The sequence below is a fragment of the Phalacrocorax carbo genome, chromosome 23 (genome assembly GCF_963921805.1).
Source record: "Phalacrocorax carbo chromosome 23, bPhaCar2.1, whole genome shotgun sequence".
NCBI lineage: Eukaryota > Metazoa > Chordata > Aves > Suliformes > Phalacrocoracidae > Phalacrocorax > Phalacrocorax carbo.
The window spans coordinates 2,652,663-2,757,327 of NC_087535.1; the positions used below are offsets into that span (position 1 = coordinate 2,652,663).

The window sequence follows — 104,665 nt, forward strand, 5'->3', positions numbered from 1 at the left end:
TTTCTTCTTCAGTCGCTCCAGGTCAAATGAGAGGAAATAGGACTATGAGGAGGAGCTGTGTACAGGAGGTCATTAGATCTGAGGATGGGAGGAGTATGTACAGAACATTGTTTTGTTTTGAAACTTCATAAAGCTCGGTGCATTTTTAAAATGTTTTAGCTGTTGCTTTGTTCCTTGTATCTTGTAACAGGTGGCAAATGTAAAGATGTGAATCTGTATATGGTTCTGAGCAGATCATATGATTTGTAATATTAATCACTTTACAATGTACCATTATACATAGGGTTTTTTTGCTTGCGTTGAACGGTAAGCAGTTTGTCTTGCGTAGATAGAAGAATGTTTCTGGTATTGACATGCTGGGGTGTGTTTTGCTGGGACTCAGCGTTTGGAAGGAAGTGTGCAATGAAGACGCGTTCATTGCGGAAGCGTGGCCATGAGCGGTGTTCGTCTGTGCAGAACGAGACGTAGATGCTTCGTAGCACGGTTCTCGGAAAAGTCAGGAACGTCGAGCTAGTGGCATGTGAAGGGAATGACTGAGCTGCAGTTTCATCCGGAGCTCTAGTTCTGACTTCCATTACCTGGAACTGAGCTGCTTTATATTATGTGAAATATAAATTTTTAGCTGTAGGGTCAGTTAATTTTGTACTTCATGTGACTAGAGTACTTCTTAAATAGATGATTGTTGACCATCTATTCCAGAACCTCTGAATAGACCAAATACACAGCAGAACTGACAACTGGAGTGGATGCGTTGAGTGTGTAATGGTACATTGTAAAAGTTACAAATTAAACATTTCTTTACTGTACAAGAATTTTCATGTCACTTGTAAAATGTCTTTTGTGAGATCCTTGGGATTAAAGTTTTGGTTACAACTTGTTGTTCGGTATTTAACTTGCAGAACGGGAGCTTGGGTCTTGTGGTACAACTTGGTTCAAGTTAAATGCGCTCCGCGGTACGGAGTAAAACTAAACACTTGCCCTGTCTCACTGTAACACACCTGCAACAGTAAGTGTTCAGATGCTGTCCTAAGTGGCAGGTCGCTGCCTGTGGCTGTGCTCCACGCTGTCTGGCACCTCGGCCAGGGGCACGGCCTCCCGTTCTGTCACCGGCATCTCGTGCCAGCGTTGTTAAATGCAGCCTAGGTCAGCTTGGCGATGCTTGACTTCTTGCTAATGAACAGTGATCTCCATACTGCTTACTTGGAAAGCTTGGAGATCCAAAGGTTCGCAGCATTTCTTGCACCCTGGGGGTGTGGGTTGGTAACAACACTTAAACTATTCTTTCTGTGTGTTAGTTTTGAAATTGCTGGTCTGTAAACTGAAGCTTTGCGTGAAGGTTTCACTTCGAGTGTAAAAACATGGTGTGGCTCAAGTGCCATGGGAGCTCCCAAGCTGCCTGACAGCTTCCCCCACCCCACCGCCCGTATCCCAGAGAAGATGAGCTACATCAGTTCTGATCGTGTGTGTTTAGATTAAATCCATCATACCGAACAGTCTTGTGGTTTAATTTCCTTCACTTGTACTGTCCAGGTGTGGACAAGACTGGCAAAGCTGTGATGGAAAGAAATTGCTGCTGCTTCACAGATGGCTGAGAAAGGGTGTGTGTGAAAGGGGAGTGGGGACAGTGTGGGGTTCATCAGTCTGCAGCTGGAGCAGAGGTGTTGCAGTTTAGCTGTTGAGGTGTACTGTCTTGGTTTATTTATTTTTTCTGTTAACTATTTAGGATTATTTATGGTTGGACTCAATCTTTAAAGGTCTTTTCCAACCAGGACAATTCTATGATTCTCTTGACTAGCAGTTTAACAGCCCCTGGCCCAAGGAGCGTAACCAATCTCGTGTTCCCTGAAAAGCAGGAAGGCTGCAGGTGGTGCAACAGGTATGCACAGCCCTTAATCGTCTTGAACTGGGAGTGTGGTGAGCTTAAGAGGCACAGAAAAATACATGGATGCCATGGCAGAGGGGTTGTTGCTGGCAGACCAGCTGCTGCTGCTCAGGGTGGAAGTTCAGTTGACCTGTAGCCCTTGGCATCCAGCTGGCCTGTACGTTTATAGGCTGTTCCCTGTGTTGAGCAGCATTCCCTGCTCGGTACAGCGGGGCTTCTGCATCAGCCGGAGCGCGTAGGAAGGGTCGGGCTCGGAGCTGAGCCCGGCCGTTGGCGCGGAGGCTGAGGTGGCGCACTGTCGCGGCTCCCCGGCAGAGGTCGGGGTGGCCTCGTCAGCCGGATGGGGCTCCTGTCCTGCCCGTTCCGAATCAGGTTTGCTCTCAGAATGTTGACAGACCAACTCCTCTGGGGATGTTTGTATTGGATGAAAGGCAGCCAAGGGCTGAGATGATATCATGTGCCATGCACAGCCGTGTTCCCTTTTTTAATACGTGCTTCTACCAGGGTTTGATTTGTGGAAGGATTGCAGCTCTTGTTGCCTGGGAGCCAGCCTCTCTGCTGGCACGTCGGTTCCTCTTGTGGTTACGGCGGGGGGAGGGAGCAGCAGGGGACAAGTAGCCTTCAGTAGTTTCAGCTACCGAGGGGAAAGGAGGGAAGGAAATCTCAAGTGCTGGAGACAGCGTGTGCTGCGGGGAAGCAGGTTGCGGTTTTTGTGCGCAAGGGAGTTGGCAGAACTGGGAATATTTATCAGTTTTGGGCTTCTGACTTCATGTTTTACTCCTCAGCTGAATGAAGAAGTTTCACAGCAAACTGCTGGTTTTACGTAATCAGGTGGGGTTTTGATTGGGAGCAAAATTGGCAGCTTCTAGAGAAGGATGGGAAATGTATAGATAGTGGCTGTGTACAGCCCTTCTTCCAGGGTATAATTAGCAAGTGTTATTATTAATGCAGGAACACACGCTCGGATTTAAGGCTTCCAGTTTGTTTCAGAACGAGGGTGACCAGCCTGGGAGTGCTATTGACAGGTAGAGCATTGTGGCTTGGGTTTCAGAAGTCTACTCTCAAATTAAATTTACAAGGAAATGTCTGTGTTGACCTTCTGAGGCCAGGAACACCCCTCACCTCTCCCCAAAGATTCTTAAACCAGGAAGAGCCGCTAAGCAGCCTGTCCTGGCCAGAAGAGGACAGACGGACACTATCCGCTGGTTCCTGGGCAGAACCCAGTGGCTTGTGGCCCATCCTCAGAGACAGCCCCGCTCTGAAGGCTCCCGGGTGATGGCGGAATCTCTTCTGTCTGCTACTTCTAAATTGTTCCAGGGCTGGGTTTCAGGGTACTCACACAAATGTGTTAAGCTGCATTTCTGAGCTGGGGAGAGGTTCAGCTGCCTCCCCTTCTGCCCGTCAGAAGCACCCTGGGGTTAAAGCGATCCGAGTTCCTCAGACGCTCACCAGCGCAGTGTCCAAGCGCATCCCGGGAGCGCATTACACGACGTAACTACCCTCTGTGTGCGGTTTGTTCTTTTCTCACACTCTCCCTAGGGAGAGCATTGTGTGCAAATGGTTTTGTGAAGAAAGGGATTTTTTTTTCTTTTTATGTACATGCTGCTCTGTTTATGGCAGAGAAGATCATTTTAAGAATGTGCCTTGCACTTAAAACAGAAAATGGAGAGGTTAAATATGTTCTCTCTTTCAATGGGATATGTTCCACCGACCTTCAGACAGGTTCATCTGACGGGGTTTTGCTTGGGTGAGAAACTGCAATCTTAGCGAACACTGACAGTAGGTGTAGGTAACGAGGTGTTCAAGGTACGTGTGGGGAGCTGCTGCAGGTCACCTCCAAAATGAACGTGTTGCCGGAGCTGTGCTATTCTCTGCTCCACCAAGAACTCGAATATATGCTTGATAGAAAATCACTTGTGTGCTCTGTGCTCTCGGTCTCTGCATTTCTTTTGGTTTGGAGTCAAAGGAGACAGGAGAGACGCTGTGCCGTGCCCTTGGGTCTCCCTGCAGCAGCCAGCCTTGCCTGGAAGGGCAGGTTACGCCTCTTATCTCTGACTCTCTACGTGCTGCGGTGGGGACCTGTCAGCAGAACCCACCGCTGGAAGTGACGACTGCCCTAGCGGTCGTACAGCTTTTTTCTTTCGCTGTTATCGTGACGTCTTTCCAATTCCCAGTTTTACTTTCTTTCCCTCATGATCCCATCACCACAAGGTGCCACAATGTCTCCTGACATAAAGATCCACGAGGCAGCTGAATGTTTGAGAAACTTTCTCCAACCTCTGCTGGTTTGAATCCCTGCCCCCATGCCCCTGCTCAAATCATACCCCAGAAATACTGTCCCAAAACCTGAGCTACCATCACCGTCATGAATCACCCTACTCTGGTGCTGATGTAGCGCGGCTTAGCTAGGGAAAAAAAAAACAAGTGGGAAAACTGGAGCATCAACCCCTTTTGCAAACAGGTGGCCGAAGGGCAGAAGTGCGGTTCCAGTAGCTCTGGTTCGACCTTAGATCCCGAACAGGGAGGTGATAGCGCAGCGCTCAGACTGCCATAAAGAGGCGGGTCTTGGTTTCCCTCTTGCTGAAATGCAGCTAGCTCCGATTTCACACCTCAACCTGCCAAAAATAGGCAAAATAAAGACAAGTTTTAGCTTGGCAGCTATTGCAGTCATTTAGTAAAGCAGTTGCTGAAGCTGAAGCAGCATCCCAGCCTGCCAGCCCACGCAAGAAGTGTTCTGGCTTCCTAGAAACACTGTCACTGTCTCGGTTTTCTGTTTCATTTCTGAAGTTTCACTGAGGAACTACCGTCAGTTACATTTTGGTGGTGCCCTTCAAACAAACGCTGTTGTGGACTAAAATAGGAGGTCCAGACAAATATCAAACAGGCTATGCAACGGGAATGCTATGTTCCCAAGTGATTCATTCATCCCTTATTTAATAATTTAGGAGCTGACATAACTATTAGTTGAACAAATCTTCACATTGATTCAAGTGATGTTTCTGCTCAGTCCTTAAAGTAGTTCTAGCTGTCAGATTTTCTGTGGGAGTAATCCCAACTGGAAAAGGGAAATGTACCTCCCCAGCTAATTCTGCCACCGATTTCAGTGGCGTTACTCCACAACCTGCCTGCGATACCCCAGGATTCATCCTGCTACAGTCAGAGTCAGATTGTCCTGTCCTTGGGCACTTCGCTGGACGACGCACGAACACGCTGCCCGGTTGTGATGTACCGATAGCACGCGCAGCCGCTGCCCGCGGCCATCGGCAAAGCGGCCCTGCGACGTGCCGTGGTGTGAAAGGCCCTTGGCAGGCTGCAGCCCTCCGTCGGGAGCTGCGGTACCGGGGTGGGGCAGCGATATCAGGGTGGGGCACCGTGTCACCCTGGGTGTCGCTTTGGAGTCAGCTGGAAGATCACTACTGCCAGCTGTGAGACAGAAGCGTTATCTCCACCGAGGGCAGAGGCTGCTTTGGCCATGAATATTCAGCGCTCTTGAGCGGTGTCTCTGTGAGGAAGCCCCACTGCTCCGCCCAGCCTTTCCCCCAGCACGGGCGACGGAGGGCTCGCAGTTAGTGTTTGCTATAAAATGTTTGCAGTCAACTCATTTCTGACTAACACCGGCATTATTTGCCATCGCATTAAAACGCGGTCAGTCACTGCAGAACGCCCACTGGCTAGTCTGAGCGCCGTGCTTCCTGGTGCTAGCAGACGGCGGATGGACCAGCTTTTCGTGCATTGATGTTAGAAGCTTTCTGGGAGGAGGTTGCCCCAGCTAGAGAGAGATGGGCTTCAGGTGTGGTACAGGGCCGCTGGTCCTGCTAGTAGGAATTCATCTAGCTGCCTGGTTGACATGTCCTGCTCAGAAACTCATGGTTGAAGGTTCACCAGACTTGGAGGCAGCAGTTCCCCCTGCACAGGGTCAGGCTGACAGGGACCGGTGGGGTATTTTTTGACTTACTGCACAGCAGGGACATTTCACAGAATCCCAGAATCCCAGACTGGCAGGGGCTGGAAGGGCCCTCTGGAGCTCATCCCGTCCCACCCCCTGCTTGGGCAGGCCCACCCAGAGCGGGGGGCACAGCACCGCGTCGAGGCAGGGTGTGAATGTCTCCAGGGCAGCCTGTTCCACTGCTCTGTCACCCACAGAGGGAAGGAGTTTTTTCTCATCTTTAAGCGTAACTTCCTGCATTCCAACTTGTGCCCGTTGCCCCTGTCATTGGGCACCACTGAAAAGACTCTGGCCCCAAGACCAGACTTCCCAGGTTTTCATGTTTCCTGTTTCACGACCTTCCTCTCCCTCTCACCTCCTCCCTGCACTCTTTGTGGTGTATTACAGTTGATCATCAGCAAAGCCCAAGTTTGTTACAGGACAATGAGAAGGGTTCTGATGCGGCATCTCTTCTGGCGGGTGAAGTATGGGACATTTTTAACCTGTTTCCAGCCTCTGTTGCACTGACGGCAGCTCCAAGATTGAGCGAATTTCCTTTCCGAGGTGCAACGTGGATTCTCACAGGCGAGGCAGAGAAACCAGCGAGGGAGGCTGAAACCAAAAGAGAAATGTTTTACGTTGGCATCTGGAACTCCCCGACTCAGATCCCTGTTCGGCGGAGCCGAGCAGAGCTCTGCCACGGTGCGTGGACCCCGTCCGCCCTCATTGCCAGGTCCGGCACAGCTCTGTGCCAGCGCTCGGTGTCAAGGCCAGCGGAGGTTCAGCGCCAGGTGAAAGCTGCTCCTTCACCCCAGCTCCAGGAAATCCTGTTGTGCGTGACTGACATGTGGAAAGGAAAGTGCAATTGACCCTTACCCTGGCGTCTAGGTGGCGGCTGTCATATCACCGATGGCTTTATTGGAAGTTGTACACACAGCTGTCGCCTCCCGTGACCTCTGCTCCACACAAGACTCTGTCACTGTGCAAGACAGCTGTCTGTCTGTCAGTGGCACGTAGTCTGGGTATTGCCCTCCTACAGGTGCCATTTGAGGCACCCCTTTACTCACGGTGCCCTGGGGCTGATCTGCCCCTGCCTCTACCCCTTCCCTCTCCTCTGCCCCATGCCCAGCCCCGCTCCTCGCCCCCAACACAAGGGCAAAGTGAATCACGGCCCTGCGCCCGCCCTCACCCGGGGTGACAGGATTCCCGAAACGCGTGCCATGAGCGCGGAGATCCCAGGAGACGCTGACACACAGTGAGCCACTGCCTGGCAGCGCCGGCGGGTGCCGGGGCAGGCGAGCGGGCCAGCACGCGTCTCCCACATCCATGGGTTTGGCGTTCGGTGTCCCTGCCTCCGTGAGCGGGAGCGGAGGGACCTGCCTCACAGACACCCCATCCCTGTGTCTGCTCTGGGCGGCAGGGGCTCTGCCGAAGCAGGGATTGTTTTTAAAGCACACATCGTGAGCAAGCATTAGTCAACAGCTCTCTGTAGTCACTTCCTTCTCACACATGGCTATAAAGGGCCAGATCGTGCCTCCAGTGGATTTCAAGCAAAGCCGCGGCTCGGGGAGCAGCAAATCCCTCGTCAGCAGTGCCGAGCCACACGTGTTATCTATTGGGAAGAAGTTACTTCAGTCGACAGCTTCCCGTGGGCCCGGCTGCACCGAGGGCTGCTGAGGGCTGGAGACCTCGTACGCCACATGGATGAGAGCAATTCTGCCCCACGTTCCGCTTGCTTATTCCCACCCATGCAGCGAATCCTGCTCTGGAAGGTGCCGGTGACACTGGAGCAGTCCCTGTCCTCCCCCCACACACTGCCACCTCGACGGGAAGCTTCTGCCCTCACAGAGATACCTGCGGGGAAGAGCTGGCTGCAAAAAAAACACCCTGTGGACATTTTGGATGGACCTTATTCCCCGCAAAGAGCTTTGCAAAAGGCTGGAGCCGTTCGTCCCGACTCCCAGCGGGGCATCCATGCCCCCTCCGGGGGTGCCGGCCGTCTGCACGGTCCTGCCTTCCTCTCGAGTTGTAATCAGTGAGGTGAAGCAGCAAGTAAATAAACATGCAAACGAGCGCGAGGTTCGAAGCCAGGTACTCCCTGCCGCCCTCGCCGGGCTCCGAACAATGAGGTCCTTTGCTGCCAGCTGGAAAAAAAAAACCCACCCCACAAAGCTTCCAAGCTGCTCATGGAAAGTCAGTGAAGCAATTACGTTAATGACTATGAATGGGGCTAAAAACAATCTTGGATGAAAATGAGTGAGGGGCCGAATGAAGCGACCGATTCATAGCCCGGCTCCCACATCCAGGAATATTTCCAGTAAGCAAAGGCCTTGTTTTAGGGACTGTCTCATCCCCCATTTGTGCTTGGTGGGACTCTATTTCCACTCTGCTGGGTCCGGTGTCTCATCAAAATGCCTTCATAAATGGAGCAAACAAGGGCTGTATATGGCAGGGAAACAGTCAATTAACACGATCCGAGTTCTTTTAGGGGCAGAGTTAATCAAGCATTCAGCGTTTTGTCATTCTTGTCTTTCTTTCCTGGGAAAATCCTATTAGTATAAAATCACTTAATTGGGCACTTCAAAGAGCTGATGGGAAAACAGCCTTCGCTGGGATATAAACGCCATTCAGCCAAACACTGGGTTCATTTAGACTTTTGCTGGAGCTTGAGTGTTTCATTAAGAGCCTTCACGTTTCCCACTTAAAAGAAAAAAGCTTGTTAGTAGAGATAATAAAAACTCGGAGATTTGAATCTCGCTGAAGAGGGTTTTTACTGCCTGAATACGCAGGGCTTTGTTTCGGGGCTTTGTCCCCAGCGGAGCCTCTTACACCTCTAGTGAGTGCCTGTCAATCTGCTTTCCTGAGCCGAGCGATTTCACACCTGCCCGGGCTGTTCTTGCGAGTAAAGGCTGCTCGAGGAGGGAAGGAGTCACCCCCGTGCCCCTGAGAGGTGGGTGACAGCCCTGGTCTGACCTTTGGGGGGTAGGATGGTGCGTTTGGCAGGACTGAGCCCCAAGGCCCCTGTGCTCATCCCCGCCCTCCGTGCTGGGGTGGAGGTCCTGTGTTAGTCCTTCCGTTCTCAGGTTATTTCCCCGGGCAGAAATTCAGGTTTTTGCAGAGCTTACATTTATCCCACCTTGAAAAATAACATGGCGTGTCCTGATCTGTCATTGCCAGCTCCATCCCCAAAGTCCTGAAGGATGCCCATCTGCCCAACTCTTTGCTGTTTCTTCCCTTCCGTTGGTTGATCTAACAGGAATATTACATTTTCCCCTCCAAAAAAACCACTTCACGTGCACCTTTGACCACCAAATTTCCAAACCTGCCCTGCTGCTGGGGAGGGCTGGGTGAGGAACTGCGCAGATCACTTTGTTTCTGTGGTTGGCGCTGGCAGGTCTCTGTCTGGGCAGGTCAACCATATATTAATGACATTTTACACTCAGCCTTTGTAAAATTCTTACACATAGGTGTTCGTGTGCATTTAAAACTGTTGTTATGAGCATGGGTTGGACCTCAGTATGTGATTCCCATGGAACACGCTGAGATCCTTCCTTGGCGCAACGTTTGGCTCTTCACTTGGGGCTCAGGGTTACTTTACGTGGCTCCACGAAGCCGCGTTTCCCCATTCTCCTCCTCACCCAAGGTTGGGGCATTCAAACCCTCATTTCTTCACCCAGCTGAAACCGTTCCCCCGCCCTGTGCTGAAGCTCCCACCCGCCTCCCCTTGGCCTTTGGGGTGCTGCTCCCCATGTCCCCGGAGAGGGAACTTGGTGTCAGAGGCGATGTGCCCAGGCACGTTCCCCTGATGAAACCCCGGCCGTGCCGGCGCTGAGGATGGGCTGAGTCACGCGCCGACTCTGCCTGCCGTGAATAATGTATTTGCATCCATGTCTGCTGTGGCTTCTTCTCCCGCTGAGTCTGCGGGACCCACCTGGGGAGATCTGCCGGGAGGGAAACGCTGCCGCGGGCTCCCCGGCCGAGGCAGCGACCGCCGCTCGGTATCGAGGTGCCCCCGGCGCTGGGAAGAGCGTTACTTTGAAGGCTATGAAATATGCAGTCATTTAATATATTCCTTTTGCTTCCAGGCGCTAGGATGGGCTTTTCAAGGAAATTACAAGGGCGGATTCTCCCACGATCACGCCCCTCCTGGGTGGGGGTTCGGGACTCCCCTCGGGGAGGGCGAGCCTGGGATGGGAGAGGTGACAGCTCCGATGGGGTGGCCATAAATGATGAGGAGGAAACACCCCATCTGCCCTCGGCGCTGCTCCTGGTCCCCGGCCCCGCGCCTCAGACCAGCTCCTACTACGTGTTGTTGGGGCTGAGTCACCTTTGGGATTTTTTTTTTAAAGTTCCTGTACTGCCTTCTGTATTAATCACACTTTTTTTTTTTCCCCTTTTCTCTGGCGGTGCCACTGCAGACTTGACCGTGGACTCTCTGACCCAGACCCTGACGCCATTCCTCTCCCCACTTCCCATTTCCAGTAACCCACTTCACTGAGGTCTCCTCCGATGCCGCCACCGCTGCCCAGCTGGAGCTGCCCGGCTCCCGGCGCGGGGGCACGAGGAAGGGGAGCGAGAGCGGAGTCTGCAACAGCCAGAAACCTGCCCCCGGCCCAGCCAAACTCCCGCCCCACCAAAAAAATCACGGAGATAATTACAGAGTTACTTTCCTAAGGGAAAATCTACACCCAATTTATTTTCTGGCTGGTTTTGCCCTGTGTAACTGGGGAGATTCGCATCAGCCAGGCTGGTCGGTTATCTCGCATCACTTCGCTTTTTTAATCCCTCGCTCTTGCATCAGTGGTTGCTGGATTTCACTGGGGGTTGTGCAAGCGAGGCCACTCCTTCCTCTGCCACTTCAGGTGCTAATTTAAAAGGCTGCTGGTTTTGATGGTGCCGTTGTTCCTTTTTGTGTATTCAGGGGGGCTTTGATGAAAAAAAAAAAAGAGCTGGTTTAAGCAGTGAGCATCCTCTCGGTAAATGCTGCTTCATCTGAGAGTCCCGGCTCGCAGCGGGAGGCTGCGCTGACCGGGGAGGATGCCCACGGTGCGGCGGCTGGGAAGGCGTTGGGCTTCCCTTTGGTGCTGATCGCATCTTCCTCGCATCCAGAGGGAGCGAACCAACGAACTGCAGCTGGAGCGGAGCTGGCGCTCGGCGAGTAAACGATCTGCTACTGCACAGCGTCGCATCGAGCCCTCCGCAGTGCGGCTCTGAAAGCTGCTCTTTGCAACCGGGAGCAAAAATCACTCCCACGTGGAAACAGCAGCGACAGCTTCCCTGCGAGGGGAGGCTGTTCCAGCTCGCCCCCTCCTCTCCCTGCGTGGTACAAACGGAAGGACAGGCAGAATTCAGGAGCATCCCCAGCTTTGCCAGGATGGATTTTCCACAGTGTGTGATATTAATTTAGGATGCTTTCACGTTCCCCACCCTCCTTTCACCTTTCCTGCCCATCCCACCGTGCCCATCCAGGGGCAGCCGAGGGGTCGAGCGGCTGATGACGACCCAAACAGAAGCACCTTGGCCCGGCCCAGCGCCGTGGAGCGGGGACTGGCCATGGCAAAGGCTGCTGCGGCGCGTGGCAGCCTCCAGCCAAACATGCCCAAACATATTCTCCAGCTGCTCGGGCTGGGAAATGCACGGGGTGTTTTGCACACCAAGGGTCCTGCTCAGCACCCCAGCACCTGCTGGCTCCAGGGGCCTCACAGGGTGCCTGGCGCTCCCAAGGGACCGCTTTATTGTGGTCTTTGTCGCTTGGAAGCGTGCTGTCACCTTCCTGTGCCCCACAGGAGTGCGCTGCGTTTGCACCCGTGCTGCCCAAATCGTGGTGTCCGAGGCGCCTGGGCAGCTTATGCCATGCTGGGAGGGTGCTGCAGAACACGGCGCCCCTTGCACTGGGGTAGGCTGACGCTGTGGGCATCAGCTCGCACGCCGTGGGGCAGAGAGGGACCCACTGAGCCCACTCCTGCCGCAGCACAGCGCGTAGGTGCCCTCTGGCCTTGCAGTTTAACCCCGGCAGAGGCTGCCCTGGGTTCAGACCTTTCCTGCCTGTGGACTTGGATGCCTTTTCCAGATAAGCCACAGATCCCTCCAAATCCTTCGCCCAGGTTCCTGCAGGACATGCACGGACTTGTTCCTCCTCCTCATCCCTGCCCTGGTGGCTGCAGGACTCGGACCGGCAGATCCGTCCCGAAACGCTTTTCTCCAGCCGCAGCCGGGTGCTGGGGGGGCTCAGTTGCCAGAGCAGAGCCAGGCCTGGGGGGAGAAAACCCGGCAGGAGAGGCCCGGGGCAGCCTGCGCTGCCTGGGGTGGGGTGGGGCAGTGGCTGGGGACCAGGGGAGCATCACCCCGGCGTGGCTCAGAGGTGGGCACCCCGAGGGCAGGAGAGAGTCACCCCTTAATCCATTATCCCTCTTTCCAACTGGAATCCTCCTGCATGGGGGACCCGGTGGGCAGGAAAGCCTGGGTGGAGTGGGGAGCACCCCCTGTCCAGCCAGCTAAGGCTCCACTGCCTGAGGCCTCTGCGTCTCCTGATGGGGAGGGGGCACCCCTGCATCCCCTGACGGGGGTCCCCCCACATCCCGCTAGGAAGAAGGCCCCTGTGCCCCCTGATGGGGGGGTCTCTGCATCCCCTATGGGGGGAGGCTGTTCCTGCACCCCGTAGGAAGGGGGTCCCTGTGTCCCCCGGTGGGGGGGTCTCCACACCCCACTAGGAAGGGGGTCCCTGTATCCCCTGATGGGGGGGGTCTCCACACCCCACTAGGAAGGGGGTCCCTGTATCCCCGGATGGGGGGCTCCCCGCACCCTCTAAGGAAGGGCGTCCCTGTACCCCCCGATGTTGGGGTCCCCGCACCCCCTAGGAAGGGTGTCCCCGCCCCGGGGTCCCGGCACGCCGCACGCCCCGCTGGCGCCGCGCTCACTCACGGGAACGGGGACCGGGATGGGGGCGGGGGGGCCGGAGGACGCGGGCGCGAGGCGGCGGCCCCGGGGGCCGGTCCGGTGCCGGGGCGGGGGCGGGGCGGGGGCGGGAGGGAAATCCCGGGCGCCTCGGGGAGCAGCGGCGAGGCCCCGCCCCGCCCCGGTATAAAACGCTGCGAGACGCGACCGGCACCGGCCGCCGGGAGACGCGACGCGACGGTGAGTGCGGCGGTGCCGGTGCGGCCCCGCGGGGGCGGCCGGTGGCTCCGGCCCGGCCCGGGGGGTGTCACCGGGGGGCTGTCACCGGCAGGGGGGCGCCGGTGCCCGGCCCGGCTCGGGGGAGCGGGGGAAGCGCCGGAGCGGGCGGCGGCTCCGCCCCGGTGGCCGCGTCCCCGGGGCGGCGGAGGGAGGGAGGGAGCGGGGCCGGTGGCGGGGCTGGGGGCGGTTGGGACCGGAGGGGGGGGCGGTGGGGACCCCCCGGAGCCGCCGCCCACCCCCACCTCGGGCAGGCGCGGAGCCCCGGGCCGGGCTGCGCTCGCCCCCCGGCGGCGGCGGGGCGCGGTGCGGGGCGCGGCCGGGCAGCCCCGCTGCGGAGCATCCCTGCGTGTCCGCCGGCCCGCGGGGCTGGGCGGGGGCGGCCGGGACCCGCACACCTGCCCCCTGAGGGCTCCGCAATACCCCCCGCGGCCGAAGAGCCCCATCGGTGTCATGAGCGGGGCGTTCTCTGCGCCTTCCTCCGGGGAGGCACCTGGCGCGGGGTCACGTTGGCTGCTGGCTCCATCCACCCCCGGGTGTGGGTGCTCCCAGCCCCTCCTGCTCCCCAAAGCCTTCTCCCAACTGGTGTAACTGGTCCTGGGTGTCACAGGTGCCTGTGGGGCTGGCAAGGGGGGGTGTGTGTGTGTCCCTGGGAGTGCTTTCATCTCCCAGCCCGGCTGGGCGAGGTTTTAACGCAACCGTGCACCTGCATCACCTCTTTGGCCAAGTTTGGGGTTCTCCAGCTGGGTTGCAGGAAACGTTGAAGCTCTTGCTTTGTGGAGGCTGCTAAAGCAGCACCAGCCCCATGGGAGGGGACGGTGACCTGGCCCTTGTCCTTCCCTATTCGGTGGCTCCAGCAATCTGCAATCATGAGTCAGGGCGAAGCTGTTATCTCAAGGTGTAGCGCTCCGGGGTGGCACCTGGGCCGTGGCGCTGGCCCGGGAATGGGGAGATCAGCGCCTGACGCAGGGAGGGCTGGAGGGTGTCTGGTCAGGTTGTCGAAACATGTCCCCAGCCCGCTACCTGCCAGGGCTTGCCTGGACATGCTGGGACTTGCCTCGCAATGAGGTCACCCTGTTTATGTGCTCTGACTGCCAGGAGATAGGAAGCTGGATTTCTATTTTTACTTGGGGGTGCTCAGTCTGGGCTGGGAGCAGGGCTGGGAGGCGGGTCGGGGTGGCCCCGGGGAGGGACCATGGCCCCACCGGCCCCCGCGCTGGAGGTTCTCCAGCTGCCCGCTGGCACGCTGTGCCGGTGGCGTGCCTGGTTATGTGGCACAGGCGGTCCGGAGGGGCTGGGGGTGTGAACTGGAGCAGATCTTTTCCCTGCAGGAGGTTGAGCGCCCCATCCCTGGGGATGTTTGAGTGTGGGGGGCCCAAGCCTGGGTGTCTGTTGTGGTCCTGGCTTTGGGGGTCCCAGGCTGGGTGGGCAATGACAAAGCTGTCTTGCACACAGGGATTTTGTTTCTGTGAATCTGGTTTTTTATTAAAGCAGATTTAATGAGCACAGCTATCCAAGTGGAATCAAACCTTAGCTCCGAAAGCCATCAAATCCTTTGCTCTGATAATGAGGTTCCTTATAACTGCGGGTGGCACGAGGGATCCATTAGCCCCATACATGTGTAGGGGGGAGAACTGCTCAGAAGGCAAGGCTTTGCCGCTTACTGTGAAGGTCAAGGCTTTTGGCACCGATTTGAAAACAAACAAACAGGGTCTTGTCTCTCGTTACCCAACAACCTCTTGCAGATAGAGTGTGCTTAACAAAGTGGTCAAGCTTGTGGCATGTTGCTTAAAAGCCTGCCTTGCCACTGGGCCTGGGTGCTTGCGATGAAGAAACTGGTCAGAAAAACATCCTGTTGCTTCACTTGCCCATGCGCCAGCTTGCCTCGTGCCTGCATGGAAGCGGGTACGCAGCGGGGTTGTGGATGGAGCCGGTGGCAGCGCTGAGGTGCCGGATGCTCTGCCCTGGTAGGGCTTTACCTGCTGGAGGAGGAACGGGGAACGTCAACATTTGCACCATCCCCATCCTTCTGCATCACACCAGGCTGCGTTTGACTTCAGTCATGCTCAAGGCTCTGCCCAAGACGCCACTAAAATCCCTCATTGCAGAGCCCCACCCAGCTTGTCCCGCCTTGGCTACTGCCTGCTTTGCCCTGGTAGCAAATGTGCCAGCCCTTGCGCTGGCTCGTGGCTTGCCCAACAGCCCAGTAACTTGCTCTGCTTTCCTCCCAGCCACCACGATGTCCGTGTCTCAAAGCACGGCCAGGCAGGTGCCATGCAGCAGCAAGGTGTGCAGGAACCTCTTTGGCCCCGTGGACCACCACCAGCTCCAGAATGATGTTGAGGACCTGTTGAGGCAACACCTGGAAGAAGCTCAGCAGCGCTGGAACTTCAACTTTGAGACGGAGACTCCCTTGGAAGGACAATTCAAGTGGGAGAGAGTCTTCCCGGATGAGCAGCTGACCCAGGAGGTCCACAGCCTGGCCAAGGTCACTGGCAGTGAGAGCAGGAGCTCTTTGGCCCACAAGGTCCCGCCTAAGGACCATCTTGGAAGGATTTGCCCTGAGGGGTCTCAGCAGAGCTCGGTGGTTTGCAGGCCTGGTTCCCCACAGAGCCTGAAACGTGGGCAGACCACCATCAAAGGTGAGTGCTGGAGGCTCGGTGTCACTCCTTGAGTGCTTGGTGGCATTGCTGGTGTCGTGGCTTTTCTGGTAGGGACAGATGGAGGGGACTTGGGTGCAAGAGCTCTGCCTGGCTCCTGGGCGTGGGGAGTGGACCACCCTTCATGCATCTCTCCCAGGAGAGCAGAGCCCATCTTCCAAGGGGAAAAGGCTGCAGACTGGGTGCCTCTTTGTTGCTGGGGTTTGGGCAGGGGGCTCTTATCAGGCTTGTGGGTCTTATAGCTGAAGATGCCCCAAAATAGTTCATCACCCTCAGTTCCCATGGTGTGAGCCTGTCCTCTGAGATAGAGGGCTGGGGTGGAAGCGCAGGTGGGACCAAACAGAAGAGATGGTGGAGACCTACAAGCTCTTCTCCCCAGGAACTCATGGCTTTGGGTGGGTGGCTCTAAAGCGGAGTCCACCTGGGCTGGGTTTTGGGGTGCTTCCCTGGTGACACCTCCCTCTTCCTGCCCCACTGCTCCTGATGGGCTGGAGGCACTTTCCAACCCTCTCTTTCTGCCTTCTAGACTTCTACAGCTCCAAGCGGAGGTTCGTCCCTGACAAGCCCAAGCCGTGACCTGGCGGTGCTCGGCTCCTCTGCCATCGGGGAGAGCTGCCGATGCTGCCGTGGCTCTTTTCCCCTACCCTGTACTGTGTAAGATGTCTGTATGAAGAAACGTAGAGTCTGTAGTTCCCTATTTATAATTAGCTCTGGGGTCCTGAGGGACCTTCACTGTGTGCAATGTATAGGAGTAGCCCATGTTGAGGCTTGTGGCCCCACGGAGGGGGATGGAGGAGGACTGAAACGGGCCTGGTGGGACCAAGGCATCGCCCTGCCTGCAGAGAAGAAAGTGTCTTCTGCCCTGTGTTGATGGGGCCAAGCTTTGTCCTTGCACCATCCTGCTGTCTAGCTGTGGTCCTTCCCCTGCATGGTGGCTGACCATGGGGGACACTTGTGTCCCAGCCACCTGGTGGCACCAGATGTCATTAAGAAAGCGTCACTGATGTGGATCATAGAGCCCTGGGACAGCCTGGCCCTGAGGACACCCCAGTTGCTGGCACGTGGTCGTGGCCCTCTTCCCAGCAGGATGGACACAGCAGCAGCAAGACCTCATCCATGTGTGGAAGTGGGGTCACACAGGTCCCACAGCTGCTTGGGAGAGGAAACCCTGTTCCCCAGATAGCCCTTTCTTTGGGTGACTCACAAGTGCTGTCACCGGTCAAGATGGGCTGTAGGTGGTGACAAACCCACTGGAGGTCCCCAGCGCTGAGCTCATTGTGGGACCAACGCTGCTGGGGAGGCTTTGGAGTCCCTGGACTCTGCTGACCCAAACCCCCCCTTCCTTACCTTGCTGTTGGCTTGTTGGGTGGTGCTGTTTGCCCTTGTTCCTGCCTCCAACACTGACACCAGGCTGGGGAGCTGCCTGCTCTGGCCACGTTGGACTGCTCTAGGAAGGAAGGAGTCCTGCTCACCAGCAAGGATGACACTGAAAGATGAAATTGTAGCTTTTTTTTTCCTGGACTCTTTCTCCTCTGGGGCTGGGGGGAGAGAGGTCCCTCACCTGACTGCAGAGCAGGGGCTTTGGCTGCCTCAGGGACCAAGGGATGTCCTGGAGCGAAGGCCGCTTGGTCCCAGCGTGGAAGGGTGAGTCCCTGCTCTTGAAGGACTCAACACTGTCAGGTTTCAGCACTTTCACGGGGTTCATCTCCTGCTCTGCTGGATTTGGACTCTGGAAACTGGTGCAAGATGGTCCCAGGCAGAAAAGTGACAGCCGACCTCCTGCCTTGCACCATGATGCACTTTGCTGTTGGTGAAGCTGGCAACCTCCCAGCACTAAATGTTTATTTATATTTAAAAAAAAAAAATGCTGTTAAGTCTGGGGGGGGGAAGAGGGAATACCTATTTGTCTATAAATATTAACTCTGAATAAACACTTGTCTGTGTAAGGGAATTGGTGTCTCTGGGTTAATGGAGGTAACTGTGCTGGGAGCAGGGTCTGGCTGTGGGGAAGAGGACGCTGGGGCTGGGTCCCTGCCTGGCTCAGGGGGCTTGGGGGTCACTCTGGGGGTGCAGCCCTGAGCTCGGGGCTGGCTGGGAGTGGGGGCGGCTGCAGCACAAACCCAGCTGTGCCTTCCACCCAGCGGCTGCGGGAAGGGGCTGTCGCAGCTCTGGGTGACTCCTCTGCAGCCTGAAACGGCAAAGCAGGGGGATGGGGAGCTGTGCCAGGGCTGAGGGGCAAAGCCTCGCCACAGCCCCTGTGCTCCCTTGGGGCAGCTCTCTGCTGTGGTCCCAGGTGCAGGACTGGTGCTGCCACCATATCCCCAGCAGAAGCCGCTGCCCCCTGTGCAGGGGGTCACCGTGGGACCCCTGTGTGAACGTAGGCTCCTCTGCTGCCCACATCACTTTCCCCCTTTCCCACTGTGACCCCTACTCCTAACCCCCAGCGCGCTACCTTGGGCAGGTGGCCATTAGCCGTGGGCAAGCTGGTCATGTTCCCCCCTCCTCCTTTAAAGGGGTGCCAGGTGCCCAGGCCGATGGGGTGACCCATGTTGTGGGACAGGGACATATCAGAGCATGTGCTGGCACTGCTGGTGAAAACATACAGCACCGAGTCCCACGTGGGACTGAGACTGGAGCTGCTGGATGCCAGGGCTGAGGTCCCCTGGGAGTCAGGGATGCCTCCGCCATCAGCGGCTTCCTCCGAGGGCTGTGCAAGACTTCTCTGTGGCCTGTGAGTTCAAATTGTGGTTAATGTGACAAATGACCGGATTTGCAGCGGATCCGGCTGAAAGTAGTTTTGATCGTAACAACCTTGTTGTGTCATGGTTCAGCTGAGGATCCCTAGAGCATCTGCCTGTCCCCATAGCATTGGGTGACACCCACGCACACCGGCGCCCCTTGAAATGCTTGCAGAGCACAATCATGCAGTCTTTTAGCTGCTGCTGAGTCAAGTCCTACAGATTTAGCACTTTTAATCTTTCCCCTTACGTCAGTCCTTCCAGCCCCCTTGGCCGCTGCCAGCTGCTCCCCTCTGTTGTCACCTCCCATCTGTCAGGAGCAGTGGCGATGGAGGAAGCAAGAAATAAATCAGCAAATACTCCCTCAGCCCTGTCTGTGGGGCTCTGAGGGCAGCCAGGGCCCGGTGCTGCTGTGCGAGAGGCAGTCTGGCACCTGGGCTTGAGCGTTGCTCCCCCCTGGGAGAACCTGGTCCTGCACCGCCTCTCCCAGGCAGGGGAGGAGTGTGTCCCCTCCCAGTTTTGGGGACACAAAATAGTGATGGCTTTCCAGCAGCTGAGGAATGGATGGAAACCTTGCACTTTCAGCCCAGGTTGTGTTTTGCTGCTCTCCTATCCCAGCCTGGCCTCAGCACAGGGCGAGGATGCCCAGGTTCAAACTCCCACAACAGCGGAGTGGGGCTGGGAGGAGGGTCAGGCGCTTCCCCTCCTTTCCCCACGCTGTTCAATCCCCTTTCACCGAGACCTGCCTGGCATCTCCTCGGGCCTGGAAAGGGCTGTTGCTGCTGTGGGCTGGATGGTACCCTCCTGTGGCTGGCACTAACCCTGGCACAGGCTGCCAGCAGGACTCTGCAGCTGGAGTCTTGGTGGGCAGAGGGCGTGAATCAGTGACCTCTCCCAGGGATATTTAGGGTTTTCCCCCCACACACAAAAAGCATCCTCAGGGAACGCAAAGCCAAAATTCACTCTTTGTGCAGCAGCCCTGGGGGCTGCGAGAAGCGGTGACAAACACGAGCTCAGAGGTGGTTTTTGCAAGATGAGCACCCGAGCCTGGCCGTGGGGTTGCTTCAGCCTGGGGTAACAGGCACCACCTTTGCTCAGGGAGCAGAGAAGAAGCAGCTGAGCCTTGAATTGCCCTGCAGATGCCCAAATGGAGAGGTTGCACCTGAGCCGGCTGCTGCTTCGTTAGGTTAAACAGCAAACGAGCAGGGCTGGGCTGTGACTGGGTGGGTGTGATGGGGCAGGGCACCTGCGCAGCCGGTTCCCAGCAAGTGATTTAACCAGCTCAGATGGGAAGAGTTGGGTAGGGCACCAGCCCCCACCCCACAGCCCCTGCCCTGGGAGACAGTGCATGTTAATTCTAGTTATAACCTAAAGATAATAGGGGTTTTTTTTGCCCCCTTGCTTGAGATCTCTTCCCATTTTGCAGTTAAAAAGTGGAGCAAGAATACACGCGATCCATCTAATTCCCCTGTTCCCTTGTAAACCAGAGTGGATGCGGATCACAGGCGGTCAGTGCGTTTGGTGCTGGCTTCAAAGCTGACTTAAAAATTCAGGCAGGAGCCTTGAAAAAAAACATCAGTGGGAGCAGCACAGCAGGGGAGGTCTGCAAATCCTGGGGCCGAAGAGCTGGGGGCCGGGTTTGCAGGTTTGTTCTGTCTTTAGTAGGATGTTATAATCTGTGGGTTATGTGTAGTCTTGTAGTTTGGGTTATTTGGACTCTTAAAATAGCATTTGCTGTTTCTTTGATGTTTTTTCCCCTGCCCCAAACACCTTCCAGCCTTGGCCAGACCATTGCAAACAAGAAAGGGATGGGGACTTCTGCTGCAGCTCCTGATGACACCGGCGGTGCCCTTGCTTTGGGATCGGGGGGCTCGAGGGGACGGTGACCCTCCGGACAGGCCCTTCCCGCACCCCGCTTGCAACGCGGCAAACAGGAAACGTGTGAGCGCTGGCAGTTGTGTGTAACCCGAAAACGGAAAGCTGCCTTGAGTAAGACAGAAAATGAGAGTTCGGGTGCAGAGCAGGTCAAACACCCTCGGTGTGGAACCAGCATCCCTTCCAGCCTGGGGAGCCTCGCTGCCCCATGCACCCCAAAACTGAGGGTCCTTCTTGGTAGGTGGGAAAGGTAAGCTTTGCTGCTCTGGAGATGGCTCATGCATCACCTGAAAAAATAGAAAAGCAAGGAAAATAAGGGTATTTTCTCACTGTCGGTGAGCTGGGGCGGGGGTACTTGCTGCCTGTTGAGGGAGTGCGGCCGGGGACACTTTTCTTACGGCTGGGAGCAGCGTGGGGTGTTTTGGAGGGGAGGCAGGTCGCTGGGAGTTGGTGATGCCGGGGGGCACCCTGCTCAGCCGGGGCCAGGGGCTGTGCTGTTCTCATCCCAGCCCCCCTGCTTGTTGCGTGCCTCTGTTGTGCAGTGGGCTCAGCTCACCCTGCAGGGCTGGGGCAGGTAACTGGGGGCTTCCTCATGCCTTAAACAACCCACCTGCCCCCCAGAGCTCCCACTTCTGCTGTCTTAGAGGCTGGGACCACCATAAAGGCACCTGCTTTCTGCCACCCCCCCACCCGGTGCCCTGTGGGACTCCAGCAACTCCACAAGACCTTCTTCCTTTAAGGGGAAGGGGGTGTTTTTGGGAGGCCTATTCTCGTGTTTCCAGTGTGCCCTGGGATGTAGCAGAATCACCATTTCACATTGTAAAAAGGCAGAGGGCTGGAGCAGCCGGGGGTCTCCCTGGGCTGGGAGCGGAGAGCCGGGCTGTAGCCGGCTCAAGCATGGCCCTGGTTCTGCGTCACTGCTTTTCATGGCTGTGGTTTCCTTCTCTTGGTTTATCAGCTCTGCCGTGCAGAGAACAACCCCTCGTGGGGATGGAACAGTGGCTGCTGGTGATGCTGCTGCCCACCCGGGATGGGGAGAGGGGAGTGGGCGGGGTGGGGTGTCACCAGCTCAGGCCCTGCAAGCCAGGGCGAGCACGCAGGCGTGATGGAAACCTCGCCAAGGTTTCAGGCAGCTCTCCCCGGAGGTGACTCACAGCTGTGAAAAGTGGGGGAGGAAATTTAAAAGCTGCTGCTGAGCTCCGAGAAAGCAGGTGGAACCACCACGTTTTGCCCAGACCTCCAGCATCACCTTGGCAGGTCCTTTGCTGGTGTCACCTCCCGGTTGTGTCACCTCCCAGGTGGCCCTCGAGCCCCGGCGGTGCCGGTGCTCGGTGCATCCTCCACAGCCGGGGTGGAGCATGGGGAGGTTTGGGGTGGGTGCGTGGCCAGAGGCAGGAGAAGCCGCTTGCCCGGTGGGTGCTGGGCTCGCAGCCGGTGGGGACGGCTGTTGCTCGCTGCAGGTCGAGGCTCCGTTTGCGCTGTGCAACTGGAGATAAGCGCCTCTCTTCCTATTGCCAAACCCGGGGGCCATTTACGCCAGCCAAAGTGACTTTCGAGCTCGGTCCTGCTCCGCTGTCTCCCACCGCACCACAGCAAAGGTCTCCGGCAAGGAAAGAGCTGGCCAAGGCCCAGCACCCACTGGTTTGCCCCTCACCAGGACCGAGCCGCGAGCCATGGCCGAGCGCCGGGCGGCCACCAAGGGCCGGCGCATGGGCTCCAGCCGGCGCAAGCAGCTGCGTGAGGGCTCTGGCGAGGCAGCGGCAGCAGCCCCCGGCCCCATCGAGGAGCTGCCACAGGCATCTGAAATAGTACAGAGGGTGCAGGACTTCTTCAGGGAGCGGAACAAGGACCAGGCGGGGTTTGTCACCCGCTCGGACATGCAGGTAAGGGATGGGGAAGTCTTCTCAGGTCAAATGCCACCAGGGTGGCTGGAGATTAGATGATGGATTGTTTTTTTTCCCCTGATTTGCTTGGTTCTTAGAAATTGCAGGAGGAAGATTTCCCTTGCAGCATGGAGGAGCTGGAGCTCATCTTTGATGGGCTGGATGCTGCCGGCACTGGGCGATTAAGCACCGAGGAGTTCACTGCCGGGCTCTGTAAGTGCTGGCATGCTGCCTCCAAACAGCGCGGGCTGATCCTGGACACAGCCCTTGGGCTGTCCTGGGGGGAACCTGAAATGGTCCCCTTGCTGGGTGGCACGTGATGGCCCAACAAGTGTCCCCATGGCCAGGTCTCAGCCCACGGCTTGCTTGGTGAGGGGTCCTATTGTGCCAAAGCAGCTTCTTGAAGCCATGGGGTGGGAAATGTCCCAGTTTGGGCTTTGGTGTCACCCCTGCTGGGCACTGAGGGTTTGGGGTATCTGTCATCAGGCCAATTCCTGAGCTCCCAAAAAGCTGCCAGGGACCACCGCCGGCGGAAAACGGCGTCCCGGAGGGTCCGCTTGGTCCTCCCCAGCCCAGCGTTGGAGGGGGCAGACAGCGAGGAGCAGAGACAGTTTGCTGCCTTCATGGACCAGCTGGGCACAGCCAACGCCTCTGAAGAGTAAGCCGCCCTGTTTAGCACCCATGGGTGTCCTGCAGGATGGGGCAGAGCTGCCATAGGGGGAAAGGCTTGGGGCAGGGCAGGGTTTTTGCTTCATCTGGTCCCCATGCAGGCAGCGAGCCCAAAAATGCCTTGGAGGTGCCTTTGCCCCAAGTGCCAGAGCAGGGGACAGGATCGTGGTCACCCCAATGCTCATCTGTCCCTCAGGACCGTGTGTCCTGCACAGTGTGAGCTAAATGACCCAGGGTCCCCCAGCTCTTTGCTAGTCTTTGGGGGTTTCTGGGGAGATGCTCACCACAAAGCACCCCTCTCCCTGCAGGCAGGAGATCTGGCAGCTCTGGGTGAAACTCCGGCAGGACGAACCCCAGCTCCTGGGCAACCTCGAGGACTTTCTGGCCAAGATGAGGCACCGCATTCAAGAAGCCAGGAGCAAGAAGGAGGCTTTGGAGGTGACCCTGAACAAGTGAGTCACCCCAGGGCAGTGGACAGGGATGGGGCCCCCTACTCACCCCAGCCATGGACAGGCACTCAAGGAGGGAGAAACCTGGGGGCTTTCAGCATCTCCATCAGTGCCTGGAGCAGAGGTTTCGCTGGGAGCTGACGTTTGGGGTCGGGCTCCCTCTACAGTCACGCACGGGATGGCAAAAGTGCTGGACTCAGACTGCCGGACACGTCCTTGCTGGGTGAACCCCTCTGGGCAAACCCGGCTGCAGCCTGCAGGTCCTGTGGGCAATGTGGGGTCCCAGGGACCTGCACCCACTGCGGCAGGGTCTGACCACCCCCTTGGCCTTGCTGTCCCTGGCAGGCATGTGGCTGAGCATGACAAGGAGGTGCAGCAGCTCTGCGAGGCCCTGGAGCAGCAGATCCAGCAGGAGCAGCAGCGGCTGGAGCAGGAGGTGGGCCACCAGCTGCTCCTCTCCCCTTGCCACCCACCCTGGGAGGGGACCCAGAACGCCTGAGCCACTGCGGCAGCTCCCAGAAGGACAAGTGGGTGCTAATCTACCTTGTTGCCATCCCAGAGCATGGCCCGGAGCCACCAGCACAGCATGGAGCTGCAGCAAGCACTGGATGCCAGTGAGAGGGAGGTGCAGCGCTTGGTCACGGCGCAGAGGGAGGTGAGCTGGCCCCAACCCCTGGTCCCTGGGGTGCCGTGCGTCCAGGGTCTCTGGGCTGTGCCTGTAGCAGCAACTTGGTGTTGTACACCCGATGTCGGTCTGTCCCTGCCAGTCCTTGATGCAGGTTGTGACATAGGACCTCCATTACCTCTCCTGTCCCACCCCTTCCCCACACTCCCCTCTGTCCTCAGAGCACCCGATTTGAGTTTCCCACTCTCCACCCTCAGGGATAAAAATTCAGCCCCAGGTCTACAGGAGATGGTTGTCCATCATTCTTTGGCATGGGTCTCATGGGGGTCCTGGCTGGGTGTAAGTGTCCTGGTTGCCATCCTGCAGCTGGAGACGCGGTGCCACAGCCTCCGCAGCATGCAGCAGGCCACCAGCACCGAAAACCGGCAGCTGGAGGAGAGCAACCGGGTGCTGGAGGACCGCCTGCAGCACCTCCACCAGCAGCTCCAGCAGACCCACAGGAGCCTGCAGACAGCGAGGGCAACGCTGGTTCGGGAGCGTGTGGAGGAGCCCAGGTGAGCAGCTGAGTGAGCAGCATCTCCCTCTGCACCTACATGGTTTCCTCCTGGGAGCTGCTGTGGATGGGGAATGAGTTTGATGGGTCTCAGCCATCGCGGTGCTTCAGTGGTCTTCATGGAACACATTAATCATGATTTGGTGTGAAAAGCATCAGAATAAAAAAACCAGGCCTATCTACACCATGCAGCGAATGTGTCCCTGCAGGGCAGTGCCAGGGATGTCCTTCATCCAGAACCCAACAAGGACGGATCCAAGGGTTGTGGGTTTTGCTGTCCTGCTCCAGCACATCACTGCCTCAAGGGCTGGGGACAACCCTGGGGCAGGGATGGACACGGTGAAGAGGATGCAATTGCCATTTTGACACCTATGCTCTGTCTTTGTAGGGACAGAGTGGTGGCAGAGCTGCCTGGCGAGATGCCCCTGTCCCCACAGGTATTTCAGCTGGGTACACGGCGATGGGACGGGGGGTGTCTGTGCTCCAGGGCCTCGCACTGTTTGGTTTGGGACCGCCAGGGAGCCCAAAAGCACAGGGTGCTTCTGCAGCAGAGGCAGTGCCCTTGAAAGTTTTCTCAAACTGGGTCAGCGTGGTGCCCTATGGATGCTTGGGAAGGGGTGGTGTAGCAGCACGGTACTTCTGATACCCCCAAGATTTCGGGTGGGTATGTCTGGATACTGCCGGAGAGCGCAGCATCATTTCACATGGTTATGCTTCCTTGCCAAGTGCTTTTCTTCCTCTTCTTCCCACCCTCTTTACTGCAGATCAGTCTGGAGAAGAGTGAGAAGTACCTCTCCGAGATGCAGATCAGGATGGGGTCCCAGAGCACCAAGCCCAAAGCCAAGAGCACCCATCAAGTGTAAGGGGTCCTGGGCAGCAGCTGCTGTTTCAGCTCACGCCCTTGACATCTGCGAGCTGGTGCCAAGCACCCAAGTCCTCCACCCACCCCAAGCAAAACACAATATTTAGTCCTTTTAAGGCTTCTTTCCCACCCACTCATCTCTCATCCCAGAGCTCAGATTTCTTACCCCGGCTCGTCGCCCTGCATCACTCCCTTGGCTCAGGCACTTGTTGTATCTGGCCAAAAGTTGTCTTTTCACCTCTAATAATGTGAACACAGAGCCTGGGAAGAAGCACACTTGCTTGCCGGGCAGGATACAGCCCTGGGTCTGGCTCCCTGGGTGTGCATCCCCCTTTCCCCTGTCCCCATCACTGCCTGTGTGAACCTCCAGTACCCCTGGAGGGTAAATACAATCGGGTTTGGAGAGGGATGGGGTGCGATGACGGAGGAGAGACCCCCCTGGTACTGGCCCAGGTGGGTGGGAGGGAGCTGCAGCCTGACCCAGGGGCTGGGCTAACCCCCCACCATTTTCTGCCCTTTCCAGGGTTTGGGAAGCGCTGCCAGCAGAAATAAGCATTATGGGAGCCCCGCTGAGAGCGAGCTCCACAGACGAGGACCCCTTCGCAGAATTTCTGAAAGAGGAACACTTTTCTGACCAAAGCTCTTTGTTAAGAGAGATGAATGATGCAATAGTGACTTTGAGCAAACAGCTGAAGCCACAGGGACTGGGTGCACCTCCTGCGCTGGCAGATGCTGCCTGTCACCCCCAGAACGATGCTGAGCTCCAGACAGGGCCAGAGGCATCCGCACCACATGGCACAACCCCCAGGATCCTGCAAGAGACCCTTCCCGGCCATGTTGGTCACGAGCTGTTTGAAGGAGACCTGAAAGAGGGACCAGCCACAGCTGAGCTTTGTGCTCCAGACACCACACAAGCTGGTGCGTCCGTGGGAGCCAGGCACCGCGGGGCTCAGGAGCCGGGGGCAGAGCAGGGAGAGAGCCCAGAGGAGGCACAGAGGATGATATTCCTGCAGGGAAAGGGTGCTGGTGTGAAGGAGATGATGCTAAAGGCAGCTGAGCATCTGCAAGGAGCACCAGGAGAGAGTGTGGAGGCAGCAGAGCAGGTGCTTGTGGAGGTGGAGGGAGAAGGATGGATACAGGAAAAAATGGGCTGGGAAAAGGCACAGCTCCTGGGAGAAGCTGAGGAATTGGCATTAAACCAGGGAGAAAATCTGGAGGCAGGTCTGGGGTCACCTGAGGCTGGGGAGACAGGTCTAGCAGTGGGGTGGCAGCTTGCCACAGATGAGCTTGGCCCAGCTGCGGCTCTGGAAGAGTGTGCACAGCCCCCAGGCGCAGAACCGGGGGAAGAGGCTGACCTGCCATCGGGCGTCTCTGAGAAACTTGAAATACAGCCTGGAGAGCACCTGGAGGCAGAGCCACCATCCTGGGGTGAGGCACAAATGGGAGCAGCCCAGGGTGATGGTGTCCTCCCCGAGGTGACAGTGGCTCCTGACCCCAGGATGCCGGAGGAAGAGCACATCAGTGCAGAGGCGCAGCCCTGGGGAGAGACCTTAGATGCCGACGTGCCACCAGCCCAGGCTCAGCATGGAGCGAGCAGCGGAGCTGGGGCCGAGGAAGGGGAGATGGAGGTAACGCAGCCCTGGGAGGCAGAGCAGCAGCCGCAGGGTGAGTCTGTGAGGGGAGACGCAATGTGGGGAGGGAGCGTAAGTGAAGAGGTGCTGCTGCCACCCGCCGACATGCAGGAAGGGGGAAAGGGAACAGATGTGCAACCGCTGGAGGCGCAGAGTAGCGATGCCAATGTGCAGCTGCTTGCTGAGGTGGCGGCAGCTCTGCAGCCCCCAGGTGGGGCTGGCTCCCTGGGGGCAGAGCACGGAGGTAGCACGGCTCCAGGTGTGCAGCCACTGGAGGAGGAGGATAAACCAGAGTTAGGGATGCAGGATGAAATAGGTGCTGCTGTGGTGCTCAGTGAGGGACGTTCCCCAGCAGAAACAGCTACAGCGAGCCTGGACCTGTGTGGGTTGTTCCCAGATAAGGCTCAGGCACTGGAACTGGTGAAGGAAGAGGACTCCCAGGGAGATGTGCAGCAGCATGGGAGTGCCAGCCCAGAAACCCCAAGAGGCGGGGAGGGTCCTGCAGTAGGACATCTCATGGACCATGGGGAACATGAGAAGAGTCAATTTAGGCTGCCACAGCAGCCTGTGCTTCACCCCCCTGGAACAGCCATCAGTCAGGGAGAGGGGGCTGCTGCAGGCGTGCAGGCCCCTGGGGAAGCTGTAATCCTGGACACGCTGGAGGCTCACAGCACTGATGCCGATGTGCAGATGCCTGCAGAGGAGGATGAGCTCAGGTGGACCCCAGGAACGAGCATGGAGGCAGATCTGCAGCCTGTGAGTGAGGCTGGCTCCCTGGACACAGGGCGGGGAGGGAGCATGGCTCCAGATGTGCAACCTCTGGATGAGGCTGATAAACCAGAGCTAGTGCAAATGGAGGCAGAAGACACCCAGGCAGACACACAGCTGCATGGGGGTCTCAACCTTGAAGCCCCAAGGGGAGGGGAGGGTGGAGCAGCCATGCAGCTCATGGAGGAGGCTGAGGATGGGGGACATGAGCAGAGCGAGCGTGGGCTGCCACAGGAGCAGGTGCTTGACCCGCAGGGAGCAGGAGCGGGGCCAGGAGAGGGGGCAGGTGCAGGCATGCAGCCTCAGGAGGAGGCTGGAATCCTGGAGACTCTGGTCGCCCACAGCCTCGATGCAAACATGCAGCCTCTTACTGAGATGGAAGAGCTCAAATCAGCCCCAGGAGGGAGCATGGAGGCAGGTCTGCAGCCTGTGAGAGAGGCTGGCTCCCTGGGTACAGAGCAGGGAGGGAGCGTGGCTCCAGATGTGCAGCCCCTGGATCAGGCTGATAAACCAGGGTCAGTGGAGAAGGTGGAAGGAGAGGCCTCCTGGGTAGACACGGAGCTGCGTGGGGATGCCAGCCCAGAAACTCTTCTGGGAGGGGGGATCTGTGCAGCCATGCATCTCATGAAGGAGGCTGAGGATGGGGAACGTGAGCAGAGTGAGCACGGGCTGCCACAGGAGCCTGTGCTCAATCTGCAGGGAGCAGGAGTCTGGCAGGGCGAGGGGGTTGCTGGAGGCATGCACTCCCCTATGGAGGCTGTAATCCTGGACGTACCAGAGTACCAGAGCACCGAGGAACTCAAATCAACCCCAGGGAGGAGCACAGAGGCAGGTGTGGCACCCCTGGGTGCAGCTTGGATGCAAGAAGGGGTGCAGAGCCAGACTCCTGCTTTGGAGGCAGGTCTGTGTGCAGCTTACACCACACACCTATGGGAGGGGGCTGCTGGTGCAGATGTGTCCTCTCTGGCTGAGGCTGCTTTAGATCCTGAGTGTGCCACTGCTGCCAAGGGTCCTTGTCTGGAGCAAATGCTGGGAACACTCGCTGGTCCAGATGGGCAGATCCTGGAGTATACCCAGACACAGCAAACACCGCAGGGAGAGAGTGCTGGTGCAGAGGAGAGGCCTTTGGATGGAGCTCAAGGTCTGGAAGTGTTGCAGGAAGAAAGGCTGGAAGCAGGGGCAAGGATTTTAGTTGAAACTCAGCGTCTAGGGATAAAGCAGGCCCATGATGATGGTGCATCTGCACTGGCCCCCCCGGTCTCCAAAGCGACATTACAAATCAGCACGCTAAAGCTGGAACCGATGATGCAGGAGGCTGTTCTCGTTCCAGATGTGTGGCGGCTAGGCGCTTCAGGACAGGCAGCCCAAAGTGAGCTTCAGGAGCAGGTCTCAGCGCAGGCAGATAAGATGAGTCTTCACGCTGCTTCCCAGCAGCTGGAGAAGAAGCTGCTGCATGGGATGGAAATGGAGCGGGGAGCTGCCGGACCTGCCAAACCTCCAAATCAAGAGGTGCCACCAGTGTCAACCATTCACGCAAGGGTCCAAGAGGAGGAAGAAGCTGGGAATGATCAGTTGGGGATGGTCCTCAGAGACAGCTCACTGGGGGATGCAGCCAACAGCAGCATGCAGCCTCAAAGGCAGCTCTTGGGAGAACAGCGTGAAGACCTCAGTGTTGGTCAACAGGAGAAGCAGCAAAAGATTGGGCAGAAAATGAGCCAGGAAGGTGAGCCCAGCCCAGGAGAGCCAGGGGCCGTGACTGCAGATGGGGCAGGAGCTGTCCCAAGGGGTTCTTCTGAAGCCTCCCTGGACCCAGACCACCTCTACAATGTGCTGTTCGTTGGGGACTCCCATGTGGGCAAAACATCATTCCTGTACCGGTTGCACGCCAACACCTTCAACCCACACCTCACTGCCACAGTAGGTAGGTCTCCTCCAGCTCCTCTCCAGCACGGCTCTGCACCTGCTTGGCTGACCTGCACAATTCCTTTTCCTCCACCCTAGAAGCTGCTGGTGGTCATTACGTGCATGTTACAGCTCACGCCAAGCATGCTATACAACCTGCCACCAAGGACCAAACAGGACCACTGACTTCACGTGTCTCGATGCTCCTCAGCAGGCAATGCTGGTCCTCCTTGCCTTCTTTAAGGCAACAATACTAATGGCCCTAGTGCTTTTCTCTCTTTTCTCTCTGCTTTGCCTTTCAGCTATATCCTCCTCTCAACCAACCTGTTTCTACTCACCATGAGATCAGAGACCTTCCCAAAATCCAGCCATCAAAGATATAAAAGCTGGAGGATCATTTAAGACCAGCCACTTGAGCTGCAGCCTTAGACCACAACATGTGCCACCTTCATCCATCCTCTGTCACGGGGGTGGACTCTACAGCATCAAAATATTCCTTTTTGTGTCTCCTAGGACTGGATTATCAGATCAAAAACCTTGTTGTGGACAACAAGCGCTTTGCTCTCCGCCTGTGGGACTCAGCTGGTCAAGAAAGGTGAGGTGTTGTGCTGTCTGCTTAAGGAGAGCAACCTGTGGTTTTCTTTTTTTATTGTTGTTATTATTTTCCTGGTAGTTTAGTGGAAATGCATGTTCTTGGCTTTGCCAAGCAAAGGAGGCGTTGTTTAAGAAGGGACTCTGTACAGCGTGTGATCTGATAAAGAATAATAAAGGAAGTAATTAAGATAAAAATAAGCACTCAGGCTGTTTGTATGACCTCTGTGATCAGGACAGGAACAAAACCAGGGGTTTGCCTTTATTTGTAGACATGCATTTTCAGCTTTCCCACTGGGATTTCAGACCGCTCCTAGGTGAAATCTCCTTAGACCTTATCGGTGATCATTTAAAATGCAGGTACCAGAGCATCACCAAGCAGTTCTTCCGGAAGGCGGATGGGGTCGTGCTGATGTACGATATCACGTCAGAGTACTCCTTCTCAGATGTGCGGTACTGGCTGAGCTGCATCCAGGTGGGTGAAGCAGAAAAAACCTCATTCTGTCCCCAAGGTCTTGGAACTGGCAGTGACTTCGCCGCCTGACCTCTGCCACCGGTTAGGGACGGACATCTGGGGGTGACCAAGCCCTTTGTAAAGGGCATTCTGCTTTGTTTTGGTCAGAAAATAATTTTTCTTGGAGCATTTAAATTCAGATACTGACAATTTTAACGTTTTTGCAGTGTTTCCTGGGGTACTTTGTTGATAGCATTGTTATGATAATGATCAACTTTTTTAAAAAAAACTTGGCAGAGGAATGGAGAATGTGGAAAGTGATTTTGATAATTTAAATCAAGAATAGTCCACTTTGAGTCCTGGGAAATGGGAGGTAACTCTTGTCTAATTAAAAACTTCTTGTCAGAGATTTCCAGTCAAGTACAAAGTCAGTGTTCAAAAATGCTGGAACAAAACAGGAGGCCGCCTTGCTCAGTGCCAGTAAATCTCATCCAGAGCATCTTCTGGAGGGTTTCTGAAGTTGAACACAGTGAATTCACTGCGAGGGTAACTCATCCAGTGCTCTGTCTTGTTAATAGACCAGGATAAATGATTTAAGGAAAAAAAATAATCCCTTTCTTAAATGCTGTTAAATTTGTTTAAGAATTTAAGGTTTTGTTATTGGCCCAAATCCATGGACATCCTTCATGGTGCTCCAGGATGTGTCTAGATAGCGTGGCTGGCTGCGTTTCAAGGGAGATTCAGACGCACTCCTGATCCCCTTCCCTCTTTAACTGTCCAGGAAGGAGCAGAAGATGGAGTCGCTATTCTGCTCCTCGGGAACAAAACTGACTGTGCTGCAGAGAGACAGGTCCCTACGAAGGATGGGGAACGCTTGGCTGAGGTAAGTGCATGGTCCTGCTAAACCCTCGAATGCTGGGCTCAGGTTTGGGCCCCTCGGGACAAGAAGGGCCTTGAGGGGCTGGAGCGTGTCCAGAGAAGGGCAGCGGGGCTGGGGCAGGGTCTGGAGCACAAGTGTGCTGGGGGGCGGCTGGGGGGGTTTAGCCTGGAGAAGGGGAGGCTGAGGGGAGCCCTTCTCGCTCTCTGCAGCTGCCTGAGAGGGGCTGGAGTGAGGGGGGGGCTGGTCTCTGCTCCCAGGTCACCTTTGACAGGACGAGAGGGAACGGCCTCAGGCTGCGTCAGGGGAGGTTTAGGTTGGAGATGAGGGAAAATGTCTTTAGTGCCAGAGCGGTCAGGCCCTGGCACAGGTTGCCCAGAGAGGTGGGGGAGTCACCGTCCCTGGGGGGGTTCAAACAACGTGCAGACGTAGCCCTTGGGGACACAGTTTAGGAGGCCTGGGGGTGTTGGGTTGGGGGTTGGACTTGATCCGAGAGGTCTTTTCTAACGTTAATGGTTCTATGATTCTGTGAAAGTGTGCTGTCCACCCAAGTTAGGCAAGGGCAACTAAGGGTGGATGCCACCAGCCTGAGGACCTGGAGAAAGGTGAAAGACCTTAACTTACCTTTTGTGCATCGGTGTGTGGCCAAGTGATCTTTGAACCCATCTTTCACTCTTTCCTGCCTTGCTTTCCCCTTGACATTTTTCTTTTGACTCAGCACTGCCCCAGTAAAACAGTTTATGGAACTGGATCTATAAATTAAAACATTTTCAGCTCCACTTATCTTATCTGTGAAGTGTCACTTATCTTCCCAGCAAAATATAAATAATAAAACCATCAAGGCCTATCCTGTTTCAAAGATACTGAAATGCTTAAAGTACGATTAATCTCTTCACATGTAGATGGCTAATAAAAATTAGGCAAGAAGAATCTGACCTTTACCAACTTAATTTCAAAGTTTATGTGATTTGGGTCAGTATCCATTGACCAGTTTTACAAATGGAGACGGAAGGGCAAAGGATTAAATGCTTCTTCCCCCTACCCCAACCAGTCACTGGTAGGCACAAAAGGCCCAGGAACATCTAGTTACGTCTCCATATTCACTCCACTAACCAGAGGGCACCGCATCTCATTCTGTCTGCAGCGTCAGCCTTTTTCTTGATATTAAACGTTGGTGTTGTAGCTACCAGAAGAGCTGGATTTCACCTTCACATTCCCATAAATAAATTATTGAGTTATTTCTTTCCTTGAGTCCTGCTTCCCTTTGACCGTGACTGACCCCTGGCTGTTTACTCCCATGTTAAGCTATTCCAATGCAAGAATATTACATTTCTCTTCGGGGTCTGTGTCTTCCAGGAGCATCAGCTCATGTTTTACGAATGCAGTGCTGCCTCGGGCCAGAATGTCGCCGAGTCCATGGTCAGCTTAATCAGGTGAGGCATGTGCATGGATTTTACCAGCTGTCCTGAACTTAATGGGCACCCTCCCTGCTTTTTAAAACTCCAAATGCTGATGTGTTACTGTCACCAGAGACGCCATGTGCCCAAATATCAGAGAAACTCAGAGCAGCATGTGTATGGTGGGGATGAGCCGGAGAGATGTGCTTTAAGATGCCTCCTGAATAGCTAGCATTGCAAGGAGATTAATAGAGCCCTTCTCGGGATGCTGCTGATTTTGACTGAAATCAGTTCTGTCTGTGATTTGATTTAGGTTGGCATTTTTAGCAGAGTTTGTGGTTCTCAAATCACACCAAGCTGAAAGGCTCCTAACTCCTTTCCGCCATGCTGAGCCTCTCTTACTGATGCTTGTCAAGACAAATAGCACAGCAATACAAACTATGGGGGAAATATCCAGCTAACTTGCTTCATTTTCTCCCAGGTTGCTCAAAGTTCGTGAAGATGAATTGAAAAACAAGGCAGAAGAGGTACCAAAGCCACCTCAGAAGAAAAAAGGCTGCTGCTGGTGATGGGCAGACCCCCCCCAGGTTGTGATCTGAAACTGCAGCGACAGCCAGAAAAGCATAAAAATAACCCTCAGGCACCATCTCTGCTCCCTGTGTGTCTGCCTTGCCTGATGTCCCTCGGATGCCGAGAGCAAAAGCCGCTGTGGAGGAGCTGGCTGTCACCCGGCCCCTTCCCTGCTCATCTCCTGCCATTATCCCAGGGCACACGAGCCCTCCAAAATACCTGTTGGGAAACTGTACTGCTTTCTTTTGGAGACAAAAAACAGGCTAAGGAAAGAGGCAGAAAAGGAACCCAGCTGGATCTGAGATGCTGGAACGATACTGGAAGCAGCAGGGAGCAAAACCGAGTCTTGGGATAAAAGAAATGAATACCAGGAGTCACCTGAAGGCCAGCATATAAAACAAGAAGATTTAGGGCTGTCGGTGCTGCTGTACGGCGGTGACTTTTGCTCTCACTTTGTAATCTGATCAGATTTGATGCAGAACAATGAAATATGCAATATATCCTAAATGCACTTTGTAGGCCTCTCCGATTAGGCAAGGTAGAGCTAGTCTCCTGGTTTATTGTGCCAGTGAGCAGCAACGGGTCTTGACAGAAAACTACTAAAAACTTTGCTCAAAGTATATTCAAAAGCACCAAGAGCACATCCAGGGTAACAGAAAGAACACTGGGGTGGTGGGATATACGATCAGATAAATGCTTGCAAGACCTCTTTTCATCGCATTGCCCCCAGAGCAGATTTTTGCACTATTGCAGCAGATCTCAGGATGGGCAGGGAAGAGCAAACTGCCGCACCCTGCCCTTCTGCAATGGAGACGGCTTCTTCCTGAAGTACTGAATCAGTTTTAAAACCCAGCATGGAAAATCTCAACAAGTGCATGTCACAATTTCAAGGTTTTTCTTCTTTCAGCTTGATGCAGAGAAAGACATACAGACTAAATAAATAAGAAACAAGTGTTATACTTTAGTATTTTTATATATTACATGTGTTGTCTCGTCCCCCAGCAGTTCAACAGATGTATTTAAAGACTGTGCTTATATGCAGATTTGGGGGAAATAATTCTGCTCAGATGGGTTTGCTTTTTGTTGCCATTATTATTTATATGTACATTATGGCAAAGCATAATACTAGCCAGCTTCTGCTTTACAAAAATATAGTGCAAGAGTTGGTTTTCTAAATAACACTATATATTTTTAAAAAAGGATATAATTTTGCATGTTTCTGACTCTGTTATAGCTCAGCTTTCCGAGGAAACGAGGCTTAAGAGCTCCTGTTGCCCATCTATATGTACATATTTTCTGGAGGTGTTTTCTGAGCTCTGGAGTCCATGGGCTGTTTTCAGCAGTCCCCAATGGGCAGAAGCTGCAAAGCTATGAGATGCTACAACTTCTGTATGAATAAAGGCCTGAGTAAATGAGGCTAATTGCCATCCCCACTGATGGAAAAAGTGCAGTTTACTCTTTATCAGACAATGACAAGTCTCTATGGGAGAGCCCTGCGATGCCCAGAGCCAGGCAAGAGCAGACTTTTTTGGTTCTGCCGTTCACAGAATTACCCCTTCGAACGGGGCCAGCTCTGTGTGATACCCGTAAGCGCCTGGTGGAAATAGCATTGGTTTGCAGATGGAGACAGACAGAGACCACAGATAGACCAAGCTCATGCTCAGAAAACGTCCAGGTTGTGAGCTTCACCAGGTAGGGTATGACTTTGCAGTGACACAGGAATTTCCAAGGCTTTTAGAGATGAGCTCTCTCCTCTGCACGCCCCATCTCAGTGCTCCAACACCTCCATACCACTAAAGCCCCTACCCTCTCAGGGTCTCCCCCCAGCCTACCTCCCCCCAGGCCATCCTCTCTTGGCAGTAATCTTTAAAAGACTTTCTTTTCTTAATGCAATATATTTATACTCCCATTCCATGTCGATCACGCTTTGCCATATTTCACTACAAAATATGTTTACTGACAGACAGTGGGAGCAGCCTGAAGACCACAGCTCCTCAGGAAGAGTTTATGTGGCTCAGTTCCAAGCTGTGCCTGGATTTGGTATTTTGGGGGATCCCACAACAGCTTTTTTGTTTCTTTAGGCCCATCTTCACTATCTCTGCTTTGCTATTTTATCTTGAAATAATATAAATCCAAGCATACTTTGCAAGTCTGGTCCATGATCAGAGAAACACCATTTCAGCCTGATTAACCCCCAAAAGCTCTTTTTACTGTGTCTGCAATGGTTCCTGGCTGCATGACCCCTGTGCAGAGCCACCCAGCTGCACGTACGCCAAAGCCATCCATCAGAACAGCTTTTCCCTTTGCCTAAATTTCCTGTGATTATAAATAGAAGATACTGCTTTGCCAAGTGGTAGTAAGATTGCCCAGGAATATGTTTTTATTTGCTTGCAAAAGAATTAGGAGTTGAGGTCGCCGAGGCTGAACTCTCCCATTAGATGGCAGCAAATGCAGCAATACCTTCAAACTGTGCAAGGTTTGTGCTGCAAAGAAAGACCAGGGAGCTTGAACAGGGCCCAAAAGAGAGATCTGCAAAAGAAAAGGCTTCGCAGGACAGCAGGCAGAAAGGAATGTCTGTCATATTCCACTACAAATCAGGTCTAGAAAAAAGGATGGAGTTTGTGCCCAAAGGTGTTGCATAAAACAAGTGTTACGCCACTCCAAACCTCCCCTCCAAACTTGGAAATGAATTTTTCATTGCCAGGTTGAGAGAAATGCCAGGAAGGCAATAAAGCTTGTTGGAAAACATGGTCAGCGCATTGCACTTGAAAGCGTCTTTCACCTTTAATAATTCATGGTCCCAGCAAACATTCCCACTCCAGAATCAAAGGAACCGCTCATCTGCAAGCTGTTAAACGCATGCACGGGTATTTGGAGAAGGATCAAGGTCTGAGATATTAATAGCAACAGGGAAATGCATATTTGTTTGGACCACAGGAATCTTTTTTAAATCAGGTTGTTTCCCCCGAGCTGTTTGTAATCCCTCAAGGCACTCCACGAGAATTAGAGGAGCTGCCCCAGCCAAACCAAGATTGCAAAAGATCTCACATACCAGCTCAAAGTCAGCGGGCGTTTACCGCCATCTCGCTTTGATGCATCCACCTTGAAAGCAGAGAACCCAGACGAGCTCCTGGCAAGTTGGAACACATTGTCGGCCAAAGCTTTGGTGCCCCAGCCACTGGGTCTCACCCAGCAGCGTCCCGCAGAGTTTCACTCCATTCCCCTCGAAAGGCAGTAAAATAGGGACGCAGTGACTGCTCCGCTTCCCGCGCCGGGATTGACATGGCAGGAAATTCAAACCTGATAAGAGGAAGTACTTTTTCTTGCGATGTTTAATTAAACTGTAGAATTCATCACTGCAGGAAGTTGTTGAGGCCGAGAACTTAAACAAGGCTGTAAAGGGACCGGAGAGATACCAAAAACGCCTGTCACAACCAACAGCTGTCTCTGAAAATATATTTCATTGCAATTAAGGATGGAAGCCTGCATCTAAGAGCCAGGTGAGGCTGAGATCCCTCGCTCCTGCTTTCTTCCGAGCTTTTCATGCCAGGGATGGCTCTGGGAATCTCTGCTTGCTACCTCTCCCAGCCCTTCACTCCTGGAAGCCTTTCCTACACTTTTTAGGGTAGTAGCATCTTTCTTCCCCCCTGCTCCCCAATACCCACCCTGTGCATGGCCACTGCCCGTTGCTCGAGCTGCGGGAATGGGCATCTGTGTCCCTGTGGGGCTGGGGGGTAAATGGGGTTCAGGGGGACACTGGATAGGTCTTGCTGGGGAGCACAAATGCAGTTCAGTAGAGCTGGAGAAGGTAAATAGGACCTATGGGGCGGCTGTGGAGTCTGGGGGAGCTGTAGGGGGTGATGGGTGGGTGCTGTGAGGGGATGCTGGGGACTTAGGGGGTGCTTGGGGGTGGAGGGGGTGTGTCTCATGGATGCTGTGGGATCTGGCTATCAAAGGATTTGGGGATGCTGTGGACTCAAGCAGGTGCTGGGGAGGGGTGGTGAGGGTGTTGGGGTTCAGATGGGTGTTGGGGGGGATGTCTTAAAGTGCTGGTAGGGGTCTGAGAGTGCTGGGGGCTCAAGTGGGTGCTGGGAGCGGTCTGAAGGTAATGGGGGTCAGGCAAGTGCTGGGGGCATCTCAAGGTAGTCATGGGCTCAGGTGGGTGCTGGGTGGGGGACGTGTCTTAGGGTTCCCAGGCAGGTCTGAGGGTCCTGGAGTGGGTCAGGCTGGTGCTGGGGGGACAGTCTGAGGGTAGTCATGGGCTCAAGTGGGTGCTGGGGGTCTTAGGGTTAGTAGGGGGATGTCTGAATGTGCTGGGGGCTCAGGTGGATGCTGGGGGTTGTCTGAAGGTAATGGGGGGCAGGCAGGTGCTGGGGGCATCTCCAGGTGGTCATGGGCTCAGGTGGGTGCTGGAGGGGGTCTGAGGGTCCTGGGGAGGGGGTGTCTGAGGGTGGTCATGGGCTCAGTTGGGTGCTGGGGGGTCTTAGGGTTAGCAGGGGGGTGCCTTAATGTGCTGGGGACTCAGGCGGGTACTGGGGGGGCGGTTTTAAGGTGCTGGGGCTTCAGGTAGATGCTGGGGGTTGCTGCTGCGGGTAGTCATGGGCTCAAGTGGATGCTGGGAGTGTTGTCTTAGGGATACGGGAGGGGGTGTGTGTCTCCGTGCTCTTTCTGGGTGCTGGGGGTCTCGGAGGACTCTGGGCTCCGGTGGGTGTTGGGGGGGGGGGGTGTCTTAGGGCCTCCGGGACCCGGGCCGGGCCAGGGCGGAAGCAGGAAGCGGCAGGGCGGCCCGGCCCCTCGGCCCCCCGCGGCCCGCCTCCATCGCGGGCGGGAGGAGCCCGGAGCCGGGCGGCGGAGCGGGGCGGCCGCCGGGCGGTGCGGGGGTGAGGCCGGGGGCGGCTGCGGGGGGCCGGGGCGGGGGTCAGAGGGGGCCGGGGCGGGCGGCCGGGCCTCGGCCCCTACGGTGGGCGCCGGCCTGGGGGGGCTCCCCGGGCCTCAGCGCGGCCCTCGCCAGGCGCCCAGCTGCGGGTGGGGGGAGGGGGGGATATGTTTTCTGCTTCAATTTATTGATTTTTTTTGTTTGTTTGTTCTTAAAAAAAAAATGTCCTGAGTGAAGGTCCTCTGCCTCGGAGATAAATAAAGACGATGCCGTGGGCCTGCGGTGGGGTGAAGGCCCCTCTCCGGCGGGTTTTAGCCCAGGGCTGGGACCTGACCCCCCTGAGCAGGGCCCAGGGAGGCAGATGAGAATGTGTGTGTGTATTTATATCGCTGTTTCAGTTTCCCCAGCGAGGCGAGCAAGCTTTCCCTTTTAAAGACTCCTCCGACAGCGTTTCTCTCTAAATATTTAGCTTTCTAAAGCCTGGGTCTAAATACCCCGCCGCGCGTCGGGGTTTGCGGGTAGGACTGGGCGCTTGGGTGGAAACCTTTCAGGCCAAGAACCATCGCTATTTATGTTTGTGGAGAGAGCTGTTTATGCCTCCTAGGGTGGTGGAGTTCATAAAAAATAGCACTGCCATATGGGTTCCCTAGTTTAAAAGGCCTGTCTCTGAGAGGTTGCTGTGTGGAAGGAATAAGACTCCCTCAGTGCGCGCGTGTGACAGCGAAGTGGGTACAGTAGTCTGTTGTTATTATTATTAAGTCGGTTGTGCTGTGGTGATAGGAAGGGAAATAATGGATTGTTATTTGGTTTTTTAAGGCCTCATCTGCTCTCAAAGCAATGTGGGAGCATAATGCCTTTTTTTCCCAGCTTGAGGATATGTTACTGCTGAGTGTGTCAAGGAACTGCGTTGGGTTTTTAATGTCTGTGACTTTCAGGGGTTGTCTTCAAAGGTTTGCTCAGAGTTGAATACAACTGTAGAGGGGGGAGAACTGGGATGGATCTTGGCATTTTATCATAGTAAGATGTTTCTGCTGTTTGGAAAGGGAGAAATCACTGCGTGTGACAGCATTTCTGTAGGGATAAGTGTTTTGAGTGGTTCCAGGCAGATTCTGCAAGCAGGGGGAGCTTGCTGAATCTGCTGGAATTCAGCACAGGAGAGCTTCACAGGCGAAAGCTTTGGCACACAGGAGCCAGAGGAAGCTAGATAACCTTTCAGGGCATTTAGCCCACCGGTTGCAGTGTCAAGGCAACTAGAATACGCATAAAAGCTGGGGGGGGGGAAGGCATTTAATATCCTGCAGATGTGCTGGCTCTTGCTTGTTATGTGAATCAGGGTATTACATAAATGAAAGAGTTAGTAAAGCAATGTATTGTTTTTATAGAGCCAAGTGTGTGCCAGGTGCTTTACAGATGAGAAGAAAAGGTCCCTACCTTGGAGAGTTTATGATCCGTAATGAGATATTATTGATCAAACCTGCTTTGGTGCAGCTTTGCTAGCACGTGGCGCTGCTCAGGTGGTAAGATCTGGGACAAATATTTGCACAGAACACAAGGAATGTCGGTAGAACAGGGCCAGGAGCTAATTAACCTGGCAATGTAGTGCAGCATGTTCTCATTGCATTCTTGGGGTTAGGTTTTAATTTGGCGTTTTGCTCTTTTGGTGTTTCTAAGGCCGCGGCTAGAAATTTGACACTAATGTTAATGTAACATCTGACATTAACTGCTTGAGTTGGATGCTTAGGCAGCTGCTGACCAAACAAATAGGGGTTACTTTTCAGCCAGATAATTTCCCTGATCTGATTCACCATGTGAGCACATAAACAAATGTGCAAGAGCAGAACAAGGAGCTAATCTTGGGGGGAGAGGAGTGATTGCTGAAGCTGGTAGTCCTGTTGAAAAGCATGGGGTTTTGTTCTGAAACTACACCCTAACATCGAAAATAAAAAAAAAGAGATTAAAAATGCCATTGCTTGAGTTCTGACTTGTAGGAGCCCATGGTTTAGGGGGAGAGCTGTCGGCCAGTTCTTTAAAGGCAAATCAGATTTCAAGCTTGGTTGCCTAACAAGAGAATCTTATTTCTTGATATATACATTTTATGGCTGATTTGTCCTGTGGGAGCAGCCAGAACGAGTTACAGCAGAGCAAATCTAAGTTGAGCTGGCATGTTACGCAGTGCTTGTCAGCTTGTTCTCAAGTGAGCAAAGCGGATCTGTGCTTTTAAAATGCAGGCTGTGCTGTGAGGTGTGTGCAGAGAAAACACGTGCAAGTAGTTTCACAATTCTTGCAGTACAGCGACAGACTTCGCGGAGCAAGGTGGTGAGTTAGGTGAAGCGGCACACAGGATTCGCGAGCAGGTTCCTGGTGTCGGGTGGTATTAGGAGCAAAAGGGGGGCATTTGCAGCTGTGAGCTGGGTGTATCGGTCGGGCTTCTTGTGTTTTTACGTGGTGGTCCTCAGTGTGCGCTTTCAGGGCAACGCATTGCTAAGCTGTGTCTCTCCAGAAAGAGTTTCCGTTGTCCCAGTTTGATCCAGGTTAGAGTTTTCCCAGCTCAGAAACAAGAAGCAGCGCAAGACCTCACAGATGCTCCCTTTCACCCAGCAGTGTTTTTCCGAGGCTAAATGTGTCTCTAACAATGGGATTCTCACGTTGGCAGCTAATAGCTTGTCCAGCAATTTCTTTGCATCTGTTCTTCAGCCCATCTGCTGCTCTTGCTATGTCGAGGCTCTGCCTTTGTGGCAGACAGGGGGAGTGGTAGAGGAACACATTTCTTTTTTTGGCATCTTAATGTTGATGGCTCTTAGGTGTGTTCTTACAAGCTTCCCCATTGAAAATTCACGGTGGGAAATAATTTGCTGTCAAATGCCATTTTGTCTCTGTCTGGAGTTTACAATGCAATTCTTGCTGCGGTATTTAGTTATGTGGCATTTCTGCATATGAATGACCTGCAGGCAAACTTTCAGAGAAACCTAGGAGCTTTTGTTGCCTGCAGAGCATGCCGCTATCGCGTTACTGTTACTCGATAATCAGTTGGCCTGGACATTAGGTTGCGAAAACTTAAACAAATTGTAAACTGTTGAACTTTGCCCCATGCATACTGCTTATTTCTCTGTCCTGTTCTTAGAGCTGACAGGGGATTTAATGGAAACAAATCTATGTTAAAATAAGCAACTAAAATTATAGTGCAGGAGAGCTTAGCTTGGCTACTGTGTGTGATGATCGGCTTTGTATTGCTGGCACTTGTACTTGGTGAGCAATCGCTTTATGGGACAGATTCATTTGGAATAGATGAATAAATGGAGTTTCATTGATTTCTGGGAAGCTTTGTTGATTTACATAAGCTGCGAATCTCAGCCAGTTCTTCTCTTGTCAGGAAATTTCACAGCTATCAGGAGATACTGAATCAGCAGAGACTATTAGGACTGCAGCTAAATGTTGTGCCTTTGGCTGCAAGCAGGTTTGCTCCAGAGAAGCCTTCCTTCTTGCCTCAACGTTGCGATGTTCCTGTGATCTCTCTGTACACGCTGGTGTTGAGCTGTACGGCTGGAGTGTGTTTTCTGTTAACGTACTGAATCTCTCCACAGGGATTTTTCATCAGAGGCCATGGAGCTTTCGGCCAATGAGCTCAGCATTTATGACAAGCTATCAGAGACGATTGATCTAGTGAGGCAGACTGGCCACCAGTGTGGGATGTCAGAAAAAGCCATTGAGAAATTCATCAAGCAGCTCTTGGAAAGAAACGAACCCCAAAGGGGGCCTCCACGGTACCCTATCTTAGTGGCTCTCTACAAGGTAAGATGTCCTTTGGGCATGCACAAACCATTTGACAGTCACAAGTTCTCCCTTTGAACCCGGGTCTTTTATTTCCCATTGTATTTTCTTGATTAATTTTTCTGAGTTCTTTATTTAAAAAGCTGTGAAGTGTAGTTTCCTTCCTTCATCCCATGAATTGGTTTGAGAACAGAAGACAGCCGACAGACATTTGCAATTGCTCACGTGTGTTGAAAGTTTAACATGTCAACACCTTCCTGTCCTTAAATTACTAAAGAATGAGACTTGGATTGATTCTTCAGGTAAAGATTCCCAGTGTCAGCACCCTCAGTGGAAATGTGAGGAAGGAAGGAGGTTCTTAAAGTTCAGTGTTGAATAATGAAGAGATCCAGGTTCTGTTTCTGACCCTGCCACAAGCTTCTACCTGTCTTTATTATCCTTTTAGTCTATAAAATAAACCTGTTGCCATGATGCTTGATGTTAGAAAAACGTTTTGAGACCCTTAAATAAAAGCCGCTGTACAAAGTTTTGCAAAGTGGGTGAAAGCATGCTATTGATAGCTTCGAGATGTCTGCTACAAGGACGAAAAACTTCCCACTGGCATAATATTCAGTAATATTTTGGTGTCATCTTTATAAAATCATCACGATGGTCTCTACTGAGGAAAAAATTCAAGCTTTCTTCCTCATGTCCTATAAAAAGCTGTGAAACGAGGCAGGAGAACAGGAAACTGGAAATTTGAACTTCTAGCTTCTCTTCTCGTTTTTGCTGTTGATTCAGTTTGACTTTGGCTAGGGGGAGAAATGTGTCATGTCATCTCTTTAAGGCTTATTTGGGATTCTGGTATGGAGGAGGGAGCTGGTGCCAGCTCTGCCAAAGTGTTTCAAGGCTTGACGGATGTTTGCAAAAAGCCCTGAAAACCTTGTGTAAGAGGTATGGCAGAAGTACAAGCTTTTATTTGATTAGGCGGGAGGAATTGGAACTATCTGTAGATAATCCTCATTACCCTGGTGCTGGATTATTTGAAGTGCTAAAATACACGAACGGAGTTGTATGGCTTGGGTTTGAAGGCTGCTTAATTTCATCCTTGGACAGCCCTAACAATAAAACTGAGTGACAACTCTGTGTACCTGAATAGCATTGCAGCTGAACGAGGAGCCACAGCAAAAATTTGAGCGTTCATCTTAGCACGCAATCACAACCCTTTGATACCAGTGAGAAGGTGTGTCCCGTTCTGAAGGCATATCAGCTCGCTGCAGTGTAATTAATTATGTGCCTGTTTTCTCTTGCAGGGTCTGCTCACGCTGGGATTGGTCTTGCTGACTGTTTACTTCGTGATCCAGCCATACAGCCCGCTGCCGCCTGAAGCTCCGCTCTCCAGAGCCCATGCCTGGGGCTCCCTCATCGGTCACATCCGGCTGCTCTCTCTGCCCATTGCCAAGAAGTACATGCTCGAGAGTAAGGGAAACTATTTCTCTGCTGTAGCATAAGCCTAGCAAGAAATACCAAGTTAAATACCAGCTCTGCGAATCATTTGAGTGTCTCCCTGGGCACCAAATAACAAATGTGTTACTGGCATGGCACCATGGTTTTCTCCTTTCCTACCACTGTATTTAAAAATAGCATCCTGCATCCTAGCTAGAGCTCTTTCCCTTCCATTCACTGGGGTTGAAACATATTTTATTTCTAACTTCATAATTTTGTTCTTGCATATTCTCTTTTCATTGCTTTTAACGCCTCGGGTTTTTTCTTCCATAAGAGTTCCCCTTCCTCTAAAAACCTCTGCAGTTCTGAGACTCATACTGAGATAGCTATGCTGGGTAAATGTCACCTTTTTTTAATTTTTTCTGAGTAAGCAGGCAAAAACAGTTTGTCAACCAAATCTTGATATCTGTGAGCAAAGTGTAGGAACCTCAACATGTGAGCTGGGTTTAAGGAAAAGTAGTTTTTGCCAAGTGGTGTATTAGGAAAGGACTGTGGGCTTGAGAGCTACGACGTTTATAGCAGTTAACTTAACATTAAGGGTAATTGTGTGTGTGTGAGGAAGCTAGATAAGTGGCTCCCTGATGAGGTGGTCCCTTCACCAGAGAGGAACGTAATAGATTTTCCTAGACTGGCATAATAGAAATGGAAAAGTTTGAGTATTTCTTGTTCTCAGTTAATCATTTCCACTGACTTAGGCTGGTAAATGGGTGTAAGCATGGGCTGTCTTTGATAAAATACAAAGACTGTCAGTAATGATAAAGTTGTGAATTATTTTAAGCAGGGATGTGGCACAATGCTGATCGTCTGTCGGCTCACTGTAAAAACAAACTCCTATATCCATGCCCTCAACAGGTTTATATTTAGCTTCAGCAGCTCATTGTGTTGGAGTAGTCTGTTCCAGCTCTGACCTTCCTGCTGTAGCTAAAAAGGGTGCCCTGAAATGCCAGCGCTGTTCTGCATTTTCTCTGCGTGTCTCCCTCTCTTCCGCTGACACATGGGTTTTCTGTTGATTCGGGTTCGTATGGGTGGGACGGGGATCCCCCATTGTTCGTCTCTTTCCTTAAACATCGGGATCTCTTGCAGGGAGGAAAAAACATAGGCGAGGAGATGGCTCTGATAGCCACTTGACATTAGTAGCCTGCTTATCTAACGCATTCCAGCATTGACGCGAATCTGTGCCCACCCCTCCGCTTCTGTATGGAGAAGGAAACCAGCGGGAACGTTAATGCTTGTATTTGTTCAGTGAAATTTTGTTCAGAAAGTTGACAGTTTCTTCCTTCAGATGCTGTAGGGCTCCCTTGGCTGGGGAGAGCCCAGGGAGGTTCCTTGGGAGAGCAAAAGGTTTCTAGGACAGGGGCTGCCTGAAATCATGAGCATCTTGCTGTGAAGATTAAGAGTAGGAGCAAGTCTAGGCTACTGATGGGAAAACCAGCTGAACGGGGAGGGGATAGGGAAGCATCCAAAGGGAAAAGGATGGATGAGGAGGAGGGCTGCAAGGTGGTTGTTTAAATGCATATAAAATCCTTCGTGCCTCCATGAGTCCTGGAATTCTTCTGAAGTGATAAGCAATAGGGTGGGCAGGAAGCCAGTTCAGGGGAAAGGAGGGGAGGTACAGAGGGGATGAGCCAGTTCTTGCTCTGTTTTTCCAATAGTGTTAGGTTGTGGTGGAAACCACAGCATGTCCCGATTAATAGATTCGCTAGGGATGGCTGGAGTAACTTTGATCTTGCCTTAGCAAAAGGAACTGGACTGGACCCCGGCTATTTGAATGGGGGAGTGCGGCACCCAGGCTGAACCTTGGCTGGGTTCCTGTGGGAATCCCTCGTGTCCTGGCTTCCCAGCAGGCAGCTGCAGCCACTGGGGCTGTCCCAGCGGCACTGGTGTCAACTTCTTGGCTTGCTGCTGAGTGGACCGTGGTAAAGCCCTCCAGCAGGGATCCGGAAGAGAGAGTTTGATGGCGCGTGGCTCAGTGGTCTCCCGAGCTGTCTTTCAGCCATGCCTTGTGCATGATGTAATGTTTTGTCCTTAATTTGGGCCTTGTGCTGTGTTGAAGGGAAGGGATAAAGGTACATCTTGCTGTCCTGTTTGTTGATGTGAGCGTAAGGCTGGGAGGTCTTACAAGCAGGTCTAGTGTTTCTCCAGTGCGTGCTTGCTTAGGAGAATGCACCATGCAAGGAGACTGAGCAGTAGAGAAAAACAGTAACCAAGGGACTTGATGTACAGACTCCTCTTCCTTTCTCTGTGTAGATCCTGGTAGATTAATTTTTTGAGGGGGCTGAGGATGAAACTTGGAGCTTTCTGTGCTCGGGCACCCGTTCAAATCCAGCTTGGGCTGTTCTTGTTGAAAGCCACCTGTTAGCAGTTTGGAGGCTGCCTTGGCCCACCGGCAGTGCTGGCAGATTTTCCCCGGCTGCACCGCCCAACGTGGTGCAGACAAAGCCCGGCTGTGGCGAGCACGGACGCATGGGTGGTCCAGTTTGCTTCCTCTGGGCCTGGAGCTGCCTGGGCAGGCAGGGGCAGCCTGCCTGCGTGGGGCTGTGGTCTGGGGCTCTGCTGTCCCTCCTGAGCCTGCTCGGGGAGTATTGGTCTTGGGGCAGTTTTCCTGTCTCCAGGATTGCAGGTTGGAGCCTGGTCCCCTGGAGGATGTGGGCTGAGCAGCTAGATTTGAGCTGCAGAACAAGGGGAGCTCAGATGCCTGGTTTCCCCCAAGAACCAGAGCCCCATGTTAGAGTGGTGGTGAGACCTTGGGAGGAGCAAGGGCACAGGATACTGCTCCCTTCTCCATCCAGCTCAGGGTGACCTGTCTTCACTCTCACCTTCATCCTCATCCCTTCCACCCCAAGAGCTGTGCTGTGGATGACAAGGGCTGCCTGTCTGTCGGTGGCTGTGGGTGGACCTTTGAGCAGCTGAGGTGAGGAGCAATGTCTGCAAAGCTCTCTCTTGCGTTAAGTTTGTAGGATTAGGTCCAAAGTAAATTTCCTTTTTGCCTGTCTCTCTGCTCTGTTGCTTGCTGGCTTTCTCCCCCGAATCAATTCCCATATTAAAACTAATGTTCCCACCCTTTGTTTCTTCAAAGCTGACTTGTAGACCCTTGGGTTTGGCATCCATGCCTCTTTTTCAGCTGTTTTCCCAGGGCTAGGAACCAAGGTCCCTTCGGTTGGGGAAAAGTTCTGCGGAAATGTGGTTTGCATTTGTTCTTCCTGAGCTTGTGTTTACGCAGAACTTGTGAAAGCCCCAGTGCTGGGTCACGCTGCCTGCTCTGGGCAGGGGGAAACGCCTCTCGCCGTGGCAGCGCGCAGCTGTTAGCCGTGTAGATCAGGGCTTCACGTAGCCCCCAGGGAGACAATGGGTTTGCAGTGCTCTGGGCTCTACCTGCTATAAGGAACACAGTGGATTTTGCATGGGCACAGGGGTTAACTCAAGACTTTCTAGTGCTGTTCCAAGGAGAAAGTAGGGCCTACATAACCTGAATTCGTTCCTCTTCTCTGACATAGGATGGGGTGGACAAGTCATTCCCTCTGTGTTTCGGTTCTCTGGTGCAAAATCAGGGTACAAGTACTTTCCTCTCCCCTGTGAGCATTAGCAAGTAGTATATTGAGCTCTCAAAGTCTGTAGTAATTGGAACCAAATGAAAAGGGGTTTTCTCTTTTTTTTTTTTTTTTTTTTTAACAGAACTTTTAAAACCACAGTGGTGGTCACCCTACCTGTTTTTCAGTCATTCTTCCCTTCACAACTGTGTGACATCCTTATAGGCTTGTTGATATCTAGATATGACTTTTGATGTCAACGGCTTGATAACTGTTCCCTGCCAGCTACACAGAGCAATGACCTGATGAGCAGAGCGTTAAGATGCTCTTATATTAACTTGTGTGTCTGCCTATGGTAAGTTCAATCCTTGCAGCTCAAAAACCTCAGCAGGGCAGGCTGGTCGGTGGCAAAAGGCACTCGTCCAACAACGTGACAGTTTGCACATTGTACTGATAGCAGTACCTTTGTTTCTAATAATGGGACCCAGTCCTGACCGCGCACACAGTTCAAAATCAACTGGATCAGTAGCGGCTCAGTACCTCTAAAATCAGGTGCAAACACACACGTTGGAAAAGGGATCCTGTGCAAGTTACCCCCAGCTCATAGAATACTCCTTGTGTTTACAAACTCCCTTTTGCGTAGACCAGAAGGGCTAAAATAATGTTTATTGGTTTTATACATAATCTATTCTAGAGAAAGGAACCCTACTGGAGGAGCTGTGTTTACACGACACCTTGTAAATGGCCTGTCACTGTCGTATCCTGAGGCCTGCTGGGTGGGAGAGCTATTTGTGGGGATGGGTCACAGCAGGCTGGGTTACTGGGAGAGGACGGCAGCTTCTGCCTCTTGGCTGGCCACCTTCAATTTAGCTGGAGGCTTGCCTTGGCACCCGGCCAGGTCCCGGCTTCTTTCCGATCTTAACCCTTTGCAGGGAACCTGCGATAGACCAGCCACAGCCACTTTTCTCTCTTCTTCTCATGATCGTCTCCTCCCCTCTTACTGTAGCCTTCAAGTGTGTTTATCCTTGGCACAGCTCTGTGCAGAAAGGGAGCATCCAGCACACCTGTCTTACACAAGGGTGACTTTCTGCTTCTTGGGTGCAACAGGGACTAAGCACCCAGGTATTCAGCCAGCCTTTCCCCAGGGCTTTGCAGCCCACGTGGTTTCTGACCTGCTGGGTTCAGTGATGCACGAGGAATACGGGCCTGCTCTGACTGAAAGGGTTGCACAAAAAGGCTGCTTGGCAGATAAAGTAGGGTCTGATTTCTGACTTCTTGCTGCCTTCAGCGTGAGCCTCTTGCTCGCAAAGGTTCTTACCTTTTTTTTTTGCTTAGCAAAGTCAAGCTGTTTTGCGCTTGTGTTCGTGCATATTCTCACATAACGCTCTGGGGGCCGGAGGATTCTGAGGTGTGAGTGTGATGTGGGTTGCAGAGCTATACAGAGCTCCCTCCCATCCCTATACAGCTCCCAGTTTATCTGATCTTTTCGTGTTTGTGTGTGTGTAAACAACCCTTTTATGATACAACCTGAGAGTGACCAAGAGACACGTGTGTTGGCTCCTTCAAAGGGGGGAACAAAAGGCTGACTCGGCAGCGCAGGGTGGTGCCAAGCTGTTTTCATATACTGCTTTACTTTGGCCTCCATTCAGCCAGTGGACTGTTTATTTGGATTTGCTGACAGTAAACTAACTCCAAATCATTGTGGTAATCTGAAACATGAAAAACCTCTTCCTTTTGCTTCTATATTTTGATGCCTGCAGAATTTCTTGTTTTCTCATTTGCAGAGCAAGTGAATTCTCGCTTTGGGTTTGCTTCCCTGGAAAGAGAGCGAGCGTGCCATACGTGGCCTGTTGCAGAGGCATTTAGCAGCCTAGCAGAGCCCTGTTTGCCCTAGTGACCCAGGCACATCAAGCCTTTTACAGACTGAAACCACTGTCAGGCAAGTGGCAGCAACTGGGAGGGGTTTGCTCCAAAAGCATGCTGTTCCTCCGAGCCAGATTGCTCACGCAGACGCTGCCAGAGCAGCACAAGCTGCCTTCTAGGGCACATAACCAGAGGTGCAGGCTGGATGGGACTTGGGAGGCTTTCCTGACAGCTGCCTTCAGTTTTCTAGATTGGTAGGTGCAGATTTCTCCTGGAAATAATACTGTTTCACCCGAGTGGACTGTGAGTTCCTCTTGGGCTAGGCTGAGCAGACTTGATTTCACAATGTCTCGTTGGATCAAAATCATTTTTGTGCTTTGCTAGAGATTGACTAATTATCCTTTGGTTGTTTGACCAGCCGTTACCCATTAGTGAAATGAATGAGTTGTTCTTTTCGCTGTTGACTTTTTACCCAGAACAAAAATAAGGGTTTCGTGATGGGTGTATTTGTATCTCTTATTTTGTTGCTAGCTGTTCCTAAAAATGCCATGAATCAAACTGGGAGGTACTTTCTTCGGCTGGCATAAGTATATTCAATATACTCAGAGCTACAAAAGAGCTCAATATGAGGAAGAGGTGAGGATCTTGTGCTGAGCAGGACCCCTCTTTGTAGCATATATTTAAAACCCCATTGTGATGCATTCCTTAATCAGGACTTCCATACTGTAATTAATAAGCACTCCTTATGATTCCTGCCTGACTTACTCAAGAACCCATCAGTTTAGCCTGACTTTGACATGGCATTATAAATGATCAAATTAATTTTTCGCCTAGCGAAAAAGTTCAGCAAGATGGAGCTTGGGAAATGTTGCTTTTGCCACAAAGTGCTCTGAATGTCTCCTCTGAACTGTGCCACACAGTAACTACAGAGCTCCTAATTTCTCTGTCTGTAAAATATGAATGATGAGATTTACTCATGTCATAAGCTCTGATGGTGAGTTGATGTCTGTAAAATGCTTTGAGTTTTTAAAATACTGTTTTATCTTTCCGTAGGGTGTGGGAATGGGGGCATAGAGTATATCCTGCTGCAATGGCATAGCACAAGTAATGAGCCGTTGACTTGAGTAGTAGAGTATCTGTAAGTCTGCAGTGGTCCCAATGCGGCAAGTGGCTGGTACCATCTTAGGAGCAAGAACAACCTGGCCTGCATATTCTTTGGCTGTCAAATCAATAGCAGTAGGTTATGAGCTGCAATTTCACTTTAAGGTTAAGGACTAGACCTTCAAAATGCCTGTCCTTAAAATAATGGAAAACAGCACTGTAAAATCCAGCATCTGGAAGCTAGATGTTTCCAACTGGAAGGAGAGCTGTAGCCCTTCTGTGGTGATGGTATTTGGACATCAGAGCACTGAGGATCTTGTGGCCCCTTCATCCACTGGGAATCTTACAGGTGGGATCGAATGTTTCTTAAGAAGCTCTGCCCTATGTCAGCTGTAAGAACCAGCTTGTAGTTGGGCATTTGCTATGAAAATGAATGGAGGAGGTAAGTATCCCACAGGCTGTCAGATGCACATCTGTAAAGGACCCATTTGGCTGAGGGGAAGGTATGGCTGAAGACAGCAGGGGCGAGGCTGAGGTTTTAATCCCCTCCTTTTGAAGGGTCTCTTCAGATCCACCTTGAAATTTTCCCCAACTTTTACAGATTTGCAGTTGTGGGGAGGCATTGCAGAAGTGGAGAGCAGCATCTTCTCATTGTTGGATCTAACACGTAGGAGCAAGGTTATGACTGTCAGTGCAGTGCCATAAATGAGTCTCTGTGTCCACCCCCATCCTGACCTTACATTCAAATTGGCTAATGTAGAGTTGGTCATGCTTTTGGAGAGCCTTGAGGTTTTCCTGTTCACCTGCTCTGATTACAAGTGTTTTTGTAGTTCTTGATGCTATGTTGGATCCTGTGAGGGATGGTCCAAAAGTGGTGTGGGTGTATGATGGTGCAAGTGAACATTTGCAGCCAGGCTTGTACAATGGACCTATGAGAAAGAACAGTCTTGTGAATATTCGGTGCACAGGCCAGTCTTCCTTGAGAGCGCTGAGTTCATCCTAGACTTGCTGAAGTTGCTTGACTACTCCTAGCACTAGTCCCTAGTGAGTTATGTGGTGGGACTGGGGAATAGCGTCATCCTCGGAAAAGAGCAATTGGGGATTTAGAACCAACCTCTGCAGATTGCGGAGCTGCTCAGTGCATTTGATGGCCCTCTGGGGAGCTTGCTTCTAGTTATCGTGGGTGATGGTAGAAACAACCCGTAAAGACAGAAGACCTGGGGGGACTGTGAAGTCCTGGGGGAGTCCCCCTTCCCCTGGACCAGACTTTTCTGTGCAGACCTAGCTGTCGCTTGCTTGCTAAATGCTGCTTCAACCTTGCAGTCATGAGTGCTGGGAGCAAACCAGCTGGGTGGGGAGCCAGTGAGCTGCCTCAGCACCTGCAGTTGTACATGCAGGAGGTGTGATGTTTTCAACACTTTGTTAGGGTCAGAAGCAGCCCTTGGCTCCGTGTGTCTTGCTGGAGCAAAAAGTCCCCCTGCTACAGGGCTTCCCTTTGAACCTGCTGCAGCAGCAGACTGATATTTCACCCTCCATACGGTCCCTAAAGAGACCAGGGCTGTTGCCGAGGTCTTGCTCTCAGACCTATGTGGGCAAGTTTCCATGACTTTTATTGCTTCTCTGCAATGGGTAGAAGCAGGGCCAGGTCTTCTCAGTAACCTCTTAGCTTCCAATCTGATCGTCCACACCCAGCATCTCTGGGGTTGTGCGCACACACCCCTCTGTAGTTCAGGGGACAGCCAAAAAGTTTGGGAGATCCTCTGTGAAAATGGCCAAGAAGGGCGGGGTACTCATTTTAAATTGATTGTAAGTTGAAAATTATTTTTCTGCATAGTGGAAAGTACAGTCATAAACTCCTTCTAGCATTAATCATAGATATGTTTTAAGGAAAGTTGTTATCTCTTCGTCTGTGCTCTTAGCAGCTGCAGTTCCCCAGCCCTGCCTCTGCTAAGAGTTGTCCCAACACAGGGGAGAAGTCAGCTCTTGTTCTGTAGAGCTAATAAAGCCTAAAAGCAAATACTAGGCAGGTATGACTGATGGGGAGCTGAGGTTCTGCTTAACAAACTGAAGGCTGCTCCTCAAAGAGGGGTGAGGAAGCACAAGCGTGGAGGAGAGGTTAGTTGGGACTGGCCTGGCTTCTGTTGCCTAACGGATAGCTGTACATGTCAATACTACAGCTGCTTTCCTGCAGCCAGACTCCGGAGGGATAATTGCACACGCCCAGCATTTTAACATTTAAATGCAAGTGGATGGGACCATTGTGTGACGGCTGCACGTGACAGTTGCACTGGGATGAAGAGTGCATCTTTCTTTTCAGTCTCCGAGCAGACTGTGCGTGCGCACAGACAGCGCACTCGACTTAAACCAAAATAATCCCCCAGGGTGTCTGGGCAGGGTGATAATGTAAAAGGAATGCAGGGAGGGTAATAGAAAGAGAGAATAAGCATCCTCGGTAAAAGTCCCGCTCTGGTCCCCAGTGTGCAGTTGCATGCCCTCTCCTCTGCGCGTGGGCTCTTCTCCCTCCCTCCCTGGGAAGGGCAGGCGCTTCTCGCTGCCCGTACTTGTCATGCCAGTCACACACATGCTGGTGCACAGACTAACACCCTCAACAATAAATCTAAAAGATTAATTACCAAAAAAAAAAAAAAAAAAAAAGAAAAATCCCACAACCCCACTTGCGGCATTTGAAATGCGTCTCAACTGTGCTCTGCTTGGGTTATTCATGGGGAAAAGAAATAACCTCCTGAATTGAGCAATTGAGAATGCAAATATCCCAGCCTCGCTCAAAAGAGGAATCAAGCTCTATACTGTCAAGCTGATTAGCATCCTGTTAGGTGGGGTACTGCCCTGAGCCCAGGGAGAAAATTTTGGGACAACTGTGCTTAACACTCTGGGGTGAGGTTTCTAAGTTTTGCCCAGAAAGAAATTATAGTATTGCTGCTCCCTGTATGATGAGAGACCACAAGATATGTTTTCTTGTCCTCTTCATGGCGGCTGCCCTTCCTCTGGTGAGACCTTTCAGCCTTTTGTTTCCTGTCACTGACCAGCTGTTTTTTGTGAGTTGAGTTTTTTTTTTTGGTTGTAAAATTGAGGCTTTCTACAGGCAGTGGAACAAAGATTTTCTTTTTTCTCTTGTGAGCAGGGAGGGAAAGTACATTGGAGCAGTTTCTCATGGGAGCAGGACTTCTGCTTGCAATAAGGATTTTACACTTTGTTTTGCCTTTTTACCCCTTTCCCTGAAAGCAGTGTAGATGCGTCTTCCAGAAAGCCTAGGAATTATATCCTAGTCCCCTTCAGTCCATATCACAGCAGTAGGGTGGGAAATGCAGCATTTGGGAGTTGACTGGAGATATTTAGAGAGAAAAAAAGCAAAATTAATCCCAATCTGCTCCTTGTTGTTATGTCACCGTGAACCTAAGTCCTCTATAACATTGCTGTTTGTCTGCTGCAGATGTCAGAGGGAAAAAATAAAACAAGAGCTTTCCTATTAAGTGCTGCTCCTCAATTATGATCCATGGGCAGGAGGGTGAGCGTGGCTGGAAACCACGATGGCAGTAACAGGCAGGCTGCGTGCAGGTTTTTTTCCCCCTGAAAAGCTGCTGTGCGTCCTTGTTCCCCAACTTTATTTTTCATGCAGGCTTCGCTATCTCTTCTTCCTCCTCTTTCCCATCCGCTCGGATTCCCGAGTGAGTGGCCTGCAGCAATGTCCAGGAGATATGAGCTGTTTTGACACGTGCTGCCACCAAACAGGGCAGGTGGGCCTGTTGCGAGGAGAGATCTCCGGACATTTCATGTGAGGCGTGTCCCAGGTCTTGGGTTTTTCCTAACACACCCCAACAGATCAGGTGTTTGGGTAGGTTTGCTGCCACTGCCCAAGTTAAACATCTCCCTGTTGGATTAAGGCTGCAGAACTAGGGCTGTCACTGCCATGAAATTAGAGATGCGTCCTTTTAGTGTGGCAGCTCCTCCTGCAGATACTTTAGCATAGAAATACGTGGGGCATTCAGCACTATTGGCTCTTGTCCTGTTCATTCAGTGCTGCAGCAGGTCTCTTCATTTAATGTTTACTTCCTTTTTGTACTGGGAGGTCTGCTAAGTTGGAGGAGGGAGGCAGGGTATAGTCATCAAGTAATGGTTTCACATAAAAAGTGAATTGTTGAAGGTGTAAGCGTATGCGGTGTTCATTGTAGGCCAGTTCAGCCGGCTGTGGTGTAACAATGATTTCTGGGATTTAAAATGGATATAGCTGTGGTCCAGGGTTCCTCGTGCCTTCTGGGTGTCTCCCTGATAACGTGCTGCGATTGCTCTTCTGCTTGTGGACTTGTTTCAATTTAATTGCACTATTTAATTGCACTATATATGGTGGTTGCCATCCTTCTATTGATAATGAAAGGGTAACTTAGCCTGTGTTTCTTGTATATATAGAAAAGTAGAATTTCCATAAAGCTCTTCCATTTCTCACAACCCTGAGCCGTATCTCCAAAATCTTCAGCCTGTGCTGGAAACGTTCTGTGATGAGTTCTTTGCCCCAGCAAGGTTTGCTCTTTTTGAGTAACTTACAGCCATCGGAAGCTCTAAGAAATCTCACTGTTTTGTGTTAGGAGTAAAGAGTTTATCATCGAGCCTGTCTCCTTTCCAGGTCATTTTTGGCCTTATTAAACACACTTCTCTTGTTTCTTCCCAAGAATGCCAGGACTGGTGGGCAGCAGGTTGCAGACAGAACACTTCTACGCTTCCTGCAAACTGCACAGTCTGTTCTGCTGTGAAAAGCCTTCAGGTCATGACAGACTTCGGAGAACTATCAGAAAAGCTCCAGAGGTCTCAGCCTTTTCTAATCAAGGTAATCCATGGACTTGTAAGTCCAAACTCTTGAATAGTACCAGCCAAAGACCCCTGCCCAGTATTTTCAACCACAAGCTCAAACTGCTGATTGAGGCAGAACATATATCTAAGAAGACGTTTAGCCCAGTTTAAACCTGTCAGGAGGTGAGGAGCTCACTGCATACTTAACAAATTGTTTCTCCTCTGGCTAATTATCACTGTGGTTGGAAGCGTAGCAATTTAGATGGCTGTTGCTCTTGGATGTTCTTTGGCAGGATGGAAATGGGAGCAGGGAGGAGCCCCAGGTGTGCAGCTTTTACCTTTGTTTTGTGTCATTTAAGACAGGGCAGCATCTCTCCTATGAAGAACTGAAGCATTTTCAGTCCCAGGATCCAGAACTGGCAGAGGTTATAATAGAAGAAAATTCAGCTGAATTGTGGAGCTGCCCATTTTTCTTTCCCTGGTGAGTCAAAGACAAAACGTGACCAGTGTCTGCGTCCTTTCTGCAGGGATTCCCCGGGGGTTTTGCTGATGTGAACTACCAGGAGCTTGCAAGTTTCACTTTAACTGGAGAGAAGGGGAACAGGAGTGGGTTAGAGTCCTCTGTCTGCCTGCTGACACTAATTTGATCCAAGGAGAAGACTTCTGCACTAAAAATGGAGTGTTGTGGCTGGGACTTCATGTATTGCTCCCCTTACAAGACAAAAATATCCCAGTGACTGCTCGGTCCTGTTCTTCAGGCTGTACGTTAATCATCTGGGCTGTGGTCTCATCACCTGAGGCAACTGGTTTACATTTCTAATCGCTTCTGTCTGCTCAGTGGAAATCCACCACCATTAGTGCTGACTGAGAAGAGGTGCCATGACTTTTGCAAAACACTGAGAAGTAACAGAAAGCTAAGGGATCCTGCGATTTGTGTCTGGTCTCATGCAGGAAAAACGGCCTACGCTAATCCTGGCCCTCTGCTAACTGTGCTAAAGCCTTTAGCGAGGCTACAAGACATCTGAACAATTGAGAGCTCTCTAAGGTTGCAGAGCAGCCCAGTGCCTTAGCTAAGTCTTTTCATGTGGAGAAGAGCGAGAAGTGACGTGGGAAGGTGCCACCTGGTGTGGAGCAGGCTCCCTGGCATGTTTGTATGAGCAAAGGAAAGGTGTCCAACCCGACTTGGAGAAGGCACGGTGGGATCTGTGCTTTGGCTAATGCTTAGTGGGATCTTCTTGCTGCACTTCTTGACCACAGCACTGGTAGGCAGATGATCAGGGTGCAGAAGTATTAATCGTGTCAAGCCACTGGACAGAGATAAACATAACGAGCCCCACCCTGCGTTTTCCAGTTACATTCCCTGGCCTAGAGAATAGACTTGGACTCCCCCTGCCTTGCCATGTGGTTTCAGTTATGGTTGCATACAATGCCACCTCTCTGCATCTTTTGTAGTTAATGGATCCAATCAATGACTCAGATCATTTTAGGGGAAGAGGGGAGGAAAATGAAGTTTAGGCATCCATGATGATCAGTTTGTTCCCTATTTACATGGTCCTGCTGCAAGTACTAAGAGGAAGATACAAAGAAGCACGTTTAGAAGCTGAGAGGTAGAATTTTGCTCCTAGGGCTAGTCTGTCAGCAGGCTGTTTATCAAACATAAATATTTGTGAAGAATTTTGATCTTGGAAGAAGCCTTTTAAATACATTGCATGATATTTCTTTAATATGGCTTGTTTTGTTTTGTTTAGGAACAAATCTGTGAACAAAACTCGGATTCTGCAGGAATTTTTCCCCACTTCCTCTTTGCCATCTTTCCCCAAGACAGTGTCCCTGGAGAGCTGCTTCCTCATCCGCCATCCAGATTTGGGGAATAAGGTGAGAAATTCATCCCAGAGACGCTATCTCCCTGTCTGTGAATTGTCCTGCAGAAGCTCCAAGCCTCTGGGGGATTTGCAGGGCATTTTCAGCTGATGCGATCCTGACAGAAAGCTCTGGGGTTGCATCGGTTCTGTCCAGCCCTGTGCAAAGCGGCAGCTCAAGGCTGCTGTACTACCCAGAAGTCATGCCTAGTTTTGTGCGGGTGGCACATTGCGCCCGTCTCCCTCGGCAGTTAGAGGCACCCGTGAGGTGTTCCAGCTCCGTTCACGTCCTGCCCTTGCTCTGTAGCTGGGTGAGGGGATGGTCTTTTTGTGCACAGTTGGGCAGGATTCATTTAAGAGTTGCATTTTAGGAGCTGTTCCTGGCAGTAAGTCTCACCCATTCTGAGATACCTGCCATGGAGACGTTTCACTGAAGATAGTGACACTTCAGACTTCTAGCCTGATCTCCTCCTCCAATTTCTTGCGGGCTTTGTGGGTGTGGAGGGCCTGCATTGCCTTGGACAGAAGAGGAGAGGAGGACCCTTGCATGCAGCTGACCTCAGCTATGATCTGCTGGTAACTGCGGGGAGCAACAAACCTGTGGTTTGTGCAGGGCAGCGACTTGCTGCAGGGCAGCGACTTGCCCCTTGTTTGATCAGACAGACCCAAGAAAAGCCACCAATGCTTTTGAAATACTGTCCTCTCATCCTAGAGTTACAGTTTGCACAGCCTCTTTGCTGTTGGAAGCGGACAGCTCACCCTGACTGTTGCACCTCTGGACAAGTGCAGAGGACACTGTGAGATGTTCAAGATGGAGCTGGAAGCTGGAGACTTGGGTGAGTAATGGTGCTGTAGCATGCAGGGTCTGGGAGATCCCTTGGAGTCAGGAGAGTGCTTCTAGCTGGGTCGCTTCTGCCTGACACCTGAGAGGGTGGTGTGAGCCATTACCACCTCCAAACTGGTGTGTGCCTGCTTGTAGCAGTCCAGAGGAGCGATCGTTCTGGACTGGGACAAAAAGAACAGGATACCATGAGATGCTCAGTGTAAAAATTGAGCAATACGGGCTACACAAGACACTACGCTCTGTCAGGTGTTACAAACCTGGTGTGTCAGTGAGGGCAGTGTCATTCCAAAGAGCTTTGGGATAGCCACGTCACTTCACAGGAAATGTGAGCAGTCGTTAAACATGGATTCACCTAATACAGCCTCTATTGCATCTTCCAAAGGTTATGCCAGCGCAGATTACTGGACGATGAGCTTCATGGCCAAAGGGACAGAGCCGGCGGTTGTTTGTGACGGAGCTGCTAGCTAAGGACGGTGGGGTGGGAAAACAGCTGTTTCCAGGACAAGAAGACTTTCAGCTTTGAAGCCAAGGCAACGTCTTGAAAGTGATAGAGCTGGGGCAACTGGGGCAGGCAGCTTTGCCACTCTGCATGTTTACAGTGTTTAAAAATGACTGTTTTCCTGACCCTTGAGGTAATTCTTTGCCTTTTCTCAAATGTAGTTTGGGAGAAGCGCAAGCTATTTATCACCTTCCCTGTCCCCTCAGGTAAGCCCTGGGTTTGCAGCAAAGCATATTTTTTTTTCCAGAAGCAACAGAGGGATTTCTCAGGATGAGATTCACCTTGTGTCCTCTGTGGTTTATGGCACTTCTGAAGCTTCCTGGGGGTTTGGGAGTGGAGGGGGTGTCTGTGTGCATTCCTCCTGAGGAGGAAGCTTTGAGCCAGCTCTATAAAGGGAATGAATTGGTGATGTGTCCCAACTCCACCCCGTCTCTCCACCACGTACATAGCTGTGTGCCCCGCAAAGCCAATCTCAGCTCCGTGCTCCAGGGCTGAGATGAGCCTTGCAGCCTAAGGGCAGAGACCCTCACCCACTGCATCGCTCTTGTACCAAAAGAACCTGTTCAGGCCTCTTCTTTGTGTCTTGTGATTGCTCTTCTGCCATTCTCTATGAGCAGGCTGGAGTGAGTCAAATTGTAACTGTGCTTTTTTTTTCCCCCCCCACCTCCTTTCCTACAAAAATACTGATGCAAGTTTTAGTGGTGATGGTGCTGAGAGTGCAGTGGTTCTGGACGGAGATGGGGCTAGGTGCAGAGCAGCTCTGTACAAATTTCATCTTCTGATTGTGCACCTAAGACACCAGGGCTGCACGACCATTTTCATATACTCCTTGCTTTGAGAGGTGCTGCCTGCATTCCCAGCCCGGGGTACCTACGGGAGGACCTGAAAGCTTCCTCATCCCTGGCATTATTTGCATCGACTCCTTCCAGACCTGGAACTCTTGTCTTCAGAATGAACGTTGGTTTTTCCTGAGTCCTTTCCAAGCTGCCTTCGCATGCTTCCTGTTGCTTGAGCACTGCTTTATCCAGTGCCCTGAGAGAGGCTCGGTTTCAGTGTTTGCAGGCTGCGGATGCTGCGGTCCCTTCCAAGTCTGATCCTTTGGGTCTGATCCTGCTGTTGAAGATCATTTACAGATGTGTCAGGCTGAACTCATAGGCCAGGGCTGGGGTTCAGGACATACTCTCACAGTTATTAATATGGAATTGGGAGGGGTTTTGATTGAAAGCAAGTGAACTTAGTTCTCAGGAGCGAGAACCTTTTCCTCTGTAAATATTTTAGGTACTCATAAAATGACAGATTGGAAAAATGTATATCCAGCCTTTGTTTTTGAGCAAGACCAGGAGAATGGGAGCAAACATCGTACTAATCTTGTTAGGGTCTGATAAAAGCTGCCAAGTGGGATGACCATGTCTGGCTCCTGGACAAGGGTAAAGCAGAAGACAGTTCCTGCTCCAAAGAATTCATTCTTGAGGCCTTGATGCTACAAACATTTCTATGTGTAACCCTTGTTTTTCTTCTCTAAGTGAATGAGAACAACCTCAGCACCCATGCCAGCCTGGTGCCTGGCCCTCGGCACTGGACCAGCACGCACCAGATCCAGTAGAACCAAAGGGGGAGAGTCTCACTCTCTCAGGACAGAAAAGGACTAATTTAATTTGTAGCATAATATTAAAGGGAATTGGATTAATAAGACTTCTGTTAGTATTGTTAATGGTTGGGGTGTGTTTTACACTTGTGACGCTACATGCCAAGACACACACACACACCCACCCCACACACACACCCCCTCCCTCCTCTTAAAGCCTGGGTCTTAGTTCATGGAAATTTGGGAGCTTGGTGATGGCAGAATTAGGGCCTCGTTAGTGACTGTTGCTATTTACACTTTGGCAGCTTCTCAAGTCAAATTCAAAGGCTGACAAGGTTACTTCACCTCTTACTGGTTTTGTACCCAATCTATTTCTGTAGAGCATTTGGTTGGAGACTTGTAGGGAGAGAACCTGCTGGACCCGTTCTTGCTGAGATTGTGGTGGTTTGGTGATGCTGGTACTTCTAAGTGTCCTTGAATGTAACTCTAAAAGAGCTGCGGAGACAATTCTCAAGTGTCTGTGAAATGCCTGTATTTTGCACTTGAGCCATTGTGGCTGTCTGGCTCCTTTGGGCAGAAGCAAATGTGGCTGTTTAAGGTTGCTGTTTAGACTGGGGGGAAAGGGGCGGCTCTAGGGCAGGTTTGTGCCTATGTAGCAACAGTGCTCTCACGTATTGCTTCTCCCCTCTGCAAAGAGCTGCAGCTGGTTGGATGGAAGACGGTGAATCTGGACTGTTTGCAGATCAGCTTTCCAAGTGCACTTTATGGTCTCTGCATAAGTTTCCAGATCTGTGTCTAGGTGATACATTGCATATGTCCCAACCTTGCTCCCCTTGGAGTTTACATCATTTGTTTTTAAACTTCTAGTATATTTTCTCTTCCTCTTCCAAAAGCTGTAAGGAATTAGCTGCTAAACTAAAACAGGAGGGCAATTCTTCTACTGATAAAGAGCCGATTTTTGGCCCTGGCCGCTGTTGAGTGCGGAGCCCCAGTCTGTAGCACGGCTTCTAGAGGAGCTCCTGTCTTCCGCTGCCAGAGAAGTAGTGCTAACGCCTTCCGCATTGCAGCACTGGCGAGGAGCCGGGCTGGAAAACTCATAAGTGAGGTCAAAGTGGCAAAACTAGGATGGCCAAAAGGAGACGTTGACACCTAGGCCAAATGGCTGCAAGTGAGCCCTGGTCATCTTCCTCTTCTGGGGCTCCAGCTTCACAGAGCCTTTCCTGAGGCTGCAGGAGGCTGTGACTTCCCCAGAGAGCCTGGTGGCTCCTAGTGATCTGCTGAGGCTGGACTGGGGGGAACGTGGCTGTTTTTTCAGCTGTTGCGGCATCGCGGTGACAGATGTGACTGGGTGAGTCAGAGGATGTGCGTCCCATCGAGGTCTCCCTCGCCTCTAGCGTCACTTTGCCACTTGCGCGTATGCAAGCGTACGTGCTGGTTCGGACAATCCCCACTCCCCACCTTGGCCAGCTCAGAGGGGTGCTCGGCCAATGCCTGTGTCACGTTGTTTTGTTTCTTTTGGGGTTTTTTTTTGTTTTGTTTTAAAAAAAACCTATTTGTGTGCTTTAGAGCCCTTTGCCTGTGAGCTGGGAGATGGACTCCCGCTCACTCGACGTCCTGGAGGCTGCAAAGCTGCTCTGAAATCACACCAGCGAGATGCAGAACTCTGTGCGACCCAAGAGCCCAGGCACAGAGATGCAGAGTGGTCATTTCTCCACTTGCCAGGGTAGAAAGATGGGCTGTCACCCGTCAGCTGGGCAGGAAGATCGTGGTTTAAAGCTGGTTTCCAAAAGCAGGGGTCATTGACCGTTGTTCTCAGTCAGTCCTGAACTCAGGGGAACTGAAAGGAGTATTATTATTTACTTCAGTACCAGGAAATCAGCATCCCCTATGGGAGCCAAGCTGCCAGTTTCTATTCTCTTTTTTTTTTCCCCTCTTTTTTCCCCTCCCCATTGGCATTGCACACACAAATTCCCCCGAGGCAGCTCTGCAGATCCCAGCCTCAAATTCCCTTTGCAAAACCCTGGAGACCTTTCTCTAGAGTCAGGTTTTCCAGGAGTCTTGGGCCTTTAGCTTCTCCCGCTAGTCCTCTTGCTGTAATGGTCTGGCAGAGAAGCTGGTTTTACTAGGCTGGATCAAAGCACCTCCCTTCTCTGGTGGCTGGCCTCGCCGGCTTTCCCGCGCGCAGCATGGAACGCCCCAGGCGAGCGGAGGTGGGGAGCAGGAATATCTCACTACTGGAGATGCAAGCTCTTACAAACTTCAGCATCTCAGAAAGGGGATCCTGCCTTCAAACCCCGGTGTTCACATCAGTAACGCCGCTCCGGGGAGCGAAGTTTCTGGGGTCTGCCTAATCCCAGGCTCAGTGGTTCAGGTTTAGCCCCGTGGCCCCTGGGAGAACCGAGCGCTTTCTGGGGTGAGGCCATTTGGGTGGGCCTTGCGGTGGGTGCCCGAAGAGCTCTTGCTTCCTGCAGATCAGATTTTCTCCTCTCGGTAAATTTTGTGTGTAGAACTATATATATTCTCCTCTTCAGGAAACTCCTTCTTGTAAAGGATAGATTTACTGCCCTGCTGAGTTAAACAAGGGAGATGCTGGACTTCCCCTTTGCTTTGGAGATTCAAACGTATGACAGGTGATTTATTTTTAGTATTATCTCTTTGTCTACAAGGAAGGGGGGAGGCATGTTACAAAGGCTCAGGGGTGCTGGGAAGTAAAGCTATATATGCCTAAAGACTGTTTCAATGCTGAACACTAAATTCAGTGGTGAATAAAAAAAGAATGTAAATATGCACTTAATGCAGAATTTTATGGATGGTGATAATTTAATATATTGCAAACTTTGTAAATACTTGGAAAAAGCCTGTAAAGTGTGTAAATAAATGAGATTTGTATGTAAGAATAAAAAAAAAGTTTTTACTTTTTGCAATTAAATACAAGTGTTAACGCACCTTCTCCCCTTTCCTGATTTTTTTTTTTTCATGGTGCATGTCTGCCGCTGAGGGGTTATTTAACCCTTTTTAGAGCACTTTTTTCTAAGTGGAAATGTCATTTTAAGTGAAAAGGCAGAACTGGAAAATGTCAAAAGAAACACTTTGGAAAATGTTTTGTCAATTTTCGCCTGGTTGCCTACACAAAGCTGGTGCAGCAGCTCTGCCTACCCTTCTTTTCTTCCTAATAACAATCACTGTCCTTCCTTCACAATTCAGCTTATTTCAGCCAAACCTTGAGGGGCAGAAGATGATAAGCTCCTCCAGAGTTCATAAAAACAGGTGTGTAGAGGAGAGAAAGATCCCGCTACTGCCAGGACACCGCGTTAGCCTTGTTAGGCACCAGCGACACCACGCTGAAGACCCTCAAGATGTGAGTCAGTAGAAAACCAGGCTTTGCTTCTGCAGCGCAGGACCGTGCCTCTCCAGAGCCCGCCGGCCTCGAGCCGGACCCTGCGCGCCCCATCGGGTGCCTGTGCGGCCCCTGCCTCCCGCGCCGAGGCTGCTGCCTGCCCGGGGCTGCGGCGGACGGGCTGTTCCTTGAGTGAGCAGAAGGAAAGCCGCATTCCTCATGCGCTTACCTAATGCCGGCTGGACACGAGCTTGTCAGCTCCAGGGTGGGGCTTGGACCTCGTGTCATTAATCTCGATGCTTCAGACATTGGCTCTGGAAATTGCTGTTGGGGCAGGTTGGAGAGTTGGGAAATGGCCCTGCACCCCCTTTGCCAGCAGCCGTGCCTGACCTTGCCAAATGCACCGGCTCTTACATTTCCCCATGAGCCACGTGCCCTGGTGGTGACTCCTCCAGCGCTGTTTTCTCTTCCCCACAAGCCTTGTATCCCGTTTTCCTTAATCCTTGTTGCTGTGCTGTCTCCTGCGAGGCTTCGTCAGGGTGCTGTAGCGCCAGGGGTTACGTGGAGCTTGGCCCTTCATCTCCCCATCACATTTGCAGAGACCAGTATGTGCGTTACAGTCTCCTCCGCGCTGCCTTGCTCCTCGTAAGCCAGACCACAGTGAGCTGGCTGACGGGAGCTGGACCCAGCATTGATCCTTTCTATTTGTTTCTCCAGGTCTCTGGAGACGCAGCAACAGAGCTTTTGAGGTATCTTTTGTTGCAGACGGGTTTGTCTTGACCCAGATTCCAGGCCTGCAGCTCGCCTTAGCAATAAACGGGAACGTTTGGTTTGACCAGATGAGTTAAGATAGTCTCTTGAGATGTTAGCCTCAGACCCTGCTTGCAGAAATTGTTGGATTATTGAGAGTATGGTAGACCCTGGACCTAGTGAAGGAGATAACGAGCAGAGGTAAGAGATTCGGGGGGCAGTAGGAGAGCTATTGGGGTGAGGGGTGATCATCGTGGTCCAAAGCAAAAGGCAAAATGGCGAAGCATTGCCTGGGGAGCCGGGAGGGGAGAGGGGGAGGCAGAGCCGACAGCGTGTGATTAACTTGGCTCTGCTAGTCAGAGCTGCCCACCCGCTGATCCTTTCTAATAGCCTGTGATCCCCAAAGGCAGCTCCTGGAGCAGAGCCGGGGCGGTTGCACAATCGCAGATGGGGAGGAAGAGGCTGCAGGCAGGCTGGAGGGTCTCTGCCAGACAGCCTCCATGGTGGGGCGATTTGGGACACCTGATGCTGAGCCCTCCAGGTGTCTGCCTGGGGAGCGAGCACAGCCTGTCCCTGCAGAGCTAACGGCTGGTTATTCCAGCCAGCCCTGAAGGCAGCCATAGACTCTCAGCTCCCCTTTCTTCAGGGCAATTTCAGCTCTATATCCTGATCTTCCTCTCCTGCCCACCGTTCTCCTGATGGCACAGGGAAGGGCTTTAAACCCTCGGTTACCCACCCGCTTCCCAGCAGGCTGGGGGAGCCCCGGGCGTGTTCCTCGGCTGCCCGCTGCTTTCCCCCCGACACGGGGCTGGATGCGGTGGGCTCTGACTCCCAGCTGGGGAGTTACTGTGCTGCAAACTGTTCTCAGCAGTTGCATCTTGTTGCCTTTGTTTCTAGACACAGCTGTGGTCCAGGGACAGGGGAGGGCCCCTGTGTAAATCAGGGCTTTGCTGGTTGCTTAGGGATTATTATTATTATAGTTTAGGAGAAAAGGGACGGGAGGTAAAAGAGAGGACCTGTAACTGAGGGCTGAGGGGATGTCTGAGGTTTGGAGCAGCAGAGGCTTGGATGAAAATACCAATCCAGGGATTCCGATTCAGGCACAGGGTCTGTTTTGGGGAGTGGACCCTGCGCACTCGTTGGCACCAGCCGTACTGCTGCTTCTCCATCAAGGCTGATATGTGAGATGGGTGTGTACCGTGTGGCTCCAAAACTCTGCTCTAATAAAGAAATACATTTCCTCCCCAATATTCAAGCTGTTGGGTGTTCCTTGCTTTTGGGAGGTGCTTTAAATGTGACTGCCAGAGCCGTGGGCTGCTAAGAGCAGAAGCTGGCTGCACGATGCTGAGCTCAGGTCTTCCTCCTGTTTTCCTGTTGCTCACAGCGCTGGAGCTGAGCTGGTCCCTGAGTGATGAAGAAAAGAAGATCATCTTGGATGAACATAATAAATACCGCTCCCAGGTCTCTCCTCCTGCTATGGATATGCTGAAGATGGTAAGTGGCTTTTATTGCTGGGGAATGTCAGAAGGTGTTTGTGTCGTGCAAGCCTCACTCTTAATGCTAGGAGGGGTCAGGGTTTTCTTTAGGGGAGACAGAGTAATTCTTCTGTAGGGCTACAACTCAGTGAAGGGGTTCCCTAAACTGCCTCTAAAGAGATGAGTTTGCTTTCACCTATGGAGTTCTCTTTGATTGTTTTTGGAAGTTCCTATGTGTGGTGTGAGTCCCCTGATGCTCTGTGTGAGAGCGATGCAGCTCTCGCTCACGTGCGTGCTGGGGAGGAAAGGCAGGGGAGACACTGCCATGAGCAGGTGCCCTGGGCTGGAGGGGGAATCCTGCTGTGTGGGGCATCGCCTGGTGCATTTTATTTGCCTTTGCAGGTGAATGGGCTTTTATCTGTAGGAGGGAACATCAACTTCAAATCTGACAGCCGGGTCATTCAGTTATCTGGGCTTTCCATCACTCTCCTAATCCCCACCATGACTTGTGTGTGGCTGTCTTGGAGGTGAGGGATCTCCCATTTTGCTTGGGGAAACTGAGCCAGGTGTATCACGTGTGGCTGCAGTGGCAGCAAAAACGAGCTCTCGAGCTAGTGCTGCTTTTTGTCGTATTTGGACCCTTGATTTGATTAGAATTTGGCTATCGTGTTTTATCTTGCACCACATGTGATTTTTTCCACTGTTTGCAACACAATTGGAGGGAGGAGGACAACTGTTTAGGATGGATAGTTGGAGTGCTTTGCTCTTTTGGTCACAGTGTGCTTGGAGGAGACCTCCCTGCCTGGCCCAAAAGTCACACAGGCTGAATTTAACCATCACGGGCTGGTAAATGGGACCTTGCTGAGCAAATGAAGGAAAAAGCTATGTTCATGTATAGGGGGTCTGACTAGTGACTTCAGACTCAAAGAGGACAGAGTGAGGACCCTAAGCACCATGACCCCACAGACACCCACCAAAGCAAGGCACAGAAAACTTGGAGAATAAGGGCTTTGGAGCCAAAGTCTTAGAGAATGCCTGAGGGAAACAATATCTCAGGGTCCTTAAGCCAGCGACAATTCTGACACGGTGACTGCTGCCCCCGGCTGAAGCTTTGATTGCAGGTCGTGTGCTTTGAGATGCTCCCCTCCGCAGCATGGCTTTGTTTCTGCTTTTTTTTTTTTTTTTTTTTTGAAGCACAAGTGTTTAGCTTACAGCAGCGCTGACAATTCCTTGGTAGAGGTTTTCCACAAGAGCACCGTCCTCGCCTCCTTCCCGGGATGTTTGCTTGGGCTGCCTTCGCCTCCGAGTTCACCTGCTGCCGTGGCGCAGTGCCCGGCTGAGGTCACCCTGCGCTTCTGTTTGGGACGTGGATCTGGTTGCTGTGGAAATAGTTAGGCGATGGGGGGGATACGTAGCCTAAAGCCGCTTTTCTTTTTTAATGAAGCAAATCCTGCAGGTGCGAGTCCCCCGTTTATGGAGCCCGGCTCCGTGCCAGGAGGAGAGGGGCGTGCACTCCCCAGACTGGGTTTCCAGCCACTGCTCTCAGCCTGGCTTGGGGCCACAGTGGGAGGTCAAACAACATTCTGTGCTCCCATCCAGATATCTCAGTTTCCTTCCCCCTGGTCCCCTAGCGCTGCTGCTCAGGGGCCCATCCACATCCCCTCAACACCCCGATGGTGACATGCTCTGCATTGAGGCCATGTTGTCCCTTTGGATCCAGCCCTAGGTTTGGCAGGGAAGGTCCCTGCTTAGGTAGTTGGGCTGCCTTCCACCCCGCTGCAGGAGCAAAGCTGGCATCGCCATCGAACAGTGCAAGGACAGTCCAAACAGCTGCAGTGTAGGGTTCCTCGTATGCCTCCCTGCGAGAAAACCTCTCCTCCTCCTGCCTGTCCATGCGGCCGGCGGGGCGCCATGGGCCAGTGGGCTCAGCTGGCGGCAGGGACGCTGCCGCTCCGGAGGGGGCTCTTGGCAGGCAGCCAGCCGGCCACGTCTCGGGTCCAGGCAAGCAGATGATGTTTCCCAGGAGTGTGTGCTCCCAGGCTCTGTGCAGCTGCTAGGGAAGATGTATCCCACTCTCCTCCCAGCCAACCCTGGTCAAAGAGAGATGTCCCCAGGCCCCCTCCTGTGTGACCCGGGGTGAGTTTCCTGCCTTCCTCCAACTGACTTCACGGTTTGTCCATGCTGAGTTGAGGATGCTCCATGAAGATGATAGAGATGCTCCAGGCAAGGTTGTGCTGATGAACTGACCTTCCCCTGCGTGACCTATAAGCTAAGGTTTGGTTTGTGCTGGGACTGACTGCAGAGCTCCCCTCTCCTGAGGTCTGTGTTGGGTAGGGATCTGAATTTTACTCCTGAATAGGGAAGTTGTGGCCAGAGAGCACAAGGGTCCTTGGTACGTGTCCTTGTGTATGTTGGAGAGCCCAGTGTCCCTCTCTGTATGCTGATGCTGAGCTCTTTTCAGACCTGGGACACGGAGCTGGAGGCCTTTGCTCAAGCCTATGCAGAGAAGTGCATCTGGGACCACAACAAGGATAGGGGACGGCGGGGGGAAAACCTCTTCGCTATGGCCCCGACCCTGGACCTGGAATTCGCCGTGGAAGACTGGAACGGGGAGGAGAAATACTACAACCTGACAACTTCCACGTGTGTCCCTGGGCAGATGTGTGGCCACTACACCCAGGTACCGAGCTGGTGGGGCAGAGGGATGGGGTTGTCAGGAAAGGAGCGGTACCAGAGCCCCAGCTCCTCCCAGAGTCTTTACAAAGGGATGGGGAACGAGGCAGGAATCACAGTAGTGCAGGGGCACCTGGGCATGGTGCCAGCCATGACCATCCTTTTTAAAGATCTCTGTTAAACAAGCTTTGCAGCCCCTTTTGGCTACTCAACAGAGCGGGGTGCCAGCTTGTCTTAGGCAGAGATATGAGGTCTTGGAGTTTCTTCACAGCTTGGGTGGGAGCAAGGAGCAGAGATGGTGGTGGTAAATATGAGGATGGATGTATGGAGGGTTCCAGGAACAAAGCAGAGATGGTGATGCTCTACCTGGGTAGGCTATGTGGTAGGACAGCTGTGGCACTTGGATATGCAGACCACAGCCCTAGGCTGGGAAGGGGGTCCAACAGGGGCAAGAGGCAGGATCCTGAATGCTAAAGCAACGTGGGGATGTGGGATCTGGGGCACACACTAGGTTGAGGGGGCCATTGGTGTGGTGACAGAACAGCCTTCAAGGACAGGGGACAGGTTGCCAACAGTGTGTCCGCCCTCCCCCAGTCACCTCACCTTCACCCCTGGTCTTTGCCTTAGGTGGTCTGGGCAGGCACGCATCAGATCGGCTGTGGGGCAAAGTTTTGTGAGAAGATCAGCGGAATCGAAACAGAGGACATGTACCTGCTTGTTTGCAACTACTATCCTCCGTAAGTCCCGTGCCTCACGTGGCTTGGTGCATCTTGAGAGGATTTCTGTGCTGGAAATGTCCTTCCTTCAGTCCCTATAGCAGAGCAGGATTTGGCCTTGTTCAGAAATAAAAACAAAGTGATTCCGAGAAAGGCCTTTGTTATCTTGGGTTGGTCACAAAGGAAGGAAGAGTTGTCTGGTGATCCTTGCCAGTGATTGCAGCTGTTGACGTCTGGTTCAGCCCCTGGCACAGACGTGGGGAGGGAGCTCCCCTCCGAGAGCTGCCCAAGCTGATGCTGCCGTGGCTGAGGGTGCAACCAGCAGCTCCCTGCTCTGTGCCTTGTTCTTCCCTGCCAGCAGCAGCAGTTGCCTGGGGTGGAGAGGCCCATTTACACCAGCAGGAAGGGTTGGACGTGGGAGGAGAGGTGGGTGGCTGCTTGCGAAGCCCTGGAGCTAGCCTTGGGGACCACTAGCTTGGAGCTGATGAGACCAACAAGAGCAGCTGGTTGCTGCCAACCTTCTTAGGGGTCTTGACCACAAGGGAGAAAAAAAATCACATGTATAAATGCCCTTCGACTGCTCTGTTCTAAGGGGTGGTGAAGGATCTGGTCCATGGAGCTGTCTCCCCTGGTTTTAGCAGCCTTGGGGTCAGGCTGTTGAGTAAATGTCATGGATATTCTGTGGCATGAGACCTGTTTTTCACATTAATCCTGAATTTTGCCTTGGCTGGGATATTCCAGTTGAATCAGACCCCCTCTTTGGGATGAGTGTTTCCCCCTCTCCTCACGCCTTCTTTTTCTTGGCATCTTCTGCTTCCAGGGGTAATATGAAAGGCCGAAAGCCGTACAAGGAAGGACCTTCATGCTCACAATGTCCCGAGGGCAGAGTCTGTGTCAACTCCTTGTGTGGTAAGTGAAGCGAAGTGGCACGAGTACCTTGACAGGCTATTGGGTCTCAGACCCCTGGGTTGGGGTCCAAGCTCTGAACCGTCCTCGAGCTATCAGAAAGCCCTGGACCAGCAGTTCCAGGGCTGGAGCGTGAGACATCAGGTGTGATGGCAGCCCCTAGGACAGACCAGCTGCCTCAAGATGAGGATGATCAGATAAGGACCTCGTATCCCCTTAGCCAGCCATTGCTGCCCCATGTGGATCCCTGATCTCGAGTGGCAGGAGGTTGTGTGAGGGAGTTGAGATGTCTCCAGGTTGGGAACCCTAGAGTAGGGGATGGCCCAGAGTGACCTGAGAGGGGTCGGCTGCTGCTTCACCCCCCAGCTGCTTTCTGCTGGCCCTGCTCTGTGCAGGGGATTTGTTGAGGTCACCTGACCCCAGCCCTAATCGATGGCACTTTTCGTCTCTTACCAGAACCCACTGTAGAAGAGACCACTCCAGCCCCTGTGACAACAAAGGCAAGCCCATCTGCCCCAACCACAGCCATGCCAAAACCCACAACCACAGCCAAACCAGAACCCGCAACACCAGTGCCCACCACAGCCAAGCCAAGACCCACAACCACACTTCAAACCACAACCACAGCCAAGCCACCACCCAAAACCACGCTCCCAACCACAGCCAAGCCACCACTCAAAACCACACTTCCAATCACAACCACAGCCAAGCCACCACCCAAAACCACTCTCCCAACCACAACCACAGCCAAGCCACCACCCACAACCATGCTCCCAGACGCAGCCAAACCAGTCACAACCGTGCTCCCAGCCACTACAGCCAAGGCGCCACCCACAGCCACACTCCCAACCACAGCCAAGCCAAAACCCTCAACACCAGCAACCATCACAATGGCAGCCAAGCCAAAACATGCCACCACACTCCCAACACCAACCCCAGCCAAGCCAAAACCTGTAATACCAGCAGCCACCACAGCCATGGCCAAGCTAAAACCCACCATGCCAGCACCCACCACAGCCACTGCCAAGCTAAAGCCCACCACAACAACCGCTACCGCTAAGCCAACACCCACCACACCAAAACCCACCACAACGGCCAAGCCAACACCCAGCACACCAAAACCCACCACACCAAAAACCACCACAACAGCCAAGCCAACACCCACTACACCAAAACCTTCCACAATCACTACTACAGCCAAGCCAACACCCAGCACACCAAAACCCACCACAACGGCCAAGCCAACACCCACCACACCAAAAACCACCACAATGGCCAAGCCAACACCCACCACACCAAAACCCACCACAATGGCCAAGCCAACACCCACCACACCAAAACCCACCACAATGGCCAAGCCAACACCCACCACACCAAAACCCACCACAACGGCCAAGCCAACACCCACCACACCAAAACCCACCACAATCACTACTACAGCCAAGCCAACAGCCAAGCCAACACCCACCACACCCAAACCTTCCACAACCACCACCACAGCCAAGCCAACACCCACCACACCAAAACCCACCACAATCACTACTACAGCCAAGCCAACAGCCAAGCCAACACCCAGCACACCCAAACCTTCCACAACCACCACCACAGCCAAGCCAACACCCACCACACCAAAAACCACCACAATCACTACTACAGCCAAGCCAACACCCACCACACCAAAACCCACCACAACGGCCGAGCCAACACCCACCACACCAAAACCCACCACAACAGCCAAGCCAACACCCACCACACCAAAACCCACCACAACGGCCAAGCCAACACCCAGCACACCAAAACCCACCACAACGGCCAAGCCAACACCCAGCACACCAAAATCCACCACAACAGCCAAGCCAACACCCAGCACACCAAAACCCACCACAATCACTACTACAGCCAAGCCAACACCTGCCACACCCAAACCTTCCACAACCACCACCACAGCCAAGCCAACAGCCAAGCCAACACCCACCACACCAAAACCCACCACAGCCAAGCCGACAGCCACCACACCAAAACCCACCACAGCGAAGCCAACACCCACCACACCAACACCTACCACCACTACAGCCAAGACAAAACCTGCCACTACAACATCAGCAAAGCCAAAACTCACTACTGCAACACCAGCACGTACCACAACAGCAAAGACACAAACAAAAGCTGCCCCAACCACACACCCAAAACCCACTGAAATGGAAAGATCCAATCCTACTGAGGCGGCTGGGCTAACGCTTTCGTTTGAGCCCACATTAGACCTGGATTATAAAGTATCTCCAGAAGTAGGTGTAGGCACTGGAGAGCCCATTAGCCCCTTAACTACGGAGGATCCGGCCTTATTAGAAAGCACACCCTTCGGCCCTAAATCAGTCCCAGAAACAAATAAAGGTATCAAAGAGGAAGGGAAAGAGAAATCAGCCTTTTCCAGTCCACATCCATCCCTCACCCAAATCGTTCCAGAGATCAAGTTAGGTTTCAATAAAGCTGAGCTCATAACCCCCTCAAAGTCAGTGGTCTTCAGCCCTGAAGAGCCCACCTTCTTGCGCTTAACATCATCTTCCAATGAAAAAAAAGGGCAGAGCCCTCCTTTCCAGACCTCCCTCTCAGGTAAGGTAATTGTGGAGTCTGTCCTGGCATGGACACTCAGACAGTCAGTGATCCCCAAGCAGCATGGAGAGCGCTTGGGAGGAACCAGCATCGGACTGGTCCTATGGATCCGTGTCTCATTTGTGGCCCCAACCCTTGTCCTCAGTCTTTCTTCTAACACTGACAGGGGCTGGTTGGATGTCTCGTTTGTGAAGCATGGTTTTGTTCACAGTCTGCTCCCCACTAACCCACCAGCTGTGTCACGCCTTCGCTGGATTGGTTCACTGCTGCCTCGTACCTCACGGTGTCTTGGTGCACGTTACTGATGGTCCTGCATGAGCGGGAGTTACTCTTTTGTCCAGCTCTTCCCCTCTAACTCCAGGTTTTCTTCTGCCAGCAGGTGCCCTGGACACTGAAGAATCAGAGACAAACTCCGACCAGACAAGCATGGATCAGCCCATGGCTGGAGCCCCCAGCACCTGCCTGGGGCTTTCACTCTTCCTCCTACCCAGTGTCATCCTGGTGGGCCTTCTGCTTTGAATGGTCTTTCTCAGCTGTCCCTGCACCAGTCACCAAGGCTTTCTTCAGCATTGGTTGTTCCACAACCCTGGTAGGCTTGGGAGACACCACGGACACTTCAGGCTGACACGCTCTCTTCTTACGCGGCCTTATCTGCGCCAGCCCTGACGAGCCAAGGGCAGCTGGCAGTCCCATGGGAACTTGGTCCCCTTCCTGAGGAGACCCAAGGGCAGGAGGGTGTCTGCCATAATGCTGGTGACCTTGGACGCTTCTCCTTTCTTCCCAGCCAGCCTGGGCATCTGGTCCATTTTCAAGCTGGAAACGATGAGCTATCCCACCCACCTGTGTGGCTGGCAGGCCCCACCACACCCTGTCCCCAGGGAAAGCAGGACGACTTGGAAACCCGAGTGGCGATGAGACGTGCTCATTGGTTTTGGTGTTTGTACATGAGACATAGTGATTGGGTTTGGCGTTTGTTGGACGACTTTCCAACAGAAATGCTCTTTTCCCCTCCTGATGTGTCTGTTTATCTCAATTTTGGAGAAATTTCACCTTTTCCCTTCTTGTCCAAGAAGAGTGCCTTTTTTCCCCCCCCAGGAGAGGATTTCTATTTCCTTCCTGGTTCTAGTGCACCTATGGCCAGTATCACCCAGCTGTACTCCTTTCTCTTCCCCACACATCTGGAACACTTGCGTCCTTCCTCTCTTCTCTCTACCACATGTACCCGTTCCACAGTTAGTCCATTGCCATGGCTTTATTTTACGCGTGTGCCTGCACCTGTGTGCGTGCACAGAAGAAATATCTTCAGTGCTACCGGCTCCTTCATAGAGCTTTCTTCTGCATGGCTTCCTTCTTTGCGTAACTTAAGTGTATTCGAATTTAGATACAGATCCCAAGTGACATATATTTTCCATGTGGTGGAACCTGGTCCAGGAGAAACAAGTCATCACATGTGTTGGTACAATTTGAGCTCAAGAGAGCCAAGTGAATGATGTTAGAGGTTACCAGTGGTTCCAGGACTTGCTGGAGGACCACTTCCATTGTCTGGGACACGGAGTGTTTTATTCTCCCATGTCTTTGCTCCCTTCACCTGAGGATTCCCAGTAAGGTGTGTTAAATATGTGACAAGCTTTGCAGACCGGTGGAAGGGACTAGGAGATACGGTCCCTTCTCTAGTTGTTGCATCCTTTGATTTCTTAAACACATGAGGTGGAGAATGACCTGAAGGCCAATATTTGTGTCCTCCTCCATGATGCTGTGTCCTGTGCATCTCGAGAGCATGCACCGAATAAATCCTGGTGTGAAAGTCTGTTGTGGGGTGTGCAGTGTCTCGCTGGGGGATCTGGAGGCCGGGAGCTTCCTTATTATATTTGTAAAATACTCTTGATTGTGTGCTTAGGTAGAATTGCTAAATGACCATGTGGTTCCTGGGGGTGCTGAAGGTCTTTTTTTGGCTTTCCAAAAGCATCCGGGTGCCAGTTTTTGCAAGGTTGCAACTTAATGTTTTTAAGCCTGTGTAAAAGCTGCAGAAGGAGGAAATTGAGGATGACGCAGGGAATATTCCCTAAGAGCCCAGCTGAATGCAAAGCAAAAATGTATCCCCAGGAGGAATTTTTGGGCAAGGAAAGCAAGAAGAAGAGAGCTCAGAGCAAAAAAAGAGATCAGAACTGGGGCTGGAGCGCTTCTGGTTCCCTCTTTGGAGAGGCCCAGCAGCCAGCCCCTTCCTGCCCCCAAACACACACTCTTTCATCTTTGCAGCAAAGAAGTTAAATGCAAGCGTGTGTTCCCAGATCCCATGTCTCTGCAGCATTTTTGCGGCAGAACGTCACCCAGGTGTGAGCAGCACGCGGGGAGAGGGCCTTGCGAGGCATAAATTCGCAGCGCAGGAGCGATGCTGGGATCAGACCTTTGCTGTTTGCTTTCCCCATCCTTCCGCCCCTGCTTTGCCTGGCGAGGCTGCCCTGTGGCTCTGCATTTCCCTTCTCCCTGAAATCCTGCTGCAAGAGCCCAGCAACACCAGCTCTCTTACAGGAAACCAGCTGCCTGCGGGGTTTTTTTAGGTCACGGTCACCACTAGCCCTGCTAAACGGTGACCGGCAGATGGCAGTGGGAGAGATACCGCAGAGAACTGGGCAGCTCTGAACTCGCTCCGCAGAACCCTACGGAGAGTTTAGTGCTTTGTTTAATCACAAGCATCAGATGTAGTTAAGAATCAGATTAAAAATAACCTCCTGCCCAGGTGCTGTGGCTGCTGTACGCTCTCGTTGCAGGCCCAGCTCCTGCTGCCGAGCTGCTTTCAGGGAAAAAAAATCCAGCCTTGGGTTAGGGACAGATGATAGAAACACAGCCAGAGCGGCTGCTGGTCGCCTGTTGTAAGGGACGAGGGTTCGGGCAGGGATGGAGCTGGGAGAGCATTTCAGGACCGTGACTGTTCTTCCGTCTGGGTTAAGGAGAGGGTAGCATTCATTCTCTATAAATGGTAAAAAGTGCAGAAAAGCATTTCTTCTCCCAGCAAAATCAGGGCATTTGGTCAACACCTGATTTTTTGCCATGTTGGATCCCCCACCCTGCTGAGAGCCATCATGGATCTGGGAGGAACGGTGCTGCTGATTAACAGCATTAGAAGAAGCCCATCAAAGTAATTCTAGGATTTAAATATTTTATCATGATTCCGGGGCTAGTGATCCCTGAAAACAAAATGTTGAGGTTTGTCTTCTTTAAGGTTTTGAGTTCTGGAGACAGGCAGTTGTGCAAGGACCTATTTATAGAGTTCCTTGTAACAGAAAATTCAAACCCAGAAGGCAAATCCCCTTTCCTCTTCCGCCTGCACCCCAGGGCTGAGCCCTGCCAGCCTGGGCATTCGGGATGGCTAGGTTTAGTCCTGAATTAGGGGTGTTTAGGGAAGGAGGGAAGGTGACCACATGGAGAGGGCAGGGTATGGTGTGGTACATAAGGGAGGACACAAAACATTCAAGTGCAAAAAACTTTTGCAGCATTTGCACTCCATTTCTGGGGTCGGACTGATGCGGTGGGCAGCTCCTGGTGGGGAGAAGGAGGGAAGACCCTGGCAAAGGTGCTGCTGGATCCTGGCAACCCCGTGACCACATGTGGTGGGAGGAGCAGGAAGCATTTAACCATCAGCTGTGGTCAGTTGGGTTAAAATAATGGGATTTGTGGTGTTTATAAGGCTTGGCTACGGCATTAACCCTACTTGCTTGGTTCTCTGCCCCCAGCCCTGGGTCCTGTTTCCCAGCAGGGAGCGGGACTGTGCCTGCGGCAGGCTGAGAGAGAGGGTACTTAGCTTCATGCTCCTGAAGCTCCTCTGAACACGGTGAGTTGGAAGGGTTGGGACAAGCGTGTACGCCATCCTGGGGGATTAGCTAGCTGCCCGATGTTCCCTCTACGTATTTAGGCTGAAAGCACTCTCATCCCGCAGTGTCCCCTGGGGTCTGGCAGGGACCCACCGTTCTCCCTCTTGCTTCCTGGCTGCTTTCTGCTAAAAGAGGGTGCCTGCTCCTCCTCGCTGTTGTGGTTAGCGATGGCATTGCTGCCACAGTGCGGCTTCCCCACTGAGATGTGCCTGGGCATCCCAAATATCCATAGTTGTAAGCTCAGCCAGCCTGCCACCCCTTCTCATGGGAAGAGGCTGTTCTTCCCATGTATCAGGAAGCATTAGATGGAGTAAATATTGCCTTGGCTGGTTTCTGAGCCCTAGCTGTGATTTATCGGAGACAAGATGATGGGTTAGTGGAGCCTGGAAGTCCCTGTGTTCTCCTGTTGCTGGTATCAGTTATAAACATACTTATAGAGATGACTATCCAAGGCAGAGAGAAGCCCAACCTGCAGCCCTCGAGCTGACTGAGGGTGAGGAAGCAGGTTAGGCCTTCACGATAGGATTCAGGTGGGCCCAGGAAAGCATCTACTGACAGCCAAAAGGGATGGTCTCAGCTGCTTGGCCAACCTAATCTGCCCCACAGCCAACCCGTGTCCTGTGGCTGTGGCTTCCCTTTTGTTCTCTGGATTTTGGTCAAACAGAGAATTTGATCAGTGATGCACAGGAACACTGGCCACCCCTTCAAAGGTCCCATTTCACCAGCCAAGCTCACTTCAAGGCAGTAGAAAGACACTTTTTTTTAAAAAGTCAAACCAAGTTTATTTTCACAAGAGAATATCTCTGGTAATATTTTATTCATGGCTTTCTGCTCACACAGTTTTACTGCTTGAGATTCTCTGCATTAACATCAGTGCAGTGGAGGGGGACTGAACTGAATTCATCTGGGATACACAGGATTAGTTCTTTTCTAGGGGATACCTCTTAAATATGAAGTGGATATGCTGCTCAGTTCCCATGCTTGTGGTGCTATTTTGGTACCTTCCAAGCAATTTGCGGGTAGGAGCCCTGCCCCTCAGCAAACAGCTAGAGGATAATAATGCATCTAAGAGGACCAAGCTGTAGTTTCACACAGCAAGTCGCCAGGACTGCTGAAGAGCCAGATTTATGGAGAGAGGACTGCATTCCTTCGCTGCTAGACACTGCGGCATCCCCACCCACCAGCTGTTGCCCAGCCTGAGGAAGTCACATCCCAGCCTCACTGCAGCTACGCCCCATCCCAAGAAGCAGCAGAGCCTTAAACAAGCTGCTTCAGTTTGGGGATTCCCGTGGCCCAAGCAGTCAGGCCTGGGTCTCCCTGTGCATTTGCTCAGGCTGAAATTTGAGGGCTCTGGTTTCTTTTTGCAGCTCTCTTCCTCCTGCTTCACCTGAGAAGGTGTCCTCTGCTTGCCCTCGCTCCCTGGTGTCTCAGATCTCACACGTTTCCCTGACAGTGAGATGGCAGTGATAATGGCCTGAGATGTCCTTCAGTCTTGAAGAACTGATGCAGCCCTGGTCATATTACAGCTCCACTCACAGCCTTGATCCTACTTGCTTTGGAACATGGCAGAGGGACAGTCCCATCTGCTCCAAAGAACTAGAAGAAATAATGATTCCCTGTCCCTTGTCAAGTGCCTGGGCTCTGAAGCATGCTGTCTTCTCATAAGTCTGTTGTCAGATGACAGTGCTACTTGTCTGGAAGAACCCAGAAGGATTAGGACTTGCTCCCTTTGGCTCACACATCTTCCTTACCTGTCGCCTCTCTAGGACAGCGTGTTAGTCTGAATCATTGGCTTATTCTATGTAAATACACAAGACCCCTAATCTCCTCACCAGGGTTTGGAGTTTGGTTGATAGGGATTATTGAATGAGAAACAACCAGCCTCTTACTCTATACTATGGGAGAGCTGGGAACTTGTCCAAAACAGAATGCGCTTCCTGAACAGGGGCCAACCAGCCAAATCTGATCAGCTCCCAGGCCTTTGAGTCCACAGGCTAAGCTTGCTTTTGGATCTACTTCTTAACCCAAACTTCAGAATTGGGTGCAACGAACTTAAGTTACAAGCTCAGATCTATCTTCTTCGTACCAAAGCACCCTCTCCCTTCCAGACTTGAGGACAGACCAGAAAAGAACAGCACACTTAAACTCTTTACAACTTGACCCCATCTCCTGCAAAAATAATAATAGAACTGAACACCAGGAGCTGATGCACCAACTTATTTCATTGTTTCTCTCGCACCCATTATAGAGATAGATTTTCTATAAGTAGGCACTCCATGCTCATATGACTGAGGCATGGAGCAGTCCCTGGAATAATGCAATCCTGGATGCTGTAAGAGAAGACCCACTGAGTTGTTCAGCAATACCATGCTGTGTTTTGGGAAAGAAGTGATGCCTCAGGAGCTCTGTGGCTGAGCCAGTCCTCCAGTGGTTTTGCTGCTCTTTAAGGAAGGCAATAGACTGTATAGTTATCACCTGAAATGGGATAAAATCCCTCCCACCAAACTATACAACCTACTACCTCACCTCCACAGAGCAGTACAGAGGTCTTGCCTGATTCACGGCCGTATCACTGGCTTTGCGTTACTTGCATCACCTGCTGCCATGTTTGGAGTAGAAGTAGATGATGAGAACTGAAGACCTGACTGTCTCCTTAGGAAAGACAGTAGATTGTATAGTTAGCTCAAAGGGAGGATAGGACTCCACAACTATTCAATCTACTACCTCAGCCTCAAGGACAGCTTGGGATCATGGTAGTCTAAGGCAATGAGATGGTCCTTATCCAGGCATCAGCTGCTCTGCGGCTCCTGTGGAGAGAAATGCATGAAAGTTCATCAGACTTAATGATGTTAGGGAAAAGGAGTCTCATGTACAACCTTGTCTTGGAGCTCCCTTTCCTTATTTAAGCCTCCTTCAGTCCTCTTGGGCTATACTTTATCCTTGGAAATCTCACTGGCTGCCAACTTTATGCACCCAAGGGCTTACAGAAGCAGCAGCAGCCCTCTCGTTTGAACCCAGGGCCATACATGCAGATAGCATGTCCCTTCTGAAGCTGCAATAATGCCAAGAAACATACAGCCAGGCTGACCTCACCTCTTGAACACACAGCATATCTAGAACAAACCTGCCAGACCAGATAAGAGAATCCATCAATTTAGCTGCTATGCACTCCAGGGAATTGAGCAGATTAGAAATAACTGAGTACAAGGAAGCTTTTAGGCTGCAAATGTAATGGTATCGAGTACATCAAGGCAGATCTCATTTCCTAAACAAATGAGTGCAACATGCAAGCTTGGTGTCCCTTTAATGCTATAGCACAGCCAGGCAATATTAGCATGGATCTGAGACAGACTGGCTTCCCCCCAAGCCCTTGGCTCACCTTCTGAGACATTTTCATTCTCTGTACACCCAAATACAGATGCAAGGTATTAAGTTGGTAGTTTAAAAGAAATGTGTGAGTTTCTTGTGCAATGAGAAAGAATTCCCCTTGAAGATTAAAGCAAGCCGTAACAAAAAGGGAGCCACCAGTAGCACATTAGGCAGGCTGCATGTGCAGCACAGCAGAGACCCAAAGGAGGGCTTCCCACGAGAGCTCAGCAGGAGGTGTCCCCAGCCTCCCCAAACATCTGCTGAGTGTTGTGGTGAGAGAGGCAGGGGCTAAGGCAGAAGTCCCCAAAGGGACAAAGGCTGCCTAATGCTTTGTGCTTCCACAGCTAACAGGCAACAGCCTAAATGAGCTTCCTGAAGGTCTGCTGAAGTATTGTAGTTGGGAGCCTTAAGGCGAGAGTTCAGGATGGCCTGGGGTACAAGGATATCTTTGCAGCGAGGTTTGGAAAGTGCCCCTGTTCCTTTGCAGAGCTGTCCAGAAGTCCTCCTCACTGGCATTCAACACAGTCCAGGTAATTCTTTTAATTTCCTTTGACAAACTCAGCCTTCACAACGGATGACCTACTGTGTGAGGCCATCTGGCCCAGGCCTCTCCTAGTGTGACAGGGCATAAACAGCATCAACAAATCAGCGTTGCAAGACTGATTCCTACAGCATTTAAGTATCCAGCGCATCCACAGTGCCAAGTACATTGTGTCCCAAACAGCATTCTGATGGGAAATATTATTCTTCCTGTTTTATTGGCATAGAAAGTGATGCAGAGGTTGCACATCCCATGCAACACCAGCCAGAGCTTCACCAAGGCTACAATCAGACTCAGAGGTCCATCCAGTCTGTCACAGGTCACTCTGCCTCCTCAGGGACAAACATTAATTTAGACTAAAGTGGTTCAGCTTTCCAGAAATTTAGCTAGTGCCACTGGCGTCAACCAGAAGGGATCACGGTGGCAAGACAGCCAGCGGTTGCTGCAACGGTAGAGGACGGGGAAGGTGGGTGGCCCAGATGACTGCATCAGGTAATGCCTATAGCAGAGGACACCCATCTTCTCCGAAGAGACTCCTGCCAACTGACCTGAAAGAACAATTTTTTCCTGATTCCCCATCTGGTGTCTTATATTATTTTAAGCATATAAGTGAGATATAAAGGCCAGGCATTTAAAAGGTCACTCTTGATACCATTGCAGAGAACAGGCGTTTGGGCCAATCTCAAACTGTGGGTGGGAAATTACATTAAATAACTCCTAGTTCACAGAGACCTAATTATGCATGGAGAGAAAAAAAAAAATCCCTTCTGCCTTCTATAAGGAATCCTGAAAACAGGAGATTTAATTATAATAATTGTCTTAATGAGTATAGGTTTCAGGAATACCCAGCTGCTGACTCTGCAATCCTGATCTTGCCAGGATCTGCAAAGAAAGGATTCAAACAGGAGGATTTAGCAATACTACGCCCGATAAGGATTACTATGACCATCCTGCCCTTAGTATCACTGTCACACTTGTTTGTGCTAGGTGCTATACAAATTGCAACAACAGCAATGGCTTGTGGTCTAAACCACGAAGACAAAAGATGGGGAAAGAAGAAGTAGGGAGGTGACCAAATTTGCCAAAGATCACACAGCATGTCCATGGTAAAGCTGACACTGGAGCCAGCCTTGGGAAGTCCTGCTCCAGTCTCTGGTCACACTGCCAGGGCAATGGTTTGCCTGGCCAGCCTAACGAGGTTAGGGCAGGTCAATATCCACCTCTCCCAGCTGTCTTTAACAGAGAGGGAAAAAGTGATATTCCATTTTAGTACCTGCAGGAGAATCATAGATCCTGGGAGAGAGAAGATCACACATATACTGGATAACAGCTCAGTAGTAAAACCCCGCTGGGGCTTCACAAAGAGGCATTATGAATCAGTCATATATCCATGCAGCCATAAGATTTGTGAAAACTCCATATCTACCAAGATTCTTAGCAAAAATCCCACAGCAGTCGCCAAAGTGAGCTGTGTTCCAGCTCTGCCCTGCTTTCCAGACACAAAGCCTTCCCTTCTAGCATATCACTGCTGAAGCATTGGATTTACAAGTGACCAAATGTGCAAAATTCTGGATAAAATAGCCAACAGGGTCTGTAGGGGTCAAGCCTATACCCCAAAACCTCTCACTGCCTTCGAAGTTATTTAAGCCCAGATTTTGAAAATTTTTGGATGCTTGACTGCTAAGAAGTGGGCCTATTTGAAAAACACCATTTTCTGTGCAGACCTTAAGGTAGTGCCACTGCACTTTTCCCTTCCCAGATTCATATCAGTCTTTCAAAACTAGCCAAATTTTATTTTTGTGAAAAAGCTTGGTCAGTCTCCATGAGAGACTGCAGGAAGATCCCTGTGCTCAGCGTGTGCCACAGCACAGTCCTGCTATCTAGAGGTGCTTAGAGGGGTGAGAGAAATTGCAGGTAAAGGATTAATATGTTTCTTCACAGTAAGATCCTCCAGGCTGGCAAAAAAAATGGCATTTCCAGTCCCGTTTTCAGACTCAATTTGGGATGGAGAGGTGACCTACAACTGTTCTTCAGTTAGAAGGGCTCGGGGTGGTTCGTGATGACCAGCCAGCCGATCAGACCCCCAGCAGACAACCCAAGCTGATGCCCCCCAGATTTCAAAGCATCTGCAGACCAAAGATGCCAAAGCACGGCCAAGTCTCTGCCTTTAAAACAGGGAGGCACGGAGCCCGCCTCAGAGGGTAGAGCTGGAAAGGCTCCGAAGCTTTGAGGAGCTGATCTGGTTTATTAAGGAGCACTGAATGAAATGGAGGAGGGGGGAGGAGGGAGGAGGAAACCATAAAACAACAAAGTCGCTCCTTTAAAAGGAGACACTGCTTTCAGCCTTTGTATAGCCGCAGTCCCGCGCATCGGTGCCAAACGTGCCGGGGACAGGCAGGGTTTCTCAGCGGGAAATCAGGGCCCTGCGTTTCTGAGAGGATTTTCAGCCTCTGGAGCACCGGCTGGACCGGGGCAGAACCAGCCCCGACCAAGGCGAAGCCTGCATGCAGCCAGCCAGCTCTGTTGGCACAAAATGGCTGACCGTCGGCCATTTTGTTTCCTTAGCTTTGCCTGTAGGGAAGCCGGTAGTGACTTCATGTCCTCGCCTCGCCACGTTGCTGGAGTGGAAAAAGAAAAAGGACAAAAAACCCCCAAAATAAGCAAAGACAAAAAGAAGCGGGGAACGTTTTCATTAGCTCCCCAATGTTGCCGGGCTGTGCAGCCACATACAGCACCATTTGGAGCCGCGCAGCTACCGGCCGGCAGTGAGGAACCCGCTCACAGAAAAAGCAGCAGACGGCCCAAAAAAACATCTTGAATGCACCCTGTGCCACTGGAAAGCAAAAAAACAACGTTTGCCAAACTAGCCACGAGGACAATTTGCTTTTAACTTCTCACAGGCCAGGCAAACCTCTCAGAAAAGCAAGGCCAACCATCTTCCCAGACACCCAGTCCTGGAGTCGATACTAAAATATCACGCTTCAAAAGAGTTAATCAAAGGTGCTGTGAATAGGGAAAGGGAAATGGAAGTAAAAATATTTCAGGTTCATTCCTACAACAGCCCCCGTGTCTCAGCAATGCTTTTCCTCCATGACCTTTTAATGGTGTAGGTAGTATTTCATATCGATGTTGTTATAGCATTTGTTTATTATTAAACAATTAGCAGGTAACTTAATAAATAGCTACTCATCTATTAGGGGTTGTTTCAAGTCCTATCAGACTTTATAAACATCTGGATCATCATTAGTGAATCTGCTATTGTTACCTATAATAATATATCTGTAACCTGCTTGTTACATGACTTATCCTTTATTAGCCCTTCATAAATCTGTTATTAAAGGTGACTACAAAGGTAATGTTTTTTCTAACCATTCATGTTTTTTCCTTGTAAACTAGCATACAATTTACACTCTCCTGAAGGAAAAAAAAATCCCAGAATTTTTGTCATAAAACAGGCGCTATTGACATTTCATAGAGTAATTTCTCCATAATACTAAAAATCAAGAGATACAATAGAAAAAATATCTTTTGGGTTTATTTTTATCTGCTCCATACTGAATTCTATAGGTTAACTCAAAAACCTAAGGAAAGATGATCCTTTCCTGTAACACTCCATAAAGCTCTTCCATTAATATGTTTTCCTTCTCGATGTTCAGTTCAAAAGCTGCTCACGAAAGGTGCGCAGGTAACGTCCACCCCTAACGTAGATTTGGACCAAAACATTTAATTTGCAATGCAAACCGCCTGCCCAGCGCCCACACATGCAGCCCCGGCTCCGGGACCACCATCGCCCGTGCAATTCCCTACATTGTCCGTTTGTAAGCAAGCCAAGCAGATATGGAGGCAAATACCTTTCTGTGCAAGAAAAGCGATTTCCCCTCTTTCTGATCTCCTTCCCAGCTCCTCTCTGAAAGTGTCTCCTTCTCTCCAGATGTCCAGGCAGCCCCTCAAGGAAAGACAGGATGATCACCCCAACACTGATGGCTTATCAGAGCCCAATCCCCCCCATGCCACTAGACAGAGATCTGTTCCTCCGAGCGTCCATGAACGAAGAGACGTGACTACTAACTCCAAGACATCCAGGCTACTGAAGGAAATGCAGAATCACTTTTAAAAAAAAAAAAAAAAAAAAAAAAAAAAAGAAGCTTTTATTTGGCGCATGTTCTGGTATTTTTGCCATGCTTCTGCACAAAATTGTATGGTAACGCCACCAAGTTCCCTTAAACTTTCAAGGCGTGTTACTGTTGATGGCGTCTCTGTTGTGTATCACACCTTAACGTGTGCAGGATACACATGCTGGTGCAGTAAACAGCTTGTTATCACAGTACAGCTCCATCCTCGTAAGAAAAGCAAGGGCTTAAAAAGCCAAGAACAGCTATTTCTTTTAATATTTAAATTAAGATTTTGTATTCCTGAGATTAAAACTTTCAAGACAAGAAGGCATAAACAAAACAAAAATCCCTGAAAAAAAAATCCTCTGGATCACACCAGCTAAATACCGGCGCTGCCAGATCAGTGGATCAGTGGAAAGGTCAGATCTCATATTCACCAAAAACAAGAGGACACACAACAGGTTAAAATGCTACTGTCCGGCAATGACCGGCTCTAATCATACCAAGCCGATGTGTAAAACCATCCGCCCGTCCAAAAACAAATTAGACAACAGTGCTCTCTGGTACTTTATAAATACAGAAGAAAGGAGGGCTGTTTTATTGAATATAGCGAACAAACCTTTCCGTCCGGCTATACCGTGCAGCCCCGCGACTCTGCATGCACCGAGTAGCCTTACGCTGCTAATACAAAAGCTCAATTTGGCAATTCCAGGCATTTTCAGTGCTCAACATACGCCAAAACTACCCACTCTCTGCCTCTGACTTTGGTCTCGTTCCAAAAGGTCCTTTTTTTTCTCTCTCTTTTTTTTTTCTCTCTCTCTCGCTACAGCCGGTGCCACGTAGAGACGGGAGAGTTGGGCTTGAACATGGCCGCAGCCTCCAAAAAAGAGCCAAGTCCCAGCGTCCTGGCTTCCCCCTTCCAGACGGAAAACAAAATGGCCATGCAGCAGCCATTTTGTTTGCTGCGGGATGGGAGGGAGAAGGGAAGGGAGGGGAGACGCAGGCCAGGCGGGAGCACACGGGAAGGATGGGGGGGGAGAGGGAGGGAGAGGGGAGGGCGTCGATTCGGCAGGAACCCAAAAGCTCTGCAGCGATGCCCGGGCGCGTCCTCCCTTCCTCCCGCCGGGGCTGAGTGGCCCCGTCCAGCCCTGCAGCAGGACCGATGCATAGGGACGGACATGGGGGTCGGCTTTTCTAGCCCTCCTAGGCTGGTTGAGCTTGAGTTGTCCAGCCTGACAGGAGTTATGCTTCCTTCCCTGGGCCTGGCTGGCACCTCCATCCTGCCTGCTGGCATGGGCAGGCTCCTGCTTGGCCACTGCTGGCACTGCAGGGCTCAGGCTCTGCGAGAGCTCCCGATGGGAGCCAGGCAGGAGAGCGGAAACCAACCCGGTAACGTCAAACTCCTGAACTTCCCTGGGCAGGAAACGATGTAAATAACACCCGCGGGGAGGGGGAGAGGAACCCAGAGCAGGCGATGAGGCCTTGGGGATGGTGGCTGGGCAGCAGCATGGCCCCTACAGCCCGGATCTTCACGGCACCTGTGGTGAGGAGGCCGAGGGAGGAGCAATCCGAGGTTTCCTTGCTTGCTCCTGTCCGCCTCAAAAACAGAGCTGCATGGCTAAGGCCCATGCAGGGTTCCAGGCTGGCCTGCGAGGACACCTCCCCGCTCTCAAGCACGCCAGGGGACCGTGCAGGCAGCTGCCTGGTACCTGCCCATAACGCAGGGTGCAGGGCTGTCCCTGCCCCTCCGAGCACGCCGGGAGGAGCGAAAGGCTGTGCGAGCAGTGGAGGACGGGGCTGAGCCGCACTGCAGGCAGCGGGGCTTACAGGCAGCCCTGCCTGCCCAGTGACCAGCTGGCTCTCCCCAGCAGCGCCTTGCGTCTGCAAAGCACCTCGCAAGCTCCATGGCTTTTACCTGTCTTTCTGCCCTTTCACAGACCAACACCACAACTGCTCATTCAGCGAGCACGCCTACGGCTTGAGGGACCAGAGAAGCATGGAGTGAAACCTCCATGACCCTCTTCTCCCTAAAGGACAGAGGCGAACTCATAGCTGACAGCCTTACTGAAGAGGCCAACAAGCTGCAGAAATGAAGCCCATCCTCCACCAAGGAGGTAAAGTCCCTTCAAGTCCTGACCAAAACCAGACAAGATGTTTTTAGAGTAGGGCAAGCACCTTGTGACCTTGTAAGAGGGTACCCAGCATAGACGACCCTTAGGAGCACACAAATCAAACAACTCCCAGCTTTCTGCTTCTGTAGGCAAGACAAGCAGTGAAAATCAGGACTATTCCCAGGGTTTAGGATTGGTACGAGTTCCCAGTTATAAGCCCTATCCCCTAAGGATGCAGGGTACAGGAAATGCCTAAACCTAGCACAGTTTTGAAGCTGTTACAGATCTTGTAGGAAAATCCTATAAGGAAGGTTGTTAATTGGACAGGAAACTTTGTGACATATTCATGTGGGATAAATTCAAGCACTGGAGGCTGGACCTGCTAAGCTTTATCTAGTCAGCGGGGAGGGCAATTTCTCTGCAGAGTAATTCAGAGCAGAAACATAATGCCAACATCTTGAATTATCCTGTGAAGAAACCTAAAATGGTAAGATTTTTTTTAATAACCACTATTCCTCACCATCTAATCCTCTACCAATTTTCTGCAAAGTAACCTAAGATCTCCAGGTGAAAATTATTATGAATATATTGCTTTGTGATTTGCTGTGATTGATTAGTCTTATTAACATGTCCCTGAAAATAAGCATCACCTGTAACAAACTCTATCAAGCGCCTGCCCATCCTAACTTCTCATATGGGCTTGGGGGGGAGCCACGTGGCCTCAGAGGTAGGTTTGCGCACTTTATATTAACCTTGTAGTTTGGGAATTTGGAAGGTATTTGAGAGATCCAAGTCTGGTTTATTTTAATAAGATTTGGGAAGGCAAGACTCACTGGAGAACCCTAGCTTTTGCACTGAAAGAATATTGCATTTCTTGTGCAATACTTTTCCAGGAAAAACATCAAGGCAGCTTGCAGAATAAAGACGAAAGGGCTTTAGATGCCTATAGCCATAGATCAACAAACGTCCCCATGCAGCATGTTGGTTTGAAGCTAGAAATGAGAAACAGTTTCACCTGCTCTTGACACCAACACTCTTTTCTAGAAGAACTCTGGCAAACTGAGGAACTTTATGTTTATCCTTATCCTAAGTGAAAATTTATTATGATCAGGGCAGGACAAGATACATTTACAAGACAGGGTGTTTTGCCTTTTGCAGTAACAGGGCCCCTAGATGAGCTAGGCAGCACCTTGCTGGTGAATCCCAAGATGGAGTAATAAGGGGTTAGGGGCACGCATGGGGCTCGGACTGCTGGAGACATTAATAGTCCACACAAAGTTGCATATAGCCCCTCAGCACTAGTTGCTTATTCAATATATCTTAGTCAAATGGCGGGGGGTATGCACAGGGTGAAAGATGGGAATAATAACTTAAGAGTAAACAAGAGGGTGTGTGCCCTTGGGAGGCTTATTAGCATGGAGGGGAAGGTATCTGACTGTGTAAGCAAGGGAAAGAGATCACGAATGCACAGGTTTTGTGGACCCAGATTACTGAAAGAGCTGAGGTGGTTTGTGTTAGGAGAGGGAGGTGTGAATATGATTAAAATGCTGGAGCTTTACAAAGGGCAAAGGAGGACTTGCTGAGCAGGAGGATATTTTTGTAGCCTCCAATCTGGGCTGCTCTGGGCTCAGTAAACTGGTGGTAGATTAAGACATGATCATGAACGGAGTCCCTTCTACAGGACAGGCCGCTTGCTTTTGGTGCTTTCTGCTTTCATACACTGCTGCTGTGGCCTCATCAGAGCTCTCATTCCAGGCACCCCCTTGACATTGCTCTTCAAGCTCCCAATGTTGTGAAGAGCTTACTGCCTGTGCAAAAGCCATACTTAAGCCCCAGGAGTCTCTCTTCCTCAGGGACGAACCACTGAATGCAGGAGCTGGTTCTCATTCTTCTAACACACATATACTTGCTGCCAAGGATTGTTGTTTGATAGTAGGTAGAGCAAAGCCTGCTGTATGACTTCAGATCAGAGCTGGGTGGGGACAAGAAGGCTCTCGTTTCTGTTTGTGATCAGGACTCGTGAGAAAGGGTCTGTGATGCTGTCATGGGTCTTGCGAGCCAAAGAACTCAATCCTTGTGCTTTAGTTCTGTTTTTTCCTTTTTACCACATTGTAAAGCTGTGGAAATCAGCTGCTCATCATCATGTGTTTGAGTCTGTGGACTTCCTCAGCATCAAAGCTTCCCCTCTGGCTGTTTGCTGGAGTCTCTTCAGGTCTTATCCTTCTGGTCTATTCACATCCCCGTGAGCCCATACAAACACAGTCCCACCGTCATCTCTCACATGCTCCCTCCTCCCCGCACTGGCCATTTCGCTTCTGGTTCATTAAATTTAGAGTGGATGAAAATACGAGTATGAAGCAAAGGGATTTTATTCATTTGCTGATGAGAAAAGCTTTCCTTGTGAATGGGGTGAAATGGCGTTAACTTTTTCCTTATTTGGTGCGAGCATGTGGGTGAACCAGATCACCTTCTCCAGGGATATTTGGATGGATTCTTTTCTTCTCTAGGTTTCTCCAGCAGCACCTTTCCCCACTGGGCCTGAGCACACTCTGGGAGTCTTTAGGACTCCTCCATTTCTGTCTCAGGGGAACTATATACATAAGGTTGCAGCAGCAACAACAAAATCATTTGGGAAGGAAAAAACCAGACTTAGTTGCGTTGCTGAGCTCCTGCATCCAGTCTTAGTGAGTCACTTTCCCTCTCTTTCCTCCTTTGGGAGACAGATACTCCCTACCTGGGATGCAGAGAAGGTTAATTAGTTAATGTACTAATTAACTGAATGTGCTTTAAACAATGGAATTGCTTGAGGCAGTAGATCTCATGAAGGTCTAAGTCTAATACTGACTTTAACAAGGGTGGGGTCCCAGTTGTTATCAGCTGGGACACCTTGCCCTCAGCCACAGAGAAAAGAATTGAATTTATCTGCATTATTCATACTGTTGCCGCAGCACATCTGAAGCACAAATGGCCAGAGCCCATTCAAGCTCTTCCCTGCCTGCTTCTCCCACCAAGACTGAAGATGGAGCCGACTTTCTTCTTCTCACAAACACAGCTCTGGGGCTGCAGACAAAGGACGCAGAGAAATCCAAGCTAGGGTATTTTACAACATTGCTAGTCTTTTTGGCACATGCACAGCAGTCTGTTTGTGACCCATATCGCACCTTGCTCTGGAGGACTGCACGCACCCAAGGCAGTTTCTCCTCTGTCTTCCAAAAGATGGCTGGTGGTAGAGAGCACTCTTCTTGCTAAAGTGAGAGGTGGCTTCACTTTCCACATCCCTGGGACCTATCCCAAACCAGATTTGGAGCTGCAGTTGACATTAATCCTGCAAGCCAAATGGTTTTAGGTTTTGGCTAGTCCTGACCTCATCCAAAGGCCATTTCATGCAGCTTCAAGCACATTATGTGTCTATAGAGGCCACTGAACAGTGAAGTCAAACCCCACAGAGGAGGCTGTAACCTAGTTCTGAAGTGTTCCAACAAAGAAGTAACCACCAGAGGTGATGGAGGTTATTTGCCTTACTCAGGCATTAATACAGCCAGCCATCTAGACCCTGGACTTCATCAGGGTGCCAAAAGATACCCTTTAAAGTGAGACCATCTCTAGGCCATCCTGTGTGGCCTGGAAGGAAGAGAAATTGTGACAGTTTGGATTGCTCAGGGAACTGAGGTCGAGTTTGATTTCCAAATGTGAGACTAAATTCTCCTTCCACTACAGTTCTGCAAGCTGTGAAACTCTGCAGGTTTAGCTGGGTTCCTCCCCAGCTGGAAAAGAAAATGCAAGGCAATGTCACAGCTATTTCTTCTGTGTCACATTTATACAATGCAAAGGCCTAATCTTAAGAAGTTGAAAATCATAATTAGGCAGGCAAGAACCCACAGTCTGAAAAACGCATCCCTACAGTCTAGTCTAGTCTGAGGCGTGTATTGTATTAGGCTCCTAAGGGCTGAGTTTTCAGAGCTGCATTTTCAGAAACGCACTGCTGCTGAAAGCAGGCCCCCTAAAATAAGCAAGATTAGCAAATGTTCCCACCTCCAGCAGTTCTGAGGATGATACCAACAGACAGATTTTCATCACCCTTTCGGCTGAGCCCTTCTGGAGCTGTGGACGTATTTTCTACAGGCAGAGTTCTTTACAAAACTCCCCTTTTCCAACACAGAAACTATACAGATTCCTAACTGCAGCCAAGTTTGACCACAGATACCATAACACAGATCCATCTCTCTTCCCTCTTTGTTGATGCAAAATGCCTTGGAGAAATAATATCAATATGTCTTTACTAATTGATGGTGTTGTGTTGGCTTTGACCCATCAGTTGATTGGCCATCCTCAACTGTCATTTCCTAAAACCAATATTTTTCTGCTTGTTTATCTTCCCTGGCCTTGTTTGCACACAGCCACCACCCAAAAACCTCTCTCTGTCCAGGGAGTAGGATTTATCGCCTCTGTTTCAGTAGCAGCAGAACACAGAACAATGTAGGGCCTATGCAAACAAGTACTGCTGTTTTCTTTTGCTTTTCATTCATTCCTTAGTGGTAAATCAATGTAATCCAAAACAAACAAAAATCAGAAGATTTAGGACCCAAAGAGCTGTCCAGAGCAATATAATAGGGGCTGAAGACAGGTTGCATTTAGAAGTTAAGCAACAAGTACCCCTTGAAAGCAAACGAAATGTTTAATCTGTGATGCATACCTCAAATTGTTTCTGGCCGGGAATGACATTTTGGCGCTCTGCAAATGGCAGAAGCTCAGGTGCCTGGATCACTTCACGCTACACATGGGAGAGGGCCGGACTGATCGGATAAACTGCTCCGGGTAGGGAGCCCTCAAGATACTCCAATGACCAAATGCAGCACAAGAGCTAATATAAGTCCAGGTTGGCACAGTTTGAGTATACAAACCTGATATACATTTAAATCAGGTATAATTCCCCGGGACTGGGAATTATAACCCTCAGATTTTGTCACCAAGCTTGACCTTTCAGAAGACCCTAAAGGACCATGCAAGCTTGAGCCACTGCATTAAGAAAAAACACCACCACGCACCACCATGATCCACGCACCAGCTTCCCCTTTGACTTCATGTCAGCCCAATCCGCACGTTGGCCCGGCATTTGCAAGCCAGTGCAGGGCTGCCACATGGGTTTTTTGTGTAGTTGGACAAGATTGCCAAGGAAAAGAAGGTGGAATGAATCCTCAGGATCCTGTATCAGCAACTATCAACTTTAACCAGTGTTCCTGCAGAGTGGGGCTGAAAGCCCAGTCCCTTCCATGACCACGTGGGGACTGTATAGCCTGTACTCAGTCACCCACGTGATGAACAAGACTTGACAAGCCTGGCAGCCGAACATAATCCACCTTTACCTGCTTGTGCCAAAGCTGAGCTCAGATGAGCAGGCAGCGTCTGAAAAGCTGGGCTTATCAGCATGTTACAAAGATTACTTTGAACTTTTGTTCAAAGCCCTTTGGAGAAGACGCCTGCCCTCCCTCCAAAGGAGAGGCTTTTCCTGAGCTTGCTCCTGCTGTTTGCAGCAATTGTAGCTGGTTTGCTGGCTGCAGCTCTCCTGGGGCTCCCTCTGGCCTGACCTATGCTGCCGAGCCCGGTAGGGAGAGGGAGCAGACGCCGTCACCACATCCACGGCTCAGGGCGAGCCTTGTTCTCAGCCTGCCTGGAGTGGCCATGGCAGTCACGGATCAAAACAGTGCCTGGGAGGCATCTGCCTGCAATGGGGTGTGCGCTGTTGATGCGCAAGGATGAACAGATGGGTTGATTACACAGGGAGAAATGGACACTAATCGTATCCAGATTCACCAGCTGCAGGATTTCCTCCTGAGCCCTAAAGGACAGGAAGCCCTTACCTGCTTCGTTATCCTGTCTCTGTTCATTAGCCCCTTCCCCCGCCCTGGGAACCACATCTCGGCTAATCCCCTGGGCAGGGGAGGGCCCAGACTGCAAAGCTGAGATCCAGATGGGAACTCCCACAGTGCTCAGGCATGGCTGGATCCAGCCGCACGCCAGGGGCCTATCCTGGCTGTCAGCTCCAGCACAGCCAGGCTCCACAGGCTCACGTTTCCCTACTTTGGGAGCTTGTTGCCGGACTCTTCTTTGGCCGCTGCCTCTCTGAACAGCCAGCAAGATTTCAGGACTAAGAAGAGCAAGTTGTGTAACGAAGACTGCGTTGGGGATCGACACATCATGTGTCACCACGTCTCTGCTGAAGATGCAGCCGCCTCTGGGGTGGAGTCCAGTGTGTGTTGAACAGCACACGGCTGATGGAGCCAGGGAGTGAAGGAGCTTTTGCAGAGTTAAAACAGCATAGGCGATCCCCCAGCAGGCTGTAGGATGACTGGCCAGACTGAACTGGGAGGTGATGGTGGAGACCTTATCTGTATTCTTATTCCTGGGAGAATGAAACATGCTGAGTGGTTGGGTTTCATCACCTGCTTAGCTTTTTTGCAGTGCCAACTTAGACACTGTAGCAAAACCCTCCTAGATCCCTTTATCCATGTCCCTCTGCATCCATCCCAGCTCTCTTCAGCCGCAGTGACATGCTCCCAAGGCAAGGCAGCTGGAGGGACGACCCCAGGCGTCCCTGCTGTGGGCCTGCTCAGCTCCCAGGACCTTAGCTCAATCCTTCTCCCACAAACAGGAGCCCTGGGAGCAGGTGCGCAGAAATTCAAGCTTTTGGTGCAGGCTCCACATGAGGAGTGCAGCCTGCATGAAAAATGTTATAACCCAAGCCATTGCTCTGAGTCGGGCTTTTTAGGACCCTCTCTCCTTGCGTGCCCAGGGTGCCTCAATTCCTAGCCCTCAGGCTTCTGTTGTGAAACTTGGTGCAAAAAAATTAGCCTGCTCCCATCCTGCTGCCTGCTCCCAAGCTGTCCTGGCTCCCTGTGCTGGGACACCCCTGAGACCTCCATTCCCCTCGGCAGAGCCGGTGCCCAGCACTGAGCAAGCCCACACTGAAGGAGAGGAGAACCACTCCCTGAATTCTTGGTGTCACTCCCAGAACGTCCCTGCCCAGCTGAAGCTGCTTCAGGTCCCAGCACCTGGCACTAAAACATCAGTACGGGTCACCCACAAGGTCAAAGCAGACCATGAAGATCCTGACTGAACAGTTGACCAAGTCAAAGGCAGTCGTGGCTGACCCTCAGAGCCCTCCAGCTGGGAGAAGGAGGAAGAAGCACACCACTCGTCATGGTCTTGCAGGTGAGGAGAAACCTCCTGGCCAGTCCTGCGTGGGCCGGGGCTGCCCTGGGACACACGGCCGTCTCCCTTGGGCTGGCCCTCAGTCCCCAGGCCCAGCAGGACCGTGGTGCTGATGTCGGCAGCAGCCACAGGACAGAACAGCGCTGGTGGGAACGAGCGGGAGAGGTGCTTGCAAAGCCACCACCCCACAGCCTGGCTACGGTCCTCCCAAAACCACAAGGTGTTACATACGGGTGATATTTGGTCGTCATCATCACAACAACATAATACCTACCTCTCAGACTCCACAGACCTCACTTTATGCAGCATGTTGGTTGTGCCCTTTGCTGGGCTACTTCTTCTCCTACATTTTCTGTGGCCAGGACTACCTCGTGAGCGACCCTAGCATGCCAAAGCCAGCGTGCAGTAGCCCTGCATATCTCATGGGCTTTCCAACTGCAAAGCCAGACAGCACAGCTCAGTGCCCATGAGCAACCCTGCAATAACAAACCGGCCGCCTCGCTTTGTCCTCCCAGACCTCACCTTTCGCAGCAGCCAAGTAACATCAAAGATAAACAGTGGCCGTGAGCAACCCCACAATAACAAACCAGTACCACAGAAAAAAGTGGAGGGAAATTAGGGAATGAAAGAGGTGGCAGCGAGAGAAAAAAAAAACTGCAGGAAGGAAAATAAACAATATTGATTCTTCAGAGGACCAGCTGTGGGGTGGCACGGTGGATGAATTAGATCTGGGTACCTCTGGATACTGTGTGTTCTCCATGGTGCGTGAAGCTGCCAGCATCAGCTCTCCCTCAGACAGGTTTCTACAAGGATCCTGTTAAACTTGTGCCCCCAAATCCATTGGAACAATTAGTGGAAAGGCTGAGGACGGAGCCCACAAAGGCCAAATTCAGTATCCCTGCCTTTTACCCCCCTCTTTCCCCATCAGAAGCTGTCACTGGAGTGGTGAAGCTGAATATGTGGATGGCCCAGCATGGGGGAAGCTGGTCCCCTCAGGCCTGGCCTGTGGAGACACAGAGCACAGCATTTTCTGCAACTGTAAATCAGGCAATTTTCACCAATGCAAGTTTTGCTCCAGGTTTTGGTTTTGTGGTGTGTTTTTTTTTAATATTAAAAAAAAAAGGAAAAACAAAAAAGGAAATCACAATCCAAACTCTGCCTTGGCCAAACCTGGCCCTTTTAAGGAAAGGAAATTTCCCAGAGCCACCCTCGACAAACCAGGAGGACTGATCCTGCTCTCAGGAATGTCAGTGCAAATCCAGAGTGGCTCTGCTGACTGCTGGGGGGGTACAGCAGCCAGACTAGGTTCCAGCCTTGGAGGAAAGCTCCTGGTCTCCTGCCTGGAGATGGAGCAGAGCTCGCACCAGAGCAGCCTGAGAGCAAACTCCTGATTCAAAGGCAATAAACGGCAGAAAGATCCAACTCCCAATTTCAAGAATTCATCCTTTTTGCTGAGCCATGTTCTGGAAGCATAAGCCCTATTTTGCTGCGAGCTGTGTGGAATAAAACAGCTGCGTCCCTTGGCTGGATGGCTCTTCCAGGGGTGCCAGATGTTTTGCTCAGGACACGTCAGAAGTGTCTTGCCTGAGTTCAGACTTTCTCTCCTCTCGAGCTGACCACTGGAGAGTCCACTGGAGCCATCGGCTTCAGCGGGTGTTTTTTATATCCACTCTCCCCCCCTAGCTTTTCCCAGGGAAGCAGTAGGGATTGGGGACAAATTGGGAAAAGTCTGGTTCCACCCCAGTCCCTATCTGTGTATTCTGTAAGGGGAAAGCTGGACTGACAAGCAAAACACTAGTTCTGCCTTCTCATTGGCATTAAGGGTCAGGATGTAAATCTGCGTGTAAACGCACTCTGCTGAAGAGGGCATCAGTTTGGGGTCAGACCCCACGAATGACCAACTGCCCCCAGCTCCCACAACACAGGAGTTTCAGCTTCCAAATCAACCGGACCCCGGCACTCTGGCTGCCAAACCTGGGTGCATGAGGCCACGCAGTTCGCCGTGGGGCTGGGAAGATGCGCAACACCGGGACAGCATCTCTGGGAGGCAAAAAGGCGGGCGAGACAGCCCTGGGGATGTTCCCAGAGCGTGCTCGACACACCAGCGCAGGCTGGCGGGTTACAGAAGCAAAGCGGGGCCCAGGCATTCGGGTGCTTTGTGGCCAGTTCGAAGGCTTTACTGTAGGGCCATGTGTCACTCACGGAAAGAGGGGTGTTTTTTTTTCAGAGAAGGGAAGAGGAGGGGGGAAGCCGGGCGGAGGGGAAGTAGGAGAAAAAATTTGGTGAAGGAGGAGGGGCGGCTTTCATGGCTCCCTAGCGCCTGCGAAGTACACGGCGGCCGGGAAGGAGGACCCTGCCCTGCAAACAAGCTCCTTTTGTTGCGTCCCAAAAGGGCCTAAATTAAGTTTGACAGAAAGAGGGCAGATTCACATGCATTGGGGCCAAACCCCCAGGCTTCGTTACGGCCGGGCAGACCGGGAGAGCTTCAGCACGGCGGTGCCAAATCCCGCCCGGGTGCGAGGGGAGAGGCGCGAACCTCCACGAGGCAGGAGGTGCTGGGCGACCGCAAGCGGCCCCGTTAATCGTCCTGATCCTCCCCAAAGCAGCTTCCTGCCAGGACCGCCCGGCTCGGTCCAGCTCCAAAGCCTAAAGGCCGCCATCGCTCTGGGAAAAGCTGCCTCCGGAGCACTCCCTCGGCCAGCTTCGCCTGCCAGGGCCGGCAGAGCCTCCCGCCCCGCTCCCGGCATCTCCCCGGCCCAGCCACCCGCCCTGGCACGCCGTGCCAGTGTGAAAAAGAAGCCAGCTTCTAAACAGTTAACGCTGTCAAAACCAGACCGCTTGAATTCCCTCCTTCCCGAATCGCTCCTGGTGTAATTCACCCCCCCAAAAAAGAAATAAAATTATCCTCCTCCTCTGACCTTGCCCGGGTGTCCTCTCTCCCTCCCTCCCGTCCTCCCTCTCCCGCCTTCCACCCTTCCCATGCCCCCACCCTGCGCTGGCACGGCCGGCCAGGAGCACGCGTGCCCGCCGGACTGCTCGGCACTACGAGCTCCCACCACGTTAGCTGCGGCTGCCATGTTGAATTGCAAATCCGACATGATTCAACATATTTTTTTTCTCCCCTCGGCGGTGCCCGGTGGGGAACTAAAAAGGCACCCGCACGGCACGCACCCAGCCCCGGGTGGCTCTCGGGGACGTCCCGGGCGGTGGGGCGAGGGCAGGGAGAGAAATCACCCTCCAGTCCTGCTCCAAACACTGCACGTAGGGACCTGCCTATCTCCTATACATCCCTCTCTATAGGAGTCCGATTTTAAAGTCGGATGTTTTAGCACCAAGGGCCAGAGGACTCGACGGGAAGGGGTTTCGGGGAGAAGGAAGGTTACAGCAACAACAAAGCGACTGAGCAAGTGGAGGAACAAAACGTTATTTCAAATCAAAGGCAAAAAAACCCAACCGCACGAATAAAAAAAAAAAAGAAGAAAAAAAAAAAAAGCCCAAAATTAAGAGTGAGGTTCGATTTCGTACCAAGGCAGCAAGAGAGACGCACCGTGGAAGAGAGTGGTTTTGTTGTTGAGTGGTGGCTGGATTTAGCTCCGCTTATCCGGACAATCATCGGGGAAGGATCCTTTTCCGAGAAAGGCCAGTTTGAGTGAGACAGCTTTTTTTTTTCCTTCTCTCGCTCGCTCTCTCCCCTTTCCTTCTCCTCGCAGCTCAACGCCAAGAAATGGGCGGTGCCTAGATGCCAGGCTCCATCCGAACGAGACACCCAAGGCCAACGGAGGCTGGCACAAAGGCGAGCTGGCAGGAATTCCTGCACTCGGAGCCGCGCGCCCGCGGGACGAGCCCGCCACCTCCCAAAAAATCAACCTCCGACACCGCCCGCTCCGGAAGGTTGCCCTGTTGGGCTCGAAAACGCCCCACCAGGCTCAAGCACAGGAGGGAAAAAAAGGACAAGGGGAGGAAAAAAAAAAAAGCCAAGACCTTCCTTTGCATCGATGCAGGTTAAACAAAAGGCCTGGGGAGGTGGATTATTTTTTTTTCTGCCCCCCCAGGCTGGTTTTTCCCGCCTGCCCGTCCCCCTCCTCCTTCCTCGCGCCCTCCATCACCGGCTCCCTCGCCCGCCGCCCCAGCGTCCAGGCAGAAATGAGCCCTGGGCTCCCTCCTTCCTGGTTTTAGCACGACAGGAGGTGGCGGGTGCTTGAATAGGAACGCACATACCCAACGCGAGAGGGATCTGATGGGGGGGGAGCGAAAAAAAAAGACCAAAAAAAAAAATATACACAAACAACAACCCACCCGCCATGGAGGAAGGTTGGGAGCAGTCGCCGACGAGGGGGGCGGATTGGGGGTGGTTTGGGTGCCAGGGGGTATTTTTGGCCTTTTTATTTTTTGCTGCCCTAGCACCTGGGTTGTGCCGACTGTAAAAGGGGAGTCGCGGCGGGTTGGGGAAAGGACCGGAGAGAAGGGGGGGGCGGCCGGGGTTGGTAGCGCTGCTGGGGAGATGCCAAAAAAACAAAGCAAAACACGTTTTCATTTTGTCTGCACCAGCCTGGGCGCAGGCGAGCGCGGGAGAGAGGGAGGGAGAGGGAAGCGCACGCTGCCAGAAAGCCGCCACGCTCAGACGCGGGCCTGCGGCCACGTCCCTCCGCAGCCGCCCCGGCAGCCGCTCCCGCTCCCTCGTCCCCCTCTCCCTGCCCACCCGGCTTCGCCTGCCAAGTCCGAGTTGGCACAGCTCCCCCGGCTGCGCCGAACAAAGCCGTCACCCATCCCCGAGCCGGCGCTGACAGTAAGCAAAGTGACAGGCGCATCTTCCGCATGTTAATCCAAACGGCGAGAAGGCGAACGAGCGACGGAGGGGGCCCCCCCCTTGCCATGCACACACACACCACCACCCCCCCCACCGCCGAACCGCGCACCCCACCCTTGGCACCCGCCGGCCTCGTGCGGGGATGGCGAGGCCCCCGCCGGCGGGAGCACCGAAGCCTCCCTGTCGGCGAGGTTTAAATCAAGCCAAAGCACCGCTCGGCGGGCAAACGAGGCCACTCGGCATCTGCTGTACCTGTTCCCGCTGCCTTCATCTCGCCTTGGAACCGTGACAAGAGCGCACTCGCCTCTGGTGGGCTCTCAAAGCCGCGGGTCTGTAACCCTTTGCAGGAAGTTGGCACCGATCCCAGGTAGGACTTTACTCCCTGGCTCTCGCTCTCTCCCCCCACCTCCGCCTCCCGCTCCCTCCCCTCCGCTCCCCCACCCATCCTGTCCCTTGGGCCCCTCTCGCGTCCCCCCAAAACACCTCCCTGCCCCCCGCTCCGCCGCCGCCGCTCGCCCGCCTCGTCGGCCGGGGGGCAACGCGGGGGGCGGCCGACCGCTGCTGGGCGCCCACCGAGCCCCTCGCGCCCGCCGCTCTTGCACACATACCCTTTAAGGATGACCTGGGCAACACAGAGAACAACAACTTCCTGCTCCGGCTCCCTAAAACGCCTGTTTCCACGCAGGGGTTAGGCGGCGCGGCGAGACGGGGGGAGCTGGGAGGAGGTTTGGGGGTTTGTCGTCATTGAACCGTGCCTTTTTTTTTTTTTGCCTTTTTCCTTTTTTTTTTAATGCTTTCTTTTTTTTTTTTTTGGAACATATATTTTTGCCCGGCAGCCCGAACCCAACGCAAAGGGAAAAGGGGGGGGGGGAAGAGAAATCAAATGGGAAGAGAATAGCTCCAAGTCGGCAGGACAATGCACGGGAAACGGGGAGATTAGCGTAGCTCTCGAAATCCATCGCGCCCTCCCCGTTTCTGAACCGTTCGCCCCCGCGCCTCGTCTTTTTTAATACTCCCAGCTCCTGAATTATTCCAGTCCACGAGCGGGAGGGGAGCGCACAGTCCGGAGTCCCTCGGAGCTGCCAAGAGCATTGCAACAGGAAAGAAAGAAAGCGAGAGAGGGAGAGCCAGGCAGAGCCCTCACAATCGAGCAGCGAGAAGAGCAAGGAGAAATTAACATCCAATTAGTGCCATGTTTAACGAGGGAGACAGAGGCGGCTGTTGTTTTATTGCCCTGTTCTTTTCAGGCGCATCTGACAGGCAGCAGGGAAGGCACCCCTGCTCCAAGTGACGTCATCATATTTTATTTTTTAATTATTTTTTTCCCCCCCTTTTTTCCCCCCCCCCCCCCGTCTTTCCTCCTCCAAGTTTCGCGGAGACCGTTTCGGCAACTCGGCCAGGGAAATTTGGGACTTTCTCACATTCAAGCCGCCGGCTCCCCCCTCCGCCTCTGGCCTCCTTCCCCCCTCCCCATCCCCGACACCAACCCCGGAAAAACAAACGCGCCAACCCACCCCAAAGTCTTTGTTCTTCCAAAAAAAAGGAGAGAAAAAAAAATAATAATAATAATAAACGTTGGGATCAGAGCCGGAGGGAGCCCGGAGGAGGTTTCTCTGCGTGCGCGTCCGAGTGCGTGCGTGCGTCTGTCCCCTCTCCCGTCCCTCTCCCCAGACGGCTCGTTCGCCTTGTAAAACTTTGCGGCATGTGACGCTGCTCCGGCCTCCTCTGGCAGCCTGACAAGAGCCGCGCCGCCCGGCCACAGAGCGCAGGCGGCTTTTAAGGGAGAAACTCCATTCCTAAAGATTAGAGAATTAACACGTTCGCAGCAAGGGACGGCGCCTCGGACAACGGCCGCCACGGCGGAGGCAACGCTACCCTCGCCATGCCGGGTCGCGGTGGGGGGAGAGGAGCTGAATCAAAAGCCGGGAGACTTCTCCCCCCTTCCCCGGCTCGCCGGGCCTGGTGCTTCTCCCCTAGGACGGAGGGGCCTGGCGCCATGCGAGCACCGAGGCAGGCGTGTGGGGACCAGGGCGGCCGCGGGGAAAGGCATCTCGGCCGGCCTGTGCCGTCACCTCTTTCCCCCAAGGCCTGGGGTCTCCTCAGGGTGGGATAAAATGCCACCGCTCCCCCCCGAGAGCACCACCATCCCAGGAGGGGACAGGGTGCCTCAGCTTGGGGGGATTTGAGGGAGTTTCCCCAAAAAAAGGGCCCGCAGCAGGCTGGGGGAGCATGGAAAGCAGTTTCCCCCCTCCTCTTACAAGCCACCAGCGACGGGCAGAGCCGCCGCCGCCAGCGTGGCAGGTCAGGCCACCACGGCGAGCTTTCCCGCCATGCCCTTTGTGGCATGTGGTGCCCTCGTTGCCCGCCGGGATTGCCCTTGTCCAGGGCGGAGGCAGCCAGCAGGACCCGGCTCCTCCGTAACCTCCCGCTTCAGGTGCAGGCCGTCCCAGGGGACGGGGCCGCCGCGCTCCCACCGCGGACGGGGCTGTGTGACGACAGGGACGGGTCCAGGGCCACCGCGCCGCCGGCGCCTGGGTCTGGTCCAAGTCCCCACCCTGAGCATTTCCCGGCACCAGCCAGTCCCACCTCCCCGGCGGCAGGATCTCCTCCACGAGGGCTATTATTTTATATGTTTTGTTTTGTTTTTTTTTAAAGAATTCTTTGCCTACGTGGAGCTGCGGGGGAACAGTGCAAACAGCCTTATCGAGGGCAGCTGTGCCGCAGGGGCACTTCCTCACAAGACGGGGCCCCTTCGACGCTGCCGGGGGGGCCTGGCAGCCCCTGGCCTTCCCGCTGACCAGACTCCAGGGTGATGGGCACCGTACAGATAGAGCTTTGCTGGGCTGCTTTCCACCCAACACAGCCGGGAGGGGGTTTGGTGTTAATTTGGTGTCTTTAGCAGGACGGCTCTGCAGGGGGAAAGGGAAGGACGCTGCAACCAGTCTGAGCTCAGCTGTGCTTTCCCCGGGCACAAGGGCTTCACCAGCACCCCATCGCTCCCCAAATCCTGCCAGACCCAAGCATCCCGGCCCTGCGGAGAGTCAGGGCAGTGTTGACCTGAGTTTCCCTCTCCCGGCTGCCGTCACTGTCTCCCTTCTCCCCCCGGGCAGCTGGGAGCAGATGAGGCCAAAGTCCTGGCAACCTCCGTTTTCCACTGAAGCCTGATAAACCGCACGGGCACAGAATGGCAACAATCTCCACCCATCCCAGTTTTGTGCAAGAGAGAGTCAATATTTAAACCCAAGTTTTTTTCCTGAGCTGATATGGGAGTGCTGGGGCTGTAGGTGGGAGAAATCCCTGGCTCCATCCCAGGCGCTGAACCCAAACCTCCTCCTACACCCCTTCAGTTGTTCTCCCAACCACAGGTTTCACCTCGGATCCCCCGTCCCCACCAGCTGTGCCGCACCAGCACCAGCTGCGGGGCCGGGCACCCACTAACAGGGCAGCAATTTAAGGGAGGGGGGTGGCCAGCCAGGGTTTGGGTTGTTCCCCTGCCTGCTCCTGGTACAGCCACTGTCCCCATGGTGGGTACACCTCAAATGGCGCACGGGTCAAGAAGAACCAGGGTTAGAAACAGGAGGTGAGGAAATATTTAATCAGGCTATGAAAGGCAGCCTCTGCTTCAAGGTAAGGCAGCGCACTGAAACCTTTGAAACCTGGTTTTCATTTAAATTGACCAAAACCTACGTTCAAGTGTCTTGTTTCCAGCAAATCTCATAGATCCCTGTGAACTGGGCAGAAATTGCCGGCAGGACGCTTGCTCTGCTGCAGATTTCGGTAAATTCCTTGAAGGAAAGGAAATAGCACTTTTCATTGCAGCGGCTGCAGCCAGGCTCTGCACAGGGTGTAGGAGGTTTTACAGGCATGTGACCAGCAGAAGGTGGCCTTAATTTTGAGGGTAAAGGCATGTGTTCCTGAGCAGGTGTTGTGTGATCTGAAAGATGTAGTGCCCAGTGTTGGGGCAGGCAAGAAACCAGCTACTGCATTAAAAGGCAGGTGGGAAGGAACACCGTGAGCTGTGCAGGGGAGGATGGAGCGGCTGAGCCCACCTGATGGGCTCGGAGCAGGTCTGACAGCAGCAAAAGGTCACTATTATCCCTTCTAGAATTGCTCAGAGTCAGTTTTAACTCCAAATATCTACTTTCATGTATGTTTTTTCAAGCAGCCAAGCCCACTGCTGCCTCCACCCTTGCTCCAGGTGCTCCAAGTCTGCTCAGCCTAAACCTGCCCACCCTCCATGGAGGTCAGGGAGATCAGAGGGAATCTGACTTTGCAACAGCTGGTTTAGCCCTGACTTTGGGGAAGAAATCAAAGGAAATGCCTGTGTTAAACACCCTGAGTGAGGGAGTCCATTATGCAGGGTTGAAAAATGAACACCTTTTTTAGAAAAGAAACACCCAAGAGCTGTTAGTTTTACAGTTGTATTTTTGGAGCACAGTTAAATCCTCTTTGAAATAATCTCTGGTGTTAGGGAACAGGGCCATGCGTTATTTAACTTCTGTTACAGTAACATAACTGTACGGGAGGAAGGGAGGACAGAGACAGGACCAAGTTCACGACGCCAAAGGGAACTGAGTGGGAAAGACTGGTCCCAGCGTGTACCAGCGCTGTCCCACAGGCCCTGGCTGGGAGGTGTGGATCAAACCCATCCAATGGAGGAAAACCCCTGTGTGATGGCAGGTTGGGGTCCCCAGAGGACCAGGACGGGATGCGACCCCAGCTGCTGCTGCAGCAGCACATGGGAACCTGCTCAAGGACCCCAAAACCTCTTCCCAGGGAGTGCAGCAATACGTCCGTGCAAAAGACTGCTTCGTGGGGGAACGAAAACGGGGGAAATCTGCCTGGCTGCCATGACAGCACAGACTGGTGCAAAAAAAACTTGTCTAGGGAGCTGAGGATAAATCCTGCCCTGCTGCCACTGCTGAGCTCTGCTACGCAAGGGCCAGCCATGCTCCCGTGTGCGTGAGGAGCCCCCGATGCCTCACAAGCCTGTGGCCAGCTCAAGGTTTATTCCTTTAGTCCAGACAGCAACAGACCAAGTGCCCGTCCTGCAAGGCAAACCCTTCGGCGTGTAGCTACCGGCAGGACACAGCAGCCCCGCACAGCAGCGCGCGGCTCCGTGTCCGTTAGCGACGCAGCGATGCTCGGGTTTGGCGGGAGCCCGGCGGGGCTCGTGGTCCTGCCGGCTGGGAGACACGCATGCGATACGGCCGCGCGGTACAAAGACACGCTGCACCCAAGCACGGGCTGGTCCAACCCAGGGCTCATCTCCCCTGAGAAATGCGTACAGGCTGCCTGCCCAGGTTATCCCATATACAGCCCGTCCCGCTGCAAAAAGCCTTCCCAAAGCAGTTACCGACTGCAGCGCGCATCCCTCCCCACGCGCTCTCTCCATGTCCAAGTCCCAGCGCTGCCCTGGAGCCGAGCCGTACCTGCCTCTTTGGGACTGCGCTGCTCTTTGTAGTGGGACTCCGTTTCCCTTTTCTGTTTTGATACTATAATTTCCCTTTCAGGCCCACGGGAGGTGGTGTGCTCCCTAGCGTTCAGATACCCTCAGAACCGTAAATATGGGTCACAGTGGTGATCTCGCCCAGGATGAGCTACCTGCCACACAAACGTTTGCTCTCTCCAGAAGAGATGGGACAGGAGGCTGGTCAGCTGGCGTAGCCTTCCCAGCAAGGCGACCTTGGATCTCTTGCCACTTCTCAGCTCAGGCAGAACGAAGCAATCTTTTGTCCCTGCATCTTGGGGCTGGCTCATTTAGTACCTGGGCATTTTCTGGTTTCTCAGACTTCCCCAGTGACTCCAGAGCTACACTCTGGACCAAAGAGACAAGACAACTCGCTTCTGCTCTCTCTGCTACGTGTCCTGGTCAACACAGCCATAAGCATGGGGCTTTGGTCCAGCTGGAGCCTGAAGCCAGATCTCCAGAAGCCAACTTGCTGCTGGCCTTGCTGGAGAGGAGGTGTCTTCTTCTGGCACCGCAGACTTTGGATCAAAAAGAAAACATATAGATATATCGAAACAAGCTTAGGGTTTCTTGAGGAGTTCAAGTTCATCACCTCTCCCTGCTGAGTCAGTCGATGGGGAAGCAGGCGGCTGGCATGGGCGCCCTGCGGAAGAGCAGGCTGGAGCCACGGAACAGCTGCCCCTGGGGGAGGACAGAGAGCACAGGGTCAGGGCAGCTGCGCTGCGGCCTGGCCGGGAATTGCAGCGGGTTTTGCAGAGCCCAGCTGATGCCTGCTGCCAGGCCTGAGCACCCCGGGGTTGCTATGGAGGAGAAAGTGGGGTTTCAGCCCTGTGGGTGCTGGAGTCAGGCATTTCCCCCAGCGATGACTGATGGAGGGGGCAGAGCTGCTTTGCTGCGTGCAATGCGTTGGCTAAAAGTTCGCAGACTGCAAGCTCGGGGCACGTAACGGGCAGACCAATACTGCCACGCCTGGTACCAGTGCCAGAACTGGAGGGATGGAAACAGGTTACAGAGCATGT

The 104,665-nt window shown here is 52.4% G+C and overlaps 5 protein-coding genes across 12 annotated transcripts in view; 4 read left to right on the forward strand and 1 right to left on the reverse strand.

The window, feature by feature from the left end:
* Positions 1 to 12,879: 12,879 nt before the first annotated feature.
* On the forward strand, positions 12,880 to 17,582 carry CDKN1A (cyclin dependent kinase inhibitor 1A). Its single transcript, XM_064472307.1, has 3 exons — positions 12,880 to 12,941; positions 15,209 to 15,619; positions 16,164 to 17,582. Exons 2-3 carry the CDS (start codon positions 15,217 to 15,219, stop codon positions 16,211 to 16,213), a joined length of 453 nt encoding a protein of 150 aa, XP_064328377.1. The 5' UTR covers positions 12,880 to 12,941; positions 15,209 to 15,216; the 3' UTR covers positions 16,214 to 17,582.
* A 3,464-nt stretch (positions 17,583 to 21,046) lies between these two features.
* On the forward strand, positions 21,047 to 34,882 carry RAB44 (RAB44, member RAS oncogene family). The gene is made up of 15 exons (XM_064472313.1): positions 21,047 to 22,133; positions 22,232 to 22,346; positions 22,620 to 22,791; positions 23,111 to 23,254; positions 23,597 to 23,687; positions 23,811 to 23,906; positions 24,243 to 24,430; positions 24,818 to 24,866; positions 25,194 to 25,288; positions 25,815 to 29,611; positions 30,106 to 30,187; positions 30,544 to 30,658; positions 31,419 to 31,520; positions 32,871 to 32,947; positions 33,393 to 34,882. Exons 1-15 carry the CDS (start codon positions 21,924 to 21,926, stop codon positions 33,478 to 33,480), a joined length of 5,421 nt encoding a protein of 1,806 aa, XP_064328383.1. The 5' UTR covers positions 21,047 to 21,923; the 3' UTR covers positions 33,481 to 34,882.
* A 3,384-nt stretch (positions 34,883 to 38,266) lies between these two features.
* C23H6orf89 (chromosome 23 C6orf89 homolog) lies at positions 38,267 to 62,636 on the forward strand. 6 transcript variants are annotated; one of them, XM_064472292.1, is made up of 8 exons: positions 38,267 to 38,361; positions 41,939 to 42,146; positions 43,418 to 43,583; positions 54,787 to 54,941; positions 55,264 to 55,385; positions 56,653 to 56,779; positions 57,476 to 57,599; positions 57,990 to 62,636. In XM_064472292.1, exons 2-8 carry the CDS (start codon positions 41,958 to 41,960, stop codon positions 58,073 to 58,075), a joined length of 969 nt encoding a protein of 322 aa, XP_064328362.1. In that variant the 5' UTR covers positions 38,267 to 38,361; positions 41,939 to 41,957; the 3' UTR covers positions 58,076 to 62,636. The 6 variants fall into 6 exon arrangements, with proteins under 6 accessions (XP_064328362.1, XP_064328361.1, XP_064328364.1 ...); XM_064472291.1 differs by lacking the exon at positions 38,267 to 38,361 and adding an exon at positions 38,704 to 38,726; XM_064472294.1 differs by lacking the exon at positions 38,267 to 38,361 and adding an exon at positions 40,578 to 40,673.
* Positions 62,637 to 62,707: 71 nt separating this feature from the next.
* On the forward strand, positions 62,708 to 73,959 carry PI16 (peptidase inhibitor 16). 3 transcript variants are annotated; one of them, XM_064472249.1, is made up of 8 exons: positions 62,708 to 63,049; positions 63,794 to 63,979; positions 65,163 to 65,272; positions 67,715 to 67,933; positions 68,554 to 68,663; positions 69,463 to 69,551; positions 70,005 to 72,158; positions 72,535 to 73,959. In XM_064472249.1, exons 3-8 carry the CDS (start codon positions 65,255 to 65,257, stop codon positions 72,675 to 72,677), a joined length of 2,733 nt encoding a protein of 910 aa, XP_064328319.1. In that variant the 5' UTR covers positions 62,708 to 63,049; positions 63,794 to 63,979; positions 65,163 to 65,254; the 3' UTR covers positions 72,678 to 73,959. The 3 variants fall into 3 exon arrangements, with proteins under 3 accessions (XP_064328319.1, XP_064328317.1, XP_064328318.1); XM_064472247.1 differs by lacking the exons at positions 62,708 to 63,049; positions 63,794 to 63,979 and having other exon boundaries at positions 64,098 to 65,272; XM_064472248.1 differs by lacking the exons at positions 62,708 to 63,049; positions 63,794 to 63,979 and having other exon boundaries at positions 64,098 to 65,272; positions 72,538 to 73,959.
* Positions 73,960 to 102,583: 28,624 nt separating this feature from the next.
* MTCH1 (mitochondrial carrier 1) overlaps positions 102,584 to 104,665 on the reverse strand; it is a 12,161-nt gene continuing 10,079 nt past the window's right edge. Inside the window, exon 12 of the mRNA XM_064472290.1 lies at positions 102,584 to 104,327. Coding sequence (XP_064328360.1) covers positions 104,253 to 104,327 — 75 coding nt within the window. The 3' untranslated portion in view covers positions 102,584 to 104,252. The remainder of the gene's footprint in view (positions 104,328 to 104,665) is intronic.

Coding starts and splice junctions, on each gene's coding strand:
- CDKN1A (XM_064472307.1), top strand. CDS start 15,217: ATGTCCGTGTCTCAAAGCACGGCCAGGCAGGTGCCATGCAGCAGCAAG. Junction 15,620..16,163: donor TGGGCAGACCACCATCAAAG/GTGAGTGCTGGA, acceptor TCTGCCTTCTAG/ACTTCTACAGCTCCAAGCGG.
- RAB44 (XM_064472313.1), top strand. CDS start 21,924: ATGGCCGAGCGCCGGGCGGCCACCAAGGGCCGGCGCATGGGCTCCAGC. Junction 22,792..23,110: donor ACAGCCAACGCCTCTGAAGA/GTAAGCCGCCCT, acceptor CTCTCCCTGCAG/GCAGGAGATCTGGCAGCTCT. Junction 23,255..23,596: donor TTGGAGGTGACCCTGAACAA/GTGAGTCACCCC, acceptor TGTCCCTGGCAG/GCATGTGGCTGAGCATGACA.
- C23H6orf89 (XM_064472291.1), top strand. Junction 42,147..43,417: donor TCTTAGTGGCTCTCTACAAG/GTAAGATGTCCT, acceptor TTTCTCTTGCAG/GGTCTGCTCACGCTGGGATT. Junction 54,942..55,263: donor CTCAGCCTTTTCTAATCAAG/GTAATCCATGGA, acceptor GTGTCATTTAAG/ACAGGGCAGCATCTCTCCTA.
- PI16 (XM_064472247.1), top strand. CDS start 65,120: ATGCTGAGCTCAGGTCTTCCTCCTGTTTTCCTGTTGCTCACAGCGCTG. Junction 65,273..67,714: donor CTATGGATATGCTGAAGATG/GTAAGTGGCTTT, acceptor AGCTCTTTTCAG/ACCTGGGACACGGAGCTGGA. Junction 67,934..68,553: donor TGTGTGGCCACTACACCCAG/GTACCGAGCTGG, acceptor TCTTTGCCTTAG/GTGGTCTGGGCAGGCACGCA.